The sequence below is a fragment of the Cervus canadensis genome, chromosome 2 (genome assembly GCF_019320065.1).
Source record: "Cervus canadensis isolate Bull #8, Minnesota chromosome 2, ASM1932006v1, whole genome shotgun sequence".
Lineage (NCBI taxonomy): Eukaryota > Metazoa > Chordata > Mammalia > Artiodactyla > Cervidae > Cervus > Cervus canadensis.
Window position 1 is genome coordinate 29,690,684 of NC_057387.1, and position 144,179 is coordinate 29,834,862.

General features: G+C 41.9%; 2 protein-coding genes and 1 pseudogene across 2 annotated transcripts; 1 reads left to right on the forward strand and 2 right to left on the reverse strand.

Moving 5' to 3' along the window:
* Positions 1–667: 667 nt before the first annotated feature.
* CTTNBP2NL (CTTNBP2 N-terminal like) lies at positions 668–50,993 on the reverse strand. The gene is made up of 5 exons (XM_043460311.1): positions 50,903–50,993; positions 34,864–34,971; positions 9,697–9,927; positions 6,310–6,417; positions 668–5,026 (listed from the first exon to the last, which is right to left on the reverse strand). The coding sequence occupies exons 2-5, from the start codon at positions 34,960–34,962 to the stop codon at positions 3,545–3,547; spliced, it is 1,920 nt and encodes a 639-aa protein (XP_043316246.1). The 5' UTR covers positions 34,963–34,971; positions 50,903–50,993; the 3' UTR covers positions 668–3,544.
* On the forward strand, positions 21,204–25,761 carry LOC122437353 (annotated as a pseudogene).
* Positions 50,994–68,737: 17,744 nt separating the features above from the next.
* On the reverse strand, positions 68,738–73,103 carry LOC122436534 (puratrophin-1-like). The gene has a single exon (XM_043460323.1). The coding sequence runs from the start codon at positions 72,893–72,895 to the stop codon at positions 69,311–69,313; it is 3,585 nt and encodes a 1,194-aa protein (XP_043316258.1). The 5' UTR covers positions 72,896–73,103; the 3' UTR covers positions 68,738–69,310.
* Between the last annotated feature and the right edge of the window lie 71,076 nt (positions 73,104–144,179).

A 144,179-nucleotide genomic window follows, 5' to 3' on the forward strand; every position in this document is an offset into this window, starting at 1 on the left:
CATTGCTGACAGTGAGCGCAGGCCATTATGGAAAAAATGGCTATAAGAAGTACTTGCTGAAAAATGGATATAACCAGTAATTGGCTTAAATGCTAGGAATGTAGATATGTAAACAACCACGCTGTGTGAACATCTTTTGTACATCAAAGGATTTTCAAGTGCTTTTATCTGGCTACACTTGCATTTGCTAACAGTGTAGCAGCAATAGCACTGGACTAACAGACAAGAGATGCATGAGTCATCTGTAAAATGAGAGGGCTGGACAAGATCAGGCATTCTTATCTTACAGTACATGATTTATGGATGGCTTTCAGGGTCTCTGGACACAATGAAGCCATCAACTGAATTTTGCATATGAGCATATACATTTTTATGGGGACAGCGTCTAGCTATTCTTAAGATTCTCAAAAGGTCCAGAACCCCCAAAATGATTTAAAAATTATAGACTGGACTATTGTGAAGGCTTCTCTCAGCTCTAAGATTCTAAGGAAAACCAATGTCCCATGTCCTTTTCGGGTCTAACCTGGATGGGTCGTGTATCTTCGTTTGTTTTTTTTAAAGCCAGGAGCCAGTGGTCCCTTTTTACCAACCTGCTCCTTCCCCAACAAAATGGGCCCCATTGTGCAAATTCTTCACTTGGTACAAACAAGACTTTTTGCCCAGACAGTATGATTTAAGTTGTTTTAATGTAGTCTGCTATAAAAGTGGATGAAGACTTCTGCACGGTACATTTGGTTTTACAGATGTTAATAACTAGTTAGTGCTTGTGCTATGTGCTGCACATCATTATGACCTGTTGACCAGGAACAGCTCTCACAACATGGGTTAAGACCAGAATTGTGAATCATGGAACTCTCACTTAGCACACACACACACAGTCTACGGCAAACTTAAATACTAATCTATAATACCTAACTGGATTATTTGATCCATTGCAGTATTGTGCTTGTTTATCTCAGAAGATAGGCAACTAGCAAAAATACACATTTCTTTTGCGCTTCCCCCACCCCCATATTACACTGTAAAAGTAATACATTATTCAGTGCACTTTCTAAGAAATAAACTTCCTTATAGTATCTCTCTCTATATATATATCTATGCCAAAACAAAAGAAGAGCACAATGCAACTTGTAAGATTACCATTTAAAGCAAGAGAGGTAACAATACTCTGGGATTATAGCCCCCTTTCCTGTTTAGAAAAGTTCCAGTTCATGTGACAATGCATGGGAATAAAATTTAATGCATGAGTGCTCTGGGAGGTTTAAGATAACCTCTTTATCATTTGGTAGACATGCTAGGGCATTAACAGTATTTTCATTTTTTTTTTTTTTTGTTTTTATGTATTGGCTTTAGTCAAACCATAAGCTGTGCAGACACCAGTGTACTCCAGAGTGATTTATCTTGATTTCCATCACCTGCTTTTCTCCCATCAACTCATACTGGGTTATGAGGAAATAGGTTTAAATCATAACAGGAGGTCATGCTGTGTTCTTAAGTCACTTAGTTGAGTCCGACTCTTTTGTGACCCCATTGACTGTAGCCCGCCAGGCACTTCTGTCCAAGGGGATTCTCCAGGCAAGAATACTGGAGTGGGTTGCCATGCTCTTTCAGGGGATCTTCCCAACCCAGGGATCGAACCCAGGTCTCCCACATTGCAGGCAGATTCTTTACCAACTGAGCCACCAGGGAAGCCCTGGCTGCTGGGTAAGTGTTGACTAGAAGAATGTATGTGAGATCTCTCCATCCTTGTGGACACAGAATCAGGTAACCACCATGTCTGAGGTGGACAGTCATTATACTCTAGGAAGTTTGTTGGTTGTGCTAGCCAACAAGTTGGAAAGCTTGGAGGCTTTTGTCTGCGCAAACTCACTGTGATGGAAATGACAGAAGTTTCTAGAATTAAAGAGGCTGCAGCTTGGCAGCTTGTGAGCTAAATCCAGCTGCAGAAATGTTTAGCAGTATTTAAAAATATTTTGATCAGTTCTTGATATTTAAAAATGAGAATGTTTCTCATGAAAATTTGGATTTCATAAAAATCTCAGGAGCTGGTAATCCTGGTCTAGCATTCTTGCACAGCAACAAGCAGCTGAAGCGGCACAGGAGGTGCCCTTTTCAGCAGGGCATGGGCACTTCCCTTTGCTAGGGCTCTCACTGCTCCCAGCTGTTATACGTCATTTGAGTGAGTGACTGATTTGTTTTTCTCATTTATATAACCAGTTGAGCTTTGTGACACTGGGTTGGTTTGGCCTTGTCTTCATGATGCTGAAGACCTGATGTCATGTGAAATTTCCCCCTCCCTATGGACAAGATTCCTTCTTTGATTGGGTCCCAGCTACGTCTAGTTGCTTTGGTAGGTAATCTTAACATGCATTTCTACTCATCCTTTACACTATATTGCAAACTCCAAAGATACAATCACACTAATATTTATGTTTTTAAGTGTGTGTATGTTAAACACGTAAAGGGGTGTGTATCTATACAGATATAGGTATACTTTCATTTAGGTAAAAGTTAATTTGGTTCCACAGATACGGACACCAAGTGCTGGCAGCCTGGAGAATAAGTGTGTAACAATTTGCTAAAACCTGTTTAATTCTGACTTATAATATTACAAAGAGGGTGAACTTTAAGTTATTGCTTTTTGATTACAGAATAAAGATCTCATTCTGTTGCAAAACTTTTATACAGAATGAGTAACCATTTCCTATTCAAGTAATAGCAATCGGAATCAGAAGTTCCTTACACAACAGTAGATGCCTGAAGACATTTTTGAAGGAGATGTGATTTCATTCTATTCAAGAACTTATGCAGGAAACTGGGAGTGATGAGATTTTTCCAAAGTACAAGAAAATCAGCACCCCAACTGCTTAATGTTCAGGAGGGCTTCTCAAGGGCTCTATAAAGCTCACTTTGTGGTGAGTTTTCATTCACCTTTAGCATTCCCATTCTACTTATGCAGCCTTATTTCTGAACACAAAGCTTGTATTAAAACAGTAAAAGAGGATTAAAAGCAGTGTTGGTTTTTTTTTTTTTTTGCAGTGTTGGTTTTTAACATTCAGAGTTCACAGAGGATCTCATTTTTTTTGCAGTTAAATGATCCATTCTGTGCTTTTGCTGCAGAATCACATTCATATGGCAGTCTAATTTCAGGCACTTTTAAAACATGTTCATCTGGAATAAAAAATCTGCATGAACCACTTCCGCATAATTCAAAATGAGTGTTGAGTGATTCGAGTCCCCAGACAGACAGCAAATCACCACCTGGTACTCAGTTAGCTTTCTCCATCATAACGTGATGGTGACTGTGAAGCTTGGGTGTCTTTGAGGTGCCCTTCTAGCTTTAGCACAAAGATGGGAATCATAAAATTCCAAACTACTTAGTTTCTACTTATAAAATACAAAAAGGTGAAACACACTAAATGTATTATACAGACGGTTTCAGCTAAGATCAAAATAAATAACATGATCTGACTCAATGGTTTGACTCTTGAGCTCCTGGACGAAATCTGATGGAATGTCAAACACAGAGACTCCCTCCTAGGCACTAGCTGCTGGTAGGCAAAAGTATCTCAACATCCTTGCCATTGGCGACAATAGCATTAGAAGAGCAGCTGCTGCCAAGGTCTTCGGCAGTGGTCAAAGAGGATGCCTGGGAGTGAGTTTTGGTCAGGGGCGTGGTAGTGGATGGAGAGGGAGTGAGGCCAGGCTTTTTGGGTGGGATGGGTGGAGGGTTTCCTCTCTCAGCTCTGGGGATGGTAGGGGACTTGATCCCTGGAGACAGGGGGCTCAGAGGACTGGACACTTTTCCTGGAGTAGGTGAATGGCTGGTGTCACCTCTTGCGTTGGCAGTGCTGGCCAGATTTCGGTAGTCTGTGCCAAAGGGAGAGCTGTTAGGAGACACGGGCTTGATTGGTCCTTGTTGGTTAGTGAATCTGGAGAGCACCTGAGTGACCGTGTTCCGGGCCAGCTGCTTGGCAGCAGAGTTGTCTATGAGGGTGGGGGACAGATCCCTGGATGGAGGGCTCTGCAGACCACTGGCTTGTTGGTCCTGATCTGCTTGGGACTGAAATTTGTGCCGAGCTGCATGGAACCGCTGGTTGATCCCTACTTGGTAGGATGACTGGTAGCCAGGGCTGCTGGCTGATGACCCCAATAAACGCTTAGTTAGTACTGGTGAAGAGCAAGGAGAGGATGTGAGAGAGGAAGAGGCAGTGCTGCTGGGAGATGGGGAGCTCCCACTGGAAGGCAGATGACTAGGCGCTGGGACCGGTGTCTCTATTCCCACAGGACACCCGCCATTCTCTACTGCTTTTTCTTGGGCCAATTCCACAGGCTTCTCTCGTGGAGGCACTTGGTTTTCTACATTGCTGCCTGCAATCAACTCCTTGGTAGTCTGCATTTCTGGGTCAAAATGTCCATTGGTTTTTGCATAAGAGTAAGTGGGAGTGGTGGGACCAGGCAGCTCGGTGGTTGTCAGCTTGGTTGTGCTGCTCCCATGTGTTTTCTCTGCCTGAAAACTCTCTGTTTGGCAAAATACAGACACTAGCACGGGTGGCTCAGTTACCGTGCCTTTAGACACAGTTACTGGTTTCTTCACTTGCTCACTGGGGCCACTTTGCTGGTGCAAAGCCTCTAGATCCTTCACTACCTTCTTCAAACTCTCCATTTCTTCTTTCAGAGTTCTGGTCCGGTTCTCTTCTCGGTTCAGCTTTGCTCTCAGCTGCTCCCTTTCAATGTCAAACTCAGATAACTGCTTCTCCACCTGGGCCTCCGTCTGCAAGCCCCGCTTCCGCTCGGCGGCCAGCTCTTCCTCCAGCTTGCTCGCTCGGCTCTTCTCCTTCTCCAGTTTCAGGCTCAGCTCTCCCGCCTTCTGGCCCTCCTCCGCCGCCTTGCTGGTGGCCTTCTTGCACTCACGGACCAGCATGGAGGAGAGCTGCTTGTGGCGGGAGCGCTCCTCTTCCAGCTGACTGGAGAGTTTCTTCTGCTCTTTTTCAAACTTTTTCACTTGGGACTTTTCAAATTCCAGCTACAAGAGAATGGCACCACACATCTTGATTACAGTAAGGAAACAAAGAGACACTGACAACTGTTATCAAGTAGCGTATCAGGTTAGCTGTTCTCTGGCAGGCACATGGGATTACCACACATGCCATGTGCTCACATCAAATAGTTCTTAAGTATCACAACACCTAACATAAAAATGTGCACACGACGACTTAATCTTGCTTTGATGATTTAGGAGGCACTTCTAGTTCTTACTGTCTAAGGGTTATTAGTGGGAATCTGAATCGTCATTGTGTTCTAGGTCTGTGGAAAGTTCAGAGGATTAGAACCAATCAAAACAGAAAGCAGAAAGCCATATAAACTGGATTTTGTGATGAATGCTGATGAAAACAAAACCTTTAAAGCTTCAGTAATAATTCTTTCTGGTCTTAAAAACAAACAAACATAAGTAGCTGCATATGAATCATTCTTCTACACAAATGCCATTGGCTTTAATCATCATCCCAACCCTACTTAAAGCACAAAATGAGAGGGAAAGGGTCCAAGGAACCCGTTTAGTCAGTGTTTTTCAAACTCTGAGACCCATTAATGGATGCAGAAACCATTTAGTGAGCCATTAAAAATTTGAACAAATGAAATAGAAGTGAAAATATCAATGTGTATTATAAGCAGTAAGGGTTATGTATGATTTCATGAGATTTTTGTTTCAAGCATATGTATATATGTGTATGTATTTTTTACTAGGAGTCCTAAGTCAAAAAAAGTTTTGAAAGCTCAAAGTTAGTATTGCCCAAAGTGTGTTCTATGGAACAAAGGTCCACAGCTGAATGATCTATGTTAACAGATTTTATGAAAACATAGATTTGCTAAACACAGAATACCCTATATTGATCTTGAAGACTTACAGCATGTTTTGGCATACTACAAAGTCTAAACAATTGAAGTTAGAAACCTCTTTGTGTGTTAGTCGCTTAGTTGTGTCTGACTCTTTGTGACTCCATGGATTGTAGCCTATCCATGGAATTCTCCAGGCAAGAACACTGGAGTGGGTTGCCATTTCCTTCTCCAGGGGATCTTCCCGACCCAGGGATCAAACCCAGGTCTCCTGCATTGCAGGCAGGTTCTTTACCATCTGAGTCACCAGGGAAGCCTCTTTAACTTTGTTTAATACAGTAATTCCTAGAGTTATCTGACCACAAAGCCCTTTTTTTTTTTTTGAGTAACACCAATTTATACCCTGCAGAATAATCTTCAGGAAATGCTACTCTAGGTAAATGCTGCTCCAAGCCCTTCCACCTTAATTACCTGTTGAGTCAGCCGCTCTCGCTCCTTCTCCAGCATGTAGGTGACATCATCGCCTTCAGCTGTGTCCTGTGCATGCCTCTGCCTTTCCTCTTCAAGGTCTAGGATTACCTTTAAGGAATTTAAAAAAATCATTTCCAAATATAGGGAGTCACACTTAGAATACAATTTAACAGTAAGTGCCTATCTAAGCATCCAAGATTGCATTCCATAGATAGGTAAATAAGTAAGTAAATCTCAGTCAGGGCCATCAAGAGCACACTGTCTAGAAGGGTGAAAGATATGTGCTAGAAAAAAATTCAGTATGTACTTTACCTCACACAAAGTGGCATGTAAACAGAAAAGAGGAACTCATTAGCTGCAGGGACTGAAAAAGTTTCAGAGAATTAATAAGTTTGGTGGGATTAGGGGACAGGTGTAGGTGATGAAGTAAGGCAGATTCATGGAAAGCTGAAAGCTGAGGCTTTCCCCGTGATGCTCAAATCACTGGAGGTACCAGAGAGTGAAGCCTGAAATTAAACATTTCAAAAAGGTGACATCCTAACTGTGCCTTGCTTAATTAATATATCCATCTTGTATACAGTTAGATAAGAAGTAAAAAGATTCTCTAGACTTCATCCTGCATACGAGAAGGCTCAATTATTGAGATCTGAAGTGGAGATTTTTCATAAGGCCTTTTAATTAACTGTCTACCCATTCCACTTACCCTGGTGCCAAGCAATTAAGCCCAACTTTAAGGAGAGTACAGGTTTAAAGGGGCACTTCCCCACATAACCCTGCCTACAACTGCATAATATTCCAATAATTATGGATTTCTTTGTAGTTTCTGCTCATGATTCAGAGACGGGTTGGCCCAGACCTCCCCAAGCCAGAGCACTGTCACCCCCATGGCCATTTCTCATTGTTTCTCTTCACTAACAACTGTTATGAATGGAGAAAGAAGACTTTCTGGGACTCCTCTTTAAATACAAAAATGAAAACATTCTGGTGTATTTCCTTCTGGTTAAAAAAAGATTTTGGCTTCTCCTCTCCAGCGAGTCTTCTAAAATTATAGAAATGGGATGAAAAGGAAAAAAACCCTAAAAAGAGAAACTTTGGCGGACAAATTTTAATATTCTGAAGAAAGAAAGAGGCTGGAGGGATGGTAGCTACTTGGTACGAAGGAGGAAGCTGTTTTGCCCTATAGGACACCAAAGACATAGGGTACCTGCAGGTGGCAGATATTGCAGAGAAGAGGTAAGGTGTAGGATGGAAGACAAGGGAACTAGTTCCAGGTATGTATTTTCAAGAGTTATCTGTCCCTTCAACCTGATTCCTGTACACAAAATGCCCAGCCAGGCATCTACTGCCCAGGAATACACCAGATGTTTATACTCTGAAGAAACAGAATGTGACAGCCTCCAGATTTGGTAATAACAGATATGACAGAGAATAAAGGTGAGGAAAGGGGATTATTTTTATTTTGGGAAGATGGCAGGGTGAAGAGGAAAGGGAAGTGGGGTGCTAACAAAATCCACATCTATAATAAAAGGAAGTAAATATAAGTGTCTAAAATTGATAAAGTGAGAGAGCAATATATTAGTTAGAAATATGGAAAAATATATGGAAGTTAGCTAACAAAATAAAACATTAAAAGAAAAAAAGTGGTTGTCTCTAATATTGAAGAGGAGAGGGAATGGGAAGAGGTAGACTAGGGAACCCTATTTTTCATAATAAGCACAGTAACCATGTAGTTGACTGTTTAAATCACTAATATGTCTAAGAGCCAAAGTGGGTATTGTTAATAGCCCTGCCAAGACACCAGGCTTAAACTGGAAATCTCTCAGGCAAACTGGGACTATATGCATGTTAATTGTAAGTCTCTAGGTAGTATGTGATGTCTAATGAAGTCAATGTTCTACTTTGATAAAACACTTAAGAATAGATAGGCAGTGATTTAAAACATTTAATGCTATCTTACATTGCAATATAGTATTAGGAAATCTTGAAATTTTTAACTCTTCTTCTCCCCAATCACCTAGGACCATAAATAATCCCAACACTATTTCAACAGGCAATGATAGCCAGCCAGCCCTTTAGTACCACTCAATTACTTTATGTATGAAATGGAAAACAGGCTTGCCTATTAAATAAAGATGTTGTGTAGATTTTCTTATAATATTATGTAAAAGCCCCCAAATTTAGGCAACTAACCCTAACTCATTGACATCTTTTAAACTGGAGCATAAATGTCTTCATATTACTTCAGTCTAAACCAGAGGCTAAACTTTTCTGGGTCTTGGAGCAACTGTGAGAATTCTAGTAAGGACAGGGGAAAAAAAATTCATTTTCTATAAAATGCATAAACTTTTGGCATTCATTGTATTTTCTGGGGGGTCACAGAACATCTGAGACCTGTTCGTGGTTAAGAACTCCCACTCTGGCTTTTTGTTTGGACTCTGTGAAGGGAAAGAAAAATTGTGGGCAAGACCTAAGACCTTAAGCACTTTGTCAGATGCACTTTAAGCAGATGGCTCTCTAAAGCAGGTAACCATAAAGTAAACGAAGATCTATCAGACTGCAGCTGCTAACCCAATTTTTTCTGAATAAAACACTTCCTACTAAATGCACTGATATCCCCCCACCTTGTTGATATAAATCTAAACCAACAGTCCTTAAAAATGCATATTCTAGCCAAGCATCTTTTCCAGGCCAAATGTGAGCTATAAATGACGAGTCGGGGAATGAAATCACAAGCACTAGAAGAATTCCAATGAGGTGAGGTAGAGGAAAGCACAGGTCCTATCTTAGATGCTGTAAGACCTGGAGACAGACAGACAGACAGACAGACACACACACACACACACATTCCTAATAGAGAACAGCTTTAAGGTAAACAACTGTAGGGACTGTTTATGGTTTCATGAGAGGTAAAATGCAATGAAACTCAAAACCAGAAATAAATAAAAATAATCTATTGGCTTGTATGTTTATAGTCAGGTAAATTCTCTCTCTCTGATACAGCATTCCCCAAATACCTATTAATCTTTCTATTATCACTTAAGTAAGCAAATAGAGAACACTCTGTTCAGCTACGAGGCTTGGTCAAGCCCCAGTCTGTTGCCAAGTTTGGGTGATCAAGAGTTGAAAAAACATACCAAGTGTTTTAGAGTGTCATATCAAGAAGGAATGTCATCTGAAATAATGTGTCTGACATACTCCCTAAATTTAACATTTGGAACAAGCTTCATTTTTATCTCCTGGATCCTAGGTAAGCTACTTTTTTTTTTGGACACCTGTGACACCTCCCAGTTGAACTACCAGGAGACCTGGCAGCTGACAGAAAAGCATCAGGCACTGTTTGGAAAGCTGTCACGGGAGCCTGCGGGCTCGTGTCAGCCGGTCGCCCACCTTGCGGTGCCGGCTCTCAGCGGCAGCCAGCTGCGACAGCATGCGCTCCTGCATGTGCTTGCACTGTTTCATCACCACCTTAAGAACTGAGAGCGGGTTGGTGCACACTGGCTGCTTCTCGCCATCGCTCTTCTCTTTCAGGGTTTCAAAGTCTCTCTGGAGTGCCGTTAAAGGATCACTGATGTTGTATTTTCCATAGCGTTCTTCAATGAAAGTATCTCTGTGCTGGGCCTGGGAAAAAAGGAAAAATAAGCATTTTGCTTTCAAATATTACTGAAGAGGGGATTTGCTAGCAGTTAGACATCAAAGGTGGTGGCGTTAGTATGAAGTAACCTGTGGACTACCAATCAGACGGGCCATCTAAGTACAGACACAGCATCAGAATAGGGGCACAGCATACTAACGAGAACAAATACTTATACAGTGCTAATTACATGCTAGATGCTGATCCAAGTGTTTAGATTCAGATTACCTTATTTAAGTTTTACTTTGACTTTTAAAGTAGTGCTATCATTTCCATTTTGCAGATGAGAAAATTACTATGCAGAGGTCAAGTGACTTGTTTCAGGTCACTCGGCTAGCAAGCTGTCAGAATTGGGATTTAAACCCAGGCAGCCTGGCTCTAAAGTCTGCGACCTGAACTGCCATGCTTACTGCCTCAGCTTATGAATGCTTATATTACCAACGGGTATAGCTTATCTTTCCTTGCTGAGTTATGGCATTTGCATTTCTAAAATACGGTAAACATAATATCTTTATGAGTTTACAGATTTAGAGACCTAACAAAGTGGCCACAGATAAGTAAAGGATACTAAAAATAATTCTACATTATAACAGAGGACTGGCTGTGATTTCTCCACATAGAACTTCACTTGACTGCTGATGGGTCAAGAGGGTGGAGGCTCTCAGCACTAGGGGTACAGACAGAATCCCCCCCCTACCCCCTCTTCCAGCCTCTGTTCAGCTGCTATCTTTCATCTCCATTCTGTCCCCTTCAGGGCTCGGGGAACTTGAGCAGGGAATGTGGGCTGGTGCTTGGAGTCTGGCTGAGGGCTTTGGGCCTGGGCACTAAGTCAGGTCAAACGATCAGGAAGGCAGTCGACGGAGATTCTTAGGCTACCCTCTTGTCTCTGCTAGGAAAAATTTGAAGTACTATTTCATTTGAGCATCATATATTACGTGCAGGTGAACAAAGGACATTAACAATCACTTTAGTAAACAGACATTTAAATGTTTCCTAAGACATTTTACAAAAAAAAAAATGAAGTGTTCATAGAGGATTGAGGAAACTTCCTCAAAAGTCACAGCAAAGTACTGTATAATTTAAGCTTTCAAATGAAATCTAGTTACAAAAACTATTGTCATTTCTCAATTAAAAAAATTATTTTATCAGGAGCTATATATATTTTTTTACTACCACTACCCACAAACGGGAACACATTTGAAAAGAAAAATACACAATTCAATGACCATGCTTAAAAAACAGAACAAAAACCCTCAAGAAAATAAAGCAAACATGGGTTTCTTTGACACAGAAATAGGTTTCAGTGCTGAACATGTGATGCCTTCTCCTTTGTTAGAGACTGTCAAAGTTCAAGACTCAGGAATTAGCCTTGTGTTACAAATTTGTGTTGGTATTGGTTGGCAAATGCTCAAAGCAGAGTTAGAAGCCCTGGGTTTTACTTCTGGCTTGACTACAACCATATTAAGCAATGATGTTATTGGAGTATTTGGATAATATCTGTATACTAGAAATTTGAAATTCATTTGTTGCTGTAAGTTACTGTTAACTAATCCCCTAACCTTATTATAAATATATATGTGTGCACATGTGAGCATGTAAATTAAAAGACAGAATCCTATTTTGAGGTCCAAATTAAAAAGAAAATTCTCAGTAAAATTTCAAAATCAAGTCCATTTAGGATGGAGAAAGACAAGACCAATTCCCAAACTGACTATTTATCATCATCATCATTTTGGATGTACCTTGCGGCATGCTGGATATTAGTTCCCTGACCAGGGATTGAACCCATGCCCACTATATTGGGAGTTGGGAGTCTTAACCACTGGACTGCCAGGGAAGTCCTATTATTTTTTAAAAAATCATGGCAAGAGTTGACAAAAAAGCTAATTTTAATTACATATATAAGAGCATTAATGTCAAACAAATGTGACTCATCAATGTTTTCATGAAGAACGTGTTTCTTTAAGTTCAGGTATAAAAACATGAGATTGATAACCCAGGATTCAATGAAAGTATCTATTTGTAGCTATTAATGTCCTATGGCAAATCCTTATTTAGCAAAACAGACAAAGGAAGCAAGAGAAAAAAGGAAAAAAAAAAAGTCTTTAAGGAGTTGAAATCCCACTTTTCTGTCACATCTTTTATTCATGATTACTATTTCTGTAAGATTAGCTATGGAAAAGAAACAATTATTGGTACTGAAATTGGTTTAGTAGGGCAAAAAGGAAAAAGCAAACTTGAATATTTTTATGACCTTTTCCTTTTCAGAACACCATGGTGAAAGCGGTATGGGAGAGCAGAACTGGGAGTACAATTCAAGATTGATATCAGATCTGCTGAGAAGCTCCTCTCAGGTTTGAGTACATATTTAACTCACCCTTAAAAATATGACTTTTTAAAACCCACACCGTTATTATCCTGTAGAATTAATAAGCATCACAGAGTTACAAGTAATGGATGCGGAGGTTCTGTGGTGAGGTCTCAGACTTCTCTGAGAATAGTTGTCAAGCTGTCTGTTTTCTCTTGAAGTATTTCACTGTAATACATAATCACTTGCATAGTAATTACCAGTTATATAAAATTGGTAGCTTCAATATAAGTGAAAAGAATCTGTGAAATAATCGAAAAAAGGTGCCTTATCATGAAACAATTCTCTTAAGTACATTCTAATAAGGGCCTGAATATGGGAAAAGTGAATTCTGTAGATTGGAAAATGAGATGGAATATAGTATTTTCCAACCAACTTAATGTGTCAGTGAGGTGAATTGGATGGGTTACACACTTAACAACCTAAATAATAACAACAAAAATAAACAAAAATAGATGTTAAGATTTGATAAATGAAAGAAGAGGTTTAGTGGAAGTATGTATGGTTATTTGGGTGACTCAGATGGTAAAGAGTCTGCCTGCAGTGCAGAGACCTGAGTTCGATCCCTGGGTCGGGAAGATCCCCTGGAGAAGGAAATGGCAACCCACTCTAGTATTCTTGCCTGGAAAATCCCATGGATAGAGAAGCCTGGCAGGGTACAGTCCATAGACTTGCATGGTCAGACATGACTGAGCAACTTCACTTCATATGGATATTTATTCCTGTTTAACAAATTACCCCCAATTTAAATGTTCAGTGAACCGTTTTTAATCTCATACAGTTTCTGAGGATCAGGAATCTTGGAGGGGTTGAGGGCTGAGCTGGGTGGTTCTGGCTCAGTGTCTCATGAAGTTGCAGTCAAGATGTTGGCCAGGACTGCAGGCATCTGAAGGCACAACTAGGGCTGAAGGATCCACTTCCAAGCTTGGTTGTTGGGTTAGGTTTTGTCTCCTAGCATGTGCTGGCTTCCCACAGAGCAAGTGATGTGCAAAAGTGAGAGACAGATAGACACAGACACATCAAGATGGAAGTCCCACTGTCTTATAACCTCATCTCAGAAGTGACTCCCCATCATTTCTGAGGTGTTCTAGCACCCACACAGACCAACCCTGGTAAATGTGGCCAGTGGGGACTACATAATGGTGTGAATATCAGCAACAGGATCATTGAGGGCCATCTTTGAAGCTGGCTCTCAAGGTGAATGACTAGACATGCTACCACTACCATTCACATTTCAGGTTAAAATTTAGACTTAAATACCTATTCTAAAAACTGTCAAGGCTGAGCTTTAATATTTTAATGATATCTCAGCTATTTTATAAGAACTTTAAAATGATCTAGATTTCACTTTTGGGGGGAAAAGATGAGGAGTGCTGCTAAAACCAGTCAGTTGCTTGCAATTTCATTATTTTCACTTTAGTGACAATATGTATTTTAACTGAACACAAATTCCTACACTGTCAGAAAACACAATGGTCTTTAATTCCAGACAACAATAAGTAATTGGCTTATCAGACAGATTCAATAATAGAGGATATTACTACAGCAGACAAAACATACTAGTCATCTATTACTCATTTATTTTTACTGTTACAGGCTGAATGAAACATGCCACTACTGAAAACTTAAAACCACATAATATCCTTGGATATGCCATGCTTGCTCTTCAAAAATTTCAGCTTTGCTATGATAAACTACAAAAAGAAATATGAAGAAGTTACCTTCTCTCTATAATAAATAATTTATTATGCTAAATAATTATTATGTATGTATAATAGGTATATATATGCACATAAATAATAGTAACACATAAATAATAGTATAAATTATATATATTTCAATCTTAAAATAAGAAATCAATCTCTTTATTCTTTGAGTAATAATCACCAACATAAGAAGTGGTCCAAAATGTAAAGGTGGAAGAATTATGGCCCATTTGTTTAATTGAGGGCTTATATTCAAGTAGAAGGTTTTATTTTCAAGACTCAGGCTGATATCATAACTGTATTAGGATATGCATCTTTGCCATTTACCACCAATTCTGAAGTGATACTTATAAAAGTAATCAGCAATATAAACATTCTGCCTTTAACTATCTGTGCTAAGGATCAGAAAGACAGACAACATGATTCCACAATGGTTTTTGTTAATGTTACCAAAAGCATGTGAAAAAGAATTCTTTTCACATACAGTTTGATTCTATTAATCTTAAATCATTTATACTCTGGAGTCCGTGATAAACTATAAATAGCCATCTGAGCAACTGGAAATAAAGCAACCATTCTGGATAAAGACGATAATGATATTATAACCTTTGTTCTGGAAGGAAACTACTTTCTGAAGGAAAACTGGATTTTACTGTTGGACAATATTGATAAAAAAGGATTTACCTTCATTGGAATTATGCTTTAATTTTTGGAATATGGCACAAAATTTATCATGGGAACAAGGAGAAAATTTTCATCACTTAAAAAAAGTTTCTAATATATTATCAAAAACCAAATACTCCTTCCACTGAACCACAAATGCTGTCTTCTCAAATCTGGGTTTCTATGTGTTTATTTTCTTTAATACTTTTGGGCTCTAGAGCCTAACAGAACTGAGACTGTATCCTGTCACTATTACTTTCTGTGTTACCTTTAGCAATGACCTTAACTTCTCTGTGCCTCAGATTCCTCTTCTGTAGAATGAGGATAGCAAATATACCTATAGTTATAAAAATTAAGTGAGTAATGTAAAAATGCTTCCTCTTGTACTTGACACAAAGTAAGTACAATAAATATGAATTAATTTTTTCAATAGCTAAGTTTAGAATACAGATTTTCCTTTATTTTAGAGTCAATGACTTAAACTCAACTCCACAGATTTAAGATTCTGTAAAACTGGATCAGGCTAGGAAATCTTCATTAAAAGCAAAACAAAATTCACCAATCCCAGATAACTCAAAAGTAACACATCACTAAAAATATATCAGGAACCTGGATAATCAATAACACTCTATTTACTTAGCAACCAATCTTCAACTAGTATTTGACATAATTATATAATGTGGTCAACTGGTATTTAACTCTTGCATTGTTCTACACATTTCTCACTTTCCTGTCTTTATTTCCTCACTAGATTTTAAGTTATTTGAAGGAAAAAGCACTTATCATACATCTTTCTTCCTACATTCTGTATTTTGCCTTAAGCCTAAGACATATAATAGATGTTTATTTTCTAGCCTCTTTCCTGATGTCTTAGCCTCTCTGTACTCTCATCATTATAGTGAGGTCAAAATTTCTTTTTTTTTTTTGCTGTTAGTAAAATCTAGAGTAGTTCCAAATAGGAAAAGGAGTACGTCAAGGCTGTGTATTGTCATCCTGCTTATTTAACTTATATGCAGAGTAAATAATGAGAAACGCTGGGCTGGAGGAAGCACAAGCTGGAATCAAGATTGCCGGGAGAAATACCAATAACCTCATATATGCAGATGATATCACCCTTATGGCAGAAAGTAAAGAAGAACTAAAGAGCCTCTTGATGAAAGTGAAAGACGAGAGTGAAAGGTTGGCTTAAAGCTCAACATTCAGAAAACTAAGATAATGGCATCTGGTCCCATCACTTCATGGCAACTAGATGGGGAAACAGTGGCTGATTTTATTTTTTTGGGCTCCAAAATCACTGCAGATGGTGATTGCAGCCATGAAATTAAAAGACGCTTACTCCTTGGAAGCAAAGTTATGACCAACCTAGACAGCATATTAAAAAGCAGAGACATTACTTTGTTAACAAAGGTCCGTCTAGTCAAGGCTACAGTTTTTCCAGTAGTCATGTATGGATGTGAGAGTTGGACTATAAAGAAAGCTGAGCACGAAGAATTGATGCTTTTGAACTGTGGTGTTGGAGAAGACTCTTCAGAGTTCCTTGGACTGCAAGGAGATCCAACCAGTCCACCCTAAAGGAGATCAGTCCTGGGTGTTCATTGGAAGGACTGACGTTGAAGCTGAAATTCCAATACTTTGGTCACTTGATGCGAAGGGCTGACTCATTTGAAAAGACCCTGATGCTGAGAAAGATTGAAGTCAGGAGGAGAAGGGGATGAGAGAGGATGAGATGGTTGGATGGCATCACCGACTCAATGGACATGAGTTGGGGTAAACTCTGGGAGTTGGTGATGGACAGGGAGGCCTGGCATGCTGCGGTTCATGGGGTCGCAAAGAGTGGGACATGACTGAGCGACTGAACTGAACTGAACTGAAAATCTAGGATTTACTGAGTATAATCACTTGAGCTAACACTTATCTATATATTTAGCAAATTGACTTTGAAGTAGAATGAGCTTCAAAGATTCCCCTTGTCTTTTCAATAAAACGTTCATCATGCTGGTAAAAAAAAAAAAGAAAAAAAAAGATCCTCCTTGGAGTCAGTTTGTATCCACAGATATTTATAAAAGCAATTACTTACATAAGTTCAGAGGATCATATTATTATCTGACTCCAGTGTAATAAATTCTTTTGAAGACTGAAAATGGTATGTTTAGTACAAATAACTACTAGTACTTCTAGCTAGTAGACTACTTATTGATAGAATAAGAATATGGGTAAACAGAATAATGTAGCTGCTTCAACATCCAAATTCCAGAGAGTCCTGAGAAAACTAACAAAATTGAAATAAGTGTGTTGAGTTTTTTGTCTTTGTTCTGTTTTATTATTATAGACTATGTATGTGATTGAAACAAGTTACATATACATTCTGGACTGGGTCTACAGAAACAACTTTTTCAGGTGGGGAGGAAAATGTGTAAGGAATTCTATAAGACCTGAACAAATTAATGGTCTAAATATAAATTAAGGATTTGAAAGTATAATTTTTAATGCCATATTAGAGCGTAATCTCTTTTATTTAGGGAACCATATATCTCTTAAAATATAATGAGAGTCAACGCCTACCTCATACCATACAAAGCAGGAATGGATTACAGACCTAAAGATAAAATATGAATGACCAAAAAGCACATGAATACATGCTCAACTCATTAGTGATCAGGGAGATGTAAATTAAAACAATAAGATACTGCTATACAGCCATAAGAAAAGCTAAAATTAAAGACTAACAACATTAAATGCTGGAAAGGTATGGAGTAACTAGAATACTTGCACATTGCTGGTAGGCATATAGATGGTATAATTATTTTGGAAATTAACCTGGAAGTTTCTCATAAAGTTAGAAAATGCCTACCTCCAATTCCACTTCTAAGTATTTGTCTAAAAGAAATGAAAACATATATTCACAAAGACTTCTACACAGTTATCCAGAGTAGCTTTATTCATAATAGCCCTCAACTGGAAACAAATATCAATCACTAGTAGAATAGATAAAAATAAAATGTGATGCATTCATACAATGGAACACTATTCTGGGACCTCCCTTGTGGCACAGAGGATAAAAATCTGCCTGGCAATGCAGGGGACATGGGCTTGATCCCTGGTCTGGGAAGATCCCACATGCTGCAGAGCAACTAAGTCCATGAACCACAACTACTGAGCCTGTGTGCTGGAACTACTGAAGCCCATGCGCTCAGAGCCCGTGCTCTGCAGTGAAGGACAGCCCCCACTCCCCCACAACCCACGTGCAGCAACAAAGACCCCCCAACAACCCCCCAAAAGAAATACTATTCAGAAATAAAAAGGAACAAATTACTGACACATACAATGATACTGATGAACCTGAAAATCATTCTATCAAATAAAAAAGTGCCAGACAAAAAACACATTCTGTGTGACTGTTCTAATGGGCAAAACTAATCTACAGTGAAGAAAATCAGAACAGTGGTTACATCTGGATATAGGGAGGACAAATGACCAGGGAGGGGCATATGATAACTTTTTGTGTGATTAGAATGTTTATGTCTTGATAGGAGTATAGGTCAAATGGAGTGGAATTTGTCAAAACTTACTGAACTCAACAGTTAACATTGATGCATTTCACTAGATCTAAAATATACCTTTAGTTTAAAAGTATAAACATATATAATGAGAATTAAAGGGAAAATTAAGTTATATATAATATATATAGTGTTTCAGAAACATGGGAAGTTCAAACCAAAGTAACTGTAACAGTAGTAACAACAGCAGAAACAAGAGAGGTGCTCACACTGGAGCGCTCATTACCTGCCGAGCAGCGTGCTCAGCGCTTCACACAGCTCACCTCATCCTGACAGCCTTCCTCCGCAGGAGACAGCACTGTATCTCTACTGTGCAGAAGAAACTGACCATTAACATGCGACTTTCCCAAGGCTACAAAGCCAGTTAAGTAGTGGAGAAGAACAGTAAATGGTATATAGTAAGTACTGTGTATGTTAACTGAAAGAGTAATACACATAAACAGATATTCCCCAGTCCTTCATAGGAATGAATTGCAATTTAGTAGGTCATGATCAGCAGCTTAAAAATGAATTGGAACAGAACTGAAAACATCACAGAGCACTGAACATTATGGGCACTATTTCAAGAAACTTTTCTTTTGGCATAAGAATATAGAGGTGTGTGTGTGAGGGCATGTGTGTGTTGGTATATCCCGTGGGTCATGATGCAAAGTCTATTTTGACTAGGTGTCCCTGTCAAAAAAGTCTGAAAAACACTAGAATAGAAAGAAGAACGTAAGAACTACAACTCCTAAAGCTATAATTTTAAAGCAGTTTAAGCTATAATAAATATGTAAATTCTAAAAGAAATGATAAGGAATCAGCATTACTGTTTTAAATTGATGAATGTTATAAAAACTTACAAAGTAGGAGAAGTTTCGCCTAATATCAAATATACAAAATGTGAAAAAAAAAGTCTGTGTTACTAGGGTTAGACAATCAAAAATGGCATTGGAGAAATCTGAGAAAATTTTCTGGACATGTGGTTGGTTCACAGGCACATGCTTTGAATCCTCACATTGAATGCTTAACGTCTGCTGGGTACTTTTATGCTAAGTGATGTGGGTGATGTTAGGGGGATATAGACTTGACTAAGCCCCTGCTTTCAAGAGCTTAAAATTTGCCAGACAAGTTGAAGACCTGACAGCAGAAATAAACAAGCTGTTTCTGCTTATTTGAATGCTTTCTAAACAATACCATTAATGTTTAAAGGAACACCAAGTGCAATTTGTTTGATCAGAACTTTCTAAGACTCAGGCCTTACACTCATAAGGAGTAGGAAGGAAAAGGCCAACCCTGGAAGTGGGTGGGTTCTGGCAGATAAATGGGACTCTCAGCAATTTAATGAATCACAGGAAACACCATGAGGTTGGGCGGGGGGTGGGGGTGTCACACTATCCAAAAATTGTCTCTGAAGTATTACGTAAGGAGACCCAGACCGCACACTATAACTGTGTGATACTTTAAGTAACTATGAACTTTAAAAGCATCTTTATTAGAGATGTGCTCTGGCTCTTTTACTCACTATGTATTAACAGACAATGTAGAAACTAACTTCAGCGATAAAATACTAAAAAAAGAGCTCATAAATAACATGTGAAAGGGTGTCTTCTTTCTCTAGTTGGGGGATTCTGAGGCGGAAGGATATGAAGATGGATAACTGTGGGAGAGGTCTTAACTATCAATTTGATTTGAAGCAAGATTCTTCAATTACAAACACAGACTAATACTACAGGGAAACATGACAGGAGACAAGCTGCTCAAATGTAAAGCTTTGGGAAAGGCGTTCTTGCTTGGCTGAGAAGTAAAAGTGTTCACAATTAAGTGTATCAAGTAAATAGGAGTTAGAGGATGGTCAAAGGGAGTGCAGAGACAGGGAAGAATGAAAAAAGGGGACCAGTATTGTTTGTGAACCACACCTCAGTGAGAACAAGATGTCAGGGCAGGCAGACAGAAGCAAGGACAGTGCTAACTATACATTCTAATAAGCTCTGCATCACAAGTCAGAGGACGGGAAGATGGCAATTTCTATTGTCACTGAAGCCTTATGCAGAGGGAGGTAGCCAGTTACTACTCAGTTTCAACCAGCTGGCTTAGGACTCCAGTCAGAAAAGGACTGTATTTCAGAGAACAGGATGAGGAAAGGGGTAAAGAAGCCAGGAATGAAAAGTAAAAACTGGGCTCTAGGTGCATCTTGGGGTGTTTAATGATAATTTAAAATGTGAACTGGTAATGTTCATCACTACAGTAACGCACTGAATATATGGTGAAACCAAGCATGTGGAAGTTGATCACTGCTACTATTAATTCCAAGTGATTCTGACCCAAGACTACTTTTATCTTCATGATAAAAGTGCACAGAAGGGGATTAGAGTATGCCTGGATCAGAAGAACAGGAAATCTTTGTTTGGAGATACATAAACCCTTCCTTTTTGTTTTTATTTTAAAGAGTGTTGATACCATTAGGAAACTTTAAATGTTACTGAAGACAAGGATGGGATAAGCTAGACCCTTTCTCCATTTTAATCCACAAGGAACAGGAAAACAGGCTCTATTCTCAATCTAGAAAGACTTAGTTCTCTTTTCCTTTAATGATTTCTAGGACGAAAGATACTGTCAGGAAAGGAAGGACAGGAGACTGAAAGGAAGATTTTAAAGAGAAAAGAACTCAGAGCTATCAATTTGGAAAGTAAATAAAGGAGGAATAATGAATATTTTGTGAAAGCCAAAAACAAAAACCCTGGAGAAATGGGGGATAAAGAAATATATTCCAAAAGATAAAGGACATGTGTAATTTAGACAGATGCCCACAGGGGTCCTTAGTTGAAAAGTGTAGGAAACATTATTTTTTGTAAATATATCCAGACAGATGAAGAAAGACAAGCAATGCTGTACCCTTAAAAAAGTACAGTACTCTTTTCTTCAATCCTCTCAAAACTCCCATTACTAACCATTTAGGGGATGCAGATCTCAATTTGATAGGAAAGGACATGGAGGTAAAATGTCAGTTGACTTTTAAAATTTTTTAGTTGAATACAGATACACAGTGAACAAAGGTGCATATCCTAATTATTTGGTATCCTTTACTAAAAATATGGAAACAAAGCAATAATTTCCTGTTTGAAGAACAAATTGTTCTTTCTTTGTACAGGGGTGAGATGTAAATAATGTCACTGAGTGGAAATTATCAGCAATAGTGAAATTATGAAACTTGTCAGCTGAAAAAAATGCACAATGTGAGAATTGTGAGTTAAATTTTATTTGGGTGCAAACTGGGAGAGAGCCTCTCAGATAGCCCTGAGGAAATGCTCCAAAGAGGTAAGATTATATATATATAATTCTGGTATATATGCATGTATACATTCTGTATATATGATTCTGGTGATGAGGAAAACACAATCAGGCACACATTTTGGCAGAGGCTGCTGCTAGTCATAAGGAGCGGAAGTCTCCATTAATGATCTCACTGGTTTTCTACATATGAGAAGGTGCAAGAAATTGGGCTCATAAAACCTTTTCTTGACAATATCTACCTGAAGTTCTGCTTTGCCAGTTTCTTCCAGGGCACAGAGTGCCTCAATCCTGATCTCTGTCTGCCCTGAACTCTTTTCAGGGTGTGTTGAAGGTCAGTGGCTGCAGTGGTTAGTGACTTCATTCTTGCAGAACCAGATGGCGAGTGACAATTTATAGTTGGCAAACTATATTACTATAGGTAAATCTCTTTTCTCAAAAATATGAATTAGTAAAGTGGCAACCTATTTTTTGAGGCTTGAATACATTCAAGTTAAACTTAAAGGGCCTTAACTTATTTTCTCAGATGACAAATATTTCTAAAGAACTTTCTAGAGTCTATTCTAGGGTCTATCAATAGATATGTGGCATGCAGTGCAGTAAGATAAAGTGCAAAGAGAAAAAAGTATGCTTTAACTGTACAAAAATTTATTAGGTACACTTATATGAGAAGTTCTGTATATGAAGTTTCAAATCAAACAAGAGACTTCTGAATCAAATAATAATCTTGTATGCATGTCTACCAGTGATTTCAGTCTTTTGTTGAACAGACAACACATTAGGTATTGAATTAGATTAAAACTTTTTTTTTTTTTAACTTATGCATATCTTAGCACTCACTGGGTGAAGTTGACTTTTTGAGGCAGATTATACTTTTTGTTGTTGTTAAGTGACGAAATATTATGAACTACACATAATGGAACTGAAGACAAGAAAAATACTTTGAAGGGCAGTAGGTCTTTTGCTATGATATTAAAATTTCTTGGCTTCACACACATATGTTGTTAGCTTTACGTAATTTGAATCCATGACCTCTGAAAGAAACTGCTCTGGAAGAATAACTTTTAGGTATCCTACACAAAGGCAGAATTTGAAAAAGAGTCAGAAATTTAGTCTGCTTTTTGGGGAGAAAATCAGGGATATAGAGGTAGCAAGCTCATGCTTGCCCCAGGCATGGTATACTTTTCTACTCTCTTAACTATATTTTTGAGTTAATACAGATTTCTGCGAGAAGTATAAATTACCTGAAGTTTAAAAAGTAAATGTTGTTCTTAACTCCTTGCCATCCCACTGCTCACACTGTATTTCTTAGAAATACAACTTTTATTTTAATTTCACCATTAGCAAATGACTATTTTTTCATAAAATTTTAACTCCATAGATAAAGCTGAAGTCCTTCCTAAACATAACCCAATTTCTCTTTCTTTTTGAAGGTTCTTAGTATGATAGGCATCCTTCCAGACATTTTTCAGGCATGTACATGTGTGTGTAGGGTGCGTGTGTGTGAAGGGTGTGTGTGTGTAATTACATAGATATTATTTTCTGTGAAACTATTCTGCAACTTGTTTTCACTTAGTGTGTTTTAGAGAGCTTTTGAAGACAGTAAATACATAGCTTTTGCTTTCTATTAAAAAACATGTGATTATATGATATTCCATAATAAGGATGTATCAGTATATAAAAATATGTACCCATATTTTTACCTATACTTTTACTGATGGATACTTTAGGCTGTTTATATTTTTCAAATACTGTATTAAACAATATTGCAATGAGCATCCTTGTGCACACACAAGAATGGTTTCATGGAATAGATTTATTGCTGTGCTTTTCTAAGGAAATAATTTCCTCTATAATAAAATTCTCAGCTTGATTCTATACATACTTCTCTTCCATAAGGATTTTCAGCAAATACACAAGATAGTTTCCTTCTATCTTTCAAATTATTACTACAACTGGTTGAACTGAAATACTAAATGATGGACCACAGGCTTTAACTTTAGAAGCAACCTCTTCGTCTTTCTTTCTCTTTTCCTTATGGGGGCAACTGGAAATAACCTCTGATTAATCACAAATCACAAGGCTAACGCATGCAAGGAAGACACAATAAGAGGAAGTAAAAATAAAAGGAATAAGTTGTTTCCCTTTTTTATTTGTTTTAGTTTCAGGCTGAAAAATGCAATGAAATTCCCCACTGCTGTAATCTTTTCTGAAGCTTTCTCCAACTACTAGACAACTGTCTTCTCTAAATAGGTAGCATTTTACAAACTGAATTCCCCCTTTCTTTCCTCAAAGATATAAGAAAAACAGCCCACAGGAAGATGTCAATTAAATGGTAAATGTGCTTATTTTTCTGGTACCTTTATGCTTAAACATCCTAAATGCCACAATGTGTAATGTAAATGATGACATGTGATTAAAAAGCTTTATCTTTTTTTACTTTTTTCTTAGAAAATAGCAAATAGTTGATATCAGACAATGATAAATATATATTTATATATACTTTTTCAGATTCTTTTCCATGACAGGTTATTATGAGATACAGAACATAGTTCCCAGTGCTATACAGTAGGTCCTTGTTTATTTTTAATCTACTTATCTATTTCATATACAATATTGTATATCTGATAATCCCCAATTCCCAATTTATCCTTCCCTCCCTTCCTCTTTGATAACTGTAAATTTGTTTTCTATGTCTATGAGTCTATTTCTGTTTTGTAAATAAGTTCATTTGTATCATTTTGATGTCTATTTCCTGTGATATGACATACTAAAATACAATTTAAATTTTAAAATACAATTTAAAAAGATAATCATTAAGTTTCTTTCAAATAGATAAGCTGCTTTTGTTACTCCTCAGAAAGAGGTAATAACATTCTGTCAGAAGGTAAAAAAATGTACATATTGTTTTTTCCTGTTTGATAAAAGTATCATAAGAAACCAATAAACTATTAAAACTATTAAAGTCAAAGAATAAAAGTTGTTTTAAAGGACAGCAGTTCATTAAAGTAGCAGAGGGTTTTTTTTTTTTTGGTTTGTTTCTCTTTTGGAAATGTTTATGATTTGATTTTTAAATTAAAATTAACTTTTGCCATTGGGGAAAATAATTTGATTACTAAACTCTACTGCAGAAAATTTGAAGTTAAAGAATTCTAGTTTCTAAAATGCCACGTGAGTGAAAGTTGCTCAGTCATGTCTGACTCTTTGTGACCCCATGGAATTCTCCAGGCCAGAATACTGGAGTGGGTAGCCTATCCCTTCTCCAGCGGATCTTCCCGACCCAGGAATCGAACCAGGGTCTCCTGCATTGCAGGTGGATTCTTGACCAACTGAGCTATCAGGGAAGCCCAGAAAAGTCATAGGACAAAGCTAAAAAAGCTACTCCACATCAATCCACTTGATTTAAGAGAAAGTCAATAAGAAAGGGGATGAAATTCTTTTTCACACAATATTTCAGAAACACAGCAAGGACATAAAAACAATTAAGTGCTCGGATGAGGCCTCTGGGTGGAAGCAGCAGGCGCCCGGGCCCCAGCCACGCCACCTTGTTACAATGCTAGCATGGTTAAGATGGCACACACTTGGCAGCCCTCCTCGGTGTTAAGCAGTGGCCTGCCCACATACGCACAAACTCAAGAGAGCCTACTGCCTGTTCAGTCCAACGAAGTTGATGCTTCCAGACTCGTTCAGTAGGTTTGGAGAATGATGTTAGAAAGATCATCAGACCAAGACGAGAGAATGGGCAGGTGAAGGCTACAGACACTGCCACCAGGAGGAACATCAGCAAGAGCCACAAACCACTGAGTAAACTAAAATCAGAGGAAGAGCTCAAGGCTAAGAACCAGCTCTCAAAGGCCATCAACAAGCAGTTACACCAGAAGTTGACTGAAACTCAGGGAGAGCTGAAGGACCTGACCCAGAAGGTGGAGCTACTGGAGAAGTTTTAGAATAACTGTTGGGCAATTTTGGGGGGCAAGGGCCTCAACCCAGGCAGTGAGACCCTGGTATCATACATACCTAGACTCCACTACGGATCACATGGACTCTACATTGCTGTTAGAAACTTTGCAAGATGAGCTGAAGCTTTTTAACGAAACAGTCAGAAAACAGATGGAGGAGTTGTAGGTCTTAAAGGTAAGGCTGAAGATGAAAGAAGACGAGAGGGCCCAGTTCAAAGAACAACAGACCTTACATAACAGTCAAGTAAATGATTTTACAACAGCGCTTGAGGAAATGGAGCAGCTATTAGAAATATGATAAAAAGCAGGTGGCCACATGGCTCTCTCTTGGGGATAAACTTTCAGGGTAAGTCCCTTAGAACATCTGCTTCTTGGCCATCATCTTCTAGGACTCACCATCCCCAGAATGAAAGCAGTTTCTGCAGTATGATTAAGGACATTATATGCTGACATGGCAGTTCCTCCTTCAAGCAAGTGTTTTTAGCCTTCAAACTGGCCGGCTCTCCTGAACCTCACAGTATATATTTGAGGCCTAATAAGAGATGGGGCCAGGAAGCTTGGATCAATCTTCTAGACAACAAAGTGGCAGAGCACTAGAATCGGGAGATTAAACGGCCACAGTCAGAGAAAGGTCACATTCAGATATGCAGGAACAAACAGCGGAGGGCAGATGCTCCACAGGAGATATCACTGAGGAACTATGCAGTCCCCTCCAAACTTGGAATACATTCTGTCCCATCCTGGTTGGGCTCTATAGTGAAACTGAAAGTTGCCCAGTCGTATCTGTCTCTTGCGACCCCATGGACTATACAGTCCATGGAATTCTCCAGGCCAGAATACTGGAGTGGGTGGCCTTTCCCTTCTCCAGGTTATCTTCCCAATCTAGGGATTGAACCCAGGTCTCCCACATTGCAGGTGGATTCTTTACCAACTGAGCCACAAAGAAAACCCAAGAATACTGGAGTGGGTAGTCTATCCCTTCTCCAGCAGACCTTCCCAACCCAGGAATCGAACTGGGGTCTCCTGCACTGCAGGCGGATTCTTGACCAACTGAGCAATCAAGGAAGCCTGGGCTCTATAACCTCATTGTAAATTTATGAACTTGAAGTTATCTGAAATGGCTTAATAAGTGGGATGAAGATCTAACAGTAACATCTATGAAATAATACATGTTGGAGCTTTTAATCTAAAAACGAACCAACCAAAAAAGAGATACAGAGAAAGCACATGACAAAACCTACTCTAAGTCTCAGCAAACTAGAAACAGAAGGACATCTCCTCAACTTGATAAAGAACATCTATGGAGACCTCCAGCTAGCATGTTTAATGATGAAAGGCTGAGTGTTTCCTAAGTTCAGGAACAAAACACTTTGTACTGGAGGTTCTAACTAATACAATAAGGCAATAAACAGATGGAAATCAGATTAGAAAACAATAAGTAAAATTGTCTTTATCTGCAAACATCATTACAGAAAATTCAATGACATTTATAAAAAAGCTATTAGAACTAATAAGTGAGATTAGTAAGGTTGCAGGATAAAGGATCAATATACAACATCAATTTCATGTCTGTATAACAGCAGTAAACAATCATAAATTAACATTAAAAAACAATGCCAGTTATAATAATCATAAAACAATGAAATAGTGATAAATCTGACGAAAGATATTAAAGACCTATACAATAAGGACTATAAAGCACTGCTGAGTAAATGAAGAGAAATATCATGTTCATGGATTAGCAATTAGCTGATTCTAAAGTTCATATGGAAATGCCAAGACCCATGCATAAGCAAAACACCGTTCAAAAAGAACAGAAGTTGGAGGATTAACATTACCTAATCCAGTACTCTTGCCTGGAAAATCCCATGGACGGAGGAGCCTGGTAGGCTGCAGTCCATGGGGCTGCGAAGAGTTGGACATGACTGAGCGACTTCACTTTCACTTTTCACTTTCATGCATTGGAGAACGAAATGGCAACCCACTCCAGTGTTCTTGCCTGGAGAATCCCAGGGACGGCGGAGCCTGGTGGGCTGCCGTCTATGGGGTCGCACAGAGTCGGACACGACTGAGGTGACCTAGCAGCAGCAGCAGCAGCAAAAGGCCACAGTAATCAAGAAAATATGGTATGGGCATCAAGGTAGACAAGGGGAGCAATGGAACAGAGCAGAAAATCCAGAAATAAGCTCAAAAATATATGGAAAATGGATTGTGACAAATGGGCCAAAGTCATCTACAAAGGAAGGATAGTCTTTTTAACAAATGAGGCTAGAACAATTGTCTATCCATAAGCAAAAAAATTTATTACTTGATCCATATATTTTACCATATAACAAAATGAAGTATCATAGACCCAAGTATAAAACTTAAACTATAAAATTATAGAAACACAAGAGAAAACGTTTCTGACATCAGTTTAGGCAAAGATTTCTTATATGACACTAAATGTTAGTTATGTGATACTAGAAGCAAAATCTGTAAAAGAAACATTGATAAAATGGACTTCATCAAAATGAAAAACTTATGCTCTTCAAAAGATACAGTTAAGAGTATGAAATGATAAGCCACAGACAGGGAGAAAATATTTGCAAGGCATATATCTATTAAAGTACTTGAATCCAGATATACAAGGAATGTTCAAAATACAGTAATGAAAAAATCAACTCAATTTAAAAATGGGCAAAAGATTTGAACAAATATTTTACTGAAGAAAAACAACATAGATGGCAAATAAGCAGGAAAAGATGCTCAACATCATTAGTCAGCAGGGAAATTCAAATTAAAGCTGCAATGGCATATTATATACCTATCAGAAAGACTAAAACTAAAAGGACTGGCCATATTAGGTACTGGTGAGGATGTGGAGCAAATGGAACTCTTATACATGCTGGTGGGAATGAAAATGGTAAAACTACTTTAGACAACAGTTTGACCATTTCTTAAAAAGTTAAACATACATCTACCATGTAACATAGCCACTCTATTCCTAGGTATTCATCCACAAGAAATATAAGTGCATGAAAGCCTTGTGTATGAATGTTCATGGGAACTTTATTTGCAGTAGACCCAAACTGGAAACAATGTAAATGTTCACTACCATGAACTGACAAAATGAACTGTGATACACACATACAGTGGACGCCATGCTGTGCTTAGTCGCTCAGTCGTGTCCAGTTCTTTGTGACCCCCTGGACTGGAGCCCGCCAGGCTCCTCTGTCCACGGGGATTCTCCAGGCAAGAATACTGAAGTGGGCTGCCATGCTCTCCTCCAGAGGATCTTCCTGACTCAGGGATTGAACCCAGGTCTCCTGCACTGCAGGTGGATTCTTTACTGTCTGAGCCGCCAGGGAAGCCCAAGAACACTGGAGTGAGTAGCCTATCTGTTCCCCAACGGATCTTCCCGACCTAGGAACTGAACAGGGGTCTCCTGCATTCAGATGGATTCTTTTCCAGCTGAGCTACTGGGGAAGCCCACAAGCCCACAATGGACACTACTTGGTAATGAAAGGAATGAACTGTCAATACAACATCAACGTGGATCTCAAGATAATTATACTGAGTCAAAGAACCAGACCAAATAAAAGATTACATTCTGTATGATTATTCCACTTACATAAAATTCCAGAAAATATAAACTAACCTCTAGAGGATTGGTGGTTTTGAGGTGGGAGTTATGGGGAGGAGTTGGGAAGGTTAAGTTAAGGGGTTGCAGAGGGGCATGAGGAAAATTTGAGAGGTGATGGATACGTACACTATCTTGAAGGTAGTAAAGGTTTCAGGGGGGATACATATATCAAAACATCAATTTATACACATTAAATATATGCATGTCAATTTTATCTCAATAAAGCAAAATAAAAAGCCAAAATACAACAAATATGTCAAATCAATCTGTAGAGAAATAAGCAAAGAAATCAATGGAAAAAAATCAATTTGAAAAATGTTTCCACACTGTCTCTGTATTTCCTGTTTTCATTATAAAGGAAGAGAGAAGGGAATGCAGTGTAACATCTGTTCCATGCCCCACAGTACACCCTTAACCCTTGCCAACTGCATCAAAATACATGCATTAGGTTGTGAGGGTGGGGGTGGATCAGCTCAAAACCATCAATTCCCATAAGAAAAACAAGCTACAGTACAAGCCCTTCTGATAACAAAGACTTTAATTGAAAATGCTCATCTTTCTTATGAAGGACAGCATGCTATCAGTATATCTTGCTTTATGGAGTGTATCTTTATTCCTAAATAGATGAACTTTAAAACTTATGTTCTAATAATAAGAACTAACAGTAAATGAGTACTGAGTACCTTGATTACCATTTGCTGTCTCATTTAATTCTTGAGATAACTGTGGCATTTTACTGATACAGGTTAACAGGGTAAGTAAATGGTCTAAGATCATAGAGTTAAATGTCAGAATTCAAACTTATGTCTGTCTAATATGAAAGCTCATGCTCTTAACAGCTACACTTAACTGAAGGTTCTAGTTGATAATTTAGTAGAATGCCTAATAATTACACCTTTATGCCTCTTTTTTGAAAGCTAGGATTTCATATATGCACACTATTCAGAAAGTGGGAATAAAAAATATTAGCTATATAAATTCCAACTATATAAAACACATAAAAAATGTGTTTTTTGGAGGGCCAGTCACCATGGCCCCAAATGGCGACTGATTCTCTTCTAAAACACATTTCATAGTAAAGGTTATGAATGTACATCTAAAAACCTCACAATTCAATTCCCTAAATAAAGTTCTGCTTGCTTCTTAATACCCTAGTTCTTATATGGGCAGTAACTGGACTTCTCTGTTATAAGCTTATGTTCATGTGATCTTTTAGCAGAGATTTAAATTACCTGCTCCAATTCCAAAATCTCTTCCTAAAAATCATTTATCAAAAGGGGATCATTTTTGGTCAAAGAACTGTTAAGTCCAGGCTTATGGGTGACAAAGAATGCTTCAACTTTGAGTACATTTAAATATATTCACAGATCTGTTATTAAGTGAGTATATATCTGATTTTTTTTCAAGGCAAACATACTTGACAAGCTTACTAGTATAGGACAATATATGTTTTTTGCCAAATTCAATTTTACTTTCCTCATCTCAGACCAGCCTTCATAATAATCTGCTTCCATAAAAAGCACAAGGCCATGACCAAACGCAGATGTCAGACTCAACTTACAGTGAACTTGTATTTGTGATTTTCTTAAGCCACAGCACCTTCCATGATAGCTTTTGTTTGTTCTATATTTTTGGCACTGCCATAAGATCCTTATTTTAAGAATATTTTTGGAAAAAGTAAATAATTTATTGTTAACGCAGACATATACGTAACATTAAATTTTTTATTTTTAACTCTGGCAGTTAAAAAAACTCTCAATAGTTAAATATTACAGCCTCAAACTCTAAATATATTTCTAACTTTGTCCTGTCTACAACATTTTTGTCTGTAAATTTTCTTGCTTGGGGAATTCTGCAATGGCTTTTGGCCAAAACCAACAAAGTTATATCCTAGATGTTAGAAGAGTTATACCTGTTTTATGACTGAGGCATCAGTGGAAAGGAATTCAAGACTCTTTAAGCTTATTCTATGTGAAAGTTGTAATACTTCACCATTTATTATTGCAAAAGCAATTTAAAGAATGCTTTAAAATAAAATGATACTAATCCAGGTAGATTCTACTTAATCATAGTTAAGGGTGTCTTTGCATCAGATCTGAGACACGTAGATATAATATACACAACATGGAAGATTCAAACTATTCAACTTTTATTGACAGTCAAATCTATTTTCCAAATTTTAAAAACGAATGTTCCCCCTTCTTTTTCTAGAGTAATCAGACCCTGTTGGGAGGCTTCTCCTAGATTTTTTTAGAATTAATAAACAGCCTCTCCTGCTGAACTGTGTGGTTCCAATCCAACCTCTCCTGAACAGTTCATGAGCTATGTCATCTGCTTTCACTGTGGAAGGGATTCCCATAGTGTTCTCATTCATGTAAATGAAGTGGGCAAATCAAAGGGAGAGATTTTCATTAAGAAGGCTTTTCTCTGATGTAATGCCTTCTAAAACAGAAAATCATTTTATATAAAGTTCATTTAGGATCAAATATGGTATAAATGGCCTCTAACAATTAGACTTCAAATACAGAAGAGCTGAATATTACATTATTTTCTATTGAATTCCCTGGTTCTATGCCAAACATGTCTTGGCTGCAACAGAAGAGTGAGGAGGCTTTTATATTTGGGGGGAAAAAAAGAACTATGAAGGCTCTACAAGGGTGTAGCTGCAATCTGAAACTCTGCAGAAATTCTGGAAAATGAATGAAGCTCTTTTACAATTATAACTTTATAGATAGGATTTACTTACAAACTACAGGGACTTTTATAATACATCCCTATATAAATCTAACCCTTGCCAGTGGGACTTACTATTTATTTAACAGCAACAGTGAACCATATGGTTTTGTTCAGACATGCAAGGTTAAAGAATAGATTTTATATCCAGGAAAAATCTCTCTTAAAGAGAGGAAAAAAAAAAAAAGCTTTAAAAACAAACAAACAAAAAAACAAACTTAAAACATATACGAAAAACCAATCATAGCTATTTAAGAACAAAGACCAAAACCTTCTCAACCAACTAAGCATGAATTAAGACAGAATACTAAATCGAAGAAAATTAGCGAGCTGTCATATAGTTCAAGAGCAACAGTGTTTGTTGCTAAGCAAGAGCTATACAGAAAGAATGCAGTAAAATCTTGACATACTACAGAACCAAGAACAAATTAAAAAAAAAAACAACCCCAAACAAAAAATCACTTCACAAATAAAACAAGATTTCATTTTAACTTTAAGAATCTGATATGGCAGTTGCTTTTCTCAAAGGAATGAAACAATTTTGACACCCCGCTGCTACTTACTTTATCTAACAATAGACCGTTTAAAGATATATCACTTCTGGTGAAGCTATTCATTTCACCTAAACTACATATAGCTTAAATCTTAGAAGAGAACTTTACCACCTACAGGCTGTATGCACAGACTAAATACAACACTTGTGCCTGATTCTGAATGGTATCTTATTTCAAAATGCTCTCTTAACTATAGCTCTTGCTTTTCAAGCTGCACTTTCAACTTGTCAGAAGCTGCCTACAGTAACTAAAATTGGATTCACACAGAAAAAAAAAAAATTTCTTTTAGGAAAACATATGCAGTAAGCACCTTAGCATCTGTTAATATTAAAACCAGAAGGCAGTATGTTACATAGGGCAGGCTGTAAAATTTAATAACTCACAACATTCATTTTGAAATATTACAGCAATCTTTTAAAACAATGGCATACATTTCCTCTGTTCAACGAATATCCATTCAGAATCTATATGCCAGGTGCTGAGGATATAAGGATTAGCAAAACAATCATAAAGCTCCACAGGTTTTTAAAGCTAGAAAGCAAAGCGGTCATCTTCCAATTTTTCTATTAGAGGAAGCCATTCCTCAACCCCTATCCCAATTAAGAGAGCACTGAGGCCCACAAGTTTTTGTGTAAAAGTCAGTTGCGATATTTATGGGAAACTTCTTCCTGGAATCCAGTGCAGATAGGCACAGATACTCAGGTGAGCCTTTTTAACACGTTGCCAAACTATTGTAGTTTTCCAAATTCTGATTGCTATTTATAGTACTGCTGCTCTTGGGAAACGCTTTCTGAGTTCTAAGAGGACATGAACAAAGCACTTTCTGGTTCAGCCCAGGCAGTGGAACCCTTCCAGGTCTAAGCTGGTAATTCCTATGGAGAGGAGAGCCAGAAGTCTCAGATGAGAACAAGGAAAGGAAACAGGAAAAACAACACACTTTAGGAGTAAGGATAGGGAATGAACTCAAACTTTCTTCAATCCTTCTTTTTCTTTTCTCTTCATTGATCAGATAAATATGTGATAATAATTGGGAAGGTGTCCTGGGTGTAATCAGGTTAGGATGGGGTTATGAGAAATAGTTTTCAGGGAAGTACAGGAAAGGATGAGAAATCCCCAAGAGTGACAAAAGGGGAAGACCTGTGGATGTGGCAGAAATGAGTCACCAACCAGAGTAAACATTTATATGTAATGTATGTTGGCGGGGGAGTCATTAAAAAGTTAGCCTGTTGAGGGCACACTAGAAACATCCATTCAAATGATTAGCAACCATTGACTGTTTCTTGATATGGGGTACATGATATGTACTGAGAGAATACAAATAAAGGGAAAAGAAGAAATGAATCCTACACCATTGGAGTACTTATAATGCCATGCAAATTACAGTGTTACACAGAAATACTAGTTATTAACCATTTATTCTTATTACAGACAAGGAAGCTTTGTTTCAGACAGACTGAATGACTTGACCAAGGTCATACAGTCATGCTTAGTGGCAGAACAGGGAGACTTGAGCAATGAACTTTGTATTTGACTAACATGTGTCAAAGCCATAAATATGTGATCTTCAGGTACACCATGTAAAATAAGACTGAAATAAGCGGGGAAAGGAAAATAAGTCAGAGTCCACCCCACAATCAGAAGGGAACTGCCTCATGCACTTTGGAGAAGTTAAACCACTGGAAACCACTCATCACACATTACAAAGCTAGAAGAAAAAAAAAAGCAACAGTTTTCAGCAGAGACTATGCTTTTTTCAGCATGCCCAAGTCTCATCTTCTTTGGCCACTTCTCCCCTTTTGGGTGTATCATCTTCCTACTACTCACACAGATACCCTTAAGGTCTTTTCTTCCCCTCTCCAAATCTGATTTCAGACAGGTTGGAAAACATCCTTCCCAAGGTGTAGAAGATTCATGACACTTTAAAGAAGTTATGCCCTTATATTTTTTTAAAATTAGACTTTATTTTTTAGATTAATTTTGGGTTCACAGTGAAATTGAATAGAAAGTAGATTTCCCATAACCATCTCCTCCCCACTCCTGGGTATTTTAATAGATATCAAATACTGAAACAAAAGTAAGAATTTTTAATCTGGGGTCTAGGGAATCTATTCATGGTCTTAATGGAGTCCTTGATCTATCAGATATTATATCATGAATTATGGAATATGGGTGTATACAGACTTTTAAGAAAGCAGGTTTCATCAAGTTCTCAAGGGGTTTGCATTCAGAAACAGCTAAAGGCACTAAGGTAAAGAATAAAGTCCAAGTCCAGACATCAGGTAGGGAGACTAAAGGAATTATTTGGAGGCAGAAAGGCTTCATCACAGTCCCAAAATCGTATCATATGGGTGGCTGCTATAGCAAGTATCAATGTGTATATGCCAAGGCCTCTTAACTTCAACTAGGACTATAGAAATATCCTAGTTAACCAAAGAAATGCTTTCAAACATATGATGGCCACTCTCTCTCTCTCTTTTTAAAAACATACCTTTAAAGCTTCTATAACGAGGTCCCTTGCTTCAAGCTCTCCTTCAAGAATACTGAATAGTGTTAGGAGTTCTGGCTTGCTGAGTTTTTCCAGATTCATCCTGAAAGCCTAAAACAAGGACAATAATCAGATAATCTCCAGAAGACAGAGGTAATCTGATACTATTTAAGAAAAAATAAAGTGAGATAAGAGCAAGAATCACAGTAGAAAATACTTTTAAGAAAGGAAATGGTTAACTAAGAATAAAACTACCATATGACTCAGAAATCCCACTACTGGGCATATACCCTGAGAAAACCATAATTGAAAATAACACATGTACCCAATGTTCGTTTCAGCACTATTTATAATAGCTAGGACATGGAAGCAGCCTAGATGTCTACTGACAGATGAGTGGATAAATAAGCTGTGGGACATATATAAATGAAATATTACTCAGCCATTAAAAGGAACACATTTGAGTCAGTTCTAATGAGGTAGATGAACCTAGAGCCAATTTATACAGAGAGAACTAAGTCAGAACAAGAAAAACAAGTATCATATATTAACACACATATATGGAGTCTAGAAAGGTGGTACTGATGAACTTATTTGCAAGGCAGCAATGGAGACAGACACAGAGAACAGGCCTGTGGACACAGTGGCGGATGAAGAGGGTGGGACGAACTGAGGTAGCATGGAACATGTACATTGCCGTATGTACAACAGACAGCTGGTGGGAATCTGCTGTGTGATGCAGGGAGCTCAGCCCAGTGCTCAGTGACAACCTGGGGGGTGGGATGGGGTAGCAGGCAGGAGGCAGGTTCAAGAGGGAGCAGACATGTGTACCTGTGGTGATTCATGCTGATGTATGCAGAAACCAACACAGTACTGTAAAGCGATTGTCCTCCAATTGAAAATAAATTTAAAAAAAGAAAGGAAATGGTTGCAATTAAATGTAAAAATAAGAACTTTACATAAACAGAGCAGTAAAAGAAAATAAAATTCATTTTAATTATTGACTTTATCACCATTTACGAAGATCAGATTTTCATTATTTTTCCCTCCTGGCATATATTCAAACATCCTAGAAGGTCTCAGAAAGAATTGTTATTGTTCAGTAGCTAAGTTGTGTCTACTCTTTTGTAACTCCATGGACTATAACCTGCCAGAATTCTCTGAAACAATTAGTCACTAGTTTTATTCACTATGAAGTTCAGGTAAAATTTTGTTATAATGAATACTATTTCACTGAAAAACTGTTATACCATAAAAAGATATTCTAGTTTTAGACAACCAAACTCTAAAACTGTATATAAAACACTCTGGGATCCCTCTGAAATTGGTTGAAATCAATTTGAGCAAAGATAATGTTTGGTGGGAGTGCAGGAGAAATGTTTCTTTTAAATTGTCTACTTTCACAGATAACATCTATCACAATATTTATATTTCACAGTAAAACAAGACTTAAGTGCAACCATGTACAAATGTACTTTAAATAAGTGCTTAAAATATATTGTTTAAACATCTTAATTGGCCAGGCTATTATAAACTTAATTTATTCGACTTAACAAGTTCACATTTCTATGAAGTCTTGCATCTTTTAAAATACGTTAAATGGCAAATTGCATGGCACAAATTCAACCCTTTCCGTAAGATTAATTTCTCACAAACCACACATAGATAGAAGTTAGACTATGATACAATCTTTGAAGGCTCTTCTGGCTAGTGTGTGTGGTAAGACACATTTTATAACTTACAAAGTAGAACAAACACTGTTTTCCCTCTCCCACTCTCTACTTTTAAATTGCCACTCTCATGTAGTTTTTTTTTTTTTTTCCCCAAAGTGAATCACAACATGACTAGCTCACACACCCTCTAGTAACTCCCAATTCCTATGAGCACATTAAATTTTAGGAGGCACACAAAAGAGTCATTGATTCCTTCTAGAACTACTGCCTTTAAGCGAATGAGAGCATGTAGAAAATACATACTTCACTGTGTTGTTAGATATCCTTCCAGAACATGCTGTATGAATCTTTTGCCACATGGTAAAATATGTTCAATGTAACTTCAGCTCTAACTGCTAAATTTCTAACTGGTGAGGGTTAGCCACTAGTAAGTAATTCTCACATAAGTATTAGATACCTCACAACAGTTACTTTAAAAATAAAAACTAAAAAACAAACAAACAAAAAAAAACACCCCAAACCCACAAACCTAATAAAGCTACACTTAAAGATAGTATGTTGGAAAAACACATTACTTTGCAGTCAGATAGATGCCAGGTTGACATCTTCCTAGTTGTGTGACTGGACAAGTGTTCTGATTCCCAGTTTTCCTATCTGTTCAAGTGAAATGATATCTAACTCATAGGACTGCTGTAAAGATTGACTTAATAAATACAAAACATCTTGCCAAGCTCCTGATACAAGCTGATCAATGCTTTCATTATTAAGAACTACTATCCTCTCTCATTTTCCAAAAGAATTCTGAGAAAGGCATTACCAAAACTAGGGACAGTCAAGATCAGTTACTTTAGAAATAAGTGACTCTGGCTAACCTTTTGTAGTTGGGAACCACAGATAAAGAAGGATGATAGATAGCATCCTGGAGTGAAGAGTCGTGAGGAATTTAAACTACCATTTGAGTCATTTAATGTTTCTTAGATGAAATCCTTCCCCCATTTCCTGATGGTTTCATGTTTTAATCTCTCTCAAGGATATTATAAAGCAGAAGAATCATTTTATATCTTTCTTCACCTCTCCCCTGATGTTAAGTAGAATAATGAGCACTTGGTAAAGGGACTTTATAAATACTAACTGCACTAGTTGAGTAAATCAACTAGGAATGGAGCCAAAATGTATTTCCTTCAGTATTTTTTTATTCCTTAAATATTCTCATTAAGAAATCTAAAACTGTGGTTTAAGGAAGCAGTGTGATGAGTGAAGAATGTAGAATTTCAGTCTCAGCTCTGCTACTAACCAGCTATATAGTTTTGAGGAAAAAAAAATTATGTAGCTGCTCTGGCAGTGAGTTTCCTCACAGATGAACTAAATACACTAGACAATCTCTAAAGTCCTTCATGGTTCCATTCTAAGCTTTCATGAGTGAAAATCAAGAATTATTTGTTAGAGAAGTCAAGTAAGAATTATAGGTAAACATACAAAAGGAACTCAAACAGACTATCCCTAAATCAAAGTTTTTGATTTGTTATGATAAATATACATCCTCAAAAAAGAGTGAAATTGAAACAGTCTTTAGTCCCTTTAATTACTGGGTTGGCCAAAAAGTTCGTTTAGGATTTTCTCTGAGATATTATGGAAAAACCTGATTAAACTTTTGGCCAACCCAATATAAAACAGTCTAGTTTAAGCAAGAAAAAATTCTGTTCTTTGTCAATGGCATAAAGAACAATATTCATGTTACAGCTACACTTGGAAATAACTTCTGCACACAAATTTTAATATCTGGAACATTTTGCTAATATGTACCAATTATTTAGCTTGGTGTCTACAGGAAGTGAATGTAATACAAACATGACAGGAGAGAAAGAAGGCCCCAGCTGTGTAATTCAAACCCAAGAGATCTGTTTTTGCATATTCCCACAACCATTCTTTGTAAATATTAAAATTTTCCAGGTTTTTTGTTGTCCTTTACATTTGAATCTAATTTCAACACACAACATACTGCAGTAACTTTTTGTCTGAAATATAAATGCATGATAGTAAAACGGCATTGAGTTTTAGTATGGCAGTGATATTCCTGGGGGTGGTACAAGGTGGGGGATGGGGTGGGGTGATACTGACCTGATAACTTATGGTCACACTTTAGTCCTCAAGTATGATCAAGTATAAATTCTTAAGGTTTTCTTCAGTTAAAATTCGGGAAAACTAACAAATATATTTAAAATGTCATCAACATGGTGGAAAAATGTTCAATGCTGCAACATAATAGATTTATTGTCTACGTGACCACACTCTATAAACAATTAGTAAATCCTCAGAATGTCAACTGTCATCATAGCTGCAGAGGCCTGACAGCTGTAGGTTGATACAGATAAGAAATAAGAAAATAGCCACTTCAAGATGAAGCTGAGTAACATTGGAAAAAATACCAGGAATCTGCCTTCCCTTTTGCAATTATAACTAGGGAAAGTGAGGCCTTTCAAAGTCTTTTTTGCTTTAAGAGGTCCACTGCCATTTCAAGGACATCTTATGAATGTCACTAGAAGAAACTGACTTTCTCTACCTGAACTGACAAAGGCCTATTTGCTTGAATCACTATGACTTACGCACAATGCACTCAGATTTAAAAAATAACGTGATTGCAAATGAACTTTTCAAACTGCCAAATACCGGTAAGGAAAATCCTCATCCCTTTATCTTCTGCCAATCAATAAACAAATCAATCTGTCACCACCTCAACTTTGAAGGGCTTATTACTCATCCCAGCTCTACTTTTTCCCACTTATTTTCAAATATTAAATGCTGAATTATATGTAATTTTTGGTTTATGCTTTTCTAATAGTGTATTAGACACAGCAAACTTTTAAAAAAGATAGGCCCTAAATTTTATTTGATAGAACATAATTTCCATCTTGCATTTTAAGCTTCTGAGTTCATCTGACTCCAATTTCTGCCTAACATGTAAATAATTTGGTCTGAGATTTTCAGAAAAAGGCTGTTTCTAACTCTATATTCATTATCAGAAATATGACTGCCAGATTTTTGGCATGTCACATCGTAGTCTACAGACTCGTTCTCCACTTATTTTCTAAAAGAGTTGTTACTTGTCATTGTCACTGTCCATTAAGTAACTGAGAAAAACAAGATCATTTCAACCAGATGCTCAGCTTGTTCCTTCCAGCAGAATCTCTCCAAGACCCAACTTTCCTTAGAGTTTAGATGTAGATATTTCTGCCTAAGGAATTTCTATAAATTTGAAATGAAAACCACTTGTGGACAAGTTGTCTGTATATATTATCATACACTGAGGTATAGCTAGCTGTAGCTATATTAAGCTTTATAGTTTTTCTCAATGAAAAAATACATATAAATATATACAGTAAAAAGATAGTTATACATACTACAATACCCTGGAAACACAAGCCTATTTATAGACTAAATATGAAGCTTATTTTTAAGTTAATAATAAGTGATTTCAAACTGAATTTGCCCGCTTACCATGTGGTGCATTTATATGCTACTTCTCACCAAGTCAGGGCTGAGAGCCAGGAGCGCATGAAGGTCTTTCTGTATAAACTTTCACGTGCCAACAGCCACAAGAAGAGAATTACGGAGATCGAGGACACCGGCCCCCACCTCCCCTGTACCTCTTCAACACCAGTGCTGATTCTGTCATGGAGGTATGCTGCTGTGGCTTGGGCTCTGTTCATTTCACTTTGAACTCTGCTCATTTCACTTTTTACTTTGGGTAAAGGCCTTTTCCCTTTACCCAACCTCCACTCACTGTGGTTCTGGCTGTGCCTTTTCCTTCTTGCTCTGGAACTCATTCTAGATGATAGCAGGCGTTGTTGCCTTTTTACCACAGCGAGACTGGGTGGCAGAAAAAGAAACACCCCAAACAGCTTCTATAGCTAAGTAAGCAGTAAGGCAGGGAAGGGTGGAGTTCCAGTAAGATGTTTGTCTATCTAGTATCTGGGTGTGTGTATGTCTTTATGTGGAGCTGAAGGCTTTATTTCTAAGTGGTGGGTGATATGGGACATGTAAGAGAAAACATTTTTAAGATGAATCTTAGATATTTCCAGATATAGAAGCACCTCAAAAAAAAAAACACAAAACTACATAAATCTTTTTTTTTCAAATCCACTTGGTTAGCACACATGCGTGCGTACACACACACACACACACACACACACACACACACAGAGTTATTTTACCCAGGAAATCATTCTTGCAAAACTGGATAAAAATCATTTCATTACTATATACTCACATATCAAATTTAAGAAATTTACACTTAGGCTACAACTGACTGATATACAGGCCATTCAGTAAGTTTTCAATTATAAGTAATAGGATAATAGCAAAGATGTAAAGCAAACTTGCTCCAATTATGTAAAGATTCTTTAGTACATATAAGCAAAACCAAATTTCAGAAGGCCAGTGAATTCTAAAAATTCAAAAAATCAACACTGACATACACAGTGGGTGTTTTGACAGCTTTCTACTAGATAATGTACTTCCTTAAAAACCCAGTATATATGAAATTAAAAAAAAGTCACATTTATAAATACCAAGTCTAAAATAGATAAAAGTACCCTGCTGTTTAAAAAGAAAATGTATCCAAAGCAACCTTCTATCTGAGGGTGGAAGGTGTTGACACATTACCTTGACTATCTCAAGATTTAAGTTTCCCCACCCTCTGGCACTTCTGGCTTTTCATAAAGGTTATTCATGCATTTGGTGGTGAGAGTGACAGCATCCCATATGATACTTTTGGCATTTTAGGATTAGGCTAGTAAAGAAAAATATGTCAAAATATTATCAGAAAATACTTTTCTAATTACAAAAGCAGATCTTTTGTACATTTACTAAAGAGAGTTGTTTTCGCTATTATTATTTACAAAGATTCTAAAATCAAGGTAGAAAAACAAATCTTCTTACTAAATTCTACAATACTATGCAATAAAAGCTTTACTATAAATGTCAAGTCAATCTTCTTTCAGTTGAAGGTAAAAGATATTACTAAACTATTTGTATTCTTTGTACTTGTGTGTTACGATGTGTTATAGGTTAATTGTGTCCTCTAACCCAAATTTATATGTTGAAGTCCTAATCCCTAATACCTCAGAATGTGATATATTTGAAAACAGGGTCTTTAAAGAGTGATTAAGTTAAAAATGAGGTCATGGGACTTCCCTGGTGGTCCAGTGGTTAAGACTCTGTGCTTCCACTGCAGGGGGCACCGGTTCAATCTCTGGTCAGGAAACTAAGATCCCACATGTCACATGGTGCAGCCAAAAAATAAATAAGGACATTAGGGTAGGCCCTTATCTAATACGCCTGGTGTCCTTGTAAGAAGAGAGATTTGGATAAAGACACAAGACAGGAAGAGACCATGTGAAGACACAGGGAGAAGATGTCTCCCATTTAATAAGTCAAAGAGACAGAGGCCTCAGAAGAAACCAGTGCTGCCAACACATTGATTTCTGATTTCTGGCCTCCAGGATTGTGAGAAAATAAATTTCTGTTGTTTAAGCAGCCCAGTTTGTGGTACTTGTTATGGCGGCTCTAGCAAACTAACACAACATTGTAATCATTTACTACTGAAATTTTTAAACATTATTACTGCAACTAGATCAAAATCTTCCCCTTACTGTGAGAGTGCCTGAACAGAGAATGCCTTGCTTTGTCTTATCAGTCTGATGATCGGATTATGCAAAACGGAATGGTTTTGTAACAGTTTCAGAGAGTATAAATTTCAGGATACTGAAATATAAATATAATATACAACAGTGCTAAGGGATTGAGAAGCTTGTTTATCCAATACTCTCAATGTGTAACTTTGAAGTAGGCCTCAAGAAACCAGCTCTGTAATAATGCTAATACTTGTTAAGGTCAATACTTAAAATGCTTTCAGAATTCTACTCAAAGCTGATTCTAGGTTACCAGATTTTTTAGATTTGTACTTAGGGCAGAAATTAATAATGATATAATTAAGCTTACTAATATTAGTCACCACTTCCTCAGAGTTTTATTTTTTAATCAGAGTTTTTTTTAGAATTCAAGCCATAGTAGTAATAATAAAACACACACACACACACTTACTGAGCTAAACGTTAATGTGTTCCAGGCAGTGTTCTAAGTACTTGATATGTATTAATTCAGTCCTTACAACCTTAGGTGATAGATGTTATAACCATGAACCAGCCAGTTCATCATAACTATCACCTCCATTTTAAAGATGGGAAAACTAAGGTATAAAGACTAAATAACTTTCTCAAAGTCTTACATGTAGTATGTGACAGAAATAGAATTTGAACCTAAGTGATTTAACTCCAGAGGCTTCCTTAGTAACTACTGCTACTTGTACCAACTGCTTACATCTGATTTTCTCATTTTACCAGCTACAATGTGAGTCACAGAGCTGGAAGCAACCTCAGAAATAATCTAATTTAGGACTCTTATTTTACAGATGAAAATTGAGACCAGAGTTGTTAAGTGAATTACTGAAGATTACAGTTAAATAGTAATACTATTAAGGTACAGTCTAACCTACTTTCTGTGACACCATGATGGATATCAGTCTTTTGCTTTGGTTAGCTCTGTTTTAAGACTCATGTATCTCCAGCGTATCTGTGTGTGTGTGTGAATGTCTGTCTCTCTCAATAGGTGTGTACATCTGTTTCCACCATTGTCTCTCCTGCATGTTGCCAACAACATTTATACAGATACAGAAGAAAAGGAGGAAGTGGCCTCATGCCCATAAACAAACATTCAAACATCTCTCCCCCAAAATGAGGATGTTTGGCACAATGTTATTAAAAACAGATCTGTCTACCTGGAGGTCTTGTTTATACCTTTTCAAGTATTCTCACCTGGGACAAGACCAAACCAGAAGAGCTACATTAGTTAAGCTACTGGAATGTACATTAATGAAAATGAATAACAGTTTTTACATTAAAAATTGTCATTAAAATTAAACATGTTTTCTACTGTTATTATCAGGAAATTACCAGGAGTATTGACTATTTCAGGTATATTTGTCAGTGGCTTTATTTCAATGAAATTATTAGCATTATTTCAGAGAAGTAAAAGTTTAGGGGATAGATGATATAGACAGATATATATATTTCAATGAAATTATAACATGATTCCACTGAAATATGTATATCTGTCTATATCATCTAGCTGTCCATCATCCCCCTAAATTTTTATTTCTTTGAAATAATGCCACCATGATTTGCAAAATACTACAATGAAGGAACAATATGTAGACTGATTTTATTTCCAGTAAAATGATTCACGGGCCTCAATTCTACAGGCAGGCTGGGATACAAGAACGTTTCAAATATTAGTGTTGGATGAAGTTGTTGACTCCATCAAGATTTCAAATCAGGAAGAAACAAGAGCATGTGGTATGGAGGACAAACCCTAATACAGTCCAGATATCTGTGTTTTAGCTATGCCCATGTCCCGACTCTTCCTGAACTGTATAAAGATTTCCCAAAGGACTGTAATAGAAAATTATAACTGATGATGTTTTGCCTTTTAAATTTTGTCTTTTAAACCAGACCACTGATTTTTTAAAAAAAGTTTAACAATTTGATATCAGTTGAAAAGACCAAGAGACCTTGCTCCCAGGTTCTTTGGGGATGGTAACTCTTCTGAGAGGATGTATCTAAGTAACTCTTCTAAGAGGATGTTGCAGTGGAAAGGGCTTGGACTTCTGAGTCCTACAGACCTAGGTTTATATCCTGGCTCTACAACTTCATACTTCCTTGATCCACTTAACCTTTGAGTTTTCCCTTCTTCTATAAAGTGGGGATGACAATACATACTCTAACAGGATACAGAAGGGTTTAACAGGGTTAGTGACTGGTCAGCTCTCTCACTTGTTATCTCTGGAGAGCATATATTTGGTTGCATCTGCAAGGATGATGAAATTTTCCTTTTTCCAATGAGTAGTCATTTTCTACCATTCATGTGTGTAACTCAGAAATCAAAAGAAGTTTACTCCTTCTAACCTGGCAGGTGGATCTGTTCCAAGAAGGTGATCGCCTGGCCAGTTCCTGGGAAAAATGGCTTAAGAACACACACAACATTTATTTAAGCCAATGGTATTTGCACACCACTTGGGAAAGAAAAAGGACAATCTTCTGTCTAGGCTAGTTTTTTTGTGACTTTAGGATATAAATGAAAAGCATGACTTTGCTTCCGCTGCATTTCTATACCTTTTAATCATCATAATTTTGACTTGTAATACTGATAAATGGGTTTTCTAAAAACATCACAGCTATTTTTAATATTAAATGCATAATGATATGTATCTATATTCATAACCCAGCAGCAGTTATTCTATTCTATTCTATCAATTCATCTATTTACATAGCTGTCTTTTGTCTCATAAGACTGCTCTTCCAGACGAATACTCTGTCTTATTCTACTTGATAAACTTAGTACCCAGCAGTCTCCGGTTCAAATGGGTATTCAAAACATGCTGGTTGCATAGAAATGTACCATGCAGTACCATGAACTACATTCAACAAAACTGGACTTTATCTTTTAGGAAATAAGAAGCCATTAAACATTTTCAACAAGGTGAATCTCATAATAAAAGTATAGTTTTAAGAAGGCTGAAGCTTGAAGTACAGAGCTGATTTGACTGAAGAGAAACTGGAAGCAGAAAAAGCACTTGGGAGAGTAACAGTACAGGTGTAAGGTTAAAATGTGTGAACGAGGATGGTGGCAGTTAAGAATGGAAAAAAAAGACAGATGTAAGAGACTTTGTACAAAATGTACAGTAACTTAGTACTGGTTCTATTTAAGGAGATAAGAGGAGAAATAATCCCAGATCAGCTGGGTGACTAGAATGATGATGCCTTTAACAGAAACAGGGATGTTAGAAAAGGAACTGGTTTTTCGGGGGAAATGATGACTGTGATGTGAGACAGACACTGAATGAGAAGTAATTAGCTCCCCCAAGAGGAACATGATCAGAGTCAGTGAGTGTGGTGAAGGCTAAAGGTTTAGAAGCAAGGAAGTCTTTAGGGGTGGAGCCTTTTCAGAAAATTTTCTCTGCGCCTTCAGTTTAGGAACAAGAGGCAATAAGAAGCTGATATACAGGACTGGACCAGATCTTGTTTGTACGGTCAAATATTAAACCAGTTAAGAACCAGATTGGTTCCGTTCTTACTCTAGTTCCACTGCTACAACAGAAAGGCCTACTCAGCAGAAACCAAGGAATGGGGAACCTCTTCCTCCCCAAACCCCCCAAACTTAGTGCTTCTTTTCTCTGTAACTTACCCATCAGGTCATTCTCCTCCCCATTATAATTTATAGCTCTTATCTCTCATTGAAACACCTCATCCCCGCTTGCTTCTCCCTGTGTACCCCTTCCTCCCTGGCAGACCCAGAGCACACTTCAGCCTCGCCTTCCCCAGTGGCTTTGCACAAAGGATCCATGCAGATGCTCCCAAGGCTCAGGGTCAGAAGTCTTTTTTGTCTGTAAACCCCATCATCCTGTGCTCTTTTTGTTTTCCTTCCTAGTTTCTATTTGAACTCAGTAACAATTAAGGATTACATTCTCTGTGGCTCCAAAAGATAGAAAGGATTCATTTAGCAGCAAAGCACACATTTAGAGTGAAAGCTCTGGCTTTGGACCTGAAATACAGAGCTTGGAAATAGCTGGCAGGGAGAAGCCATACTACTACATTCTTTACGTCAAAGCCTGTTTGTAATCCTGTTTCCCTCAACCCACAAACCCCTGTCCTTGACTCCCCTGACCTCTACTCTTAACTCCCCAGTTCGTGGTTTCTTCTCATCCATTTTGATTGTTCCCATGAACTGCTCCTTACATTGGAGGCAGTAGAAGAGCTGTCTTCAAAAGGCAAAAAATCACTATTAATCAAAATTACCATGGAAAATCCCTTAAATCTCACAGAAGGTACAACCCGGCACCATGATCACACTATCCATGAAACCATTTATATGACACTGAGAGTGAAGGTACTTGAGACAGTTTGGAGTGGAATAACTGACAATTCAGAGAGAAAACATCAGATGGTTGAATCCCTTGCCTTTCTTTTTCCAGGGCCAAAAAGTTTAAGGAAGATAACGCACATGACAAAATTATGAAACACACACTGTGAGACACACACACTGTCCTAAAAATTCTTCTGTCCAGATGTCTGAGATCATGACACACACAAGCTCTGCTTCCCTCTACTTAGGAAACGTAGCTAAGTAGTCAAATATTTAAAACCAAACCAACCCATAGCTAAAATCAGATACTAATTCTTCACCTTTGTTTAAATGATAAAGGAGTAAAAGAATATTTAATATTAATTAACTCATGTGCAGTGCTAATAATGTCAATAATACCTACCAATTATTGAGTGCTTCCTACATGCCATGTTCCTGTAATCCTTTTTTAAAAAAAGCCTCTAAAAGTCATTTTTAAGTCACAGCTGAGGAAACTGAGATATGGTGAAGATAGAAAACTCTGCCCTTCTCCTGGGTCATACAGCAAAAGAGCAACAGAGTTGGGATTTGAACTCAGGTTTGCCTTTAAAGTCTGTGCTGTAAATTAGCACACTTTATCGCCTCACCATAAATAACCTATTTTCTCACTGAAATGCTTTGAACTAAAACTAGGAAGATTCAATTTTTAGCTATTAGCAGCAAACATTCAGGAAATAAGAAAAAAATGGCCTTTGGTAACAGGCTGACGCGCTTTCCCTGGGGTCAACCACCACAGACTGGACAAACTTCCTCTAAAAATATCTCTGCTTCTTGTATCATGCCACTAAACACCAATTCAGTGGCCTAAAAATCCTTGTATCAGGTATCTGAGATCATGACACGTACAAACTTTGTTCTCCCCTACTTATGCATCTTAGCTCTATGTTGAAATATTTAAAATTAAACCAACCAGTAACTAAAATCAGACATGAATTCTTCACTGGTGTTTAAATGCTAAAGGTGTAGAAGAATATTTAATATTAAATTATTTAATTCACATAAAAAATGAAACACCATGTCACTAAAAACACCCAAGAAACACCATTCTGCTCCACTCAGAAAAGTCAAGAATTCTAATCTTGTTCTGCAGATTAACTGGTAGTACTGGAAACCTGATTCTGCCAAGACACAAATCCACTGTAGACTGAGTGCATATGCCCACCATAGTCAGTCTGTATGACCCATTCAGGGACCCAGTACAGTGTGTATCCTTGATCATGTACTTGGTCCTAGTTTAGAAAAGTATAAAGTCAATTAGAAATTCATTAAAAAAAAAAAAATCCCAAAGTAGATCAGAAATTTGCCAAAACCAAACTCTCAGAAACCATTTTAAAAGAAAAAACAGTTCCTAGTGTGTTCTCCTAAATCACTTCATTCCTCTCAGGTCAGATTTTTAGAAAAATAAAATCCTAAAAAGACTAGCACTGATTACATTAATAAGTCTGGTTCAAATTTCATTCATTACTGCAAAATTACACATCTAACCAGCAGACATCTTCTAATACAAAATTCAGTATTTTAGAGTCATTGAAGATACTGGAGCACCAAAAGACATCAGATTGGGAAAATAAATCAAGGCAAAAAGAAGTGGACTGTTTACACCAACAAGATATGCCATATCTTATCAGTAAATTATCTTTCTAGTCTACCCGAAGGTGTCAGCTTCAAATGAAGTTCAACACTCATTAAGTCAAACTATATACTAGTGAAGTAGCTCAGTTGTGTCCGACTCTACAGACTGGTGGACTGTAGCCTACCAGGCTCCTCCCTCCATGGGATTCTCCAAGGAAGAATACTGGAGTGGGTTGCCATTTCCTTCTCCAAAACTATATATTAGGCACTGTGAAAGGTATAAAGCTGAAACAAAACATACTAATACCTCCTGAAGATTTTATAATTTAATGAGATAGACTACACATACATTAAAAAAATCTCTGCATACGATGCTTTTCTTCATCTAACACTACTAAAAAGGTGTTGAAAAAGTTAAAGATTTCTAAGATTCAAATGTGTATCAAACAGATCTCGCTTATTGTGCCAAGGAATCAAAGAGCATTATTTGCTTTTTCCTTTCTGCTCATAAAGGCCCTGGCAATCACCACAACTTTGTTTTCCTTAGTGTCTTACGTTGGTTTATTTTCTTTTCTCTCTTCATATAATAAGATATATCTTTGGGTGATTTCCTGTTCTGCTCTTAGTTTTTTCTGCTGCTATTGCTGGGGGGCCCTTCCCAACCTATGGCAGTATGCTTCGTGTTTGCTGGAGAGACCCTCCAGTTTCATCTCTGTGCCTTTTTATCAGAGATCTGGAAATAATCACTGAGTGGATCTGTGCAGAGGGAGACTGGCTCTGAAAACTTCCAACCTAACTATTCAAAATTAATTACCTTCATGACATCTACCTTCAGAGACACTTATCAGGAAAGTAAAAGACAGCCCTTATGATTGCCCCTCATGATTCCAACTCCTCCAATTCCCTTGTTACTATCTTTGAGTACAGAAAACAGTAGTAAGACAGACTTTGGATTGAAAGCAAAAGAAACAACGCTAAAAAATATGGCAGATTTTAATGTATGAAAGTGCTACGTGAAGGCCCGCGGTGGGTGTTGACAAGATGTGATTTCTGCCTGGTGCTCTGAATGTCAAAGTGAAGAAATTCAATGAAGCGTGGGGTAAATGGCGGGAGTAACTATGACTCTCTAAAGGTAGCCAAATGCCTCATCATCTAATTAGCGATGCGCATGAATGGATGAATGACGGGATGGGGAATACATGTAAATCCATGGCTGATTCATGTCAATGTATGACAAAAACCACTACAATATTGTAAAGTAATTAGCCTCCAACTAATAAAAATAAATGGGAAAAAAAAGTGCTAGCAACAGATGATTAATGGGGAGTCAATGGCATTAACATTAGGACGAAATTATCAACATTTTGCACCTGCTGAAATGAAGGTCTTTATGAGCACCCTATAGAGACTCTCCTTGGTAGTCACATGTGTCTGAATAGCTAGAGTTTACCTTGGTTTTATTAATCCTTGTCTCTGAAATTTAAAATGTGCTTTTAATTTTTATCTCCTGAATTTTGGTAGATGATACTGGTCTTGTAAAGCCAATCAACATCATCTATCTATCTATCTATCTATCTACATATATATACACATCAGTTTCTCCTGGAGGAAAAAACCCACCATAAAATAGGGGCTAGAGAGTAACCAAAGGCTACCTGACCAGATTAATCATAAACCTAGACCACTGAACCTGAATTTTCTTCAAACACTTCCTGCCTTTTGTTTCAACAGAACTACACCTTCAAGGTTAACTGCAGTCTCCCTGAGCAACAGACCAGCCCACCCAGACTGGAAGTCACTCATTCCTAATCTAAAGCTCTTTATTTAGTTATCTGTACTGCTTCACTTGAAAGCATGCTGTTATAGACAGTCCAACAATACACACTGCATTCCTACAACGACAAGTCTGTAGATATACAACACGCTCAATTCACTGTGAAATACTAAAAGGCGATTTTTTCATCAAATTTTCAGGAAGAAATAGGATGGAAAGCAAAAATGAAACGCAACTCAAACCTAAAAAAAAAAAAAAAAATCCTCAGAGGTTGGGTTCTCCTTCAAAGAATAAAGGTACAAAGCGGGGTGGGAAAGGTTACTATTTCTCCTCCCCCAGAGTCAAAAAGTCCCGAAGCAGAGAACTCTCGACACTGCGGCCCTCCCCCCCCACCCCCCGCCCGCCCCAGCTCGAGGAGAACAGAGCATCCAGGGGAAGGCTCAGGATCAGAGAGTGGGGGATGGGAGGAACCCAAGTTGGGGAAGGCCGATTCGTCCGTAGATCTGGCTGTCTAGGTTGGGTCTTTGATTTTTGCATCGTCCCATCTCCCTTCTTTTTGAAAACACTGATTTTTATCTTATGGATGAAATTACCTCTGGTCCCTCCCTTGCGAGCAAGGACAGGTGTTGGAAGAGATGTCTGGCCTCCTAGGGGTACAAAATGGGGGTGGGGGCAGCAGTCTAAAGAATGGGAACCTGTACGCCTTCTCGCAAGGTTGAGGGGCTAGGTGAGGGACCTTTTAAATGAGGGGTATCAGGAAATCAGCCCCTTCTGGGAAGCTGGGCTTGACGGGGGACAATAAGTAGCTGCGAGCACCCTCGAAGGATGAGGAGCCGCCTCCTCAGGGAATACCGGGAGGTAGAGGAGACGGCCCCGCCCCCTCAGGGGATGGGCGCGAGTGGCAGTTGGGACGGTGGCGGGAGGACACCGGTGGTTCTACCCCTGTTTTTCTTTCGAGAACCTGGCCTCCCATTCGCCGCCAAACCCCAGCGCCAACGGCTCCTACCTTTTCCCGGCGCTCAAGGTTCCTCTCCCTGCCGCCTCCGCCACCCTCTCCATCCACAGCCCCTCGAGGCCCCGCCCCTCAACAGCCAGGCGGGGGCACTGGCATTCGGCAGAGCCAATGGCCTTCTCGCCTCTCCAGCCCCACCACCAATCCGCGCCGGCTGGAGGAGGGGCTTCTCCAATGTCATTTAAGCTCCTCCCGGGGCCCCAAGATCCCTTTTGTTTGGGGAGAGCCAAGCTGGGATTGAGCTCGCGTCACTTCCGGGAGGAAGCGCAATTCTCCTGCCCGGGCTCGGGGGTGGGCTTGCGCCCCTCCGGGCCCGGATTCTGCAACTTTCCACCTTCTGTGGGCTTTCTGGAACAGATGGTGGCGAGTGCTTCGTGTGTACCCTCGTGGTACGGGAAGCTTAGGAATGGGTTTCGGGGGTCCTGACTGGTTGGGCGCATTAACGTTTCATCCAAAATGTTAATAAATGAAGTGCGCTCTGGTGTTTAGAAAACCTGTTGTCGAAAACCTGGTAACGTGGCTTGCTTGCTCCCCGCCCCTCCGTTTTTTTGGCGGGGGCGGGAGCGGGGGACAAAGCGTGTGCTAGAGACAAGGGAGCAAAGATGAAAAACCCAGAGACCCCTCTTTTCACATTATATTTGGAAGAGAATAGTAGCTTCTGGAGCCCCTGGAACCCCTGGAGTGGGGACTCCGGGTAGCTTTCCAACCCGACTTCCTTCCCAGGTAGAAATCGAATGAATAAAATTTCTGTGTGTCAATGTCTTTTACGCTGTTTTCCAAATGAGAATTTTTGTGTGTTTGGCCCCATTGTACTGTAGCTGCCGCAGCACTGCTGGGACAAAGGACAGTAGAGGATGCAAGGAATGTCTGTCCCTCTTGAACACAGGAATGCAGATCTCGCTGGTGGCAGCAAGCCCTTGTTTAGTCGCTAAGTCATGTCCGACTCTTTTGCGACTCCATGGGCCCGCCAGGCTTTTTTGTCCATGGACTTTTCCAGGCAAAAATGCTGGAGTGGGTTGCCATTTCCTTCTCCAAGGCATCTTCCTGATCCAGAGATGGAACCCGCATCTCCTGCATTGCAGGTGGATTCTTTACCGCTGAGCCACCTGGGAAGCCCCCCAGCAAGCCCTCCAGCACCAAATAACCCAGAGAAGGGAGAGGGCACATCCCTTCCTGAGGTCAAAGTTCTGGATTTCTTTTCCCAGTTCACAGGTTCCAGTTCAACTGGTTAAAAGAACAATAATCACACTGTTTTAAATAAAATATAATACATGCTTACAATTGTTTATAATGCATAATATGAATTAATTTCAATATATTATTTCTAATATTAACAATTATTATTAAGCAAGGCAATACTGGGGGCTCCTACTCACCTAGGCAGACTGTCTCAAGACAGATCTAGCTCTGTCCTCATGCAGTTTGCAGCCAGGTGGAGGGATGTAGTCAGTCTGCAAACATAGGGAAGTTTGAAAGAAGTAAACCAGTGTTAACATCATTTTGTTGTGTAAGTGCTCAGTCAGGTCTGACGCTTTTCCAACTGCATGGATTGTAGCCCACTGGGCTCCTTTGTCTATGGGATTTTCCTGGCCAGAATGCTGGATTGGGTTGCCATTTCCTCCTCCAGGGGATCTTCCCGACCCAATGATCAAACCCATGTCTCCTGCATTGGCAGGTGGATTTTTTACCACTGAGCCACCTGGGAAGCCCTATTTATGCCATTCAGTTCAGTCGCTCAGTTGTGTCCCACTCTTTGTGACCCCATGGACTGCAGCATGCCAGGCTTCCCTGTCCATCACCAACTCCTGGAGCTTCTCAAACACATGTCCATTGAGTTGGTTGATGCCATCCAACCATCTCATCTGTCGTCCCCTTTCCCAGCCTTCACTCTTTCCCAGCATCAGGGTCTTTTCAAATGAGTCAGTTCTTTTCATCAGGTGGCCAAAGTATTGGAGTTTCAGCTTCAGCATCAGTCCTGCCAATGAATATTCAGGACTGATTTCCTTTAGGATGGACTGGTTTGATCTTGCAATCCAAAGGACTCTCAAGAGTCTTCTCCAACACCACAGTTCAAAAGCATCAATTCTTTGGCGCTCAGCTTTCTTTATAGTCCAACTCTCACATCCATACGTGACTACTGGAAAAAAACATAGCTTTGACTAGATGGACCTTTGTTGGGAAAGTGATGTTTGTGCTTTTTAATATGCTGTCTAGGTTGCCATTCCTGCCAGTTATTTTCATATAATGATATTTAATCTTCACGCAGGAGACATGAATTTGATTCCTGGGTCGGGAAGATCCCCCAGAGAAGGGAACAACGACCCACTCCAGTATTCTTGCCTGGAGAATTTCATGGACAGAGAAGCCTGGTGGGCTACAGTCCATGGGGTCGCAAAGAGTCGGGCACAACTGAGCAGGCACGCACACACACGCACCAAATGTATAATCTTTCCTAACCTGTAAGATAGACCATTGGTGCCTATTTACAGAGAAGAGAGAAATTCAGAGAAATCAAGTAAAGCCATAGAACAAGTAAATGGAAAACAAAGAACTTCCAAGGATGTGGATTCCAACTCTGTGCTATATTCTGCTCCTTGTACACTCGGCTCTGAGGAGGAGGGCCGGTTCAGAGAGTGGGTCTGGATGACTTCAAACCAGCATTAGAAACAGAAATGGGCTCCATGTCTCCCTCTATTGACTGCTGGCTTGAGAATGTCCTCTGTATGTATATATGAAGGACCAGAGGACTGTACTGAAGGGCTCAACAGCAGCTCAGGTACTTCTGAAGTAACAAATAGGAAATACAGAACTTCAGAAAGACATCATTCCCTGTGTTCTGAAAGGCAAGATGAAGGGCCAGGGACATCGTAGGTGTTCAACAAATACTGACTTCTCTTGAAAAAAAAAAATGTCTGGAATGGTTAAAAACACAGAGTTTAAGTGCTGGACTAGGTCCACAAATTTGAAAAATTCCATTTCCTCCTCCGCCCTTTTGCCCTGCCTTATGGGTGTGCAATGAGGAAGTGCCTCATTGCCCGACAGTGAGGCAGATGTAGGAGAACAGGCTATTTTCTGCTGGCTTCTGAGTCACTCTAAGAGTTGTCCCAGTGAATCAGCTCACCCCTCCTCCCCTCCTTCCCTTTGTTAACTCACCACTACCCATTCTACTCCCAGGCTGACCTGGCACCTACTTCCTTCATAGCAACTGGCGGCTCCCCAGATTTTCTGAGCTCCTGCTGACTTTCCTCAGTGAGTGTGGGAGGACCCAGCAAGAATGAGATCATCCCTGCCTTGTAGGATTGAGTCCTGAGGGTATTCAGATTGTTATCCTTTTAATTCATCACCCCTGGAGCTAGTGCATGGCCAGAGCCTGTGAATTTGAAGTTCAGTGATTCTTCAAATGGATAAAATGTGTAAATAAATTTAGAGTCAGGCACACAGGTGTACAAAGAGGTAGAAAGTGGGTTTGTAATAATTTCCTAAAGTTGCGTAACACAACATACCATTTTTATATCTATTATTGTATCAACTTGCCAGTAGTATTTATTAAAAGCCTACTATGTGTCAGGTAACAATTTAGTAAGAAGCACTAAAGATTATAGTGTGTGTTAATTTTTCTCCAAATGAGTAAACTTCCTAGGTTGGTGTACCGTGAATGTTTATTGCTGGTTTGGGGGAGGCAATGATAGAGTAAAAGAGGGCAAAACTGGAAATTTAAAAGAAAAATTTGTGACTTCTGGTGGAGTTCTCCGTCACAAACTGTAGTTTCTTAGGGCTGCTGTAACAAACTGACCTTAAAGAGGGTGATTTAAAATAACAGAGATGTATTCTCTCTCAGTCAGGAGGCTAGGAGTCTGAAATTAAGGTTTTGACAAGGTTGGTTCCTTGGTGAGGGGTGTTGGTGAGAGTGGGCTTATGGAGGGTCACACTGCTCTCCTAGCTTATGAGGGTTCCTGGCAATCCTTGGCTTGTAGCTGAATTGCGTTATTCTCTGCCTCTATCTTCACATAGCATTTCCCCCTCTGTGACTTAATGTCTCTATATGTCTTCTCCTTTTCTTCTAAGGATAACAGTCATACTGGATTTAGAACTCATCCTAATCTAGGATCCTAACTTCATTTTAGCTCATTATATCTGCAAATATCTCATTTCAAAGAAAGTTCACATTCTGAGGATTTTGGGGGGCAGGGATGAGAAACATTCAAAGATGTATGCAAAACTACTTCACAAAGTAACACCCCCCACTTAACTCCATTTAGCTTCATTGGTAATAGCATGAAATTAGCGACCTAATTCCTAAAGATCGTTTCAGTTCTATAATTATATGATAATTATATATGCTAGAAGCATTTCTCAAGCCTTTACTATATGGCAGGCACTATGAAATTGCTTCAGAGTACATCTCATTTAACCCTTAAAAGAATTCCAGGAGCAAGATGTGAATATTCCTATTTTACAGATAAGGAAATTGAGGCACAAAGAGGTTCATGGTCATGGAATTCATAAGAGATGAACATGGAATATTTACTCAGATCTGACTCCTAAGTCCACCCTCATAATTACTATGCTCTATCATCTCTCCATCATACTAGATGGGTTAGGAACACAGGGAATGCAATGAATATTTTACAATTTGATTTTTGGAATACTTGGAGCTGAATAGCAATCTTCTGGGGAAGGCAAGAGAGAAGAGAACAGTGGGTGGCAGAGGAAAACTTAGTAGGGAAGAGGCAAGATATTGGCACTTACCTGAGCCTTCGTTTCCTCATTTCTTAAATGGAATCATAGTTCCTTCAAGTGGTTGTGACTATCCAAGTGAGATGATGGGCATGAAAGTATTTGGTAAATTCTATGAGGGATGGTAAACTATTTGGAGATCTTGCTCAAGCTCTTTCTCCTCTCTGGGCCCCAAGCCCTGCAGCTGAACATCTAAGGGTTGGTTGACCATCTGGGGCTCTATAAGACTCCTAGCTGTGACCCACTGGGACTGACTAAGATGCTGGGTAAGCTAGATGTCAAAGTTGGAGTGACTGGGCAAAGTGACCTGGCTTGTCTCTTCCTACCTGCTGGCTCCTTATGAGCCTCCATCTGGCTTCTCCAGGAGGGGATCCTGAGGTTGCAGTATAGAAGCCTGAGAGAGCTCTTTCTGCCGGGACCAGGCTTAAGTGGGAAGGGTGGTGTGCTGTCTCCACGACTCCCTACATTTTCTCCCATTACTTGTTCCCACAAAGGCCTTTCTGAGTAGTCCTTAAGGTTCTCTTCCACCTAGGATCGCCCGACCGACTAGAGCACAGGGGAAGCTGAGGAGTTTCTGGGCGTGGCCCTCACTGTGTTCTCGATCTCATTGCTCCCCCTAGTGCTGAGCGGCGAGTCCTGCAGTTGTCGGCTTCCCTCTTGGCCGTCCCCCGCGCACCCCGCGCAGCGCCTCGCTCGACGGTTTTTCCTTCCAAGGGTGTGGGCTGAGAGCGCAGCAGGTGGGGGGCTCCAAGGGCCAGCAGTCGGGAAAAACCCCCTTCAGGGGCAGATTCTTCTGGTTTTTAGCTAAGTGTTGGGGCCAGCTTGACCGTGCGAGAGCCAGGAAACTCTTACCTTGGACTTCACAGAGGGAGGTTGGGAAAGAAAAAGAAATCTAACATTGTGGGTCTCCTATGTACCAGGTGCTTCACATATATTACATGTAATATAATGTAATCCTTACATAGATAATCCATCTATTCCTTTGTGATCATTTTAGGAGATAATTATTATTACTTCTCATGTTTCACGTGAAAGCAAGTTCAGGGACTACCTTAGTGGTCCAGAGGTTAAGAATCCACCTTCCAACATGGGGACGCAGGTTTGATCCCTGGTCAGGGAACCAAGAGCCCACACACATGACGTGGGGCAACTAAGCCCATGCCATAACTACGGAGTCTGGGCGCCGCAACAAAAGAGCCCGTGTGCTGCAACTAAGACCCGACACAGCCAAAAATAAATTCATCTTAAAAAAGAGAAAGAAAGCAAGTTCAGGGAGGTTACGTGTCTTGCCAAAGGTCACGTAACAATATGATGATAATGACATCGACCGGTTATTTAGTGCCTACTTCACCCCAGGCACATTATTTCTTTTCATCCTCCCAGCAAATCTTAAAAAAAAAAAAATAATCATGATAACGTATTGATGAGATCACTGAGATTTAGGTAGTTTAAGAAAGGGGTCACTGAGGAGCTTGCCTGAGATCAAAGAGTAGGTCCTCTGGTCTTCAACGCCAGCTGTTTCCATTCCACCATTGCCTCATGGAGCTGTGGGTGGTGGAGGTGGACTGAGCCCAGCACCATGTGATTCACTGTTCTTTCCATTACTGGCACTGCCTCAGCCCTTCCCCAGGACCAGGAAACTAGGGCCATGTGGTGTTTTTGGATCTCCAGATCCATAGATAGGCTCCTGACATAGGATGGCAATGAAAAATCAAAAACAAGGCCGTAGGCCGTTGGATCCTAGGACAGTTTGCTTGGAGAGACACATAACAGGGCTGCTCCCTGGGAACCACACAACAGTATTGCTGTTAGGGGCCTTGGGAAGAGCGCCCAGAGGACCCCGAGTCCTGTCTCCCTCATCCTCTGTGGAATTCACATGTTCCCCTAAAGCTGATGGGCCTGGAAGGGGTACACACAGCTCACTGAGGGGTGAAAAGGGAAGGTAAATGGGGTACAGTCTAGCCCGGCTGGAAAATTCCTGGAAATAGATGAGAAAAATCATGGAGTTCCCAAATCACCCACCAAATTTCCCAAAGATTTGAGTCAATTTAAACCCCTCCCCAGTGTTCTTGCCTGGAGAATCCCAGGGACGGCGGAGCCTGGTGGGCTGCCATCTATGGGGTCGCACAGACTTGGACATGACTGAAGCGATTTAGCAGCAGCAGCAGCTTCACCCCCAAAATACAGATTAGTCATAGGTCCCTGGAAGAATACTTTATGTCCCTTTGGATAAATCTCAAGTTTTCATTTTCATTCTAATCTTTGAAATTATTAAATTATAATCGAGAAGCACATACCTGATGATGAGTTGATGTTATGTATGATGAGATTCATGTTTTGGCTGCTATTTCCAAGTGTTCATGCAGACTCATGGTGGGCAGGGGGCAGGAGCTATCAACTGGCTACTGTTTTTTATTGGTAAGTTGACTTATTTCATTAACGGTTAACTTTCCCCACCCTCTTCCAACCATTCCCTTTTCTGTCTCCCTTGCTGTTTCTCCTCTGCCCCAGGTAACTTCTTCCCTAATAGTCTGGGGCCAGAACCCCTTCTGTCTCTTCTGGCTCCTCAGACAAAGCACTGGGCTGAGTAACCTTGCCAGAGGGACTGAAGCTGGCTGGAAGGCTGGTCTTCCTTTCCTCTTTGTTCCCCCTTCTTCCTCACACATGGCCTGACATTAAGCAGTAAATAATTTCTGTGCTGCGCTATAAACAGAGCTTCGGCTCAGCCGGGCTTCTCTCTGGTTTCAATCTGATGAAAGCCAACTACACATTCCCTTTCGTCTGTTATTTCAGCTGAGGCACCACAGAGTTGGCTGAATGGGTTCTTGTTGCTTACAAAAGGGAGAAATATGTGTAGGAAAAGTAATGACCTGGTTATGGCTGCACCATCATTTCTAGGCAATTTCCTAGAGGAGCCCTTTGGGGGAACCTGGTGCTAGAAACTTCTATGCCCTGATTTCTTGCTTCATGACGTCTTCTGGTCCCTGGCAGGGTCTAGTCTGCCCTGACAAAAGTGACCAGGAGACCCAGGGTACCTGCCCCATTGGGAGGAGTCTGTACATTTCTCATCTCCTTTTCTTTTTGCCACCCTGCCTTCCTCTTGTCCCCCCTTTATTTCTAAAACTATCCTTGAGTACCTGTTATCATTACCACAAGAAATAACACACAATTCCAGACCTCAGGGTACTCACAGTCTTGAGGGGAGGTAGATTTGTATAACTAGTTGACTCAAGTTCTCCTTCTTTCTGTTGCCACACTTTCCAAATAAAATAACTCAACCCACTGTATTACATCGTAATCAGGACTCCTCCAGATGTAAAGGACAGAAGTTCCATCCAAACTAGCAAAGGTAGTTTTTATTGGCTCATGTGATAAAAACATCCAGAATTAGACTGCCTTCACGTGAGGCTTGATCTGGCTCCTCAAAAGCGTTACCAGAACCAGGCTGCTCTCTTGGGAGGGTTCAACTTTACTTTTGTAGAGTTGGTTCTGTTTTCAGACATGCTTTTTTCCTCAACTGGCAATAAACATAGGAGTTACAGCTTCATATCCAGTCATATTCAATAGGAAAGAGCATCTCCTTTGTCCTCAGAAGTCTGAGAAAAGTCCCACTCTGTCTTCTTGGTTCTGCTTAGACCATGTATTCAACTCTGAATCCAATCATTGTGGGCAGGGCATGTGCTGCTTTGGTTGGCTAGATGTGCTCTGTGTAGAACCATGCATTAAGTGTAGGGGAAAGCTATAACCACAGGTGAAAATGCATTCATTCATCCATTTATTACCAAAAAAATGGGGATGAATATTTCAGAAGCAAATAGTGTTTATTACACATTTGAGCATTTGTCTCGCATTTGCTCTTGGGACCTCTTGAGCTGCAGCTGATTCTCTAACCTTGGCCTGGACTTTCCTTGCTGCTGATTATTGTCAGAAAGTCTGGAATGACTGTCCTTTGTTGTCCAAAGCATTACTAACAAAAGATTGTTGTGTGCAGCAGCTGTTCACTGAGGATCTGGGGGCCTTGTATGGTATGGGCAGTGTTAAAAAGGTTTTTAAAGATTTGAGGTTCTCAGATTTGAAGGTATATCAGAAATACCTGAGGGTCTTGATAAATCACAGATTGCTGGGCCCTAACTCAGGAGTGTCAACAAAAATATACACTGGCTCTGGTATGCCAGGTGCTAAGGTTACAATGATGGCCAAGCTACCTGCTGTAAAATTCTTCTTTGTTATGCAGAGTGATTTAATTACTTACTGCAAGCCTTTCTCATCTCAGTTCTATCCAGGGGACCCTCAATTTTCATAGTCAGGTAAGCCCATGAAGATATTTTCTCTAACAGAAGAATCTATTTGTACTGTCCTTGGAGGTCAACTGATTCAAACTGCAGCAGCTTCTGTGATAATATTTCATTTATTTTCCTACTGCTTAGGCAAATAGGGAATGTTGTGAGTGAAGTATGATGCTTGAGGTACTAACTAGGTGTAGCTTTCAAAGGCACAAAAGGGAGTAGAACCTTCCACAAGGAACAGCTGCTTGACTCCTGGGTAGCATTGTGGAAAGTGAGTAACTTGAGAGCCAGACGTACTAGCTGTGTGACCTGGGCATGTCATTAACTACTTTGAGTTTCAAATCCCTTATTATAAATTGAGAAATAATATTGTGTTTCACAGGGTTGTAGTAAAGAAGAAGCCAGATAACGGGAGTTTTATGGATAATTTTTCTCCTTGCCACCTATCTATCACCAAGACCTGTCAATTTTTTTTTTTTTTAAAAGACCTGTCAATTTTTCCTCCTGAATACTTCAACTTCATAACTTCTATTCCTACCTCCATCACCATCTTGGTCTGTCCATTACCTTGTTTCTTCAGGGCAGTGGCAGCCTTCTAAGTGGTCTAGCCTTCATTCTTGTCCCCTCCAGTCCATTCTCCACACAGCATGCTGTGCAGATCTTAAGAAAACACAATCTGATCATGTCACAACCCTTCCTCTCAATGAAAACTATTCAGTGGTCTTAGGATAGCTCTGTTCACAAAGTCCTCATTACTTGGCTTCTGCTTCTCTCTCCAGAATCATCTAGATCCTCTAGATGTATAATGTGTATAATTACACATTCTAGATGAATCATCTAGAATCCTCATTGCTCTCTATGCCCTGGACAACTGGGGACAAAGACTCTCCTTGATCAAATTTTGGTCAGGCTTTAGTTTAAGTCTTGACATTGGTCACTCACTCTCACCCTTTGGCCTTGCTGGGCCTGCACAGCCCAGTTTTAGCAGGAATCCTGCTAAGTGAGTCCATATCCTTCATATCTGATTAAATGCTTCATCCTTCACCTTTAATCTTTAGTCCTTGGCCTGCCTTCAGCAGGAATCCTGTTAAGTCAGTTTAGCAAGAATCCCCCATCCTTGATGTCTCCGCTTAGTGATTTTCCATCCACTGAGTCCCTTACTCTGCTTTGGGGCTATAAATCCCTTTTCCTCCATTTGATTTTGGAGTTGAAACTGATCTCTCTTCCCTATTGCCGTAGTCTTGACACTTTCCTAGTAGTCCTGAGGGAAGTCTTCTCTACCATTTTAACAAGTGTCAGGGTTAGTTTTTTTCTTCAATGATGGCCGCTTTTCTGTTCCTCAGAGTCTTCACTAATGTTACTGTGTGTTCTTGGGCTGTTCTTTCAACCCTCTACCTAAAGCCTATACATCCTCAGACCTTATCTCAATGCCACCTTATCAGGAAAGTTTCCTTAGCCCAACAGAGTAAGTTCTAATGTTTTGCCTTCGTAGCATGTGTTATGATTTGTAATTATATACTTGCGCAGTAATTTTGATTAGTGTGGCTTTTCACAAGCCTTTTGTATGCTCCATGAGGACAGAGCTCACCTCTATTTTGCTCATGATTCTTATCTCCAATATCTCAACACAGTACCTGGTACCCAGTGGGTGTGTTCTATGAATGTTTATTGATTGAATGAATGAATGAATGAAAGTGCACTGTTTATAAAAAGTGCTCTATAAATCAGTTTCTCCTACTGTCCAACTGTGGTAATAATCCTGAGTTCCTTGGTGGAAAATAAAGGCTTTTATGACCTATTTCAACCCACTGCAAACCCTCTTAGGGAAAACCTAGGTTCATACCCTTGGAGGTACCTGGAAAGTCCAGAAACTTCAGGTGAACCTCCTGAAAAGTCCACTTAGGATGATTACCCAGGAAGTAAAATGATTTACTCATTTTTTAATCCTCAATTCCTGGAACAGTGCCTGGGCCCTGGAAGTTAATCAAATAAATGATCTTGAAGTTGAGGAAATATCCAAAAGGGACTCACTGACCCATTTGGGTGGTCTCAGGAATACTAATAATCCACTTGAGACAGATGGTCTCCTACATGGATGCTAATGGAGATGAATGCTAGTTCTGCCCTGATGGCTGCTAGCCAAGCAGAAAATGCCATCAGGAATGAAGCCCATGAGGGGCTTCTTTAGGTGATTTTAGTACCATAAAACAGGGGAATGGTAATATGAACTTAGTGAGATTTCTTAACGATTTCTATTACAGCCATCTGTTTTTCTATAATATTTAAAAATTAAAAAAATTTTATTTATTTTTGGCTGTCCTGGGTCTTTGTTGCTGCACGAGAGCTTTCTCCAGTTGCGGTGAGTGGGGGATACTCTCTAGTTATGGTGTGCGAGCTTCTCATCGTGGTGGCTTCTCTTGTTGAAGAGCACGGGCTCTAGAGCGTGCGGGCTTCAGTAGTTGCAGTGCATGGGCTTGATGCCCCACTGCACGTGGAGTCTTCCCAGGCCAGGGATCGAACCTGGGTCCCCAGCACTGTCAGGTGGATGCTTAACCACCGGACCACCTGGGAAGTCCTCTCCTCTAGCATTTATCAGCAGAACCGGTGGGCAGGATTAGGGAGGGAGAGGACTCAGTAAGAAAGCAGGGAGTTGGGTCTCTGATCTGGAACCTGACCCCACTCCCACCTCCCCCACTCTCTGCTTTCCTTTAATGCCAGGCTTTTTGAGACCCATCCTCACCTTCCATCCTTCCATCAGTCATTATAGTCTCACTCATGCCTCACTGTGCAACTGCTCCGCTAAGATTTCCAATGACCATCTTGTTGACAAACCATGTGGTTGTGTTTGGGCCCTAACTGTGCTCCCTGCAGACGCTGTTCTCCTTCCCTTGGTGTCTGTGATGACACCATCCTTTCTTCTTTGGTTTTCTACCTCTCCTTCCCATTCTTTTTACGGCCATTTCTTTCTCTTCCCACGTTATACACTGCCCTGGGTGAGCCATCTAATCTGATGTTTCAGTTACCACCTCTACTTGGAGGAGTCTCAAATGCATGACTCAAGCTCCAGACTCAGATAGAATAGGTCACCTCCATGGCATTCAGCCTCCCTTCCTCCCAGTCACCTCATCCTACTAACCATGAAGTGTTGTCTGTTCTGCTTCCCTAACCCACCCTGTCTCTCTACATTTCCTGTCACTACCTTAGTTCAAGCTGCCTTTACCTCTGCTATGGATCCTAGAAGCAGCCTTCTGTCTGGGTGTCCTGCGTCTGCTCTGGCTCTTCCTCCTTCAATTCGTTTCTACATGGCAACCATAGTGATTTTTTTCTAAAGTGAAAGTTTGAACAGGTCACTTCTCTGCTTAAGTTCTGCTAGTATTCTTGCCTGGGAAATCCCATGGACAGAGAAACCTGGTGGGCTACAGTCTATGGGGTCGTAAGAGTTGGACATGACTGAGTGAGCAAACCACCCCTGCTTGAGTTCCTAGAAAGTCATGAGTTTCCCATTTCCTTCACGATTAAGTGTAAATGTGAGCATGACATCCCTTTTTGGTCCAGCCTCTGCTTACTTGCATTTTCAGCTCCAACTTTTGCTGCTGCCCTGGCCCCAGGCAGTATTAGACCTCTGTTGAACTATTTGAATTCTGTTACTTTATCATGATCTGTTTGGCCTCAGGACTTTTTGCTGTGCTGTCTGCCTGCACTGCCTTTTCTTGGTTCTTCCAGTCCAGCTAACTTACTCTTTCTTTAGGACTCTTCTCAGATGTCACTTCCTCCAGGAAGCTTTCTGTGATCTTTTAAGGCCAGATTTAGGTGCCGTGTACCACGCCCACCTACCGCATTCTATTTGTTCTCAATACACTCTGTACTCCCGTCGTTTTACTTGTATCTGTGTTTCCCATTACTAAAAGTTCCTTGAAAGCAGGGATTCTGCCTGAGGTATTCGTAGTTTGTCACATAGTATCTGCACATAGTCGGCATGAATAATATTTATCAAATGAAAGAGCAAGTGATTTCTTAAAGCTTTGTCATAGCTTGCCTACTATTGTGGTTAAGAACAAGGACATTGATGCCAGCCTGGATGGGAGGGGACTTGGGGGAGAAAGGATGCATATGTATGTATAGCTGAGTCTCATCACTGTTCACTGGAACTACCACAACATTGTTAATCGGCTATACCCCAATACAGAATAAAAAGTTTTGTTTTAAAAAATAAGTAAAAGAAGCCAAACATCTCTAGAACAACAACAGAAAAAGGACATTGAAGCCAGACTGCCTCGGTTCAAATCCTGGCTCAGACACTGTCTCTCTGTGCGACCTTGGGCAAGTTACTCAACCTCACTATGTCTTGGCTTCATTATTTTAAAAATGTTTCTTAGCTCATAGAATTGCTTTCAGAGTTAAATAAGTTAACGTTTATATGCTTGATAAAAAGTAAGTAAATACCATATCAATAGAATAGCTTATTCTACTATATGACCGCACATGGATAATTTTGAGAGTAAAAAAGATACTATTACTCATGACATTAGGACAGGTGTAAACAGGACTGTCCTATGCAAACAGGGATGTTTAGTCACATTACATACAAGGGCTCATTAGATAAGTAAACAATGTCTTCATTTTTGTTGGTTTTGTTTCTGTCTGTCCATTGTCTTCTAGTGATTAGCAAACTCTTCCCACCATAAAAGCCTGTGTGTTTATCTTCAGGGACAACAGGGAAAGGAAGGAGGGGGACAGTGTCCTAGGGGACGGAGTTTGTAGCGCAGCATTAAAGAAATGGAAATAGAGTGAAATTCTTAGGGTGGGGGTGCAGGAGTAAAAGAGAACCTCCCCATATCCCACTGAGGCCTGTGGACTTGACAGAAGGTCCATGTGTTCTCCTGATGGCTGGTGTGATTTGAGGCTGTCCAGCCTTTCCCAGAGCCTTGTCTGTGGGCGAGGCACTCTGCGCTGACCCTGCTTGACATGCATTTGCTGTTTGCTCCCTGAGTTTGCTGTTTTCTCTCAAACTGTTTCAGAAGCATGTGGTTCCATTTGCTTCCCCAACAGGGAGGTTTTTGTTTTTGTTTTTATTACCTTGAAGTAGTGGTTTTTATGAACTGGGATAAACACCTGGTGGGCAGGAGTTTTATCTCATGGTCCTTCCAATTTGAATTCCATTATTTCTCCTGCTTACCTGGGGAGGGGAAAAATATATTTTCTAAACACAGTGCTCCTTTTTCTAGATTCCCTGACAGATGCATCATCAGATAAGAGCACCTCTGCAGATGAGTGCATTTGCCTGGAATACCAATGGCACACAGTTCTCTGGGTGACTGTGGCGCTAGAGGAAGCGGGGAGGGGAGAACATGTTTCCTTACCTTGAAATAAAGCCTGTCAGTCTGAGGAGGTGCCATTCAGAAATGCGTGCCACCTTCATTGTCCCTCCCTCTCCCTCTAGGGAGAGTGGAGGTAGGAGTGGGGAGTGGGAGGAGAAGGCACTCACTTTTAGTGACACTTCCTATGTTCCAGGCAGTGGTAACCTTCCATTCCATTAATGCTCAGAGCAACCTTAAAATAGATATTAGTCTTTCTCCTTCGTGCATAAGGAAAGTGAAACTCAAAGAATAAAAAGAACATGCTAAAGATATATCAGCAGTAGGCAAGGATTTGAATCTGCCTCTATCTGGTTCCAAATGCATGCCTTTTATATTTAATGCCTACGAGGCCCCGAGAGCATGAGAATTCACTTAGTGTCTCACAGTCAGCCAAGAAGAAGGTTATATTTTTCTAGCTTCCCAGTGGGAGGGAAAGGCAGGATTAGGCAAAGCATGTTGGTTGTGTGCTTAATTAATATAGAAGAGGGAGATCTGAAGGAGTTTTTGACTGTAAGTAATTCCATCTTTCATTCATTCAATATAGGCAGTGCTTACTGTGCGTCCAGCAGTGTATCAACTTATTTGAAGAATATAGTAGAACTGCCCAAGTGGCGCTAGTGGTCAAGACCCCGCCTCCCAGTGCAGGAGACATAAGACGTGGGTTTGATCCCGGGGTTGAGAAGATTCCCCTGGAGGAGGGCATGGCAACCCACTCCAGTATTCTTGCCTGGAGAATCCCATCGACAGAGGAGCCTCATGGGCTGCAGTCTGTAGGTTGGCAAAGAGTTGGACACAACTAAAATAAATTAGCATGCAGCAGAACACAACATTGTAAATCAACTATATGTCAATAAAATAAATTAAAAAAGGATATAGTAGAAAAGGCAGTCTTGAGGTCATGTGTAGCAATCTTAGTTTTGGACATGTTGAGCTTAAGATATAGGTTTTTTATTATTTGGATATACCTGTCTGGCGTTCTGAGGGGAGGTCTGTGCAAGAAATATAGATTCGAGAATGATCGTAAAACAAGTGGTAGTTATACCATTAGCAGTGAGGGAACTAACTAGGGTTATATGAGAGACAAGTGCATGGAATGGAGGATGAAAACATGAGGGAATCTGTGTTTCAAAGGCAAACCAAATGAAGAGTTCACAAAGAAGATTCAGTAGGACTATTCAGAAATGTAAACAGAGGATCAAGAGAGAGATGAATTGAGTTAGATTTTGTTTTTCTATTTCCTTTTAAAAAGAAACTACCTATTGAGGTGTAATTTACATATGACCAATGCACTCATTTAGAGTGTACGGTTCCCAGATATATGCCACCGTCAGATGCTACCACGTCAGCAAACAACAGGGAGTTCTGGTGAAATTTTGACAAATGTAAACACTCATGGGACCTCTACCCCAGCCAGGATATAGAATATTCCCATCTTATGAAGATTCCCTTGTGTCCCTCTCCAGGTATTCCCCTGCACTCCCTGTCCTAAGCGACCACTGGTCTGATTTCTATCATCATAGATTAGTTTTGCCTATTTTAGAATTTCATTCAATGTAGTCATGAAGTATCTACTTTAAAAAATTGTTTTTTTTATTTTAAAATTATTTATTTATTTAGCTGTGCTGAGTCTTAGTTGTGGCATAAGGGGTCTTTAATTTTCATTTGCCATGGCGTGGGTGATCTTTAGTTGTAGTTTGTGGGATCCAGTTTCTTGACCAGAGACTGAACCCCAGTACCCCGCCTTGGGAGCCTGGAGTCTTAGCCTCTGGACCACCATAAAATTCCCAGTACCTACTTTTTTGTATCCAGTTTCATCAGTGCTGCTGCAGTAACTTGTTCCTGTTAATTTCTAAAGTAAAATTTCACTGTATGAATATACCATGATTTGTTTTTCCACTCACCTGTTGGTGGATATTTGAGTTATTTCTAGCTTGGGACTATTATGAATGAAGTGCTATGAATATTTGTGTACAAGTTTTTGTGTGTAAATATATATATATACACAAAATGTATATGTATATATATACATATTTTCACTTGCATATATATATATATTTCATTGTCAAGTGTTTAGTGTATGTTTAAGAGAAATTACCTACTTCTTTCCAGAGTGGTTATATCATTTTACTCTCTAATCAGTAATACATGAGATTTCTACATGCTCCATATTCTTACCACAATTGGTATTGTTACTATATTTAATTTTTAGCAACTCTATTAAGTGTGTAGTAGTACCTAACTGTGGTTTTAATTTGCACTTTTCTGATAACTAATGATTGAATATTTTATGTGCTTTTTGGTCATCCTTTGGGTCTATTTCTGGCCTATTTCATTTGTGTATTTGTCTATTTTAATGCCAATATCATATTATATTGATTTTTATACTTATAATAAATCTTCAAGCCAAGTTATTTAAGTCTTCCAACTTGTTTTTAAGTAATGGTTTGGCTATTTTAGATCCTTTGAACCTTTACATAAAATTTAAAATCACTTATTAATTTCTACAAAATAGAGCCTCCCGGGATTTTTATTTGAATTATATTGAATCTGTCATTTTGGAGAGAGTTGACAGTGATATTGTACCTTTCAGTCCGTTTCTTTAGGTATTTAATTTCTCTCAATAATGTTTTCTAGTTTTCCATGTATGAATTTTACATATATTTTGTTAAATTTATACCTTCACACGTTATGCTTTGATGAAATTTTATGAAGTATCTTAGATTCATATTTCTTGTGCTTGAAGTTCACTGAGATTTTTGAGTCTGTGGGCTTATTTTCATAAATTTTTGAAAGATTTTGGTTATTATTTCTTCAATTTTTTTCCTGACTTCTCTCGTTTTTTTTCCTTTGGGATCCAACTGCATATATAATAGGTTATTTGAAGTTGTCTCACTAATACTCTGGTGGTTTTTTAAAATCTATTTTCTTTTTGTGCTTATTTTGTATAATTTTCTGTTGCTCTCTCTTGAAGGTCACTAATCTTTAATTTTCCAGTATCTAATCTAATGTTATTCATCTCAATCATTTTCATTTTTATCTTTAGAAGTTCTATTTGAGTCTTTTATATCTTTCATGTTTTCACTTAATATGCTTAATTTTTCCTTTACCTTGCTTAACATATGGGATATAGTTTTACCAACTGTAATGTCTTTGTCTACTAATTCCATCATCTATTTCAGTTTTCACTGATTAATTTTTCTCTTTACTATGGACTGAATTTTCCTGCTTATTTCTGTCTTATAATTTTTTATTGGATTCCAGACATTGTGTATTTTACCTTGTTGGGTACTGGATGTTTTTGTATTTCTACAACTATAATTGAACTTTATTCTGTGATGTAGTTTTTTTTGAAATTATTTGGTCCTTTTTTTTTTTTTCCCCCACTGAAGGGTGCATTATCAATTTATTTTTTATTATAAACAAATAAAGAATAAACCACGAGTCAAGGGTCTGGACTCCATCTCTGAGAACCAAAGACCTTACAACCAGTGAAATAATCTTATACAACTCTAACTGAAAGCTATTCAAAAACCTCTGAGTCCATGTAAGCAAACTGGACTGGGGAGCTAGGGCGGGCAACAGGAAGAGTCCAGTATGGATGAGCCTGGCTTTGAGACCCGGAGGTGGGAAGCAGTGGCGAGGAACCCACCTCTGTTCCTCCTGAAGGGTGGGGCAGCTTAGTCACTACCAGAGCCACTCAACATCCCACTAGCCTAGGGCATAGAAACATATATCCACCTTCTGCTCTGGGTGGGAGCAGAAGATGGGGACAGAAGGGGACATGGGCTAGGAGCCCAAAATGAGGGTGCTCATTTAGGCTCTGCTGCCAGAATCCCCTGGGGAGGTCACTGCCAATCTGTCCAATGGACACAGACATCAGAATGGGTGGTCAACAGGACTGTGCATATGGGCTGGAGGTGACCCAGTTGCCGCCCATGGCCTGGTCATAGCATATCTCCAGGGAGGTGATGCTCCTTGGATCTAATGACTCCTGGATCCACTGCCCACCTTCAAGCCCAGGCTCAGACGTAGGACAAGTCCTCCAGGCCCTTGCCCAGGATCTGCCCTGACACACAGCTGCTGTCTGAGCCACTGGAGCCACTGGCTGATGGGCACTGGGAGGAAACCTCTGAGTCTTCAGGAGTCAAAGATGGCTGACTGCCCAGCTCGGCATCCGTCTCCAGTGCTGCTTCCTCTGGGAAACTGGTGGAATACAGGGGCCAGTGGAAGCCCAGAAGAGCTGGGTCTCTGTGCAGATGCAGGTTGAGGGACCCCAGTATGGAGCAAGAGGCAGGGTCTCCAGGAAGGGCGCTTGAGGCCCCCAGGTAGGGGCTGTCAGAGTCAAAGGGAGCCACAGCAATGGAGGCCCGAGAGCGAACCGCTCGGCACTGCAGGATATAGTTGACAGTGCGGTCGTTGATAGCTTCTTCGCTGGGTGCGATGTCCCGGAAGGCCTTGTTCCCCACACCCATAGACACCATCTCAGCCATGCGCACCTCCTTGTTGTGGACGGCCTGCCTCCAGAGCAGGCGGGAGATGTCAGCTGTCCAGGCCTGCTTGGTGGCCAAGCTGGTGGCTTGTAGCACAAAGGTGTCCTTAGCCTTGCGACGGCGAAACCAGATCTCAAAGTGCAGGTTGTCGTCCCCACAGCACTCAGTAAGGCCAAGGTCTGCCATCTTGAAGGACCGCTTGTAGGTAAACAGGTCGATGCCTGTGGGTCCTCGGCGAGGCTTGCTGAAAAGCAACAGCTCCTCAAAGAGGAAAATGCGACGCAGGGATTTGTGGCGCCCACAGCGGACTGTGAACTCATCCTGCCAGATCAACTGGCCCTGTTCCTTGAGGTTGACATCACAGCCATGGATGGCATCCATGGCTAGCAAGTCATTGCCGTGTCGCAGCTGGAAGTGCACGAGGCTCTGGGCAGCCCGCAGGGCACTCAGCTCCTGTGCGGGTCCCCCGCAGGCCCGCGCCAGCTCCTGCAGCAGCAGCGCGTACTTGCTCATGCGCTGGATGGGCTTCAGCAGGTAGGAGGCCAAGTCCAAGTGGTCCCCCAGTGCCTGCTGCTTGTCCCTGAAGAAGATGCGACCATAGCTGGTCATCAGGGCATCAGAGCGTGGTTTATTCTTGCTGTAGAGTGCGTACATCCCAAACTGCGCCCTATGGCGCAGGAAGGCATAGGCCACCCGGGGCGGGTGCTGGGTACAGGCCTCCAGCTCACGCAAGAAAAAATGGCGGTGGAAGTCCCACAGCTTCTCCAGGTTGCCAAAGAGTTGGGCATGCTGGCCACGGAGGCCCTGGGGCACATCAGGGTGATCCAGCTCAGGGAAGTAGTTCTCCATGGTGTAGTCCAGGGCACGGACATACTCCCTCTCCGTAGCCACCATCTCCGCCAGCACCAGCTGAAGTCTGTTGGGGCTCCTGGGGTCACAGCTCCCTGGAGGAGGCATGGTGGGGCATGACCCTGACTGGGCACCATCTCCAGCCTCTGGTCTGTGGCAGGCAGGTACAATAGCCTCATGGTGGCACTGGTGGGCAGGTTCTCTGAGACTCAATCCCAGATTCCGATCAAGGCTATAGGCCTTTCTCAGGGGAGGGACAGCAGGTACCGCTGGGACCCGGCTGACACACAGGCTAGCTGTGCTACCCGTCGGGGGTGACTTCCGAGCAGCTTCTAACTTCTGATCCAGGTCCAGCCAGGTGTCCTGGCACTGCGCCCAGGCCCAGCGGCACTCCTGGCGAACGCCCTCAGATCCCAGCCCTGTGGCTAGAGCCCACATCTTTCGGAAGTGGGTAGGAGGCAAGTCCGGGTGCTTGGTCCAGTGCAGCTGCAGCCGCTGCAGCACAACCCCTGGGCACTCCTGTTCCAGCTCTGCCAACACTTGCCGCCCCTCCTCGGCCCAGGTCAAGGCCTGCTTGAAGAACTGCAAGAGTTTCTCGGCATCTGCCAATCGCTGCCGCCGCTGGGCCAAAGCCCTAGAGAAGTCGGCCAGCTGGGTTTGCAGGGTCAGAAAGCGGGCCCCAAAGGGGCCCAGTTCGGCCGCATCGCAGCCAACCAGTGGCTGCAGACATTTCTCCCCTCGCCTGACCTGTTCCTGAGCAATCTGGTCCAGTTCCCGAAAAGGGCCTTGGGCCTGAAGCAGCATGTCCAGTGAGGGCTCCCTGGGCTCCTCAAGTGCTGGCCAGCCCACCTGCTGAAGCCACACTTCCATCTGGTGCAGCTCGCCCTCCTGGGCCTCCAGCGTCTGGACCAACTCCAGTGCTTGTATTCGGCGGTTACCCTGCAGGGTCAGTTGGTGCAGCAATCCATCCATGCGGCCATACAGCTCCTCAACCTCATCCACTGCTGACCTGTAGTCTGGGCTCAGGGTCACCTCTGGGACCTCTTGCTTTAGCCATGTGAGCTCCAAGGCTCCCTGGCATTGTAGCCATGCCAACCGTGGAGAGTCTAGCACATGCTCCATCAGGACCCGTGCCTGCCGCAGCAGTCGACCAACTTCCCCAGACTCCATGGGCTGGGGCACAGCCTTCATGCTCTCAATGGCTCCCTGAAGCAGGGCACAAACCCCCTGGCAGCTCTGTAGGAGGGCTTCCAGACGCATCCGGAAGTCCAGCCAAGCCTGGTGACAGTAAGGCAGGCCTCCTCCTAGTGAAGTGAGCAACTCTGAAGTGGAGATGTGGGTCAGCAGGCTTTGGTGAGAGGATAGACGCTCTAACTGTAGCCCAGGAGGCAATTCCTCCGGCAGCTTTCCCACCAGCAGCACACGGTGCACTGATCCTGGGACTGCTTTTTGCAGTTGGCTGAGCCCCCAGAATATGGAAGAGCTAGGGGAACAAATCCGGGCGTCCACCAGTACGGTCAGTCCCAAGGTCTGTACTTTGGGCCTGGGGATGCTTTGCAAGTAGAGCAGGAGGCGGACGAGCTCATGGCTGTTGCACTTGGGGTGATTCCAGGCCGAGTTATGGGCACACAGAAGCAGCACTGCCCGGCCTTCTACATCTCGAGTCCCTGGCAGGGCAGCCATGCCACTGGCAAGCAGCTCCCAGGCAAGGTCTTGGGCCAGGAGGCAGTCAGTGGACTTCAAGAGCCTGGATCTGTGGGAGTCTGCCTCCAGTAGCCCTGACGACATCTCAAATAAAAGACCTCCATGGTTCACAGGGTCACTGTCCAACCCTTCAGGGTCCAAGCGGACTGGCATGACCCTGCCTGAAACTGAGTCCCCTGCCAAGTCTCCTTGGCTGTCATTCTCACCCTGTGCCAGACTAAGGTGGGAAGACATTGGACTTAGGAGGATCTCCACTCCATAGGAGGCTGGTTTATTCATCTGGACAGAGAACCCTCCTAATGTGCCCTTCTGGCCATGCCCCGACTCATCTGCAACCATCTGTCCTGTGGGTGATTGAAGCTCGCCAGGCAGAGGGCTGCCCTGGAGCTCCTCCCCAGCTGCCCCTGCTGGTGGGCTTGGAGGAAGGGGGTTCTTGGCCTGCATCTGGGGAGCAGGTTCCCCCTCATCCCAGGCATCTCTGAAACTGCACACAGCAAATCTCCAGTCGGTGGCATGGCCCTGGGACTCTGGAGACTCATCCCCATCCTCCAGGGGCCCTTCCATCACCCCTTCCTTAAAGGTGGGCCTGCTCCAAGCAAACGGGAGAGGAGCTAAGCCCTCGGTGTGAACTGAGACCTCAGCTCATCCAGGAAACACGTTGAAGATGGCCGGGTAGGGATCGGCGGGCGATGCAGGCGGAAGGCACTAGGCCGTAGGAGGCACCAGTCTTGGTGCCCGGCACCGGGAGCACAGCGGCTATCGCAGTTGAGGCCGCATCGCTGCCTCGACGGCGGCTACGGTGCGCAGCCTCCAGACCGCGGGGGCGGACACGGGCGCAGCAGGGAACGCTGCGGCGCCGCACCGCCCCCTGGGGGCCGGAGGACGCCTATTTGGTCCTTTTTAGGCTTGCTTTGTTATGCATGACCAGAACTGTTTTTAATCCACAGCTAATACTGCCCACAACTGAAGCAATACCCTTGTGAATATTCTACCTGATGACCTGTAAATTAGGAAGTTTTCCATTCTTTTTGGGAGATGAACCCTGAGGATTGCTGCCACCCTCATTCCTTTCAGTTGTTTTCTTTTCCTTCAGCTTTGAGTAGTTTTCTCATATGAACGTACTGATCAGCACTAGGCCAAAGACTTGAGGGAGACCCTTTATAGATCTCTGGGGGTCTCTTTCAATGCAGCTCCCTCATCTCTGATGCTTTCCCTTGTGAATTCTAGCTGCATTGATCTTCTTGGATTCCTAGCATGATCTCCTAAACTGAGGGAGACTTTTGAGCCAAGTCTGGGTTTCCCCTTCTAGCACTAAAACTTGGAGACCCATTCCTGTCACTGAGGACATCATAGGGCTCATTTTGTTTTTTTTCTCTCTCTCTTAAGGACCACTGCCTGTGCTGTCTGATCCCTAGTGTCTGAAAACTGTTGTTACATATATTTTGTCTAGTGTTTTAGTTATTTCAGGTAGGAGAATAAATGTTGTCTTTGTTACTCCATCTTGTTCAGAATTAGAAATCTTGATGCTAATTTAAATGGCATTAAAATTAGAAATTTTTTTTCAATTTTTTTATAGTCTAGAGAAAAACAATTGATTTTTTATATTTGACCTTGTGTCGTGTAATCTTGCTCAGTTCACTTATTAGTTTTCACATTTTGAAGTGTAGATTCCTTAAGAATTTCTATATACACAATCATGTCATCTGTGAACAGAGAAAATTTTACTTCCTCCTTTGCAGATTGTATGTGTTCTTTCTCTTCCCCCACACCAACCTTCTACTGCTATCCTAGGAATTCTATTACAATGAGTATGACTGGTATAATTTCTTCCTTCTGTGAAGCTGTTTGACCTGGTGCTTTCTTTGTGGAAAGTTTTTAAACTAAAAATATAATTTATTTAATAGATAAAGGACTATTTAGATTGTCTATTTCTTTTGTGTCACCTTCAGTAATTTGTCTCTCAAATAGCTTGCATACTTCATATCCCCCCTTTTCAGATTTATTGAGGTTAAAGATATTTCATATCATTTTAGTATCTATAAAATAGATACTATTTTCCAGTGGTTTCCTCTATTATTCTTGATATTAGCCATTTGTGCTTCTTTTTATCTTCATTTATCTAGATAGAGATTAATTTGCTATATTGCCAAATTCTACAATCTCAGCGACTTACAACAACACACATTTATTTCATGTTTATGGCTTTGTAAGTTGGCTCTGGCATCTCAGATCCAGGCTGTGGATTGTGTTCATGTCTATTCCATGTATTTCTCATTCTGGGCTCAAGTTGATGGAGAAAAGGCTACCTTGGGCATTTTCTTTGTATGGCTAAGGGCCGGAGTGCAAGAGGGCAAATAGAAGAGTCTCTCTTTGGAACTGACCAGTTGACAGTTCAATTCAGATGTCATTGGCCAGTGCAAGTCCACGGCCAAGCCCAAAGTAAAGTGGAGCAGGGAAGTGTACTCTGCCCACAGTGAACCATGGCAAAGTTGGAAGCGGGGAAAATTTTGAGCCAATAATATAATCTACCATAAAGAATGTCACAGAATGCAAGGAAAGAGGGAATTGTAACCAGTGTAAGGTGCTTAGATGTTAAATTAGAAAGGATAAGAAAAAAAATATCCTCTCAGTTTCATCAATGAGTTTGGCTATAGCAATTTCTGTGGATAGCGGTAGGTAGAGCCAGGTCAGTATTCTTGCCTGAGAATCCCACGGACAGAGCCTGGTGGGCTACGTTCCACAGGGTTGCAAAGAGTCGGACACGACTGAAGCAATTCAGCATGCACGCATGTAGTAGAAAAAGGAGTGAAAGGAATACGAAAGAGAGAAAACAGTGAGTGCGGACTATATTTTCTAGAAGCTTTGCTTAGAAGGAAATGAGAAAGATTGTCATAACTAGTGGGGAGCACAGTGACTGGAGATGTGCGTGTGTGTGTTTAGTTGGTAATACTTGCACATATTCATAGGCTGAGTGATAGAGGATGGTAAAGCAAGGGAAGTGGAAGATACCAATTATTAATATGTCACTTACCAAACTATTGCTTCTCTGCTCCAAATACACTCTTCAGTGCCTGCTCTGTAGAAATGGGGCTGGACCTTATCATTAATATAAGCCTTTCTCCTTTGTCAGCTGGCATAAGGTTAAGATATGTCAGTACAGGGCACGGAGGGCATACCTGGAGGAAAGGGCTTCTCTACCTGCTTCCTGTGTCCTCTTTGCAGGCTCTTGCGGCAGAGCCCAGTAGCATAAGGTGACCTGCTATGAGAGTGGTCTCCAGCCACATACACAGGGTAGCCAGTAGTACATGGCTCCTCCCTGTGGACAGCTTCCTCAGCATACCAGAGTGTGGCTTTCTAGTACACCATCCTTACAGGTATTTTCCTAGCAAGCTTTGCAGGGCAACACCTTCCTAGGGATGTCCTTTTGCATTGTAGATGACTTCCTGGGCAGTGTGTGGTGGGTGGGTGGCCTTGCAAGCTCTACAGCACAGACCTTCTATGTTGATGGCTTTCTTACGTACCCCAGAGGGTGGCTTCTTGGGGTGAGTTCTGTTGGCACAACATCTCTGCCATCCAGTGGGTCAAGGCCTCACCCTTTCCAACATAGGTTAGACATCAGCTGAGAGGGCAGAGCCTCTTCAGATTTTCTGTCTCAGTCCTAGAGGTAGAGGCTGCTCCCTATATTGGGTATTTATGTATCTTTTTGAGTTCTTTCTTTCTCTTTAGAAGATAAACCCTTGTTATAGCTAGTAATTCTTTAAGTTAAAATCCCTCTGTTTAAATTAGGGTTTGTATTCTGTCTCCTGTAGTCATGTATAGATGTGAGAGTTGGACCATGAAGAAGGCTGAGTGCTGGAGAATTGATGCTTTTGAACTGTGGTGTTGAAGAAGACTCTTGAGAGTCCTTTGGACAGCAAGGAGATCAAACCAGTCAATCCTAAAGGAAATTAACCCTGAATATTCATTGGAAGGATTGATGCTAAAGCTGAAGCTCCAACACATTGGCCACCTGATGCGAAGAGCCAACTCGTTGGAAAAGACCCTGATGCTGGGAAAGATTGAGGGCAGGAGGAGAAGAGGGTGACAGAGGATGAGATGGTTGGATGGCATCACCAACTTAATGAATGTGAGTTTGAGCAAACTCTGGGAGATAGTGAAGGACAGGGAAGCCTGGTGTGCGGCAGTCCATGGGGTCACAAAGAGTCGGACACGACTTAGTGACTGAAGAACAACAACATTCTGTCTCCTGAGTGACTCTGACTGAGATGCTGATAAAAGAAGGGAATAGAAATTTCAGAGGTGTGGTGGGGCGGGGGACAGAAGAGAGTTTGGGCCCAGCTAGAAAGGCTGACTCTGAACAGGGAGAGGGGCCACCTCTGACCTGGAGGCCCTAAGGAAGGCTATATGGCAGGTAATCAGAATTCATTTATGAGAGGAGGGTGCGAACCTGAGGAAATTTTTGGCTCTAATTTTTCAGTGAAATAGGAGGAGAGACTATCTGCTGAGGCCTTGGGGAGAGTGAGACAGATTTGTAATGGTCCTTGAAGAACCTTCCAGAAGACCAGTGTGTGCCATAGTAGACAATTTTCCTCACCAGGACCCAGAAGTCCAAGCTTAAGGGCAGAACAGGCAGCTGTGGGACTGACTCAGGGTCAGGCCTTGGGAGTGGAAGGAAAAGGCAGTAAGGGGGCTTAAGAAGCTGACGAGAAATCACTCAGCTTATTGACCAGAGACCTAGCTTGGTTTTCCAAATACTGGGCCCTGGGCTTGACGGAGGAGGGAAGATAAACTGTGAGGCAATAAAGGGGTTAAAGTGCTAGAACTCAGTGAGGTCAGGAGTTGCGAAGTGGGAGGAACAGAATAAAGTCGGAGGGGTTGTGGTCCAAATGGAACACTGAAGTTTAAATTTTGAGAGATGGGAGCATGCTAGTAATGGTCCAATTGTGGCCTTGAAAAGCATGGCTGAGAGCAGCGCAGAAAGGTGTCTGAAGTGATTAGGATAAAGTTAGGGGGAGGTTAGTGTGTCGAATGCATGGGTATAAGCGATTTGTCTCAGGACCTTGGTGGAAGCTGATGTGTAGGGGTAAGTAGACAGAGTCCTCAGCTGGCATGGGCCAGGGTCAGTGACAGCAAGGGAAGAAGTAGGGGGCAATGAGCCATTCAGTCTGATGAAGGCTTTAAATGAGGGTGGAAAAGTCAGTGTGAAACTGCTGGTGAGGTGATGGCAGCTGGAAGACTGCTGACCCCAAGTGCACCCTTCTTGGCTGGAAAATGGAACTCATGCGGGGGTGGGGGAGCTGCCTCCACTCAAGAGGGCTGCAAGGGAACTAATGTCCTTGGGGAAAGGCCAGGTTTTAGTTACAATGAGGGGGAGGATATAGTGAAAGTTCTTGGAGGGTGTTATGGATGTGGAATTTGTTTTCAGTAGAATGAGGGTTACCAAGAACACAGGGAAAAATATTCGGAAAGAAAACAGTGACAGGGAGGAGGAAAGGAAGAAGGTGATGAGTGGCTCAGCAAAGAGACTTAAAGTACAGTGACTGGGTTTTCATCCCTGTTTCACAGTACCAGGCACATTGTAGGGGCTCAACTAATATATCTGAGTGAGCAATCGAATAAATGAATGAATAAATAAAGTCTGTTCCCTGCAGCTGCTTACTTTGATTTTCTGGGACTTAGTTCCTTCATTTGTTTACTGAGAATGCTACCGCTTTTATCCTCGGAGTTCTCAGATTTATAGCAGTTTCCTTTCCAAAGTCCCAGTTCTTTCCATCTGGCAGAGTGGGTGTCTTACGCTATTCCATTTCACCCTGGAAGGGCGGGAAAGTCAGGCTGAATCCTCCTCTGGTTACAACTTGGGAGAAACTGAAGTTTAGAGAGAATAAAGAGTATCCTAGATGAAGATTTACAGTAAGACTGGGAAAGAGATGCTTCCCTGGTGGCTCAGCTGGTAAGGAATCCACCTGCAATGTGGGAGACCAGGGTTTGATTCCTGCGTTGGGAAGATATCCTGGAGAAGGGAATGGCAAACCCACCCCAGTACTCTTGCCTGGAGAATTCCATGGAGAGAGGAGTCTGGCAGGCTACAGTTCATGGAGCCGCAAAGAGTTGGATGTGACTGAGCAACTAATACTAGGTGGGAAAGAAATAGGGGTACTTCCCCTCATTCCAGCCTGTTCTGTGGCCCTCAAGGCAGACCTGGGGGGAGGGGCTGGCGTACAGGACTCCCAGAGAACGGTATCCTGTGGATGGTCAGGATCTGTGCAAGGCAGTGTCCAGCAGGTGGGGGTGTGGAGCTGCAGAAGGCTGCCAGCCTTGAGCTGGAGAGGCTTGGACTGGGAGAGGCTTTTCGAGGTTGTCCTTGCAGTCTGTGCAGCCAAGCTTGGGAGACCGTCTTTGGCTGCCCTCTCACTCTCCAACCCGTACTCCAGAGGTTAGGAGCAGGAAGCAACAGGAGATACAAACGTCCTGTCTCTTTTGTTCCTCTTTGCCCTCAAAAGCAAAAGGTCTTGATGATGGTGAATGTAACCTAATGGAGAGTGCACAGCATTAGGGAGTCCGAAGTCCCAGCACACCCACATTCTAGCCATGCACTCAGCCCGCTTGCCAGAAATCTACAAGTGAGTGATCATGGGGTCTGTTCCACCTCTTTCTTGAGATTTTGGCCTAAAATATATGTGGCAGTCTTGGTAGAGACTTAAAATACAAAGATTTATTATTAATGGTTAGTTAACAGGTGGTGCTAGTGGTAAACAAACAACCCACCAGCCAATGCAGGAGACAAAAGAGATGAGGGGTTAGATCCCTAGGTTGGGAAGATTCCCTGGAGGAAGGCATGGCAACTCACTCCAGTATTCTTGCCTGGAGAATCCCATGGACAGAGGAGCCTGATGGGCTATAGTCCATAGGGTCACAAAGAGTCAGACATGACTGATGTGATTTAGCATGCATGCAGTGGGTGGTTAAGAGTGAAAATATGCTCCTTGATCTATTCTAGAGAAGGGAAGAGGGATTCTGGGGAAGGTATGGGCTGAAGATTTTACTATATGCAGAAGAACTGGCCCTTTTGACTATATGTTTTCACCTCTGTGAGGTCATGGAGTAGAGGGGTAAGAATGTCAACACAACATTGTAGGGAGGTTGTAAGCACTCAGAAAATAGAGACCATAAAAAAGAGCAGTAATAAACTACTAAGAATCTACTATGTTCCAAGCATATTACATGTGTTGTGATTTAACCATCACAACAGTGCAGTTAGGATAGATGTAGTTATCAACTCTAACTAGACTTGTAACATCAGGATCTGAGAGGTTAAATGATAGCAGAAGGTTACATATGCTAAGCAGTGATGGCAGGACTTGAACCCAGGTCTGCTTGGCTGTGAGAGCCCATGGCTTTCCCCCTGTAAATGTTTGGCCTTGTACTTTACTAAATCTCCAAATGCCTTCTAAGGATCTGTCTTAAGCTGGTTCCTTATGAATCACTCAGGGGAATTATTAAAATGTATATTCTTGAGTCCCACCCCAGGAAGAACATCACCAATGATTCAGCTTTTTCCTTCTCTTTCTCCTTTCTGTCTCTGTCCCCCTCCATTTCTATAGTTGTTAATGGATCACAGTAATCAGTACTTCTGTCTCTTTAACACCTTATACTTTATACCTTCTCTTGAAAACGCTAGCAAAGACAAATCACCTTGTCCAGTCAGGGACCACTAAGTCTCTTCACCAACCAACATCTCCCTTTTCTACCAGCAGTACACTTTAATGCACCTTATTCTGCAGGAGGTGTGCATAGAAGTCTCCTGGGGAGAGACTTCTATGTTGGGAGGATCAAGCTCTAGGAGGGAAACTGAAGCAGAAAGCAGGTGGATTCCTGGGGTTTTCTTCACCTAATAGTAAGTATTTATTGAGTACTGTGTGATAGGCACTGAACAAGGTGTTGGGGATGGAGCAATGCTGCAAACAGGTGAAGTCTCTGATTTCATGAGTTTTACTTATTTATGTTTGTGCCATGCAGCATGAGGATCCTAGATCCCTGACCAGGGCTCAAACCTGTACCCTCTGCAGTGGAAGCGTGGAATCCTAACCACTGGACCACCAGGGAAGTCCCTCATGAGTTTTAGATAGGTGGACAGAGAAGATCTCTCTTAAGAGGTGGCATTCGAGCTGAGGCCTATATAAAGTAAGAGTGAGCCATGCATTTCTGAGGAAAAGCATACCAAGCAGAGGGAGCAGAGAGTGCAAAGACCATGAACAGCAGTCCTTTGGATGTGTTTGAAGGACTGCCAGAAAGCCAGTATCCAGCAAGAAGCCTGGAGTGGAGTTTGCAGAGAGGAGCAAGGTAGGAGATGAGATGGGAGAGAGAGCGCAGGTTGGAGGATGAATGGCCTTGTAGGCCATTGTGGGAGTTTTGGGTTTTGTTCCAAATAAGATGGGGAGCCATTGGAGGGTTTTGTGCAGGTGTGTGACATGATTTAATTTAGGTTTTAATAGGGTCACTCAGGGTTCTGGGTTGAGAATAAACTCTAGAGGGGCAAGGGTGCTAGGTGAATCCCAAGGCATCACTGTTCTCACTGAAGACTGTTTGATTCCTGGTCTCATCTTCCTACCATGATGAAGACCGTTTGATTCCTGGTCTCATCTTCCTACCATCTTCCTACCTTCCCCATGTCAAATGGGGAACACAGGCCCGCTAGGGTCCTCTACCAGCCTTTCTGTTCCTCCTGCCCCTTCCCAGTCATAGCACCAGGATCCTCATGGTTACAAACTGGTAACAGTGGAGAACATGACTGTGGTGGGGATACTGACCAAATTAGTGCTGGATACTGGATACATCCATCACAAGCTGGATACTGGATAAGCCAACCAAACACCTCCATTATACCAGAAAGAATTTTGGCTTCAGGAACAAAGTGGCAGAACCATAACTCACCCGTTTGCTGAGTCATCCACTCATTCTTTTAACTCTTGCTGAGTACACACTGGAGAACTAGAAAAATTTTAAAAAGTCCCTAATAAACTGCTCCAGAGGAAACCCTCAAGTTATTTATTAACATTTATTGAACACTTTTTGATGGGTCAGATACTGACTTAAGTGTTTTTTATATATTGTGTGTTTTATATAATGCTGAATCATTTAAATCAACTTTATTAGGCAGGTACTATTTTACGTGTCATTTAGAGATGAAGAAATCGAGGCACACAGAGTTTAAGTAAACTGTTCAAGGTCACCCAGCTATGAGGTGAACTGAGGTTTGAGCCCAGGCAATCCAGTTCTAAATTTCAGACTACTGTACTTCTCAGACTAGAGGGGAGGTAGCTAAACTCATAATTGTAACGCAGTGTGATGAGCACTCAGCAGAGCTACTGGGAGCTTTTGACATCATTGAGGGACAAGGCCCAAAGCCTTTTCAAATTTCCAATCCTGTTAATGCCACTGTAGTGTGTAACTTCTTCCCATAAAATGCTGTAAAGTACAACTAAGATTTTTAAGTGATGCTTCCAGATTCTTAATAAAAGATTAAAGTAATTTATAAAGCCATTTTCTGGCTAAGAACCATGCCTTTCTTGGACTGCTTCACTCACTCATCATTTCCATCACAAGCTAATAGCTTTTTTTTTTCCAGGCAGTCCATTCTATATAAAGGGAAAAAAAGCTTTTATAAAAAGCAGTGGCCAGCCAAGCTGGGTTGGGCTGCGAAGGCCTGGAGGTGGGTGGGGGTTTGGCTCAGCCATTATCTCCTCCTCTGTAGCGACATCACAACTGGCTGGAATTAAATTTGTGTCTCAGTAAAATGACCAATCAGTGCAAGTGGTGGACATTTAAGATTTGAGGGGAAGAGTTGAAACCACGAATCTTACATCCTAGACCAAGGGGATATATTATTGGACTCTCAGGTGCTAGGAGAGTGCAGACTGGAGAAGACAAGGAAAGCTTCAAGGAGTAGATGAGATTTTAGCTGGGCTTGAAAAATGTGTTGATGTTCATGGTGAGGGAAGGGTGTTCTAAGGGAACATTTTGTATAAAGGGTCTGAGAAAGGGTCAGCTTTCTGGGCCTTCTGGGGTCACTCCATCCTAAGGCACTTAAAGTCTTGGGGGCAGAATCTAAATGGGACTTTTCCCACTTGTAGGATATTGTACAATAAGTTATATATTCATTCATGAATGCTGTTTCTTTCTCTAGCTTTACTGAGTTATAATCAACTTATGATAAACTGCACATAAAGTTTACAATTTATACGTTTTTTAAAAGACTAATAATTAGTTATTTTCTTGAAGTATAGTTGATTTACAATGTTGTGTTAGTTTCAGATGTACAACAAAGTGATTCAGTTTTACATACACATATATCTATTTTTCCAGATTCTTTCCCCTTATATGTTATTATTAATATAAAATTTTGAGTGTAGTTCCTTGTGCTATACAGTAGGTCCTTATGGGTTCTCTATTTTATATATGGGAGTGTATATATGTTAATTCATGTTAATTCCAACCTCCTAGCTTATCTCTCCCACACCTTTATAAGCTTTAACATACCCATGAAACCATCACCACAGTCGAGATAGTGGACACATCCGTCACTGAAAGTTTCCTCGTGCCCTTCATGTTCTCTCTTTTCCACCCTCTCTTGCTTCTTTCTCTTCTTGCTTCTGGCAGCCACTAATCTGCTTTCTGTTATTATAGGTCAGTCTGATATTATAGATCAATTTCTAAAATTTTATGTAAATAGAGCCATACAGTATGTATCCCTTTTTGTCTGACTTCTTTCACTGAATATAAGTATTGGGTTGGCTAAGATGTTATGGAAAAACCCAAATGAACTTTTTGGTGCACTCAGTATTTTGAGATTCATCCATACTGTTTTGTATATCAATAGCTCATGCTTTTTCACTGCCAAGTAATACTCCATTGTATGAAGAGACACCATTTATTTCTCCATTCTACTAATGATAAGCATATGGGTTGTTTCCGATTTGGGGCTATTACAAATAAAGTCACTATGAACATTTTTAAACAAGTCTTTTATGGACTTGTTCTGTCTTTTCTCTTGGGGAAATATCTTGAAGTATGGTAGGAATATATTTAATTAAAAAAAACAAAAACCTGCCAGACAGACTTCTAAAATGGTTGAACCATGAAAGTTTCAGCTGTTATGCATCCTTGCCAACACTTGTATGGCCATCTTTTACATTTTAGCCTTTCTAATAGATACATGGTGGTACCCTTATGCTTTTAAAATTTGCATTTCCCTAATGGTTAATTATGTTGAGCATCTTTTCATGTACTTATTTTCCATCTGCCTGTCTTTTTTTGTTTTTGTTGAAGTTCTGTTCAAATATTCAATCTATTTAAAAAGTTTGTTGTTTGCTTCCTTATTGTCGAGTTTTTAGAGTTTGTTACATATTCTGGACACGAGTCCTTTATTAGATACATGTCCTACAAAGAGTTTCTCCAAGTATGTGACTTGTTATTTTACTCTCAGCAATATCTCTCATATATCAAAAATTTTAATTTGATAAAGTCCAATTTATCAATTTTTTAAAAAATGGATTGTGCTTTTGGTGCCATTTCTAAAAACCTTTTCCAGGTTCATAAAAGTTTTTTTTTCTGTTTTCTTTTTGTTTTTCATTTTTACAGTTTTTAATCTCAAACAGTTTTAGGGTTCTGCTGGAGTTAAAATTCACATATTGTAAAGCTTGCTCTTTAAAAGTACACATTTCAGTGGTTTTTAGTGTATGTATAGAGTTACGCAGCCATTGCCACTATCTAATTCCAGAGCATTTTCATCACCCCAAAAAGAGGCCCCGTGCTTGTTAAGCAGTCACTCTCCACTTTTCAACCCCCACCCCCTCAGCCCCTGGCAAACACTAATCTACTTTCTGTCTCTATAAATTTGCTTATTCTGAATATACAAATTGATATACAATATAAGTCTGTTTATGACTTCTTCACATAGCACATTTTCAAGGTTCATCCATGTTGTAGCTCCTATCAATACCTCAGTCATTTTCATAGCTAAATATTATTCCATTGTATGGATATACTACAGTTAGTTTATTCATTTTTCAATTGATGTGCATTTGGGTTCTTTTTGGCTACAATGCTGCTATGAACATTTGTGTATGAGTTTTGTTTTGTTTTTTTTTTTTTCCTTGATATGCAACATATGGGATCTTAGTTCCCTAACCAGGGATGGGACCTGCAACCCCTGCCGTGGAAGCTCAAAGTCTTAATCACTGGACCATTGGGGAAGTCCCAAGGTTTTGTATAAATATGTTTTCCATTCTCTTGGATATATACTGAGGAGGTTAATTGCTCAGTTATCTGGTAATTTTATGTTTAACTATCTAAGAAAGTGACAAACATTTTCCAAAATGGCTCTACTATTTTACACTCTTAGCAGCAATGCATGAGTTCAAATTTCTCAACATCCTCTCCAGTGCTTGTTACTGTTCTTCCTTTCTTCCTTCCTTTCCTGTTCTTTCCTTCCTTTCCTCCTCCCTTCCTCCTTCTTTTCTTCCTTTATTTCTCTCTCTCTCTTTTTAAATTATAACCATTCTAGTGAAGTAGTATGCCATTGGGGTTTGGTTTGCATTTTCTTAATGACTAATGATGTGGAACATTTTCATATACTTATCAACTATTTATATAATTTTGTTGGAGAAATATCTATTCAGATCTTATGCCAACTTTAATTGGATTATGTGTCTTTTTACTGTTGAGCTGTTAGAGTTCTAGTATCTTATCCATTATCTGCTTGCAAATATCTCTTCCATTTTGTGGGTTGTATTTTCATTTTCATAGTGATAGTGTCCCTTGAAGCACAGAAGTTTTAAATTTTTTAAAAAAAGACTTCATTTTTATTCAGAGCAGTTTTAGGTTCACAGAAAAATTGAGAGGAAGATACAGAGTTCTCATATAGTCCCCGCCCCTCCAAAAATGCACTGTGCCCCCATTATTAACATCCCTCACCAGAGTGGTACATTTGTTATAACTGAGGAACCTATACTGATACATCATGATCACCAGAGTCCATAGTTTACATTAGGGTTCACTGTTGAAATTGTATGTTCTATGCAAACATATAATGATACTATCATATGGAGTACTTTTGCTACCCTAAAAATCCTTTATTCATCCCTCCTCACCTCTCACCCCTGGCAACCACTAGTCTTTTTACTGTCTCCATCAGTTCAGTTCAGTTCAACTCAGTTGCTCAGTCATGTCTGACTCTTGCGACCCCATGGACTGCAGCACGCCAGGCCTCCCTGTATATCACCAACTCCTGGAGTTTACTCAAACTCATGCCCTTTGAGTTGGTGATGCCATCCAACCATCTCATCCTCTGTCGTCCCCTTCTCCTTTCGCCTTCAATCTTTCCCAGCATCAGGGTCTTTTCCAATGAGTCAGTTCTTCGCATGAGGTGGCCAAAGTACTGGAGTTTCAGCTTCAGCATCAGTCCTTCCAATGAATATTCAGGACTGATTTCCTTTAGGATGGACTGGTTGAATCTCCTTGCAGTCCAAGGGACTCTCAAGAGTCTTCTCCAATACCACAGTTCAAAAGCATCAATTCTTCAGTGCTCAGCTTTCTTTATAGTCCAACTCTCACATCCATACATGACTACTGGAAAAACCATAGCCTTGACTAGATGCACCTTTGTTGGCAAAGTAATGTCTCTGCTTTTCAATATGCTATCTAGGTTGGTCATAACTTTCCTTTCAAGGAGTAAGCGTCTTTTAATTTCATGGCTGCAGTCACCATCTGCAGTGATTTTGGAGCCCCCCAAAATAGTTTGTCACTGTTTTCACTGTTTCCCCATCTATTTCCCATGAAGTGATGGGACCGGATGCTATGATGTTAGTTTTCTGAATGTTGAGTTTTAAGCCAACTTTTTGACTCTCCTCTTTCACTTTCATCAAGAGGCTCTTTAGTTCTTCTTCAATTTCTGCCATAAGGGTGGTGTCATCTGCATAGTTCTGCCTTTTCTGTGATGTCATATTGTTGGAATTGTAGAGTAGGTAGCTTTTTCGTATTGGTTTATTTCATTTAGTAATATGAATTTAAAGTTTCTTCATGTGTTTTTTCATGGTTTGATAACTCATTTCTTTTTAGCATTGAAAAAGATTTCATTATCTGGCTATACTACAGTTTATTTATCCGTTCACCTACTGAAAGATATTTTGGTTACTTCTAAGTGTTGGCAATTATGGATAAAGATACTATAAACATCTGTATGAAGCTTTTTTTGTGTGGACATACGTTTTCAACTCCTTTGAGTAAATACCAAGGAGCACAATTGATAAATTGTATGGCAGTAGTATGTTTAGTTTTGTGAGGACCACCAAACTGTCTTCCAATGTGGTAGGACCTTTTTGAATTTCCATCAGCAATGAAAGAGGGTTGCTGTTGTCCTGCATCCTTGACAGGATGTTGGATGTTGGTCAATGTTTTTGTTTTTGGCCATTCTAAGTGTGTGCTGTTACTTTTTTGTTGTTTTAATTTGCATTTTCTTGATGATATATCATGAGCATCTTTACATATGCTTATTTTCCAGCTGTATATCTTCTTTGTAGGGTGTGTGTTCTGGTCTTTGGACCATTTTGTAATCAAGTTATTTGTTTTCCTGTTGAGTTTTAAGAGTTCTTTGTACTTTTGGATAGCAGTTCTTTATACATTTTTTCTAGACATTTTCTCCTAGGCTGTGACTTATCTTCTTATTTTTTTGACATTGTCTTTCATAGGACAGATATTTTCATTTTGAACTAAGTTCAACTTGTATATTATTTCTTTCATGGATCGTGCCTTTTATGCTGTATCTAAAAAGTCATTGGTATATCCAAGGTCATCTAGGTTTTCTCCTATGTTATCTTCTAGGAGTTTTTTAGTTTTTTGCTTTACATTTAGGTCTATGATCCTTTTCTTTTTGGCCACACAACTCTGTGTGTGGGATCCTAGTTCCACGACCAAGGATTGAGCCCACACTCCCTGCATTTGAAGTGCAGAGTCTTAACCACTGGAGTGCCAGGGACATTCCTATAATCCATTTTTGTTAATTTTTGTGAAGGGTGTAAAGTCTATGTCTAGATTATTATTATTTTTGCCCATGAATACTTATTGTCTCAGCATCATTTGTTGAAAAGACTTCATTTGCTCCATTGTATTGCCTCTACTTTATGACAGGTTAGTTGACTATATTTTTGTGGGTGTATTTCTGGGCTTTTCATTGTATTCCATGGATTTGTTTGTCTTTCTTTTTTTGTCAGGGCCACATTGTCTTGGTTAGTGTAGCTTTGAGAAGTCTTGAAGTCAGGTAATATTAGTCCTTGATTTCCTTCTTCTCCTTCAGCGTTGTGTTGGCTGTTCTGGGTCTTTTGCCTCTCCATACAGCTTTTGTGATTAGTTTGTCAACACCATAAAATAATTGCTAGGATTATGATTGGGATCACACTGAATCAGTAGATCAAATTGGAAAGCACTAATATCCTGACAGTATTGTCTTCCTACTCATGAGAATGGAATTTATTAAATAAATGGAACTCTCCACTTATTCAATTTTTCTTCCATATTTTTCATCTGAGTTTTGTGGTTTTCCTTTTATAGATCTTGTATGCTCTTGTGGAATGGAGCAGCACCCTGTTGTCCCCCCACCCCATGTCCTCTGCCTGCCTTTTGTCTGCGGAAAACTTTAGTCAAAGAATAAGTTTAATTAGAGAAGTGAGAAATGAGAAAACAGTCAAAGGAGACTAAATAATAATAATGTAGTCCTTAAGCACAGTCAAGGATCTGTAGTTCTTTCTCAAGGGCTAAAGATAATATTCTGAGCCATATCCTGTGAGCTGTCTTACAGATACCAAAACACCAGGTGGATAAATTAACTACATGATGACAATACTGTACCCAGGACATGAGGTGCCACAATTACAAGAACTGGATGCAAAGCCCTGCAACTGAAGGTTAACTGCACCTAAAACAATCAAGATGCTGCTGCTCAGACCACTGATGACAAATGTGACAAATGACAAATAGACTGTCAGAGATGACTATGCTTTTCCTGCACATAACCGTCCTCCGCCCCCAACTCTATCTATAAATGCTCTCACTCCCTGCTTGGCCTTTGGACAGATGTCCACCACCCTCCCCACCCCAGTTGCCAGCATCTGAAATAAAGCAAACTTTCCTTTCCACCAACCTGGCCTGTTTTTTGACTTTTGAGTGGCAAGCAATGAGATCCCCCCCACACACTTTTGGTAACGCTTGTATACCTAATTATCTCATTTTTGGGCGGTGCTAATGTAAATACATCATGTTTTTAATTTCAAATTCTACTTGTTCATTCCTGGTGTATAGGAAGGTGGCTGAGTCTTACACACGAACTTTGTATCCTGCAACCTTGCTGTAATTGCTAATTAGTTCCAGAAGGGTTTTTTTTTTTTTGGCCAGATCTTTCAGATTTTCTACAAAGATGATCATGCTATCTGTGAACAGGAACAGTTTTATTTCTTCCTTCCCCAAATGTATACCTTTTCTTCTCTTACTGCATTCATTAAGCAGTACTTCCCTACACAGTGTTGAAAAGCAATGGTGAGAGGGGTCTCCTTACTTTCTGATTTTAGTGGAAAGAGTTCAAGTTTCTCATAATTAAATATAATGGGTAATGTCTTTGTTTTGGTGTATATATATATATATATATAATTTGATGAGGTACATTTTTTCTTTTTGTTTGTGCTCACCTGTTTTTTAGGAATCATAAAACATTCTCATTAAGCACAACATATAATAAAATTGTATCTCAACCCGAATTTGTGGCAAATAAAGGGTTGGAATTGATATGGGAGAAATGGAGAGAGTGAGGGCAACTGGTTTACTTGGACTTAAGAGTTCTAAGAATGGTTGAATGTTAGTCACCGATTTGATTGAATACCTAATAGTCGAGGGTAACTAACTGTTTGGGAACTCCTCTAATCCTTAAACCTTAGTAGCTCTCCTCTGAAATGGGTGAAACAAAGCTACCAATAGGAAGTTATTTTCTGGGCTGCAGCAATGTTACCTCAAGGTTGAGTGAAAGTGAGGATAAGGTGTTAGAATGAGCAGGAGCTTAAGAGTCAGATTGTTGGGAGTTCCAGCTGGGTTCTCCAGGAACCAGATGCTAAAATGGAGTTAAGTGTACAAAAGAGGAATAAGACCTATTAAAGGAAAAGACAGAAAGCAGGTTTGGCCGGGAGGAGGTCCCAGTCTGTGAAGCAAAACTGGTAATGCTTCTGTCAGTCCAATGGGGCACCCTGGAGCAAAATTGCTTGTTAGAGGAGTCCCATGTTGGTAGAAAGGGCTAGGCTTGTGTACCACCATCTTGCTCATCCATTGGCTGGTGGCCATACTTGAGAAAAGCATGACTGTGGCTTAACTGCTGGGGCAACTAGAACCAACACTCTTGGCATCAGGACAGCAAACCCTTTACTGAAGGGGTGATGAAGGCAGTAAATTTCCATGTATGCTATACAGACAGACCTGGCGTTCAAATCCCAGCAACATGCAACCTTAGGCAACCACTCTGCCTCATTTTCCTCAGCTGCAAAATGGAGAGAAGGCCTTCCTTACATGGCTGTGGATATGGGGGTATCAAACAAGACAAGGATGAACCTGGTGCCTGATACAGCCCAGGCATTCAGTAATGTTCCTCCCTTTCCCCTAGATGGAAATTAGCCAAGGGAACATCCTGTTCCATGAATCAGTTCCCACTCTCTTTATGAACTTTGTTTCCTTTTATTTTTCACTAGGGAATCAAGCCCCCTCTGGTAGTCTTCTGACCCTCTGGAGGTGTTGCCTCTGTGTCCCAGGGCTGGTTGTGTCCCTTGACTTGTTCCTCTCCTGTCTTTCTCAGCCTGGAAAGTCAAAGACCTCTGTGGCTGTTGGCTGTCCCAGGTGGGGACCACTGGAGGATGCTAGTGTGAGGTGGAGGTAATGCTTCCTGGAAATAAGCAAATTGTACCATCTTTTTCAGCTGCCTGTGAGCACATTCCATTGATGATTCCTCTAAGAAGAAACCATCATGTTCCTCTGTCTAAGAGCCTCATTAAAAGCCTGAGGACAGATTTCCCCTTCTTCACTTAAGGTCTTTGCCCTGGGAGGTGGGACAGCACCTGCATGGGAAAGAGCCGGATGTGTTCTGTGGGAGTCAGTATCCTTCCTCAGGGTGTCCTGGCCATAGGGACACAGGTCTCCCACGTCCGTTTACTTCCTCTGTGCAGGTAATTGGGCCTGATTTACTGGGGAGTCTCAACTTGTTGGAGTATAAACACAAAGCAATTTTATTGCTTCCAGTAACTGCCCCTGGCTATACCCTGCCAGATCTCTCTTTCCTGCTGGGGAGCAGCTCCCTTAATGATGTCTTGGTCTGGTTCCATAACTTTCCAGCCACTTTCGGTTACTAACAGTCTCATTCTGGTAATTAAGATTCAGTCTTTTAAATATTTAAAACTTTCATGGCAAGCTTGATTCAAAACTTGTTTCTTCTTTCTCCTCCCCTTTAGCGTCAGTTAGAGCTGGGTGGGCCCTGATTGTTTTCCCTCCCTCAGAGGAGGGAAAGTGGGGACTGGCTTGATGGCACTCATTCTTGCCCTTTGCAAGGCCTCAACAACTCTGTTTGAGGCTGGGAGGAGGGATGGGGAGGAAGAGGCCTTTTGATATGACTTATGGGGACAGAGGTTGAGATTCCCACGTGGCGCAATGGTAAAGAATCCGCCTGCCAATGCAGGCGATGCCAGAGATGTGGGTTTGATCCTTGGGTCAGGAAGATCTCCTGGAGCAGGAAATGGCAACTCACTCCAGTATTCTTGCCTTAAAGATTCCATGGACCAAGGAGCCTGGCAGGCTATAGTCCAGGGGGTCTGAAAGAGTCAGACACGACTGAGCACACAGCACGTGGGGACGGGGAGGTGTGATGCTTCCTTCACTCCTTCTGGGTTCTTTCTGGTTCTGCTGGATGCTGAAGATCTCACCCCAGGCCTCCCCCATCTCTGAGGACCATCCTCTCCTCCCAGCCCCACCTCCTCAGTTGCTCCTTCCTTTGGTGTCACTAGTGATATAGGCCCGCTAGGACTCCATCCTCTGGCTTAGAACTCCAACTTGTGATTCAGCCCAACCTGGGTAAACCTTTGGTTTCTGCCCTAGAGCTGACTTTTGTGCATTTCCATGTGCAGTTAGAGGGCCTGCTGGGGTGGCTGTTGTCTTCAAGGGCCACCTGGACCTAGGATGGGAGAGCTGCCCACCCTCTTCTTCCCACTCATGCTGTACTGAGTCTGCTGGGTAGGCTACTGCAGTGGGCCTCCTGCTTTCGTAATCTACAGGTACCAGTCTTTACCTTCAAGTATAATCCTAGACCTCAGGGTGTGAATGTCAAGAGCTCTGCTCTTTTTCTTACAGTGGAGGGGTGGAAAAAAATAGAGCATTAGGCTGCAGTGCTTGGCTCCTGGAATCAAAGGACTCTTTGGCAATGCTCAGCCTGTGAGGCACGGTGGGGTCTGTGCATCCTCTTTACATTTGCGCTGGGGGCAGGAAAGCCATCTCCTCTCCGCAGGGGAGAGGAAGGCCTAACCTGTCCCCACCGGCCCTCTCTCCTTGTCTCTTGGTCCTTTTCTATCCTGACTGGAGGTGAGCTGGGTGCTGGTTGGCTTGAGGGCTTCTGGTGCCTCCATCTGGAGAAGAAAATGGCAACCCACTCCAGTATTCTTTCCTGGAGAATTCCATTGATAGAGAAGTCTGGCGGGCTACAGTCGATGGGGTTGCAAAGAGTCGGACGCGACTGAAGGGACTTAGTGCCGCCATCAGCTCCATGTGGAGGTGGCTGGCTCCATCTGCTGGCAGCTTGCTGGTAGCTCTCTGTGGGTGACTTGACTCTCATAACCTTGGCTATGGTTCAAGCATTAATGGGAAAATACACGAGGATCTGCCCAGCAGTACACAAGAATATCCTGTCTCTTCTCCTTTTAACTGTGTTGAAATTACTCTTCTTGGAAGCATTCCTTGATTAAACCTCATCAGACTGAAATTTTTTATTGTGTACCCAGGTTCTCAACTGGTAAAAATAAGCTCATACACGTTTGAGTGAATAGATCAGTTATTTGTGTCTTGCCTAATTTTATGTGTTATAAGAGTAGTTAGTGTTTATTGAACCCTTGCCATGTGCCATCTACTATCCTAAGCATGTCACCTACTTCATCTCATTCAGTCTTCACACCACAATCCAAGGAGCTAGATGCTATTATTATGCCCATTTTATAGATGAGAGAACTAAAAGGAGGTAAAAATGTTAAATAGCTTGTCTAAGGTTTATAGGCTTACAGTGATATAAATAGTTTACTTAAATCCCAAGCTAATACCCTCTACTAATATTCTGTTCTGCCTAATTGGTTTTATACTGTGGTTCTTCTGTCCCCTTCCCCCTGTATCACCCCTAAAGTCCTACATAAGTGCTTGTAGATCAGTGTGAAGTATTTCCTGTGGTAATTTTGTTTGGATTAACAGAATTTGTCCAGTTGGGGCTTGTGCAAGAGCTGAACTAGCCATGGTAAGATTTCAGTCAACTTGTAAATGGGCCAAACTCTGTGGTCATGTTAAAGTCATCAGCACAGATCCTTTGGACAGAAGGCTGAAACTCCCTTATCAAATCCCTTCTCTAACATTTGCAGATTAATTTTTTCTCAGGGAGGCCTAGGGTCCTGAACACACATTCCAAGACTGTCTACCTGAGCAATTCTTTTCATCTAAAAAAAAGAATCCCCTTTGTTTGTGGAGCACATTTACTTCCATTGTCTCCTAGGTATTTGTAACTACTCTGAGCAGAAAGTTTATTATTCTCCTTCTCATTTTAAGGGTGAGGAAACTGAACCATGGAGACTAGACACTGGCCTGAGTTCACTCAGGTCATAGGTGCTGGAACTGGGGCCTGGAACCAAATCGTCTTCCTTCACTCTGCCATGAGGCATGCCCATCCTCATTGTCTTTTACCTGAGAACTTCAGGCCCCTGCTCCCTTGCTGAGGGCTCTGCTCACCGGTGGTATTTCTTCTTCACCTGTAGCCATGCCCACACCCCTTGGTTCTGCCTCTTCCTCTAGCCTCCTCTCATTGGCCTTACCCATATCCTCCCTGGCTCTCCAAGGGCCTGGAAACACCTCCAGGTAGGGGGACTGGGCCTTGCAGTCTTCTGACTGTGACCCCTCCAACCCCTGGAGGAGTTGCTCACTGCATTTATAGTCCTTAGTCATGGCGGATGTTATTTATTGTCAGATGAACGCATTTCCAAATAAAACAGAAGATGAACAAATAACCACAGTGACACAGCTATAAAAAACTCTGCTGGCTCGTTCACTCGAAGAAAAGCCTGCACAACTAATTAACCTGGGCAGGCCTCTGTGGTGTTCGGAAACAAGCTTGGAATTAATACCACCCTTCTCAGCTGCTGGAGCCAGCCTCTAAATCTTCTTTGGGCGGTAGCAGTAGAGAGACACAGAATGATAGAGACAGTGAGAGGCCAAGATGGGTGAAGACAGAGACAGAGTGAGATAAACCCAGTTAGCCATCTGCCTCCATACCCATACAGAGCATCTTAGCTAGACTCCGGCTTCTAGAAAGAAGACACAGACAGATGGCAGCTTTTCTCAAAGCGAGATGTAAGGGGAGAAAATGGAGACTTTGTCTAGCTCAGAGTACATCTTGTTTCTATACTACTAAAGTTGGAGAATCAGAAGCTTCTGGTCTGGAAGGGGCTTAGCAGAGGTCATCTAATTCGGTGATTTAAAATTATTTTTAGCAGCAAAACCCTTTCCTGGAATGAAATCACACCCAGAAGCACAATGAAAAGAGCAGATGAAAGTGGGGCTCCATTTGGAGCTTGCTGAGCCTCGGGCCCACCTGTGCCCCCTAAGGTGGCCGCATACTCAGGATCCTCAGGGCTCTGGAGACTTTAGTTGGGAAACTAAAGCTGCCTGATCTCCATGTGACAAGGTTTGGGGAGCATCCCTGGTTCTTCACTGGGTTCAGGCTCGCCAGATGGGGGACTGTGGCAGAGAGGATTCACCAGCTGAAGGGGGTGGGTTTCCTGAGGGTACACCTATTCCCTTGTCCCTGGACTGATGGGTTCTTGAATTCTGGTTACCTCCCTGAGGACCTTTGTTGATAGGCGCTGAGGAACAGGCTTGTTAGCCTTCAATGATGGAGTCTCAGTGGGTGAGCTTTGCCAAGTCATCATCTGACCCTGACTTTGCCTCAAGGAGACTCTGTGTATCTCCACATCAAGTTCAGGAGGGGGAGCCAAGAGTACAAGAAAGGTGCCTCCTTCTGGGAGAATATGGAGGGTGGTCATCTAGGAATGTCCTGTAGGGACACTGACAATCTATAGAAAAATTGTGTTGCATATATATATATATATATATATATATATATAATGTATGTATATACATATATATGTATATACATATATAGTATATGTATACATACATATGTATGTATGTATTATATATATGTACACATATATACATATACATATATGTACACACATATATGTATGTATATATATATGTGTGTGTGTATATATATATATGTGTATATAGAGTAATTTTTTTTCCTCATAAAGGAGAAGGAGACAGTGGCCTAAGCCTGGAAACAATCCAACCAAGTGGTCCTGTAGGGATTTGCCTGGTTTTCTCTGAGGAGGCTGTCGCTTTTTCCGGAGGCCCTGTTCTCAGCATTAAGAGCAATGTTGGGTGAAGGCCCTCTCCTGAAGTCAGCAGTGGGTGGGAGGGAAGGATGGAGACCAGGCACCGTGTTTGGAGCCTTCCCATCTCTGATTAACCCTGAGTGTCCTTGGCTCAGGCCTAGAAAACAGCGGGGCACAGTAAGGAGGGAAAAATACAAATCAAGAAGTAAGGCTTTTTTTGAAGGAGAAATTATAAATTGCAATTTAATCACATAATCACTTTGACACTCTCAAGCAAGCTAATTTCTTCCCTTGCCTCATTTCATCCATTCGGTGAGATGAATCTTAATGAATAATGTCCTATGAATATTTAAATTTTTGATCAATTTGAATTTTCTCTGGCATACCTGCTGGAGACATAAATCAGTTCCCCTTCTGCCTAGCCGAGTGGATTTGGACAGTGGCCTGGGTGGATCTCTGCCCACAACTGCAGAAGTGGTCTGCCTGAAGGTTTTGGGGTTCTGCCACCATCTCAGTATTGTGACTTGGACCTTCCTGGATGCCTTCCCTAAGCTTCTCTAATACTGCCCCTCCAGTGGATGCCTGAAGCCAGTGAGTGTCCAGCCAGATGAGATGCATCTGGAAGTGACTTTCCACAGGGGCCCCCTCTTCCTCCATCCTTTCTAATCAGCGATTTAAAGAAGCCTGACTCCTAATACTGACTTGATCCTCCCTGGCCCCTGGGACAAGTGTCATCATTCAAAAGACTATCTAGAGGCAACATTAGAAGAAGTACTCTTCGCAGCTGTTTAAGAAGTCTTCCGTCATGAGATAATACTTGATATTTTTACAGTGCTTTACAGTTGACAAAGTGACTTCACATCTATCTTTTCTTTTCATGTCTTAAAAATCCTTGTGTTTGATCTCTCTTTCCTGACTGTGAGGTAAGACAATGGCACTTGCGAGGCCTCTTCTTATTCTGGGTCAAAGGGGTAAGTATAGGAACTCACATCCTGGAAGGACTGCTGAGTTTAAAACCAGGGAAAGGAGTCCATACTGAGCTGCCTATAAAGGGGAGAAGATTGAGTATTTGGACTGGGAGGTAGAGGAAGAAGAGGAGTGTCTTTTTAAAAATTCTTTTCCATTATAATTCATTACAGGATTTTCAATATAGTTCTGTGTACTGTAAGTAGATCTTTGTTATATATCTATTTCATATACAGTAGTTTGTATCTGCTAATTCCACACTCCTAATTTATCCCTGCCCCCTTCCCCTTTGGTAACCATAATATTGTTTTCTATGTTTGTGAATCTGTTTCTGTTCTGTAAATCAGTTTATTGGTATAATTTTTTAGATTCCACATGTAAGTGATATCATATGATATTTATCTTTCTCTGTCTGACTTCACTTAGTATGATAATCTCTAGGTCCATCCATGTTGCTGCAAATGGCATTATTTCATTCTGTTTTTGGCTGAGTAGTATTCTATTGTGTACATGTACCATATCTTCTTTATCCATTCATCCATCAATAGACTTTTAGGTTGCTTCCATGGCTTGGCTATTGTACATAGTGCTTCTGTGAACACTGAGGTGAGTATATCTTTGCAAGCTATGGTTTTCTCTGGATATAGGCCCAGAATTGGAGTTGCAGGATCATATATAGCTCTATATTTAGGTTTTTTTTTTTTTTTGAGGGACCTCCATACTGTTTTCCAGAGCAGCTGCACCAATTTACACTCCCACCAACAGTGTAGGAAGGTTCCCTTTTCTCTCCAGCATTTATTATTTGTAGAAAACGATGGCCATACTGACTGTATGAGGTGATATTTCATTGTAGTTTTTTCTTTTATAATTTTATTTATTTTGACCATGCTGGGTCTTCGTTGCTGGGGGCTTTCTCTAGTTGCGGTGCATGGGCTTCCCATTGCAGTGGCTTCTCTTACTGCAGTGGTTTCTCTTGTTGCAGAGCACGGGCTCTGGGGAGTGCGGGCTTCAGTAGTTGTTGTTCCCATGCTCTAGAGCACAGGTTCAATAGTTGTGGTGCACAGGCTTAGTTGCTCTGTGGCATGTGGGATCTTCCTGGACCAGGGATTGAACCGTGTCTCCTGCATTGGCAGGCAGATTCTTTACCACTGAGCCACCAGGGAAGACCCCTCATTGTAGTTTTGATTTATGTTTAATGATTAGTGATGTTGAGCATCTTTTCACATACCTGTCAGTTATCTGTATGTCTTCTTGTGGAGAAATGTCTATTTAGGTCTTCGGTCCATTTTTTGATTGGGTTGTTTATTTTTTTTTGTTATTGAGTTGTATGAGCTGTTTGTATATTTTTGAAATTCAGCCCTTGTCAGTTGCATTTGCAAATATTTTCTTCCAGTCTGTAGGTTGTTGTTCTGCTTATGGTTTCCTTTGCTGTGCAAAGGCTTATAAGTTTGATTAGGTTCAATTTGTTTGAGAAGCAATTAAAAGGGGTATCCTAAATAGGCAAGCTAGAGATGGGCTCGATAATGAATCGATGACAGTACTTTTTGAGAAAATACTTCAATTGCTTAAAAGGGACAGATAATATGCTTAACATGTGTTTTAAGTGAATATCTGTATATTGTAAATTTGTTTTCCTGGAGTTCGCCACCCATGAAAGCAATGAGTTTTAGTTCTTCAGGAAAGGCAGGAACCATCCAGAATAAAGAGGTCATTTTTAGTTTTATGTCCCAAAGGCAACTTCCTGTTTTTGAGTCTATCAGGACAGAATAGTCTTCAAAGTAAGGTTTTTTTATGGAAAGAAAAAAATTTCTAAATTCATTACCTCCTTTTCCCCAATAATATGATCATGACATTTTCTTACAAACAGTGCGGTAGAGATAATTCAGGCTATGGTGTGATGGAAATCATTCTTATTTGTTGGGATGCTGAGAGTTTGTAGTTGAGTAGAGGTCTGGGATTGGAACAAAGAGTTCACAGAGCAGAGAACTTTGCAATTGGAGAAAAAGGACCAGAATCGTGGTTTTTGGCTGTGGGTGTGTCATCCTGACAAGTCAGTCAGAGAAGTATAGAAACCAGATTAGATAAACAACCCAGTGGCAGAGGTCAGTTTTGACCATGGGTTAGTTCACCTTTCCCATTACTACAAATTATGTACATGTCACTGTCTACTTAGCCATCATTAAGGAAGAGTCAGGGTGGTGGTGGAGCATTGCAGGAGGAAATCTGGACATCTGACCATTTACTCTGAAGAGACTGAACCATTCAAAGAAATGTTTATGTTGAGATCTTGACTTGACTGAAGTTTCTAGAACATAGAACTTGAGACAAAGCTTACATGTTAAAGCTTTACTCAATAGTGCTGTCCTAGGGTAGCAAAGATAAAGGAGCAAAGGAGAGTGAGGCTGGGCAGGAGAGAAGGCATTGCTGAGCTTCACAAGAAAACTAATTTTGTTGTTGAGACACATGGGACTTCTTTCAGATGAGCTGCGAGGAACCACTGCATCTCGAGTCAGTGGATGGTTTGTTTGTTTGTTTACTGTTTTTAATTCTTTCCTGTATTTTAGTGGTCAACATTTGTCTCACTGGACTACGATATTGTGTTAACTGGTCCTTCTGGGAAGATTCTGAGGAGGTAGGAGATCTTGTGTCTGTGCTGTGGTCCTTTGTTGTAGTTTAAAAATGTATTCACAAATGCTTTCATACTCTGCTCAAGTGATACGACCAATTCCTCTCCCAGTGTGCGCTAGTCTTAGTGACTTGCTTCTGACAAAGAGAATAAAGTGAAAATGACAGAGTGTGATTTCAGAGAGTAGGTCATTGTGTCTTCCTCCTTGCTGTTACTTGTTCTTGGAGAATCCAGCTTCCATGTTGTGACCGACATGGTGAGGATCCAAAGCCTCCTGCCAATATCCAGGAGAGTAAGCCATCTTGGAAATGGACCTCTAATTTCCAACTTCATTGAAGTCCAGTCAAGCCTTCAATAACTGCAATTCCTGTCATCATCTTGACTACTATCTCATGACAGACCCTTGGCCAGAACCACTTAGCTAAGCCACTCGAAGATTCTTGACCTACAGAAAAATGTATGATAATAAGTTGCTTTAAGCCCCAAGCTTTTGAGTAGTTTGTTACTAAGCACTAAGTCAAAACACACCCTTTATCTGAGTCTGGAAGAGATGAGAAGAATCAGAATCTTCATGGGTCTTGTTGAGTCAGACCTCGGCACCAGAACTGCTGTGGTTCCTGCCATGGCAGGTACGGAGGAGTATCTGCTAAAGCCCTCACTTTGGAGAAGGCTGAGACAGTGGCAGTTTTAGGATATGAGACAGTGTGGTTAGAGCTATCCACTGAATACATGGTACAGAGGAGAGGCAAATAGGACCAGGCAAATCTGGGGAGACCCATATACTGGGTCTGGTTCATCAGACTCCTAGTCCTCTAATTCCCACTGGGATGGAGTTTCTAGAAGCACAATTAAGCATGTTATAGAGAAATAAAGAATCCACAAATATTTTGTGTATCTGCGTAATAGTGTGAGTAACATTGAGACAATTGTTTTGTTAATATAATAAATTCTGATTGCAAAAAATTAAAACAGTATAGAAAGACAAAGCAAGGATCACCCAACAACCTATGATCCAAAGAAAACACTATGATATAACTTAATTTTTATAATCAGTCCTTATGCTGACATTTTCCCTTGTCAGTAAGTATAATTACACTGATCTTTTCATTAAATATGTTAGAGTAGGTGTTCCTTCAATCTTAGAAAATAAAAAAGTATAATCATACAAATGAACCACTCAATGTATGTGATAATAAACTAGACACAATTGAATTAAGAAGAATTAGTGACCTGGAAGTTTCTCTGAAGAATGACCTAGAATACAGTAGGAAGACAAAGAGATGAAAGAGTGAAGAGATATAGAGAACTGAGTGGGGAGACACAACATAGATATAATTGGAACATTAAAGGATGACAGAGGAAAGGAGAGAGAAGTATTAAAAAAGATATGACTGAACAATTTCCAGTCCTGACAAAAGACATTATTTCTCAGCTTAGCAAGCCCAGTGAATCCAAAATAGGATAAAGAAAAAGAAACTCACATTTTGTAGAAAAACAGAAGAACACTAAAGAAAAAGAGAGGATCCTAAAAGTAGTCAGAGAGAAAAGATAGATTACCTACAGAGCAATGGGAATTCCACCCACAGGTTATTTATCAACAGCAACAACAGAATCCAGAAGACTAAAGTGCTAAGTGAAAATATTATGCTAAGTTTCTATCACCACTAAATTTTCTCTTAAACATGAGGGTAAAATAAAAGCAAATTAAAAATGTTTTAAAAAGAAAAAATGACACAATTGATTACCCAGAGACAGTTGCTAGAAGAACTTATAAAGATATGCACATGGAAGAAGAAGAATGATCCCAGGAGGAGATTTGAAGTGCAAGAATGAATGGTGAAGAAAGAAAGTGGAAGACGTATAAATAAATACTGATGGTATAAAACAATGCTAAACATCATAATCACTGTCATCATCATCTAATTTGTGGAGTTAAAAATCCAGTTAAAACTAAGATCATGGACCAATGTATACAAATTGACTATGTTTGAATAGAGATCAGAAATAGGAAAAATGAAACTTTTCTTAAGAGATACATAGATGTATGGCAAAATTATAAAGAGAAGGAAAGAAAGGGAATAGTTAGCACAAAATTTGGGGTAGTGAGTTACTGAAGTGGGAGGAGAGAGATGCATGAGGTGGGACAGGGCATGTATGAGGCTTAAAGATATGGTGAATATTAAGATAGGTGTTTGGTACTTGGCTTCCCAGGTGATTTAGCGGTAAAGAATTCACCCGCAATGCAGGAGATGCTGCAGGAGCGGTGGGTTCGATCCCTGGGTTGGGAAGATCCCCTGGAGAAGGAAATGGCAACCCGCTCCAGAATTCTTGCCTGGAATATCCCATGGACCAAGGAGCCTGGTGGGCTACAGTTCATGGGGTTGCAAAGAGTTGGACATGACTTAGTGACTGAGCATGCATGCATGGGTACTGGCTATGTATTTTTTATTATGGCAGTTCTTTAAAATGTAAATATCTATTCTTTTTTTTTTTTACCGAAAAAAAAATCTATTCTTTTTTTTTTTTTAACTGAAGTATAGTTGATTTACAATGTATAATTTCTGTTGTACAGTAAAGTGATTCAGTTATATATATTCCTTTTTATATTCTTTTCCATTATGGTTTATCACAGGGTATTGACTATAGTTCCCTGTGCTATCAGTGGGACCTTGTTGTTTATCCATCCCATATATAATAGTTTCCGCCTGCTAATCCCAAACTCCACATCCATCCCTCTCCTATGCCTCACCCCTCGGCGACCATAGCCTGTGAGTCTGTTTCTGTCTCATAGGTAGGTTTATTTGTGTCATGTTTTATATTTCACATGTAAGTTATATCATATGGTATTTGCCTTTCTCTTTCTGAGTTACTTCACTTAGTATAATAATCTCTAGGTCCATCCATATTTCATTCTTTTCTAGGGTTGAGCAATATTCCATTGTGCCTGCTCAGTCGCCTCAGTCATGTCCAACTCTTTGCAACGCTATGGACTGTAGCCCACCAAGCTCTTCTGTCCTTGGGATTCTCCAGGCAAGAATACTGGAGTGGGTTGCCATGCCCTCTTCCAGGGGATCTTCCTTTTGATTCCCAGGGATCAAACCAGCATCTCCTGTGTCTCCTGCATTGCAGGCAGATTCTTTACCCACTGAGCCACCTGGGAAGCCCATTCCATTGCGTGTGTGTATACACACACACACACACACACACACACACACATATATACCACGTCTTTTTTATTCATCTTTTGATGGACATTTAGGTTGCTTGCCTGTCTTGCCTATTGTGAATAATGCTGCTATGAACATAGAAGTGCATGTTTCTATCTGAATTATAGTTTTCTTTGAGTACATGCCCAAGAATGGGATGGCTGGATCATATGGTGACTCTACTTCTAGTTTTTTAAGGAACCTCCATATTGTTTTCCAGAGTGGCTGTACCAATTTACGTTCTCATGAATTGTGTAGGAGGGTTCCCTGTAAACATCTATTGTACATACTTTTTGTAGGTATGAAGTGATAAAATGATGTTGTAATGACCATTGTTATGCTGTGTATCTTATCACGGACCTTAAGGTAAATTCCTGTAATGAAGATTTGAGGAAAAGGATGAGTATAGCGCTTTTTCTTTCAAACTTATTGCCACCCTCTCACCCACACTAAAAATGATGTACCAGCTTGTACTCCTACCAGCACTGCCCAGAAGGGCCCATTTCCCCACACCCTGGGAACACCATTTTTTGTGCATTTTTTTCTAAAATGTGCTCTTATCATGTATGCCAGTGTGGTGAGCTAGATTTCTTTGAAGAGATTGGAAGGCGTGAATAATTTAAGAAATAGGTGGTTTAAGTAATCCCATTATACAGATAACGCTACTAAAAATCACCAGGGCTGAGTGACTGTTCCAGGGTCACACTGTGACCCAGCTAGTGAACTCACTGTACCCACTGCTGGCCAAACTCCACTGAACCTTTGTTTTAGAGCAGTCTGTTGCTGCACAAGAAAATCTCTCCCAGAAAAAGAAAGCCAGCAAAGAAGGCAGAAGGAAAGTGTTTTGTAAGGTGCTGGTGGATCTGGTGGAGTAGGTAGGGGTGATAGGAAAAGTTTTCAGTATTTATATCCTCAGATCTAAGCACTACCCCCTTTCTTGGTCCTTAAGTCCCTGATGATAAACTTTGGAGACAGAGGGTTGGAGCCCAATTTAATCAGACCAGTGTCTGGCACATGGACAATATTTACTAAATATTAGTTGGCTCTCAGATAAGCCCTGGTTGATATTTTTGTTACCTAATATGGAGGGAGAACTGTCCCTTTGGCTGGGCCAGATTTCTTTCTCTGCATGAAGTGAGTCTGGGCCAGGTTAGAAAGAGGGATGAACTGACCTTCCAAGGTCCCTGCCTGCTGGAGAGACAAGGACGGCCAGCAGGCGGTGATGCAGTGAACATCCCCCACACCTTGCTCCCTCTAGTGAACATTGGCTTTCTTTGCTCCAAGTGATTAGCAGGGAGATTGGCAAGCAGCAGTGGCAGTGGAAGTTTAATGTTCTGGAAACCCAGTCTTTTTTCCTTTTCTTCTGAGGTTTTCCCTGGTGAGTCAGGGAAAGGTCTTGCCACTTAATAGGCAGACAGGAATGGGGCCTGGGAGTTTTGCCATCAGAGACTGGAATTTATCACTGTGACACCAAACCCAGGCATGCTTGCATTTGTAGGGGAAAAGTGGCAGGTTGGAGGAGGGAACTGTTGTCCTACCTTGGGGACATTGTCCCTGTAAAGTCACTGGGACCCACGCCCCTGAAATTTGACCCATTCAGCCCAAGGCAGGCCAGGAAGCCTTTGGACCATCACCTGGTTATAGGAAGCAGAATCAATTGTTTCTGCTGTTAATCCTCTGGCAGGTCCTAAATCCTTGTGCCTGTTAAACACAAGATTATGTGTAATTGCAGGAGCTGGCAGACCTGCGTTAATGTCCTACCTCAGTTCTCTTCTTGCTGTTTGATATGGAGGAAGCTTCTCTGTTCCTCTGAGCTTCTGTTTTCCTCCTCTGAAAATAGAGACAATAATCAATACCTTTAAAATAAGGGTGGCACAGGGGTAAAAACCTGTCTGCAATGCAGGAGCCACAAAAGAATTGGGTTCAATTCCTGGGTCAGGAAGATCCCCTGGATTAGGAAATGGCAACCCACTCCAGAATTCTTGCCTAGAAAATTCCATGGACAGAGAAGCCTGGTGGGTTACAGTCCATGGGGTCCAACAAAGAGTTGGACATGACTGAATATGCGTACACTTAAAATTAAGTGGTGTATGCACCTGGACAGGCTTAAGAACCGAGTGGTAAAGATCAGAGCACTGGAACAAGCTTTCCTGGGTTCAAACCTGACTCTGACAGCTTCTACCTATGGAGACTTAGGCAACTAACAGCCTCTCTATATTTTGGTTTCCTCAATTGTAAGACGGGAATAATAATAATAACACATATCTTATAGGATCATTGTGATGTTTAAGTGAGTTAACATTCATGGCATGTTTAAAACCATGCCTGGCACATAGTGAGTGCTGTACATATTGTTTATTTTTTTAAGTTCCCCCTTTCCCCCCTTCCTTCCCTACCTTCTCTTTCCCCTATGTTGTTTGCCAGTCTATGTAAGACCTGATTTCCATCTTGGTTTCCTATTTTTTAATCTGTGCTTCTGGGCTTCCTTTGTGGTTCAAGCAGTAGAGAATCTGCCTGCGATGCAGGAGACCTGGGTTTGAACCCTGGGTTGGCAAGATCCCTGGGTGAAAGAAATGGAAACCCACTCCAGTACTCTCACCTGGAAAACTCCATGGACAGAGGAGCCTGGCAGGCTACAGTCCATGGGGACACAACTGAGCAACTAACATGAAGGTCACCCTTGTTGTCTGGGGCCCCAGCTCCTAACATTCTTACCATATCCTTCTCCTCGGGATTACAGACTTCCCAGGAGGCCTGGCCTAGACAGTTTCCAGAACCCACTGATATCTTTCTGATTCTGTCACTGCCTTTGCCCAAAGACCTCTGCTGCCTCTACCTGGGTGTGTCTCAGGGATCCTGGGTGCCTTCTTAGCTCAATACCTTCCTGGTTTCCTCTTGTTCTCTCCTAGATAGTGCTACCAGGGTGCCAGCAGGCCCCAAGGCTAAGTCCATCCAAGGGACAACGAGGTCTCCCTGTGTTGGCCTTCATTTCCAGTGAGCCCAAGGTGGGCAAAGGCCCAGAGCTTCCTTGCTTTCAGTCCAACATTCCATCCAGATACTCCATGTTGCTAAGTATAAAATCCTTTCTGGGACCTTGTGTTTTGCGAGGCAGCCAATCTCATTGTTGAAGAGCTCTAATGAATAACAATGACAACAATAATAAAAATAGCAGCTATTATACTGAGTAATTACTGTATGTCAGGTTACTTTACATATATCATCTTTAATTTTTACAGCAACCCTGTAAGATGGGTTTTATTACTTCCATTTTACAGATGTGGAGAATGAGGCCTAGAGAAGAGAAGTGATTTACCTAAGAGGTACAGTCAGCAGGTAACCCAAACCAGTAAGTTTCCAAAGCCAGCGCTCTGTTGTCTGCACTGAACAGGATTCTGCCTCCCTGTCTCCTCCTTCACTGGGGAAGGCAAGACACAGTCTGTCTTCCTTCTTCCACATGTTCGTCTTCAGTGGATTTGAGAAAGCTATCATGTCACTTTTAAGTTTCATCTTCTTCAGGCTAAATCTCCTCAAGTCTTTGTTAAATCATATGTCACTGTTTCTGGGCATCTCAGCATCTTGGCTTCCCTCTTCTGGACACCCTGTTGGTTAATGTCTTCATGATGTGTTGTACTCTGTATCCCAGACTCAGAGCTTGAGGCATTTTGACTCTCTCTCTGCAGCACACTGTCATTGTTTATCATGAGCACAGGCTTTGCATGTAGGCTGAGCTGGGTTCAAATACTAACTCTACCCAATACACTAGCTGTGTAATTGTGGCAGACCACAATTTCCAAAGATGGTTGACACTACGTATCCCATCCCACACGTTCTTGCAGTGTGGTGACGCTCTTCTTGTCAAGTAGTGGGGTCTGTGTTCCCTCCCCTTGAACCTGGGCAGAACTTTGTGACTGCCATGACCAATGAAAGGAGACAGAAGTGATGCTGTGTGAGGTGAGGTTATCAAAATACCATGCACTTCCATCTTGTTCTGTTTGGAATTTTCCACTTTGTAAAAAAGCCTAAACTGACCTAAGTGAAAGACCATATGGAGAGGCCAAGTGTGGGTGTTTGACTGATAGCCCAGCTGAAATCTCCGCCTATAGCCAGCATCAGCCACATACAGGTAGTGAGGAAATCCTTTTAAATGGCTACCTCTCCAGCTGCCTCCTGACTTCAGCCTGAAGAACCATCCAGATGAGCCCAGTAAACACCCAGAATAAAACTGTTGTTTTGGGACACTAAGCTCAGAGATGATATTATTGACAATAATCAGAATGGTGATCTTAAACTTTACTCAAGCACCCTGAGTCTTAGTTTCTTTACCTGTGATGTAAGGACTGTGAAATGTACCTTAGGGGACATCACCAGATAGTCAATACTGAAATCAGATTGATTATGTTCTTTGTAGCCAAAGATGGAGAAGCTCAATACAACCCGCAAAAACAAGTTGACTGTGGCTCAGATCATGAGTGCCTTATTGCAAAATTCAGTCTTAAATCGAAGAAAGTAGGGAAAACCACTAGGCCATTCAGGTAGGACTTAAATCAAAACCCTTATAGTTATACAATGGAGGTGATGAATAGATTGAAGGGATTAGATCTGGTAGACAGAATGCTGCAAGAACTATGATGTTACAGACATTTGTAACATTGTATAGGGAGCAGTGACCAAAACCATCCCATAGAAAAAGAAATGCAAGAAGGCAAAGTGGTTGTCTGAGGAGGCTTTACACATAGCTAAGGAAAGAAAATAAGTGAAAGCCAAAGGAGAAAGGGCAAGATATACTCAACTGAATGCAGAGTTCCAGAGAATAGCAAGGAGAGATTAGAAGGCCTTCCTAAATGAACAATGCAAACAAATAGAGGAAAACAATAGAATGGGAAAGACTAGAGATCTCTTCAAGAAAACTGGAGCTATCAAGGGAACATTTCATGCAAGGATGGGCATGGTAAAGGATAGAAATGGTAAGGACCTAAGAGAAGCAGAAGAGATTAAGAAGAGGTGGCAAGAATATACAGAAGAACTATATAAAAGAGGTTTTAATGACCCAGATAACCACGATGGTATGGTCACTCACCTGGAGCCAGACATCTTGGAGTGTGACATCAAGTGGGCCTTAGGAAGCATTACTAGTAACAAAGCTAGCGGAGGTGATGGATTTCCAGCTGAGCTATTTAAAATCCTAAAATATGATGCTGTTAAAGTGCTGCACTCAATAGGTCAGCAAATTTGGAAAACTCAGCAGTGGCCACAGGACTGGAAAAGATCAGTTTTCATTCCAGTCCCAAAGAAGGGCAATGCCAAAGAATGTTCAAGCTACTATACAACTGCGCTCATTTCACATGCTAAGCATGTTGCAGTCCTTGGGGTTACAGTCAGATGCGACTTAGGGACTGAACAGCAGCAACAAATGAGATTTAAAAGATAGCAGATATAAATGGATATCCATTATGCACTTGCCACATAATAATTGTGTAACAAATAATTAATCATGATTAATGACATTATGAATGAGATAGGAAGGGGACCTTAGTACAAAGTAGAGACTGAAGACTAGGAAACTGAACTTTCAGTGGGGCAACCTGTGGGGAAAGTGCTGAGAACTGAGTCACAGGTTCCAAATGTGCAGTGAGTTGTGAGCCAGCAATATTAAGGCTGGAGGTGAGAAGGCGGGAGCTGGTTGTTGGGAGGTGTGAGCGGGACACAGAACCATTTTGCTGTAGGATGAAGCAGAGTTGGGATTGACCGCATGGAGTGACCCACAACAAACCTCAAAGGTGAGAGGAACTTGTGTGAGCATCCTAGACATTCAAGGTTGCTGCTGGTAAAATTAACAAAGAACAAGGTGAGGCCCCAGGGAAGGTGTCTGGTTAAGCTTGTGTGTGTGGTGTTTTGTTCTACTTGGCTCCCCTGCTTCGGAAGGCAATGATCTCAAGGTCTGAAAGGTACAGCTTACTGAAGCAAGTGTCTGAAACATGCAGGCAATCATGAACTCTTAAATCTTAAAAAGACAAACTAATTACCCCCTTGCCTTGGAAAAAAAAAAAACCCACCACCACAAAACCCCATACTCCACGCCCACAGATAATGCATCTGCTTATTATAGAAAACGTATGTAAGAAGCAAAAAGGCAAGATAAAAATCACCCATATTCTTACAACACAGAGGTAACATTTTAGAGTACAGGTAGCCTTCTAGAGGGGATACAAAAATAGAATCATACTGTGCATACTGTGTAGTAACCTCTTATCACCTTTGATACACCTTGGACATCTTTCCTTGTTATGAAGTATGTGTCTGCAGGTCTGAATTTTTCAGACTGGGGACATGTACCAGTGATCATGTATGGATGTGAGAGTTGGTCCGTGAAGAAAGCTGAGCGCCAAAAAATTGATGCTTTTGAGCTATGGTGTTGGAGAAGACTCTTGAGAGTCTCTTGGACTGCAAGGAGATCCAACCAGTTTCCTAAAGGAGATCAGTCCTGGGTGTTCACTGGAAGGACTGATGCTGAAGCTGAAACTCCAATACTTTGGCCACCTCATGCGAAGAGTTGATTCATTGGAAAAGACCCTGATGCTGGGAGGGATTGGGGGCAGGAGGAGAAGGGGACGACAGAGGATGAGATGGCTGGATGGCATCACCTACTCGATGGGCATGAGTTTGAGTAGACTCCGGGAGTTGGTGATGGACAGGGAGGCCTGGCGTGCTGCGATTCATGGGGTCACAGAGAGTCGGACACCACTGAGCGACTGAACTGAAGTGAACTGAACAGTGTGCCAGGGGTTCTGTAAAAACTGGTTCATCACACCAGAGCATCAGTTTTAGTCAGTGGTAAACAGTTAAAAAATCTGGCTGCAGTGCAGGAGACCTGGGTTTGATCCCTGGGTTAGGAAGATCCCTTGGAGAAGGGAACGACTACCTACTTCAGTATTCTAGACTGGAAAATCTCATGGACAGAGGAGCCTGATGGGCTACAGTCATTGGCGTGGCAAAGAGTTGGACACGACTGAGCGACTAACACTTCCAATTTTTTTCAGCAGAGTGCCAGGGGTTCTGTGAAAACTGTGGTTCATCACTTCAGAGCATTAATTTTACTTGGTGGTAAGTTGCCTAAAATATTAATTTTATATTAAAACAAACCTAGAAATAGTATGAAAGAGAGTGTGAAATTTGCATGAATTTTTAGAGGGCATGAGACTTAAAGAAATATCTAGCTTGCCTCATTTTCTGGTACCATCATTTTTGATTGGCAGGTAGCCATCAACTTATGAGGCTCAGTCAAATGGACTGAGAGAGAAGAGAGGGGAAAGAGATGTGACAGTTCGGGGCCAAGACCTCAAGGCCCTTCCATGAGGCACAGGGTCCCTTCCCTGATAAGCAGTAAGATGATCTGGAGGGCGATGTGAACATCTTGATGTCATGGCTTGGCCTTTAGAGCCTGGGACTAGGTGGGTGACTTAATTTTAAGCTATGCCATCCCTAACCTCTCCCTCCTAACCTGTTGACATAGAACAGTTGAAGGCTGAGGTGGCATACGGTTAGGGACAATGTGGCTCTATTTGACATGGTACTCAGAACTCACCCAGTAACTCCAGATGTGGTCTGTAGTGAGCTCAGCTCTGCTATTTCTACCCCAGCTCTGCTAGTAATAAGCTCTGTGACTACAGGCAATTTACTTAACTTCTCTCTGCTTCAGTTTCGCCATCTATAAATTGGTGATAGAAGTAGCAGCTAATGGAGTCATTGGTGGCATTAAATGAGTAAAGTACAATACTTAGAGTATCTCTTGGGACATAGTAAGTTTCAATATATGTTAATTATTATCATTATGTAATCTACAATTGCATAAGCTTCTCATGGTAACTATGTCCCACTCTTGCTTCAAACTCAGCTTGTGACTAATTAAAAGTCTCTGGTCTTTTTCACTGGAATTCTTATCAAGTTTGTATTCTCTGTGCTGTTATTAGTTTTTAATTGCATGGCTTATTAATGTTCATTTACTTGATTCTGGTCTAATATGCGGTAGCTCTGCAACAGCTAAGTTTTCCTTTCCAGAGTCAATTGGGTTTCACATTTAATGACATTTATTCCTTTATAGTCCCCATTTTGCAGATGACATGACTAAGGGAAGGAAATTACTACTATTTATTGTGCCCTTTGTGCCAGCCATTGGGATAGGTGCTTTGCATAGGGCATCTCAGTTAATCCTCAGAACAAACTAAAGACTCAGGATTTATTACGTCATCTTACATGTGTGAAAACTACAGTTCAGTGTGGTTAAGCAAATTGCCCAAGGTTATCTGGCTGGCTCTGTAGTTTTTCCCTACCTCACACCACCCCCTAGTTTTGGGTTCAACTGTAAACTTTAATGGTGTGTTTCTGTTCAAGCTGATGAAGTAGATGTTTTATAGGACAAAGCCAAGGACATAGACAAATCACTGGAGAACCCCTTCTAGGTAGATCTTTGACTCTCACATCAATTCATAAATCAATACTCTTTGTAGAGGACCATTCAACCACTGAAACTGGAATTAGATGCCGCTGTTGGAAAATGGGGTCCGGAGCTTCTTAAGAAATCATAAAGAAACCTCCTTCCATCACATCTTTGAGGGAAGAACCCCCTTGTCCCAGCTCTTTCCTTGTCTCTTCTCAGCTGGAATCCTGATGCTTATAGAGTCACATGTCCGGAATCAATCCCAGAAAATGTTCCTTTTCAAGCTGAGTATGAGAAGCTTTCAGAGCACCCTGGGAACAGCCGGCATCTGCCTGTATTTACTCTTGCTGTCGATTAATGCCACCAACTGGAGCATTGGGAGTCCAGACTATACACACAGGACTTCTGACAAGAGGAGGGAGAATCAATAGCAGTGGCCAGACGCAAAAAAACCCAGCCTCTTCTTTCCCACTGTCGCCACCCTTGACTGGACAAAGAGCAGTCAGGTCAGGAAAAGAGGAGAAGGATCTGTCCATTGGACATTTCTCTCAGGATGGTCTGCCCCATTTTGATTTAACAGAAGCAGTGGAGTAGGTGGTGGCATGGAGGCTGGGCAGCAGGTTCCAGGACTCTGCCCCAGGGTCTGCGCGCTGCAGTGTTAACTGCACTTTTCCTTAAGGGAGGAGGAAGTGGTGGTTACCTGGACCCTGGACACTCTGATTAACCCTCTAACCCCCACTGATTAGAAGGAGAAAGGGGAGCTGGGAGAGGAGGCTCTAATCCCTGCACATAAAATGATGGTCTCATCTGTAGCAGTTCCCCAAGCTCCCCAGGCTACCCAGCATGTATAGCACAGTAGGACATTGGGACATGGGCTAAGCTTGATTTTCAACCTCCTGTTTGACCATTCTGGAGGGAGGATGATTAAGGTAGTGACTCTGGGTCTTCTCTTCCTACCTTTTACACAGCTGCTCAAAATCCAAAAGGTCTCCCATTCCACTTAGAATAAAGTCTGAGCTGCTCACTGGGGCCCCTGCAACCCTGCACGCTCTGGCCTCTGCCTCCCTCTCCAGCCTCACCTCGCCTCACCTGCCTCACAGGAGCCTCCATGCTGTGCTTTGAACAGGCCAAGCCTTCTCCAACCTCGGGGTCTTCACACTGTCTGTTCCCTCTGTCTTATAGTTGCCAGCTTTAGCGAATAAAGATATAGGACGCCCAGTTGACATTGAGTACCAGATGAAAAATAAATAATTTTTAGTATGAGTGTGCCCTGTGCAATATTTATTTATCTGAATTTCTAAAGTAACTGGGTGTCTTGTACTTTATCTGGCAGCCCTAAGAGCTTTCTGGATGCCAGCCCCTCGACACGTCCATAGTTCATCCCTTCACTTGCTCAAATCTCTACTCCCCACACCAGGGGCCCTGCTTTCCCATCCTGTCTACAATTATGTGTGTGTGTTAAGCTGTTCAGTTGTGTCCGACTCTTTGCGACCCAATGTACTGTAGCCCGCCAGGCTCTTCTGTCCATGGGATTCTCCAGGCAATACTGGAGTGAGTTGCCATGCCCTTCCCCAGGGGATCTTCCTGACCCAGGGATCAAACCCGTGTCTCTTATGTCTCCTGCGTTGGCAGGTGAGTTCTTTACCACTAGCGCCACCTGGGATAGCAGCCCCATCTGTCTACTGTGGGATACTCTACTGCTCCACTGTGTTCAGCACTCTTACCATTACCTGGTGTGATGCTGTCCGTTTGTCTGTTGGCTTTATGTCTCCCCTGGCGTGTGTGGGCTCTACAAGGGCAGGGATCCACATCTTTGCTGTGGTTATCTTCAGTCTCCAGGTGCACGGATGCTCAGTAAACATTTGCTGAGTAATTGAATGGCCTCTTGCCATTATGCATCCTTTGTTATATGGCCCCGTTGACCTCTCTGATTGATCTCAGCTCAGGCCATTCACCTTCCCACAGGGCACCAATCATATGGACCTTCCCATAGGTCCTCAGGCATGGCAAGCCCATTCCTGACAATGGCCTTGGGGCTTTCTGCCCAGTACAACTTACCCTGCTATCCATAAGGCTGTTCTTCCTTGCCTCTTTGGGCTTCTCTGACCTCTCTATCCAAAGTAGCCTTCTGACCCTAGACCTTTCACTCATATGACTGCTTTATTTCCTTTAAAACTCTTACTGTTCTAGGAAAGCATGTGTTTAATGATTGGCTGATTTTTCTTGTTTGTCCCCAGTACAGAGGAATGTAAGTTCCTTGGAGACCTCAACCATGGATGGTTCATAGAGCACTGTGTCCCTAGTACCTACCCCAGGCCTGGTGTGGAATATGAAATTGATCAGTCCATGCTGACTTAGTAAGTGACAGAGTGATTTGGGGAGGGCAATGAACCCCAGCTCTGCAGGCGCTTTGGGAACTGCAGTGAGGGGGGATGACTGGCAGCGGAGGAGGACGGAGCCCCGGATCCAGCCTGGAGAGAGTGGTGGGTCCACCACGACCGAGTGTCCATCAGCAGGGCTGGCAGATGGTGAGGACGGCTGGCAGGGGCTTCTCACCTTCCTGCTTCCCTCGGCCTCCCTGGCAGCTAGGAGAGGCTGTCTCCTTCCCACTGGAGTGTGTCATTCAGGCCCAGAGACTGAGAGTGCCCCCCCCGTGCCACCTTGACGGTGATGGCATGGTGACCTTGGAGGCTGCCACATGACGGGGGTGAACCTGAACATTCTCCTGAGCTGTCACATGAGAAGGAAGTCAGCTTCTCATGTTTTCAGTTACTGAAGTTTGGGGGTTCCTTACCCACCTGTAGCCTTGCTAACTAATACATGGCTGTCTCCACTATGTCTATTACACAGAAAGTGCTTGATGAGTGTGTCGTTGTGCTCCCTAGTGAAGAAGACCTGTTTATTCCTGCAAACATAAAGGGAACTGGCTATGTTCCTTGTTTTCCCAGCTGGTGCTAACATCCTTCTCAACCTCCTCAGGTCATCACCTCTTGTGTGGGGGGGGTCCCTCTCCCTGTATTTTGTTGTTTTGTTTAGTCACTAAATTGTGTTTGACTCTGTACAACCCCATGGACTGTAGCCCGCCAGCTCCTCCGTCCATGGGATTCTCCAGGCAAGAATACTGGTGTGGGTTGCCATTTCCTTTTCCAGGGAATCTTCCCTACCTGGGGATAGAACCCACATCTCAGGCGCTGGATTTTTTTACTTCTGAGCCACCAGGGAAGCTCTCCCTGCATTTAGCAGGGGACAAACATGTGAAGAGGTGAGTTTTGAGACATATGCCATAAAGAGTTTCTGAGGGCTCCCTACAGTAACAAACAGGCAGCTACAACGGTCTCTCCCTCTATCTGTGTCACCGGTAAGATGCCCTGGAGGTAGGTGTCACAGCCTGATGGGCTGCACCTATAAAAGATCCCTGTGATGAATTTCCAAGGACTCTTTTAATAGAAATTCTTCTTAGTATTTTATTGCTAGATCTTCTGGGATCAACCATCTGCTTTCTTGACTCTCACTCTCAGACTGGTTTCTTGGCTATGTATTGAATAGCCTTTTTTCCCCCAGTGGTCATGTATGGATGTGAGGGTTGGGCTATAAAGAAAGCTGAGCGCCGAAGAATGGATGATTTTGAACTGTGGTGTTGAAGAAGACTCTTGAGAGTCCCTTGGACTGCAAGGAGATCCAACCAGTCAATCCTAAGGGAAATCAGTCCTGAATGTTCATTGGAAGGACTGAAGCTCCAATACTTTGGCCACCTGATGCGAAGAACCGACTCATTGGAAAAGACCCTGATGCTGGGAAAGATTGGAGGCAGGAGGAGAAGGGGACGACAGAGGATGAGATGGTTAGATGGCATTATTGACTCGATGGACATGAGTTTGAGCAAGCTCCGGGAGTTGATGATGGATAGGGAAGCCTGGCGTCCTGTAGGCCATAGGGTCTCAAAGAGTTGGACATGACTAAGAGATTGAACTGAACTGAATTGAATAGCTCTTGGAATTTCTATAGCCTGAGGCTTAGTTTCACTCTCTTAACTAAGTTTTTCTTAAGAGTTTTTGCAGGAAGCTCAGCAATTTTTCTTGTGCAGCGTTCATCTCCCCTTATGATGGAACTTGATCTTGCTTTCACTACTACCACTATACTTAGCCTTGCACAAATCCCTTTCTCTGTGGTTCAAGAGAGAGTTTTTTTTTTTTTTTTTTTTTTAAAGAAATTTTGCTTTGAAATTAAGTAAATAAGAAAAATGAAAGAACACAGACTTCTAAGTTTAGAAATCCTTGACTTCCTGGTGGGCACAAACTACAGTCTCCCTGTTCACAGATGAATCACTCAACAAATATTTATGGGGCTCCTCTCAGCCTAGCACCAGACACAGGGGATTCAAAGATAAATAGTGTGCAGGCTTTGGCTTCAAAGAACTCCTGATACATGCAAAAAACAAATGGGAAATTATTTTAAAATACAATGTGATAAACGCAACAGTGGAGGAACATAGTGGATGGGATTTTTCAATACTGTTAAGAGGGTCCCAGATCCCTTCCTTTACAAAGTGCTCTCTGAAGAGCTCTGTCCCAAAGTCTCCCTCTTCAATTGTGGCTACCACATTCTTCTCTATTGAATAAAGGCATAACTCCATGTGATTTAATTTGCATATCTTTATAGGGCTTTGCATATGAACAAATATAATACATCAGAAAAAGATCCTTTGAGTAGACTACGTTCCCCTTTTCTTGACTTGAGAAATATGCCTGCTCTTTTGAGTGAACAATAGGTGAAGAGTAGCCTCTACTCTGGGGCATCTACTTACTTCTGGAAGAATCTGTTCCCCAGGTTGGTTGTAACTAGTAGTCCCCAAGGTCTTCTGGGGGAGCACCAAGTTCTCTTGGGCCCCAGTGTTCCCTCCTGCTGGTTGTTCTCTGTCAGGAGAGAAGGAAGCCTGGTCAGTTCCGGAAAGGACACCTCCCCTCTGACCACCCTACACAGAGGTCAGAGAACCTCACTGCAAATGCCATCTTCGGTCTTTGCTCTCTTGATCCAATTCTAGGTTGAAAGGAAGAATGGAACAGGGCCTGGTGCTGAGGAGGAGGAAGGTGAGGAGATGCTGTGGAGAAGGTGGCTGCTGCCCTAGTGCCTTCTGGGTCCCACGTGGACTTGTGAGGGTCACAGGCTGGGGAAGATTGCACTCTCTGGGTTGTCTGCATCTGTCTCTGCTTCTGCCACTTCTTCTGTCTTCTGGTGGCTTCCTGAAGAGAACTACAGATGACCTGGGAGTGGGGAAGGTAGGAACTCTCCAGAACCAGGGGAGGTCCCTTTATTCCTCAGGTTGGGGTCCCCTTGGAACAGATGCTTAGAATTAGCTCTCAACTCTTTGTGTGAAAAGAGGAAAGAAAAAGAAGGGACTGTAAGTTACTGCTATCCATTTTAGAGAGGACCCTGATAGGGACACAGAAAAGACTCCTGAAGTGCCCCTCCCCGCCATGCCCCTTTCCGCCAATAATTGAAAAAGCCCTAGTGGAAGTGTCTGAGTTTTAGAGGACAGGGTCTGGGCTTGAGTTCTAGCCCTGCTGCTAACCTCTGAGATTTGTTTTCCTTGTCTGCAAAATGAGGAGTGAAAGAAGCTAATGTGTGAAAAGTGCCTCTAAATAGCAGAGTGTTGTGCAAACGGCAGCTAATTCTACTACAGGTGGGTAACAACCTGGAAACCCTGCCCTTTGGTTTTGAGGCATAAAAATCTTGGAACTCTCTCCAGATCATGACCCCATCTTCCTGGGGCCCCAGAAGAGGAAGGTAAGAGGGACTTTCCGCAGCCACATGGGTTTGGATTTCCCTGTCTCCTGCGGAAGACTCCCCTGGGCATCTCCTTTCTCCTGCTCATGTCTGTTCACATGTTCCTTTCTGGCTTTGGGGCCTCCCTGACTCGTGACCCAGGACACATGTTACTGCTCTCTGACTGCCTGAGAAGATAAATTTCTGACTCATCTGTGTTCCTGCAGCTCTTTGTAGAGAGCTCTGTTATTGTCTGATCATGTCTAGTTACAGCTGTTGCTTACATTTCTGTCTCTGTCATTAGATTGTGAACTCCTCCAAGTCAAGGACTGTGTTTCCTTGTATGCGTGTGTGCTGTGATGCTCAGTTGTGTTCGACTCTTTGCAACCCTGTGGACTGTAGCCCACCAGGCTCCTCTGTCCAGGGACTTCTCCCCTAAAGAATACTGGAGTAGGTTGCCATTTCCTTCTCCAAGGGATCTTCCTGACCCAGGGATCGAACCTGCGACTCCTTTGTTGGCAGGTAAATTCTTTACCACTGAGCCATCTGGGAAGCCCCCATGTTTCCTTACTCAGGACCGAAGATATAGGTGTGCCAAGGTGTCCTTATTTTCATGGCTGAGCCCCTAGAGGAGGGCTGAGTCCCACTTCCATGGTGTGGAAGGTGGAAGGGTTGATTGGGAAGAGATGTGTAGTAATGTTTCCCTCTGGTTTCTCAAATATTAAGGAGAAGAGAAGGGGGTATGGGTAGGGGGGTCTTTCTTAAGACACAGTAGCTTGCTCAGCAACTGGGGAGGGAGAAATTCTCCATGAGATAAAGAGTGAACTAGAATTAGAAGACTTGGATTCAAATCTTGCTTCTTCTGTACATTTACTAACAGTAATATGTCCGCTACCATTTACTTGAGTGTGTCAACCATTCCAAACCTCATTTTATGCTCTGAGGAAAAGGTCTTTATCTTGTGGCTCTGTAGCAACAAAAGTGCAGTGCTCTTCACCAAATCCTGTCTCCTTCCCCCCAAGCACCCAGCCTCCCTTGGAATTAGGTGGTCAGTGTGACTAAGTTCTGGCCAATGAGAGTATGTGGAACTGATGCCCCTCACCTGCAGGCCTGGCCCGTGGAAACCTCCCCTGTCTGAGCACTAAAGTGAAGGATTTGGAGATTCTGTGGCAATGCCACAGGATGAAAGGAGCTTGGATCCCCAGTGTATATGTGGGATAGAGTTTTTCTCCTTTCTGCCCACTTGCATTGATCTGTGATGAGAATAAGAAATTATTTCATTATGTTAAGCTGTGGAATCATTTGTTGCAGCAGTTAGCCTTCTTTGACAGGGTTTAAATGGGCAAAAGTTCTACAGAAACTTCAAAGTGCTGTAACATTACTGGTTATTATTATGGCTTTTATTCTAGAAAATCTTTTGAGTGCACAGTTACAGATTTTTCCAGGCTCTATATAGAACCTATATTTTCTCAAGGATATAGGGGGGACTGGGGAAACCCTTGGAAAATATCCAGTGGTCTGACTATATGGAGGTGTGCATGCCCAGGTGCCAGGGGAAAGACCTCTTCTGGAAGGGGAGCCCTAGTTGCCCCTCATGCCTGGAGGAGCAGGCCTATTTCAGGATAGACTCTGGGCAGCGGTTCAGTGCAGGGGCTGTCCTGTGGGCCTAGAGCCAGCTGTCTGAACATCAGCTGCTTGAGGGCTAAAAAACGGTGGTGAAATGAACTCAGTTGTTAACAGGCTCTGGGAGACCTTACTGACCGTGTGAGCCATGCAGAACTCTATTCCCTTCATATGTGGATGCTCTCAGCGTCTGGTTGCATTGACCCTTAACCACAGTCTCCTGACCAGGAGAGGCCTGACTTACCCTTGATCTGGGCAGGGAGTGGGGTATAACATGGATGGATCCAGACACAGTCTCCTGTGCTATTTCTCCAAGGAAGCCATGAATAACCTGGAAGCCACTCTCCTGGCTCACAGAAGGAGAGAGTAGGAAGAAGGATGGGACTCACTTTATTGATCAGCAGTCATGGGCAAGATACTTTATCAACATTAAGTCTTTGAATGCTTACAACAACTCTGGGATAGCTATTATTATTCCCACTTTTACAGATAAAGTAACTGAGGTCCAAGGAAGTGGAGTGAATTGCCTAGGATCACACAGCTAGTAAATACTCAAATTCAGTCTCTCTGACTTAAAGCCTCTGTTCTTGACATGGTACCTCATAGCTTTCCCAACAGGGTAGAGGTACAGTCCTGTCCCTCAGGACAGGCTGAGAAAAGTGACCCCGGGGCTCTGTCCTGGGACTCCTCTTGGTGTTGGCCCCTCTCACTAGCAGTTCTGTCTCCTGAGTTTGTGATCTGTGAACTTGCGCAGCCTTTGGTCAATAGGTACAGGACCTATTCTAGGTCCAGGACCTATTCCTCCTCACCTCTTCCAGGTAGAGGAGATGGGGAGGCAGCAGGCTGGGTGTTGGGGAGAAGGGTGGGGAGGAGCGTGGGGAGAGGAAGAAAAAGAGAAGCTGGAAAGGTCAAACACAGGATGGAGGGGAAGGCAGAGGGGAGCAGGAAGAAGTTGCTCCCCCTACCCCTGGAGGTGCTCATCAGGAGCTGGGTGCTCCCACTGAGTGTCTTGATGTCCTTCAGGTCCATGAGGACCTGATGCCTTCCTGGTACCTAGCTGGTTCTCAATTTAGCCTTGCCCAGAAATTGCGAATAGTCTTAACTATTTTCAGTTGAGCAACAGATCATTCAAAACCCATCCTCATTTTGAGTCTCCATTGTGCCTTCAGCAGAACTTCTTGGGGTATGTGTGGATGGGCTGGCCTAGGAGGCCTGGATAGATACCACCACATGGTTTTCTGGCAGCTCTGCTGGGGCCATCTAGCCCGCTCCCCCCCAGAGATGCCTGGCATAAAAATGCTATATTTGTCTTTTCCAACCATCATTCTGTTATTGTTTGTGTCTAACCCCCAAAGCTTTCAGCAACAGCCAGCAACACTCCTCTGATCCTGATGGGGAGGGGAAAAAATGCCTTAAAAAGCAAATTGCTTCCCTGGTCGCTGGCCTCTGGCTCAGGAGGCTGCGGGCTGACTTTCCCTGGAGTTCCTCAATGCTGCAGCCTGCCTGCCGGCTTTCCAGCACCTTTCCAAGGGGCTGAGCTCCAGGGAGGGTAATGAAGAATCTGGCTAGTGGTTTGAGGAGAAGTTGAATGTTCTCTATTTTTCTCAGACTTGGAGTGAAGCAGGAGGCATGAGCAGGGGTTGGGCCTCTAGAAATATACCCTGGTGACCTGAAGATATGCTCACATGTTGGTATTAGAGAGGGAGAAAAATCTTCGAGCAGAGTCTCATTAAGCCTCCTTACAAGAGAATTCCCCAGTTGTGGAAAATCGAGATTCTGCATGGTATTTTGAAGTTAATCTATTAGAACCACATATTTATTTTACTTTCAAAATAACCCTTTTTTTTTTTTTTTGGGAGGGAAGGAATGCCTTTAGTCATGTTCCTAATTTTAAGAGGCTCTGCCGAGTCTTTTTCACTGGTTGAATTATAACAAGACCAGTGAGGTCATTGTTGGTGGATTAATTATAGCAAGGCTGGTGAGAAAATTCAACCTTCTTTGATAAACACAGCTTAGCTACTTTAAGTGAACAATTTTCTACAGCAAACATTTCAACACATGTTGTCTCCTATAACAAATATTAATGGTCTCATGGTGACAAGTCTTTAGAATTCTTAAACTAGTCAATATTTAGAGGAAAGTTCTTTGCCTTTTTTCATGAAGAGACTTAAATGGAAACTCAACTTCATGATGATAAGATGCAGAAAAAGTGTGAATTTAACCTAAATTTTGTATCTGATATGTAAATATTTTCTAACCTTTTCCACTTTGTCTAAGCAAAGGCCATGCCAACTCCAGGTTTTGCATCCTCAAGACACTTGTGTCAATAGTTTCTTTTTTAAAAAAGTTTATTTTTTAATTGAAAGATAATTACTTTACAGAATTTTGTTTTTTTCTGTCAAATGTCACATGAATCAGCCATAGGTGTACATATGTCCTTCCCACTTGAACCTCCCTCCCATCTCCCTCCCCATCCCACCCCTCTAGTTTGACACAGAGCCCCTGTTTGAGTTTCCTGAGTCATATAGCAAATTCCCATCAGCTATCTATTGTACATATGGTAATGTAAGTTTCCATGTTACTCCCTCCATACGTCTCACTCTCTCCTCCCCTCTTCTCTGTGTCCATAAGTCTGTTCTCTATGTTTGTTTCTCCATTGCTGCCTTGCAAATAAATTCATCAATACCATCCTCCTAGATTCCATATATATGTGTTAGTATACAATATTTATCTTTCTCTTTCTGACTTACTTCACTCTGTATAAGAGGCTGTAGGTTCATCTACCTCATTGGAACAGACTCACATGCGTTCCTTTTTATGGCTGAGTAATATTCCACTGTGTATATGTACCACAGCTCCTTTAGCTATTCATCTGTTGATGGACACCTAGGTTGCTTCCATGTTCTACCTATTGTAAATAGTGCTGCAATGAATATTGGGGGTACATTGTCTTCTTCAGTTTTGGTTTTCTCAGGGTATGTGCCTGGGAGTGGGATTGCTGGGTCATACGTTGGCTTTATTCCTAGTTTTTTAAGTAGTCTCCACACCATCTTTCATAGTGGCTGTATCAATTTACATTCCCACCAACGGTGCAAGAGGGTTACCTTTTCTCCACACCCTCTTCAGCATTTATTGTAGTCTTTTGATCATGGCCATTCTGACCAGTGTGATGTGATATCTCATTGTAGTTTTGATTTGCATTTCTCTAATAATGAGCAATGTTGAGCATCTTTTCATGTGTTTGTTAGCCATCTGTATGTCTTCTTTGGAGAAATGTCTCTTTAGGTCTTTTCCCTACTTTTTGATTGGGTTGTTCGTTTTTCTGGTATTGACTTGTATGAGCTGCTTGTATATTTTGGAAATTAATCTTTTGTCAGTTGTTTCATTTGCTATTATTTTCTCCCATTTTGAGGGTTGTATTTTCACCTTGTTTATAGTTTCCTTTGCTGTGCAAAAGCTTTTAAACTTAACTAGCTTATAACTTTCTGTATACAGTTCTTTTGTCTCCTTAGGTAGATTTATTTCTAGATATTTTATAGTTTTTGTTGCAATGGTGAGTGGGAGTGATTCCTTAATTTCTCTTTCTGATCTTTCATTGTTAGTATATAGGAATGCACGTGATTTATGTGTATTGATTTTGTATCCTGCAACTTTGATAAATTCACTGATTACCTCTAGTAATTTTCTGATAGTATCTTTAGGGTTTTGAAGGTATAGTGTCATGTCATCTGCAAATAGTGAGAGCTTTACTTCTTTTCCGATCTGGATTCCTTTCTTTTTCTTCTCTGATTGCTGTAGCTAGGAATTTCAAAACTATGTTGAATAATAGTGGAGTGGATATCCTTGTCTTGTTCCTGATCTTAGAGGGAATGCTTTCAGCTTTTAACCACTGAGAATAATGTTTGCTGTGGGCTTATCATATGTGGCCTTTACTATGTTGAGGTAGGTTCCTTCTAGGCTGATTTTTTGAAGAGTTTTAATTAGAAATGGGTGCTGAATTTTGTCAAAGGCTTTTCTTCATCTATTAAGATTATCATATGGTGTTTATCTTTCAATTTGTTAATATGGTGTATCACATTGATTGATTTGCATATGTCAAAGAATCCTTGCATCCCTGGAGTGAACCCAACTTGATTATGGTGTATGAACTTTTTGATGTGTTGTTGAATTCTGTTTGCTAGAATTTTGTTGAGGATTTTTGCATATTTGTTTATCAGTGCTACTGGCCTGTAGTTTTCTTTTTTTGTTGTTGTCTTTGTCTGTTTTTTGTTATCAGAGTGACGATGGCATTGTAGAATGAATTTGGAAGTGTTCCTGTCTCTGCAATTTTTCTTAATTTTTTCATTAAGTCCCATTTAATCATACTGAGTAAAATAATTTGATTATTTTATTTTATGTTGATAAAATATATTATTTTATTATATAAGTCGATTATATAAGTATATATCCAGCTGCTATTTGCTGAGCAAGCTACTAGGCAGTATAATGGGCTAGAACTGGAAAAAGCTGGAAGCTTGCCTTGGAAGGCAGAAAATTAGGGTGGCAGCTCTCTTCAAATTTGACCCTCTCTTCTGTACCCCCAAAATATGGAGGACTTCTTTGCAAGGGAGCAAACCCTAGAAATCACTGAAGCACAGCATCTTAGAATTTGAATGTGCAATATGGTGCTTTATTTTGTTTTAATTGGAGGATACAGACCTAACAGAATCAGAAGATATTAAGAAGAGGTGGCAAGAATACACAGAACTATAGAAAAAAAGGTCTTCATGACGCAGATAATCACAGTGGTGTGATCACTCACCTAGAGCCAGACATCCTGGAATGTGAAGTCAAGTGGGCCTTAGGAAGCATCACTACAAACAAAGTTAGTGGAGGTGATGGAATTCCAGTTGAGCTATTTCAAATCCTAAAAGATGATGCTGTGAAAGTGCTTCACTTAATATGACAGCATTGGAAAACTCAGCAGTGGCCACAGGACTGGAAAAGGTCAGTTTTCATTCCAATCCCACAGAAAGGCAATCCCAAAGAATGCTTAAACTACTGCGCAATTGCACTCATCTCACACGCTAGCAAAGTAATGCTCAAAATTCTCCAAGCCAGGCTTCAGCAGTTTGTGAACTGTGAACTCCCAGATGTGCAAGTTGGATTTAGAAAAGGCAGAGGAGCCAAGATCAAATTGCCAACATCCACTGGATTATGGAAAAAGCAAGAGAGTTCCAGAAAAATATCTATTTCTGCTTTATTGACTATGCCAAAGTCTTTGTGTGGATCACAACAAACTGGAAAATTCTGAAAGAGATGGAAATACCAGACCACCCGACCTGCCTCCTGAGAAATCTGTATGGAGGTCAAGAAGCAACAGTTAGAACTGGACATGGAAAAACAGACTGGTTCCAAATCAGGAAAGGAGTACATCAAGGCTGTTTATTGTCACCCTGCTTATTTAACTTATATGCAGAGTTGAGTTCAGTTCAGTCACTCAGTCGTGTCCGCCTCTTTGCGACCCCATGGACTGCAGCACGACAGGCCTCCTTGTCCATCACCAACTCCCGGAGTTTACCCAAACGCATGTCCATTGAGTCGGTGATGCCATCCAACCAGCTCATCCTCTGTCATCCCCTTGTCCTCCTGCCCTCAATCTTTCCCAGCATCAGGGTCTTTTCCAATGAGTCAGTTCTTCACATCAGGTGGCCAAAGTGTTGGAGTTTCAGCTTCAGCATCAGTCCTTCCAATGAATATTTAGGACTGATATCCTTTAGGATGGACTGGTTGGATCTCCTTGCTGTCCAGGGACTCTCAAGAGTCTTCTCCAACACCACAGTTCCAAAGCACCAATTCTTTGAAAAAACTACTGAAAAAACCATAGCTTTGACTAGACAGACCTTTGTTGGTAAAGTAATGTCTCTGCTTTTTAATATGCTGTCTAGGTTGGTCATAGCTTTTCTTCCAAGGAGCAAGTGTCTTAATTTCATGGCTGCAGTCACCATCTGCAGTGATTTTGGAGCCCCCCAAAAATGAAGTCAGCCACTGTTTCCACTGTTTCCCCATCTATTTGCCATGAAGTGATGGGACCAGATGCCATGACCTTAGTTTTCTTAATGTTGAGCTTTAAGCCAACTTTTTCCACTCTCCTCTTTCACTTTCATCAAGAGGCTCTTTAGTTCTTCTTCACTTTTTGCCGTAAGGGTGGTGTCATCTGCATATCTGGAGAAGGCAATGGCACCCCACTCCAGTACTCTTGCCTGGAAAATCCCATGGACAGAGAAGCCTGGTAGGCTGCAGTCCATGGGGTTGCTAAGAGTCTGACATAACTGAGCGACTTCACTTTCACTTTTCACTTTTATGCATTAGAGAAGGAAATGGCAATCCACTCCAGTGTTCTTGCCTGGATAATCCCAGGGATGAGGGAGCCTGGTGGGCTGCCATCTATGGGGTCGCACAGAGTCGGACACAACTGAAGTGATTTAGCAGCAGCAGCAGCAGCATCTGCATATCTGAGGTTATTGATATTTCTCCCGGCAATCTTGATTCCAGCTTGTGCTTCCTCCAGTCCATTGTTTCTCATGATGTACTCTGCATATAAGTTAAACAAGCATGGTGACAATATACAGCCTTGATGTACTCCCTTTCCTATTTGGAACCAGTCTGTTGTTCCAAGTCCAGTTCTAACTGTTGCTTCCTGACCTGCATACAGATTTCTCAACAGGCAGGTCAGGTGGTCTGGTATTCCCATCTCTTTCAGAATTTTCCACAGTTTATTGTGATCCACACAGTCAAAGGCTTTGGTATAGTCAATAAAGCAGAAATAGATGTTTTTCTGGAACTCTCTTGCTTTTTCGATGATCCAGCGGATGTTGGCAATTTGATCGCTGGTTCCTCTGCCTTTTCTAAAACCAGTTTGAACATCTGGAAGTTCACAGTTCACATATTGCTGAAGCCTGGCTTGGAGAATTTTAAGCATCACTTTACTAGTGTGTGAGATAAGTGCAATTGTGCCACAGTTTGAGCATTCTTTGGGATTGCCTTTCTTTGGGATTGGAATGAAAACTGACCTTTTCCAGTCCTGTGACCACTGCTGAGTTTTCCAAATTTGCTGGCATATTGAGTGCAGCACTTTCACAGCATCATCTTTTAGGATTTGAAATAGCTCAACTGGAATTCCATCATATTCACTAGCTTTGTTCATAGTGATGCTTTCTAAGGCCCACTTGACTTCACATTCCAGGATGTCTGACTCTAGGTGAGTGATCACACCATGATTATTATCTGGGTCGTGAAGATCTTTTTGTACAGTTCTTCTGTGTATTCTTGCCACTTCTTCTTAATATCTTCTGCTTCTGTTAGGTCCATACCATTTTTGTCCTTTGTCGAACCCATTTTTGCATGAAATGTTCCCTTGGTATCTCTAATTTTCTTGAAGAGATCTCTAGTCTTTCCCATTCTATTGTTTTCCTCTATTTCTTTGCATTGATCACTGAGGAAGGCTTTCCTATCTCTCCTTGCTGTTCTTTGGAACTCTGCATTCAAATGGGTATATCTTTCCTTTTCTCCTTTACTTTTCACTTCCCTTCTTTCCATAGCTATTTGTAAGGCCTCCTCAGACAGTCATTTTGCTTTTTTGCATTTCTTTTTCTTGGGGATGGTTCTGATTCCTGTTTTCTGTACAATGTCACGAACCTTCATTCATAGTTCATCAGGCACTCTGTCTATCAGATCTAGTCCCTTAAATTTATTTCTCACTTCCAGTGTATAGTCATAAGGGATTTGATTTAGGTCATACCTGGGTGGTCTAGTGGTTTTCTCCACTTTCTTCAATTTCAGTCTGAATTTGGCAATAAGTAGTTCATGATCTGAGCCACAGTCAGCTCCTGGTCTTGTTTTTGCTGACTGTATAGAGCTTCTCCATCTTTGGCTGCAAAGAATATAATCAATCTGATTTTGGTGTCGATCATCTGGTGATGTCCATGTGTAGAGTCTTCTCTTGTGTTGTTGGAAGAGGGTGTTTGCTATGACCTGTGTGTTCTCTTGGCAGAACTCTATTAGCCTTTGCCCTGCTTCATTCTGTACTCCAAGGCCAAATTTGCCTGTTACTCAATGTGTTTCTTGACTTCCTACTTTTGCATTCCAGTCCCCTATAATATATGCAGAGTACATCATGTGAAATGCTGGGCTGGATGAAGCACAAGCTGGAATCAAGAGTGCTTGGAGAAATATCAATAATCTCAGAAATGTGGATGACACCACCCTTAGGGCAGAAAGTGAAGAAGAACTAAAGAGCCTCTTGATGAAAGTGAAAGAGGAGAGTGGAAAAAGTTGGCTTAAAGCTCAACATTAAGAAAACTAAGGTCATGGCATCTGGTCCCATCATTTCATGGCAAATAGATGGGGAAACAGTGGAAACTGGCTGACTTCATTTTTTGGGGCTCCAAAATCACTGCAGATGGTGACTGCAGCCATGAAATTAAGACACTTGCTCCTTGGAAGAAAAGCTATGACCAACCTAGACAGCATATTAAAAAGCAGAGACATTACTTTACCAACAAAGGTCTGTCTAGTCAAAGCTATGGCTTTCCCAGTAGTCATGTGTGGATGTGAGAGTTGGACTATGAAGAAAGCTGAGCGCCAAAGAATTGGTGCTTTGAAACTGTGGTGTTGGAGAAGACTCTTGAGAGTCCCTTGGACTGCAAGGAGATCCAACCAATCTATCCTAAAGGAAGTCAGTCCTGAATACTCATTGGAAGGACTGATGTTGAAGCTGAAACTCCAATGCTTTGGCCACCTGCTGTGAAGAACTGACTCATTGGAAAAGACCCTGATGCTGGGAAAGATTGAAGGTGGGAGGAGAAGGGATGACAGAGGATGAGATGGTTGGATGGCATCACCGACACGATGGACATGAGTTTGAGTTGGATCTGGGAGTTGGCGATGGACAGGGTAGCCTGGCATGCTGTAATCCATGGGGTCGCAAAAAGTTGGACACAACTGAGTGACAGAAGTGAACTGATTTGGAGGATAATTGCTTTACAATATTGTGTTGGTCTCTGCCAAACATGAACGTCAGTCAGTCAGGGTTATACATATGTCCCCTCCCTCTAGAAACTCCCTCCCATCTCTCTTCCTACCCCACCCCTCTAGGTTGTCACGGAACACTGGGTTGAGCTCCCTGTGTCACACAACAAATTCCCATTGACTATCTAGTTTACATATGGTAATGTATATGTGTTCATGCTACCCTCTCCTTCCCCACAAGTGTCCACAAGTCTGTTCTCTATATCTGTGTCTTCACTGCTGCCCTGCATAGTCCATGGGGTCCCAAAGAGTCGTACATGACGGAAGGGACTGAGTGTGCAGTTTCCATTACAACCACTTAATGGAGCCATTGTAGTGTGAAAGTGGACACAAAAGTGCAAGTGTTGGTAGCTTAGTCGTGTCTGATTCTGTGCAACCCCATGGACTGTAGCCCACCAGGCTCCTCTGTCCGTGGAATTCTCCAGGTAAGAATATTGGAGTGTGTTGTTATTTCCTTCTCCAGGGGATCTTCCCAACCCAGGGATCGAACCCAGGTCTCCTGCATTGCAGCAGATTCTTTACCATCTGAGACACCAGGGGAACCAGCTTGTAAATTCGTCAAATCTGAGAACCCCTGGCCTGAAAGTAGACATAAACAATAGGTAAACAAATGAGTGAGACTGTGTTCCATTCAGACTTTATTCATAAGGACAGGCCCACAGGCTATACTTTTCCTTTGACTGCGAGGTCACGAAGCAGAGAGTGTGTCTGTTTTTGTCCTGGGAGGGAGCGTTCAGTAGTGGTTAAAAGCACGGTCTGGGATCAGACAGTCAATGTCACATCACTTCCTCACTGGAAGACGTAAGCTTGTTGTTTAATTTTTCTGTGCCTCAGTGTCCTCATATGTAAAACGAGGATAACAGTAGGGTCTGCCTTATAGGGATATTGTGAGAATTAAATTATGTTAGCCATTCTTAGATTGAGTTCCAGTATTTAGAACAACGCTTGGCACAATGAAGATGCTCAATAAATATTTATGTCATGAATCTGAGGCCCAGGAAGGCAGAACATCTTGTGAGGTCGCAGAGTCGGGTGGGAGCAGCGCCGTGTCAGGAACAACATAGTTGACTTCCAGGCTTTTCTCTCCTGCTTTACTGAATCCTTCAAAGCTGTGACAACCTCTTGTTATGAAGACTACATGTTATTTATAGTCTCATCATCCTCTATCTAACCTCTGTATAAACCTATATATAACCTCAGATATGCAGATGATACTAGTCTAATGGCAGATAGTGAAGAGAACTAAAGAGGAATTAAAGAGAAACTAAAAAGGGTGAAAGAAGAGAGTTAAAAATGCTGACTTGAAACTCAGCATTCAAAAAACTAAGACTATGGCACCTGGTCCCATCACTTCATCACAAATAGAAGGGGAAAAAGTGGAAACAGTGACAGACTGTTTTCTTGGGCTCCAAAATCACTGTGGTGACTGCAGCCATGAAATTAAAAGATACCTACTCTTTGGAAGAAAATTTATGAAGAAACTAGATAGTGTATTAAATAGCAGAGACATCACTTTGCCGACAAAAGTCCGTATAGGTAAAGCTATGGTTTTTCAAGTAGGCATGTATGGATGTGAAAGTTGTACCATAAAGAAGGCTCAGCACTGAAGAACTGATGCTTTTGAATTGTGGTGCTGGAAAAACCTCTTGGGAGTCCCTTGAACTGCAAGGAGATCAAACCAGTCAATCCTAAAAGAAATCAACCTTGAATATTCATTGGAAGGATTGATGCTGAAGTAGAAACTCCATTTCTTTGGTCACCTGATGCAAATAGCCCACTCATTGGAAAAGACCCTGATGCTAGGAAAGATTGGAGGAATAGAAGAGGGGATAACAGAGGATTAGATAGTTGGGTGGCATCATCGACTCAACGGACATGAATTTGAGCAAACTTTGAGAAACAGTGACGGACAGGAGAGCCTCGCATGCTGCAATCTATGGGGTTGCAGAGAGTCAGACATGACTTAGTGACTGAACAACAACATCCTCTATAAGTCAATTTTTTAATAGGTTCATTGCCTTCATTTTCCCAGTCCTGGAAGCTATCTTCCTAGGGGGTGAGGGTTAGGGGGAAAATCTTGGACTTCTAGGTTGTTTTGTGTGTGTGTCAATCCCTTACCTCTTCTGTGACTTCCACACCACCTTTTCCAAGGTCCAGCACAGTAGCTGTGGGAGGGGAGTGGGATGAGGTTGGGTAATGGTGCAAACGTGCGCAGAGCAAAGAGGTGTACAGTCCAGGAAGGGGGGCGGTCTCACCCTCAGCTGAGAACTTGCTGCCACACCTGCCCCATACCTTTCAGAGTGCCTGAATGGGGAGACCCAGTGGGTGAGGACTTCCACTTCTGAAAAGAGAGGAGGGATGAATTTCATACCCTACTTAGCTTTCAGGGGCTTGCCATCTTTGCACCTGAGGAGCCGCTGATGATCCCTTTCCCCTGCCTTCCTCAGTTCCTGTCTGTTCAGCAACCCTCCCTCCACCTCCAGTCACCACCGTCAGAGGACTGGGGCAGGAGGTGAGGTGGGGGGGCTCTGCCCCATCTGTAGTGTGTTGGCATCTCCCCTGCTTGGAAGGTGTGGAAGCCTTAGGCAGCTGACAGACTGGGAGAGAGGTGGGGGGTGGAGATTGCTGGGAACTGGGGCTTGCAGCGTGAAAGGACTTGGATGAACTTGTGGAGGCCATGTGTGAATGGCACTGGGACGACCCTCCTGAGAGGATGCCGCCTGTGTGAGTGTGTGTGTGTGTGAGTGTGTGTGTGTGTATGTTTGTTAATCACTCAGTCTTGTCCAACTCTGCGACTCCATGGACTGTAGCTGGCTAGACTCCTCTGTTCATGGGATTTCCCATGCAAGAATTCTGGAGTGGGTTGCCATTCCATTTACCAGGGGAAACCTGTGTGAGTAGGGGGCTCAGCTCTCACAGAGACGAGCCTCCATCCCTCCATGCAGGCTCATGCTCACCCCAGGCGGAGCCATAGAGAAAAACACTTTCCTTGTAGTGCCAAGCTTCTCCAGGGCCCCATGTCAGGGGTTTAAAAGGTTCTTGCTATATTTCCCATATAAGAGCCAATCCTCCCTCACTCTCAAACACCATCAAAGGTGGGCTTGCAGATGGTAAGATGCCAAGGAGCTTTGCTCTGAGGTGACTGTGATTGCTACAAACCAGTTCATTTCAATTGAGCAGAAGTTTACGCAGCCAGCTGTATCCACATCCAGGGAAGTACACTGATCACACACTTCCCATGAGCTTCTTTGCAGGGCCCTGAGAGTTAGCATCCCATCACATTTTTTGCACCCCTGGTGCCTTACTTGCCTCCCCTATTTCCTGCTCTCCTCCTTTCTACACCAAAGGACACATGCAGGTGGACTACCAGCTGGGCCTCTAGAAGGCCTTCTGGGGTGGAAGGGAGTCACCACCATGGGGTGACTTTGCTGCAGTTGGAGGGCAGCTGCCACTAGGGGTGGTGAGGGCATGGGCAGCTCATTCAGTCTGGTTCAAGTTTGTTTGCATGAGGTCAGTGTGACCAGGGCTGGATGACCGCACCAGGCTCTGGCCACTGGTTCTCCTTCATTTCCTCCCCAAATGTCAACATAGCAAAGCACAGACAAGTGAAGAGCATAGAGAACTGGGAAGATAGGGACTGTAAGTTTGGGTTTTGCCTTGAAAAGGAAATGGCTTGTACTCTGCTCCTTGGTGCCCCGACAGGTTGACTACAGGCCACTCAAGTCCTTCTCTCCCCCATCTCCAGCAGGGCTTCCTAATCTGGGGTCACTGAATGTTGAATGGAATTTGGGAAGCCTGTGAACACCTGAAATGGCATGTAATGTGTGTGAGTGCGTGCGTGTGTGTGTGTGTGTGTGTGCATTTTCCTGGGGAGAGGCCTGAAGCTTTCATCAGATTCTCAAAGAGGTTAGTGGTCCCCAAAGGGTTAAGAAACACTGATGCTTTGTCTACTGAAGCAGAAAATTGTTCTGGGGAAGCTTGGCTGGAGAGTTGCTTATCTAAGGACAGAGCTTTATCTTGGAGATGAGTGGAAATAAGGTACTGGAGCCGGGGGACTTGTTAGAGTCATTTGGCCTATATCCCTGGGCCTCAGAACTCTTACTGGGTTGTGTTTGAGAGTTCTTGTCACACTTACCTTTTCCTAAATATTTATTACTTTTACCCTTTATTGCTTAGTTACTAAAGCAAAACAAAATAAAAATTGTCAACTTACCTCAAGAGAATGGGAAGAGAAGCCACGGACTGAAAGAAAAATGTTTGCAAAGGACACATCTGATAAAGAACCACTTCAAATAGACCAGGAACCCTTAAAACTCAACAAGCAGAAAATGAACAACCTGATTAAAAAATGAGGAGAAACCTTGAACAGACATCTTACCAAGGAAGATATAAAAGGCAAATAAGCATAGGTAAACATGCCCTATCTCATACATCGTCAGGGAAGTGCAAATTTAAACAACAATGAGATACTATTACACATGTATGAGAATGGCCCCGATTCAAGACAATGCCAAATGCTGGTGAGGATGGGTGCAATAGGAACTCTCATTCATTGCTGGTGGGGATGCAAAATTGTATAAGCACTTTGGACGATAAGTTGGCAGTTTCTTATAAAGCTAAATACGCTCTCTCACCATATGATCCAGCAATCATGCTCCCAGAGTTGTTGAAAACCTATATTCACACAAAAACCTGCACATGGATGTTTACAGCAGCTTTATTCATAACTGCCAAAATCTGGAGGCAACCAGGATGCCCTTCAGTAGGTGACTGGATAAACTGTGCTATAGCCAGACAATGGAATATTATTCAGCACAAAAAAGAAAATGAGCTACTGAGTCACGAAATGACATGGAGAAAACAGAAATGCATATCACCAAGTAAAATAAGCCAGACTGAAAAGGCTAAATATTATGTGATTCCAATTATACGGTATCATGGGCTTCCCTGTGGCTCAGATGGTAGAAAATCTGCCTGCAATGCAGGTGACCTGGGTTCAATCCCTAGGTCAGGAAGATCCCCTGGAGAAGGGAATGGCAGCCCACTCTAGTATTCTTGCCTGGAGAATCCCATGGACAGAGGAGCCTGGTGGGTTACAGTCCGTGGGGTCACAAAGAGTCGGACACAACTGAGTGACTAACACATACTATATTGTGGGAAAGGAAAACTATGGAGACAGTGAAAAGATCAGTGATTGCCAAAGGATGGGGAGAGATGAATAGACAGGATTTTTAGAGCAGGGAGTATACTCCGTATTTTAGCCCACTTTAGAACCTCCTGGAAAGTTTGTCAAAACATCGATTACGGGGCCCCCATCTCTGGAGTTTCTGATTCAGTAGGTCTAGGGCAGACTCCAAGAATGTGTTTTTCTAACACATTCCCAGGTGATGATGATGTTGTTGGTCTAGAAACCACACTTTGAGAACCACTGCTCTTTACCAGACATTTCAACATTTTAATAACTTCTAATGGGTTTCCCAGGTGGCACTAGTGGTAAAGAATCTGCGAGCCAATGCAGGAGACATGAGATGTGGGTTCGATCCCTGGGCTGGGAAGATTCCCTGAAAGAGGGCATGGCAGCCCACTCCAGTATTCTTGCCTGGAGAATCCCATGGACAGAGGAGCCTGGCAGGCTACAGTCCATCGGGTCGCAGAGTCAGACACGACTGGAGAAACTTAGCATGCGCACAATAACTTGCACACATCTAGTTGAATGTCAGGCCTGGGAGTAAGCAATACTTTCACCTCCACATTACAGATAGGCAAACAGAGACTTAGAGAGGTGAAGTAACTTGCTATGGGTCATACATGCAGGGGCAGGAGCTCCTGAATTCAGTCTTCCGGACTCCAAAGAGCAGCACTCTCCCAGTGCCCTCGGAGCCAGCAGAGATCTGAGCAGGTGGCTGACCATGTCTGGGAGCCCTCAGGCCTGTGGCAGGCTGGAGGTGAAGCCAGAGGCAGTTTGGAGCCCTGCCCACCCTCGAGGGTGTTCTTGCTCTCTCGGTTGGCCTAGGGAACAGTCCTGATTCCTGAGCGGCTTGGCACTTGCTTCCCCAGGCCCCCTCCCTCCCAGGCAGCAGCTGTGAAGTTGATGAATTACCCTAAACTGTGATGCCTTCCCGGGAGCCTGTTCCAGGGTGTGCTGTGATGGCTTCCCGAGAAGGCGGCAGCCGTGTGGTCTGCAGACGAGCCTCTCGCTCCCTCACTCAGCACAGCAGCTGCTCGGAGGCAGAGTGGGCCCCAAGCAGCCCCTCAGGGGAGCCTATTAGAGCCGCAACACCGAGAAAAGCACAGCAGAGACGCTCCATTAAATCTGCTGGGGGGTCCTCTTAACAATGGGACCAGCCCCAGGAGTCCCAGCTAGGCTCCATCCTGCCTCAGTCTCCAGACTGGCTCGTCCTCTCTGCACTGCTCCTGTCTCTTCCCAAAGGAGATTCGGGCCTGAGCAACTCTGAGTTGCTGTCTGGAGTTGATAAGAATGTAGCTGGACAGGTGTGTTGAGAGCCCAGGTGGGGAGCAAACCAGAAGGAGATGCTCTCTACACTGTCTGGGCAGGGTGGAAGGGGGTGGGGGGGTGGGGGGGAAGAGAGGGGATGGGCATGGTGTTCACTGTGGGTCGTGATGCTGATGAGGATGCAGGATGCTTTGGGAAAGAGGACCCCCGGTTCTGGACCTTGCATTTCAGAGGGTCTCACTTTTCTAGTCACGACTGTCATGAAAGGGCAAGGAATCCTTGTGCCACGAGGCTATGTCTATACAAGTCCCATGACTCCCTTTCTTTGCCATACTTCAGGTACCTTGGAACCTGCAATTCTCTGCTCAATGGCCCCAAGCCTGCTTAAAGGCTCTGCATAACTTCTACCCCAGTGCATTTTTTGAAGAGTGGGCTGTGTCATTGGCAGGTGTGCACAGATCTTGGGCTTGTGGGCTGGATGTCTGTGTGTGTGTGTGTGTGTGAGGTCCCTTGAGGGTGAGTCAAACCCAATATGGGAAGAGGAGGAGGCAGTCTGGTAGGTAGAAGTCATTTTTCCCCGTAGCTCTATGTACTAGAGCAGAACTCCAAGGAGCCTGAAAATTCTAGATTTAAACTTCCCAGGCTTATGAAGGGATATTTGTCAAGGATAGAGTGTTTTTTTTTTTTTAATCTCACAGTGTGTTAGCCTGATTTATAACTTTTAACTACCTTGTTCTTGGCCCTGTAAGTGTTAGGGGTGTGTCCAAGTGAAGGTGATGATGAGAATAAGCTCCCAAGGTCTCCCTGAAGCAGCCAGGCCAAGTGCCATGATTTTAGACTATCACATACAGTGTCAGGGAAAAGGGTGAAACTGGGTGATGCTCCAAGGCCTGAGGAAACACTCACTTGTCTTCTGGGATGAGAATAACGACAAGGGTGTTGATGAGCTGGCAGGAGCCCTGTGACCCACGGTCTTCTGAGGAAAAGGCCCTAATCTAGTTACACCCTCCTTGATGTTTGACCTTGACCTCGGCCACACTGTTGACCCAAAGTTCTCCCCCTTTATAATCTGGTGCTTTTGTTTTTTCCCTTTGCTAGCTGCTCTCCCTGTGTGCCCTCCACTCTTACCCCACCACAGATAAACCATGAATTATACAATCACCCTCAGGAAGGAGCCTGTTGCCAAGGGAGGAAGACACTTTCTCTGACCTGGGGACCCCCTCCATGGTAAAGACCTCTGCTGAACTCGGCAGGGTTAAGAGCAGTGCTACCAGAGAGTTTATTTAGGAGGGGGAGTAGAAAAGAGAGTCCACCCCTGTGATTTCCAGGCAAAGAGTGGGAGAAGAGGAGAGAATGTGAGATGTCCCTTCTTAATATTTATCAGAAACCAAACATGTATTTGAAGGCCTTTCCTGCCTCATGGTTGTGATCTTGATGTAAATCTCTATCATCTCTTCCTCTGTATCTCTATTGATCTGTCTCTGTTTCTATCACCCTTCTCTCTCTCATTTTTAACTAAAGGTGGGATGTTAGCATATTACTGAATGCCTACTGTATTCTATTTGTCTTTTTAGACAGATAGGCATCACCCATTCAATGGACATGAACTTGGGCAAACTCCACCAGCCGGTGAAGGACAGGGAGTCCTGGCGTGTTGCAGTCTCATGGTGTCACGAAGAGTCGGACACGACTCTGTGACTGAACAGAACAGCTGTATTCTAGGCTGTGTGCTGTGTCATTGCCTTGCTTAGTTCTTATGAGAACGCTGCGAAGAATCCCCCCTCCCCATTTTATAATTGGAGAAACAGACTTTCAGAGGTGAAACAGTTGGCCTGAGGGCACATAGCTCAGAAATGGGAGAGCTGGGGCCCATGTCCATGTCATCTGACTTCGAGTTTAGTGTTTTGGGGCTGTTGTCACTGAGGGAAGATTATCCCTAGGTGCTTTTTTTTTTTTTAAATCAGAAAGGAGAAATGCTGCCTGGAGTGTTAGCTTATCTCTCTCCGCCAGCATTCCCAGGGGTCCTGGCTCCCGGCTCCGAGGAGGGAGCTGGCAGCCAGGCACCATCTCTCGCGGAGCTGCCTGCAGACGCCCCATCTGCTCACGCAGTGCCTCGCCACCCGCTCTGCTGTCTGGGTGTGCCTGCAGTCAGAATGCACAGCCCGCTTTGACAAAGCGACAGAAGCTGTAAAAACAGCTGTTTGACATTCCCTGCTGCTTTTAAAAACAGAACAACCAACAAAGAGGTTGAATGAATGCAGAGAGTACCCTTGTTTTCATGTGGATGAAAACGGTTTTACTTAGAGAATATTTATTTTCCTCTTTCCTTTCTCTGGTCCCTAATTATTTACCTACCCAATCATTCCCCCCACCCTCTGCCCCATCTCTTTTCCTCTACCCTTTCTTCCTTCTTCCCTCTTATCTTCTCTCTTTCCTGCCATTAAAAAAAATCTTCCTTCTACTGTTTCTGTGTCTTTTTTCAACCTAAATTTTCTTCTCTCCAAGGGCAATCTTTAGATATTTCTCTGGGCTGCTAGTTTTTTTTTCTGTGCTTTTGTCTTATTAATTCTTCTCTGTAAGCTTTGGGTACATCTCATCCCAAATGTGTAGTTTGATGAAGTCCAGTGTATTTTATTTATTTTTTCTTAATATATATTTTTTATTGGAGTATATTTGACTTACCGTGTTTCAGGTACACAGCAAGATGATTCAATTATATATATACCCAAATATTATTTTTGAGATTATTTCCCATATAGGTTGTTATAAGATTTTGACTATAGTTCCTGTGCTATACAATCAACGTTAGTTTTATGATATTCAAGGTGTTTTCAGTTAGCCCAAGGTGGGGCAGGAGATTCTAAAGCGAAATGAACCAATCCTTCAATCATCATTTAATTTAGATAAAGGAAAGTAAGCATGAAAGTGTGCGTGAAAGCACAGGCTGCCTGGAGTAAGTGGCAGTCCCCTCCAGTCCCTTCTGTCACCTCCATCCACAGAGGCTGGGATAGTTGCTCTTATTTTCAGGCTTTCACTTTGGGATTGTTGATGAAGATGCAGGATGCTCTGGACTGTGCTTCCTTCGTGGTTCAAAAAAATATCTTCCTGTCCAACCAGCTGTTCCTCACACAGACTCTTCTTCCTTACAGGGAGAGGGGTTCCAGATTTCAAGGTACCCACAGACAGGAATACTAAACCCCATCCCAGGCACTTAGCTGAACAATTAAATGCAGTTTGGCCAAGCTTAACCTGCAAGATGGACTTTTACATTATGTGGTCAACCTTGGTCCCTGGAGTCACTGGGCTTTTCTTCTGGAATCCAGGTCTTCACTTCTACGCAGGCTGTCTGCTCCCCTGGAGTCCTTTTAGGGTCCCTTGAATATTTTCTCTTCATGTCTGTGCCCTGCATTAAATGCAACCAGTGCCATTCCCTAACCTTCTGTCCCCTTTCAATCCCTTCTTCCCTATATTCTCTCCAGACAAAGCTATTCCCTTCAACTGTCATCTTCCTGGTTGCCCACTGCAATTTATTCTCTACGGTTTCTGATCCCTTGTTCTAGTTATCTTCTCTCCTAAACTGATAAAAAGTTTCTTTTCTCTTAATCTTGTTTTACATCCTGTTGTCTATTATCCATAAAACCCCCCATGGTTCCTCTCAGACGTGGCATGGCAGGAGTTGGCACGCATGTGACCCCGTGCATAAAATGACCTTGAGTCTTCAGTGAGAAATGCCTATGATTGCTTCTAGAATGGAGAACTCAGTCAGATCTATGGATTGCAGGCTTTCTACTCCTTCCTCCCTGAATTGGATCTTTAAACATACCAGTCACCAGGTGGAGGAGCTTTGAGTGTCTCTGTGGATCCCTGCACTGGGGAGAGAAAGTGGTGGCTTCAGGCAGGTAGAGTCTCTAGAAGAGCCCAGGGAAGGCTGAGCTATCTATTTACAGACATTTCTTCAACCTCACCAATCAGACAAGTCTTTCCTCCTTCTTTGGGAAAGGAATCAGAAGGAAGTAGAAAGAGGATGAGGAGGCTTTTGCTGTTTCCCCCCAGAGGATAGAGTGGAGGTGTGAGGTGTAGGCAGTAAGTAACCACTTAACATTCGGTCATTGTGCAGGGAATAGAAGAGGGCGGCATAGAAGCCAGTGGTGACAGCATGTCACAGTTCCCGAGAGACTGGGAATATGTGGTGTCTTCCCCTAACATTTTCATGGTTCAGACAAGAGTAGAAATTGAAGTCTTCCAACTTGCCTTTGTGCTCTTTCCCTTCATCCCTCACTGTAAGTAGCCTCATGTATTTTGCCCACTTGTCTAAGCTCTATCCATACCTTCTCCCAACAGTATATTTTTACCCACCCCTTAGGCCTGGGTGTGTGCATATTGGTGGCACTGTACATCCTTGGGAATATGGACCTGGAGAAGAGGTCTGTGAGGGACAGAGTATTCCAGTGTCCTAGATACTCAGAGTGTTGTCTGGAAGGGAGATAATAGAATTCTGGTGGACATGTCTCTTAGCCCTGTGGTTTCTTCATCTTGTGGGGAGGGCCGTTACTAGGAGGAGGAATGGGCATCAGAGGTTTCTACATGGTGGAGCTAAGGGCAGAAGCTCTGGTCACCCAGGTTCAAGTGTAGGACTGTGCATACCCAATAAATTTGATTTACCCTACACTTATCACTCAGGGTTTCACTAACTTCCTTTTCCTGGAGATATTCCCTTCAGGAGATGACAAGGACAGAACTGTAACCATATGCGGGATTGGAGACCTAAGACCTTTTATTTAGTTTTATCACCTTTCTGATTCTAGCCAAGAATGTGTCGTGATTCCAGAACACACTCAGCAACAACGTGTTAGATCTATTCTGGTTTCTGCATTGATTCACGATGAATAAAAATTAAGTTGGTACTAAATTTTATGGACTCTTAAAAAAATTCCTCCTTTTTTGAGCTTTAACTAGATAGTGCCTATGAGACCCAAAGGCAGCTTTTAATTAGCATCTTACTCCTGCAAAGAGAAGAACCTTGTTAGTTGCCCAGCAACCTCCGACTGTAACCTTCTCTCACCCTGCAGCAAGACTCCAAGTTCATGACTATGCATTTTCTACCAATCTTTTAGGGATCCCTTCAAGGCCCACTTTTATTAGAAAGCCTACCCAGGTCATTGTGGCCCTAACTCTCCTTGTCTGACCTCCCATTTACGTGCCAAAATAGAACATCATTCACCCTCACCCCCATCCCAGGTTGTCTTGTGTTAGTGATGAACTCTCCACGTCTGCCTTCTATCTTCCTACTAGGTTCTCCAGATAAGTATTTTGAGGGTAGAAGAAACATCTCAAGAGGTCCTTATTAATCACGTGACTTTCCTTATATTTTAATGGGTTCTCAAGTATGAATAAAGGAGAGAAGTGAGAAAATTAAAGCACCAAGTAGCAGTCACTCACATCACTTACAGGGTGTGGAGGAAGTTGTTCTCTGGTGTGATGGCTGTCTAGCTTCAGTGGTCCTCAGACTCACCGAGCTGCTTGTGAAAACACAGGTGCTCAGCCATACTGACTCACAGTCTCCTAGGGATCCTGGTGCCAAGACTTGAGAATAACTTTCCAGGTGCGTGGGCTTCCCTTGTGGATCAGCTGGCAAAAATTGCCTGCAATGCAGAAGGCCTGGGTTCACTCCCTGGGTTGGGAAGATCCCCTGGCGAAGGGAAAGGCTACCCACTCTAGTATTCTGGCCTGGTGAATTCCATGGACTGTACAGTCCATGGGGTCTCAAAGAGTCGGACACGACTGAGTGACTTTCACTTTCCAGGTGCATGACTTGCAAAACCAACTTGCAGACAGGAAATATCATATTTTTTAAAACAAACTTTCTTTTTAAGAAAAAGATGTTTCCTAATGAATGTTGAAAAATACATACAGAATACATTCTAAAGACAAGACACATTCACATGTACACACAAACATTGTATCTAATAAGAATACTCACAAATGTCAAATGCAAAACAGGCTGTTTAATTTGAGCTGGTAGGTTTCATTCATTTATAATTAATCCTAGGTTTATTTTCAGCTCTGGTCTGTCTGCGTTTCACTTTCCTACCTGTCTTCTAGATCTCCGCTCTTTCACCATTTTGCTCATTTATTATTGGATTTTTATAGCCTTGGGTAACCCACTTGAGTTCCCTGGTGAGGCTTCCTCACTCTGGTTGTTTAGGATTCCACCTACTGCCCAAGTGTTTGTCTTGACATATAGGACTATCCTTACACCTCACTCCTTCAATCAGGGTTTAAGAAGCACAATCAAACATTTAAAATAGCCTCATAATTTTCTATACTTATTTAAAATCCAAAGTGTAAAGTAAACAAATAAATATATGCCTTTTTCCATATCCCAGCTGACTCAAAATATCCTTTAGATGTTGGAGACAAGATTCGAAAGGTACCCGTGAAGTTGAAAACCATGGTGAGTTTAGAATACACATAACTCATCCACTACGAGTTTGTGAATGTATTTCCAGTGAGGTTAGGCCAGTTTGCAAATCTCCTCAAGAAACAAGGATGTCTCCCACGTTCTCCCAAATTAAAATGTGAGGAAGAGTCGTAGAATTAATGGCAACATGTTTAAAGTGATGTTGTCAGACAGGAGGTTGGGTACTGTCTTGGGTCCAGATACAAAGTGAAAGTAAAAGTGAAAGTCACTCAGTCTTGTCCGACTCTTTGCAACCCCATGGACTGTCCATGGAATTCTCTAGGCTAGAATACTGGAGTGGGTATCTTTTCCCTTCTCCAGGGGATCTTCCCAACCCAGGGATCGAACCTAGGTCTCCCTCATTGCAGGCAGATTCTTTACCAGCTGAGCCACAGGGAAGTCCAAGAATACTGGGGTGGGTAGCCTATCCCTTCTCCAGGGGATATTCCCAACCCAGGAACTGAACTGAGGTCTCCTGCAGTGCAGGTGGATTCTTTACCAGCTGAGCTACCAGATACAAAGGAACCCCAAATGAGATTTATCTCAGCACACATACCTGCTATTCCATCTCTTTTGTAGGTATACTCTTAGAATAGAGAAGGGCTACACTCATATAGAATATATGTTCCAGAGCAGGACAAAATCTCTAATCGAAAATTTCAGATTTCAAATTCTTTACTTGGCTTCTTGTTTTAAAATTTTTTTATTAGAGTTTTTTGTACTCTACTTAGTTTTGTACTAAATAAGTTTTGACTTCGTTATACATATACCTATATCCACTCCTTTTAGATTCTTTTCCCATATAGGCTATTACAGAATATTGAATAGAGTTCCCTGTGCTATACAGTAGGTCCTAATTATACACTTGGCTTCTTAACCCAGCCCTGTGGGTTTTATTTCATTTATATTTTGTCTCAGGTTTCTTGCTCCTCACTAATTTTTCTGCACTTTTGTAATTATTCTGATTATCCATTGCTTTAACTTCTGTTCTGAGATTGGCCTTTGGGACTAGTTTCAGTGTAAAAATTCAACCTCTTAGAAACAGACAGTAGAATGGTGGCTGCCAGGGGCTAGGAGGTGGGGGAAACAGGGAGAGGTGGGTCAAAGGGTACAGACTCCCAGTTACAAGATGAACAGGTTCTGAGAATCTAATGTACACTGTGGTGGCTACAGTTAATAATACTGCACTGTATTGTGTATTTGAATTTTGCTGAGAGTACACTTGAAATTTGGTGAGATCTTAAGCTTTCTCACGTGGTGCCTGGTGGTAAAAAGTCCACCTGCTCAATGCAGGAGACACGGGTTCTATCCCTGAGTCAGGAAGATCCCCTGGAGGAGAAAATGGCAACCCACTTCAGTATTCTTGCCTAGAAAATCCAATGGACAGAGGGGCCTTGTGGGCTACAGTCCATGGGGTTGCAGAATCAGACACAACTGAGCATGCATATACTTAAGCATTCTCATCAAAGCAAGAGGAAAAAAGTAAAAAGGTAACTATAAATGTAACTATGTGAGGTGATGGATGCATTAACTAACTTTTAATTAATGATTAATGATTGTGGGAATCATTTCATAATGTAGACATATATCAGATCATCATGTTGTACACTTTGAATCTGTTACAACTTTGTTAATTATACCACAGTAAAGCCTGCACCCTCAGAAGTATAGTTTTGCTATCTCCCTTTGCCCTGGTTTCTCACCTACCGCACAGGAGCTGTTGGCCAAGTCCATGTGAAGAGCGGCTCTTTGGAGTCTCTTGGGAAGAAGGCAAGGTGGTCAGCTTTTACTTTCAGTTCTAGAAACGCAAACCTTTTGAGAGCTGAGCATGCTTTGCATTCTCTGGCCGAGGAATACAAGAAGAGCCCCATTTGGAAGCAAGTGTTGGCCACAACTCATCATGAACAGCCATGTACTGATCTTCTCCCCAGTCACCAGATAGGAAACAGTTTACAGAGGCTCAGGAACTTGTAGGTCTAATTAGAAAATAAGAAGCAAGGCAGACAGGGCCAGCTGGATAAGAAAATAATAGCAAGTATTTAAAAAATAATAAATAATTATTATCACTGTGGTGGTGGTTTAGTCACTAAGTTGTGTCCGACTCTTGTGACCCCATGGACTGTAGCCTGCCAGGTTCCTCTGTCCATGGGATTTCCTAGGCAAGAATACTGGAGTGGGTTGCCATTTCCTTCTCCAGGGAATCTTCCTGACCCAGGAATTGAACCCAGGGCTCCTGCATTGCAGGTGGATTTTTTACTGACTGAACTATAAGGGAGAGGAATCAATTATTATCACTAATAAATATGTATTTAAAAACATTAACCCAACTTTGTTCTATGCATTTTTACATAAATTAACTCTCAAGAAATTCTAGAAGATAGGCATTAATATCATCATCATTATACAGATAAGGAAGCTGAAACACAGAGTGCTTAAGCAGCCTATCTAAGTTCACACAGCTGGTAAGTAGCAGCACCAGAACTCCAACTCTGATTCCAGAGTCCACATTTTTGACCAATATGTTCTACTATCTTCAGTGTACTGTGGAGTAGAGAAAAGCAGACATTCAGAGTTATGACTGGCCTAGGGATTAGCCAACCTAGATATTGGGCTTAGAATACCAAGACCAGATCAGACCCCCAACAGATGCTGGGCTGATGCTGCCAAAAAGCTCCCTGCCCTGGTCAGGATGGGCCCTGGAGCCAAGAAGGCCTAGGCCACAGGTGAAGGACAGCAGTGCCTGGGACAGATCTAGGAAGGACATAAGCCAATTCGTTTGAATCTTGTACTAAACAGCTGATGTGTAATTTGATTGACTGCTTGAAACCAGAGTTAAAAAATCTCAAGGGCAGTGCCAACATTTCTATTAAAAAGGGGTTTGCCGAAGATAATCGGTTTTAGCAGAGGAAGCAGACTAGGGGACGTATCTTGGAGCTGTTTTGAACAGTAAGTCCTGATTCTACTTTAAATTGTATGTTTCTTCGGTGTAGCTTGAGGTCTGATGGAGATTTGGGGAGACTAAAGTTCCTTCCTCAAACCATTCCCTGGTCTGCCCTGATGTGAGCTGATGGAGATTTGGGGAAACTAAAGTTCCTTCCTCAAGCCATTCTGGTCTGCCCTGATGTGAGCTGAGTGTGGCTGTTATTAATGTGTTTCCAAGTTCAATTGCATCCCTGTGCATGTAGCGTAATGGCAAGCTTGCACCCTCAGACATGTCCAAGTGAGGCAGTCCTGGAACCTCAGAATTCTAGAGCTTCTCTTCTGAGAAGCAGGGGCATGGCTAGCTTGTCCCTGGCTGGGGAACCTACCAGGAGGAGCTGAGGAATCTGCCCTCTGGGATGGGAGTGTGGTTAGTGATCAAGAGCGGATAAAATTCCATTAGAGGTAAATGTTGTCAGACAGCAGGCTGGAAAGATATATTTTAAGCTGAGAAATTACTTAATAAATTCAGACCAACACTCTGTGACATTTCCCACAAGACTTTAATGCTGTTTACAAATTCCAGAGAACACCCTGAGTCGTTTCTGGCATGGGCTTATGATTTATTTCAAAGGAAAATGGGACAGAGTGTGTGGGTTTGTGTTTAATGTGAAAAGGGATTTGGAGATGAAAAGTCAACTGGCATGAAAGATTGCAGGGCAAATGCAAAGTGGCGAAGCCTGTGGGTGGCCTTGGAGCATGTAATAGGGTGCTGAGAAAGGAAGAGCCTCTCACCATTCCAGTGATAATCAAACAGTTCCATTTGCACAGGCCAATAGTGCTTTAAAGAGGCTGGGCTTGGAGGGAACACTAGATCTGGGGTTTCTGAAGCACTTCAATCCCAGACACTTTCAAGAACAGGCAGAACTTCTGCCCTACAGAGGGAGGCCAGGCATAGTTCATTCTCCAAAGTTGACATTTAGAGGACATGACCTTCATCTGCAGTGAGATGCACTTAAGTGAGGTAGGAAGGGAAGGCAGTTCTAAAGAAAATAAGACTTTGGACCAAGGACATGAAGGAAGACCTGGGAGCAAACTTTCCATGTCTGATGCTCTGTGTTTCTCGGGAACACAGGAATGGATAGTGTGACCTGTGACTTCATCTCTGTGTGGCATAGAGATCACACATGGGTCAGGGAAGGGGATGTACCCCCAGTCAGATGCTGAAGTGGTGCAGGGGACAGTGGGTTCATTATCGGGTGATAAGGGAGGCAGCCATGTGAAGCCATGCTGGCTGGGAGAGGACAAAATGAAGAAGGATCTTCTTTCTCCTTTTCTGTCTCTTCTCTTCTCCCCAGGAAACTCCCAGGCCCATTCATCTTGCTTGCCATCGAGTATGTGGTTTGAATGGGAAACGAGAACACTGACATCCCCCATCTCTCTTGAAAAAAAAAAAATGACATTCCATTTGATTTTGGAAAATACACAATATTCCACTTATAAAATATTCAATCACTGTCATTAATCCTCCCGCCTGGGCTGGCCCTGCCCCACTTAGGCATGAGTTGCAGACTTTGGCTGTGGCCACAGGCCCAGAAACCACTCAGACTTCT

Bases quoted from the DNA above. Each gene is read 5' to 3' on its own strand.
- CTTNBP2NL (XM_043460311.1), bottom strand. From the start codon at position 34,962: ATGAATCTGGAAAAACTCAGCAAGCCAGAACTCCTAACACTATTCAGT. The intron at 9,928-34,863 runs GTATGTTTTTAA...CTTTTTTCCCAG, and splicing joins TCGTTATAGAAGCTTTAAAG to GCCCAGCACAGAGATACTTT. The intron at 5,027-6,309 runs GTAATTAAGGTG...ATTCTCTTGTAG, and splicing joins GAGAGCGGCTGACTCAACAG to CTGGAATTTGAAAAGTCCCA.
- LOC122436534 (XM_043460323.1), bottom strand. From the start codon at position 72,895: ATGGAAGGGCCCCTGGAGGATGGGGATGAGTCTCCAGAGTCCCAGGGC.